The sequence below is a fragment of the Mchenga conophoros genome, linkage group LG7, assembly GCF_057382185.1.
Source record: "Mchenga conophoros isolate Kocher_MC1m ecotype Shallow Benthic linkage group LG7, M_conophoros_male_GT1.1, whole genome shotgun sequence".
In the NCBI taxonomy this organism is placed as follows: domain Eukaryota; kingdom Metazoa; phylum Chordata; class Actinopteri; order Cichliformes; family Cichlidae; genus Mchenga; species Mchenga conophoros.
The window spans coordinates 27,198,360-27,325,436 of NC_140532.1; the positions used below are offsets into that span (position 1 = coordinate 27,198,360).

The following is a 127,077-nucleotide window of genomic DNA, read 5'->3' on the forward strand; positions in this document are numbered from 1 at the left end:
GACTTGGTCCCCACTGAACAGTTCCATTGCTTAATGGGGGTGGTCAGCTGTAGTCTTGTCTCTCCACATACTTAGCAGGGGTATAGTGGATATATTGGACAAAGGAGGCTGTATACAGAAATGTAAGACCGGAGGAAAGGAGGAAGACCACTGAGAAGATTTATAGATTTATTGAAGAAGGGCTAGGATAACAGAGGAGGATATTGGGGATAGGGAACAGCTACTTCTTTTGGTCACTGTCTGTAGGGGACACCACAGCAGACCAACTGCCTCCATATCATCGTAAGTGCCAAGTTTTGGTAAAATAATTTAGTAAAGACAAAATTATATTGCATAGACTATGTTAGTGTAGTCATCAAGTCATTACTGAGGCTGACTTTGACCTTAGAGGTTTAAAGTATTCAAGCAAGCTAAGATTAGCCATTTATTTGTAACTTAGCTAAACTGCATCAGCTATCTCTTTTTATAGGATATCCAGGCCTCTTATATCTTTAGCATATGCCTGTTGGAGTACATCTAAGATATATTTTATTTGGGTTGAAACTAATTGATTTCTGTCATCTACGGTAGTTTCATAGAGAAACATCCCGTGCCCTTTCCATAACAATGGAAATGCCTAAGTGAGGCGTGTAAAATGTAGAAATAACTAAACTGTATCTAATTTTTTACTGTACAGCAGGTAGTGTCATGTTTGCTGTGTGGCAGGATGCAGGACCCTAATGCAGGACTCACAGAAAATGAAAGAGTGAACTAAAGGAGGCAGCTTTATTTAGGCTGTAAAAAACTCTTCAAACATACAGAAAACCAAACCAAAAGTGAGGAACTAGAAATACGGACAAAAATCAATACACTATGACACTGGGAAGCTAAGGAACTAAACTGGGAAACACCTAGGAAACTATGAGGAGCACTGAGGGAAAAAAACATAGAGGGTGGTGCAATGTGACAACAAGCAGGGGAACACCGAGAACTAAAATACACAGGTAGGATCACGAGAGGTTGTAAATTATTAAATTATTCAAACTAAGAAGAAGAACAGAAGGTTGATTTAGAGATAGTGCTTGGAAAACTGGAAAGTACAAAGGTTACAAATGGATGTCATGGATGTGATAAGTGTTTAACTCTCCTGTTCATAATCACTGTGCTTTATAGCTGTGTGACAATAAAATGACACTCATAAAGTAAAAGTGTTATGAAAAATTGTTTCTGTTAAACTATAACTAAAGGTTCAAATATAAGACAAATCACTTGGAGACCACACATGATGAAATAAAAATTTTATAATTTACTTATTAAGAAATGTATTGAAACAAAACTTGCATAGATTTCTTCTGAATAGTTTTTCTTCCATAAGACTGTAGTGAAAAGAAAATTTGGTTTGCTACCAAATACAAATTACATAGCATTTTGTTTTATCTTATTCTCAGTAAAACTTAATTTCCTATAGGAACCTATTCAAGGGATTAATAAAGTTCTATCTATCTATCTGTCTGTCTGACTGTCTGTCTGTGCAGGCCCAGACCAATCTTGAACCAATTTAAACACTTAAAAAACATCTGGTGAAGAGCTGAAGCCAGACGTTCAGAGGAACGGACGTCAGTGTAAACAATCAGTTTCCCAAGGAGATCCTGGAGAGACACAAGGTCCTTCCCAATCTGAAAAAAACTTTATCCAAGAAGGGTCTTGAGCTTTTGTCACAGTCAATAATCTGTATGTCAACAGGCAGCTTTATCAGGACCAAAACAACACCCTATGGCTATGACTCAGGTGACGTGTATTTACACGATTGTCTTTTGCTTTTCTCTTTTCACTTTTTGTTTTCACTCTCCTTTTCCACTAATCTAATGGAATTGACTACATAAAACAATTAGCAATAGCCAGCAAAGCCTGTGTACCTGTTTTTGTTTTTGTAACAGAGGTGCGGTCTGCTGCTCCACTGCAGAGGCGGGATGGTGCAGTGGGCTCATGGATCAATGCCAGGGTGGCTGGCAGGGCAGCTGCCCCCATTTGGCTAAGTGGGCTGACAGGAAAGCTGCTGGGAAAATCAACAATAACACTTGTCAAAGACACATTCCTTCAACTGTCAGCGATCATGCACTGCTATCTTTCCACTGACATAGCAAAGAGTCACATCACCAATTAGGAGCTAGAGATTTAATACATCATTGCTAAAAGAACAAGATTTCATTAATTATTTCAAAAAGAAGCAGATAATGTAGTTAGATAATAATGAACTCAGTGAATATCCCCATGTATTCTATGGGAAATGGGAAAGGTAGGAATGTAGAGCAAAATTTAATGTTCATATAAGAAAAAGAAGGAAAAAATGCTTGTGTCAGAACTAGGACAAAAAATAAATAATTGGAATCAGCCTATGTTGCCTCACCACAAGAACATATAATTAACAACCTGAGAAAACTAAAACTAGAATAAAATGACATCATTAATGAGAGAACAAAATGTCTGATGCAAAGGCTGCATTTGGAGAACGTTGAACATGGTAATAAATCTGGAAATTCTTTGCTAACAGGTTAAAGTTAAAGTTAGTAAAGAAATGGAGGAACGCACGGATGTTGCTGAGACATGTGCCCCCAGGTCTTCGGTACTCTTGGGAGCTGCGGATGGTTGTCCTGGTTCCATCTACGTCTGCCTCATTATCAAGTACATTTGTGTCAAAGACACTCTCTCTATCTCTTTCTTTGTCACTGATTCACACTACGACAAAAGTTTGGATTTATGTATCTGTGTATTGTGTATTTTCTATTTTTTGTATTCCGGATGCTGTATGTTTGTTTTTTCTTACAGGTGTAGCAGATTTCTCTATAATTGTGGGGACTTTATCTTACAATATAAAGCACCTTGAGGACGCTATGAATAAAAACTGAACTGAATTGAATTAAAAAATAATTTGAATCAAGAAGAAAGAGAGTTATGGATGTGTTGAAGAATAACAAATTGTGACTTTAAAGGTTGTTAGAATACAGACACTGTCCATTTATGTTTAGAGACACCAAAACATGGTAGTGAAGTGCCCAGGGCCACCCAAAATATAGCCACTTGTCAATGACAAGGCACCCAGGCCCTAAATTATATTTTGTTTTGTTTTCTGTTTTCTCTAAATGGGACCATAAATAACAAAAATCATGCTGCACTTTAGGTATGAAACTATAAATGCAGTAGTTTATGAGATTCTTAGTCAAGTGAGAAGTTAGCAAACTTTCTTGTAGTATGTAGTATGGCTTAGTGTACTATGTCTGTCTTTTATTTGTAAGTAATGCAAATGTAGTTCCAAAACTTTTTTCACTGTGACTGGATGGCAGCTTTAAACATCTAACCTTATTTTGCATGCCTCAGTAATATGTTCTGGGCTTTAAGTTAGAAGTGCGGTAAAGTTATGTTGAAACATGGTAAAATATCAATACCAACAAATAGTGCGTTTCAGTGATCTTTATGAACTTTATGTTCTAACATGGATTTGACATACTCAGAATAAAAACTTAAAAATTTCAATATGTTCTTTCTTTTCATTAAATGCAAGAGCAAATATCAAAATCAATTCTCATCAGAAAACATCAGAAACAGTAATATTTTAAATATGACTGAGTGAGCAACAATCAAATGTAATCATCCTGAGGTAACTGAGAGGCTTTTTTGAGTTTTGTTTCTTCCAAGAAAAGTCTGCTCTATCCTCAGCAGATGACATTCACAGCAAAATCTCCAGTGTTAAATTAACACTAGAGAGTGTCTATATGGGTGCACACCTCTGAGTGTTAAATACAACACTGTTGAGTGTTAAATTAACACTTTTGACAGTGTTATATGTTTAAAAGTAACCTAGTCAGTTTTGAAGATTAACAATGGCTAACACTGAGCAGTGCTGATTTTCTAACACTGGAATATTTCTAACATTTTGAGTTATTTTCCAGTGTTAGAAAATCAGCACTGCTCAGTGTTAGCCATTGTTAATCTTCAAAACTGACTAGGTTACTTTTAAACATATAACACTGTCAAAAGTGTTAATTTAACACTCAACAGTGTTGTATTTAACACTCAGAGGTGTGCACCCATATAGACACTCTCTAGTGTTAATTTAACACTGGAGATTTTGCTGTGTTGGTATTTACAATGCTATTGTTAATGTATCACCTGTTATTGCAAATGGGAGGAGAAATGCTACCCACAGCTACATATCCAAGTTCACCTTCCACCTCTGAATTCAGTGTCTGAGTGTGGGGCTCCTGGGTAGGCAGGCAACATGGGGAAAGGTTTCTTTATTAGTAAAACTGTTGGGATTTTGGGGATCATCGCAGGTGTGGGAGCCTTAGCCACTATCATAGCTTTGTCAGTTGTTTACTCACAGGAAAAGGGGAAAAACAATAATCAAAATGAAGAACAAACAACCTCCAAACCCCCTACCACAACACCCATTCCATCCAATAAACCTTGGGACAAGTATCGGCTGCCCAAGAACCTGGTGCCAGAGACATATAATGTCACCTTATGGCCAAGACTGACTCCAGACCCAACAACTGGTCTTTACACCTTCTTAGGTAAGGCTTTATGAGTACTTTTCTCTCTTTCTCTGTAATGTTCATATAATAGACCCTCCCGGTATCAGCAAGAACTAAAGCCAGAGGGTGTTTACCAGCATTGTTCTCAGAGGTAGAAGTATGATTGTAATGCTTTTTATTAGTTTTCCAAGGTATGACTGAAAATGTATAATGTAGAACAGACAATAGAATGAATAACACTGATCACACTTGAAATGTCTTTGAAGAGTTGATGAGAGTTGTTGAATCCATTCTAAGCCCAACTAGCACTCTTTCTACGTAGCACTCATAATTCTTATTCTCATGTATATATCTCATGTATATCTCATGCACATATCATTCTTTCTTTCTACATAGCACTTTAATTCTTATTGTCTGCACTGAAGCACCGCAGCAATTTCCTAATGTTGTAAACCTCAACATCTGGCAATAAACCCATTCTGATTCTGATTCTGATTCTGAACTAACAGTTGCGCACTGTATGGAACAGAAATTAAGCAAAATATTGTTAAGCACAAATGAAGCACATTTTAATGGTAAACTGTGTTGGAAAAACAGGTTGCAGTTAAACAACAGAGACAGCAATACTTACAGTAACAGGAACATTTGAGGTGGAAAGGCTTAGAATGCTATAGTGAAATATGCATGCAGTTTTGATATAGTTAAAGCAATGGTAAGTCCAGGTGGCTTTTAATTTAAAACTTCAAAACCAAGTCAATGGAGGGGAAATTTGGCTTCTTTTAACATCAGATTTCAACTTAAGCTCAACACTTTCAGCCTGTGGTGCTCCAACAATGAATTGTCAGAAATTGTCAAAAAGAAATGTGCTGAACGTGTAACGGAGCGAAGGTGATTTTATTTCCACAGTGTCATTTTTTTAAAGGAAGGAAACCTTCCTCCAAACGGACAGAGCAGTGGAGCCGCCAAGGGAAAGCACACGATTAAAAAAACTGTATAATTAAAATATAATTTATTATATTTAAATAGTTAAAAATGCAAAATGAATTAAAACAACCTTGGCCAAGGGGTAACACAATAAAAAGCAATAAAACACAACATTAAAAGTCCAGTGGCATCCGCCACGATATAAAAGTCACAAAGAACTAAAAAAGTCCAGCGAAGTGATGTAAAAGGGAAACCCAGCGGAGTCCTCGCCTTCCTCCCCGCATTCCGCGTCCTGGTACGCTGAAGAAAGGGAGGGAGCGGCAGTCACTATTCTTTTCGGCAATTTTCATTCAATAAAAGGGGCTAAGTCGAAGACTTACCCCGGGTGGGCAGAGCTCTCAACTCCGCCCGCCGCTTCTTTAAAACTGCAAATCGGCACCAGCTGTCTCGCCGCCTCTGCTCTCCCGCAGTGCACAAGCTAGGCTCTCGTTACTACTGCCGTCCGCCTGTTCGCTCCGCGTCCCTAGTCGCTGGTGCTGTCCGTCCTCCTAATGCCCAGCTCCACCAGCCCCTTCGGCTTGCAGGCGCCGCCGCCGCCTGGCACCACTTACTCCTGGCCGTCATTCTAGCCTCTCGGTCGAACTCCTTCCTTTGGTCTGCCAGGCCCTCTTATTGGCCTCTCTGGGATCTCTCGCAGGTGTGATCAGTTTATTATCAGGTAGGGGCGGAGTCTTTCCAGGACAAGTCACCAAATAAATACCATTAAAACATGCAGTAAAACTCATAAAAATAAACCAGTGTACAATATTAAAATATTAAAAAAGGTAAAACGCAGCAAAACATGCATAGTAGACAAACTTAGGTGACTTGTCCCTTTCCACCCCGTGACATCCCCCCACACTGAAAGATTAGCAGTCCCTGCTAAAAACCCAGCTTCCAGTCATGAAGCTTTCTTGAGTCCGGTTCTGTCTTCTACCCCCAAGCAAAAATATAACAAAGTGCACCATTCAGTCCAAGGCCACAACGAGCAATCACTCTCACGTCCTCGTAGCATAGCTACCTGGAAGCCATAAGGTCCTACACTGCACCCGGCTGCTACCGTGGGGATACTTCCAGGCCTAACCTGGATCTCGTGCTTAATCCCAAGCACTGCTGCCTAGCAGCAAATCATTACCCCACCTCCCGCAAGCCTGCAGCTGACCTCCCATGACAACCTCGGTTGGACGTTCTTCATTCATTCTTGGTGTGGCCAACACTTATACTTGTGCACACTGTCCATACTCATTTGCTCAGGGGACATACGACCTAAAACACACATTATTGGGGCACTAATATACACATACATCATATATTTGCATTTCCCCTGACTAACCCAACTGCTCTGGCTCCGTATTCTGTCGACAACGCCAATTATGTAACGGAGCGAAGGTGATTTTATTTCCACAGTGTCGTTTTTTTAAAGGAAGGAAACCTTCCTCCAAACGGACAGAGCAGTGGAGCCGCCAAGGGAAAGCACACGATTAAAAAAACTGTATAATTAAAATATAATTTATTATATTTAAATAGTTAAAAATGCAAAATGAATTAAAACAACCTTGGCCAAGGGGTAACACAATAAAAAGCAATAAAACACAACATTAAAAGTCCAGTGGCATCCGCCACGATATAAAAGTCACAAAGAACTAAAAAAGTCCAGTGAAGTGATGTAAAAGGGAAACCCAGCGGAGTCCTCGCCTTCCTCCCCGCATTCCGCGTCCTGGTACGCTGAAGAAAGGGAGGGAGCGGCAGTCACTATTCTTTTCGGCAATTTTCATTCAATAAAAGGGGCTAAGTCGAAGACTTACCCCGGGTGGGCAGAGCTCTCAACTCCGCCCGCCGCTTCTTTAAAACTGCAAATCGGCACCAGCTGTCTCGCCGCCTCTGCTCTCCCGCAGTGCACAAGCTGGGCTCTCGTTACTACTGCCGTCCGCCTGTTCGCTCCGCGTCCCTAGTCGCTGGTGCTGTCCGTCCTCCTAACGCCCAGCTCCACCAGCCCCTTCGGCTTGCAGGCGCCGCCGCCGCCTGGCACCACTTACTCCTGGCCGTCATTCTAGCCTCTCGGTCGAACTCCTTCCTTTGGTCTGCCAGGCCCTCTTATTGGCCTCTCTGGGATCTCTCGCAGGTGTGATCAGTTTATTATCAGGTAGGGGCGGAGTCTTTCCAGGACAAGTCACCAAATAAATACCATTAAAACATGCAGTAAAACTCATAAAAATAAACCAGTGTACAATATTAAAATATTAAAAAAGGTAAAACGCAGCAAAACATGCATAGTAGACAAACTTAGGTGACTTGTCCCTTTCCACCCCGTGACAAACGTGAATCTAAATGTGGACTTGAATTAATCAGAAATAGTTTTTAAGCACGGTGGCATGGTCATGAGCACTGTTGCCTCACAGTAAGATGGTCCTGAGTTAAATTCCACCATCAGGCCGGGGTCTTTCTGTGTGGTGTTTGCATGTTCTCCCCGTGTTTGCGTACCCTGGCTTCCTCCCACAGACCAAAGACATGCAGGTAGTAGAGACAGGTTAACTGGAATCTTTAAATTGCCCGTAGGCAGTGTTGGGGAGTAACGGAATACATGTACCGCCGTTATGTATTTTAAATACGTAACGGCGGTACAGTTACCGTTAGAGTTACCGTTTAAAAGGGTGGTATTTAGAATACAGTTACTTTGTTGAAATGAATGGATTACATTTTTCATAAGGCTATGCCCTCTTTATTTTTGCTTTCCACGCTGGTGGAAACCCAAACAAAACGTGCATTAAGAGGCTCTAATGCCTGTGGCCCATGTCACCTCTACTTCACGTCATTACATAATGACGTGAAGAAATATTTTTTAAAATTATTCACAAAAATGATTTAATATGAAGGCAATATGCAGTGTGTTACAGGCATAGCCCTAAAGAATGTAGCATCATGGGCAGTGTAGTCCGTGCTGCAGGGAGAATGGACTGCCAAACCCGTTATGTGTCTGTGAGCGAGGGAGAGAGAAAAAGTCGGAAAGTACGTGCTGTCACTGAGCAAAAACGGGAGCTGGAAGCATGGAAATATAATAATAACCACTGCAGCCAAGAAGAGTGCCTGACGAGCCCAGTTGTAAGTAAGCTATTAAGACTCGACTGTACACCGTGTTCGTGTTTTCCTCCGAAACAATGAGTTTCGTTGGAGCAGCCTTTCAACGCCTCTCTCTGTCTCTCACTAGCAAAGTTGACACAGAAAACAAAGTAAAGCTAGTTTTCAGCTACACGGAACCCGACGTATTAGCCAGAGGTCCCTTTACTACGGTTCGGAGCCGCGGACCTGTTTTATATATGCGCGGAATAGTTTTCTACGAGATCGCTGCAAAAAGTGCAGCCTTACTTAATGTCCACCTACTGTTACTCATTCTACGCTAAGATTTAAAAATCTAGTTGGTATTGGTATGGCGAGTAACCTTTAGTAACAGTAATAAATCACACAGCAATAGTACATTCACGTTGTTGTAAAAAGCATGATAATATATTAAGTAATCCAAAGTATTCAGAATACGTTACTGTCATTGAGTAACGTAACGGAATACGTTACAAAATACATTTTGGGGCATGTAATCTGTAATATGTAGTGGAATACATTGTAAAAGTAACCTTCCCAACACTGCCTGTAGGTATGAATGCGGGAGTGAATATGAGTGCGAATGGTTGTTTGTATCCTGCGACAGACTGGTGACCTGTCCAGGGCGTACCCTGCTTCTTTTCCTAAGACAGCCCCCCAACTCTGAATAGGATAAGCAGAAGCGAATGGATAGTTTTTAAGCCACAAAACGATTTGTCTTACATTATGCTGTCCTTTAGAAACACAAAAGACAAATACAGTTTGAAGTAAAAAAAAAAACTTTTAAAAAGTATTAAAAACTAAATTAGTTTGAATTTATATGACACCAACTCAGTGCTGCTATTTTTAAATTACTCTTACATGTGTATTTGCAAAAATTAAAAACACATTAAAAGCTTGAGTTTGACCTTATAACTATCACACCTATGATATTAAAAACTGTTACTGAAAAACAGTTCTCATCTCTTATAAAAGTTTAGATCTGATCACACAAGTGAGAAAATTAAATGTAACAATAGTAAACAACAGAGAATGAAGAAAAATAAATAAAGCATCTGAAACTTAAAGTCCTTTTTAGGTGTGCAGCCAATTGTTTTTTTTCAGTGTGCTGTTTAAATATTCTATAGTGGCACGAGAGTTATGGTGTTTTTAAAGTTGGACTAAAGTGTATTAGCTAGGGGATTGCTAATAGCATTACCTGATGCAACTGAGTTTATATTTTTTGGCAACAAAATCATGGATTGGATAAACCGGTCACATATCCTAATGTGACTCCAAATAATGTGAAGGTTTCTACGTTTAAACAACTGATTAAACTGCACATTATTTCTTGGTGTTTCAGGCAGTTCCGTTGTGGACTTTGAATGTGTGGAGGACACTGACCTGATTCTTATCCATTCTAATAAATTGAATTACACCAAGTTTGAGAACCAGTTGGCAAGACTCATGTCAGTGAGTAGTGTTGAAGCCCCCGCAATCAAGTCCTCCTGGCTCCAAGGTGTCACACAGTACCTGGTCCTGGAGCTGGATGGTACACTGAAAAAGGGACACAAGTATCGCCTCTACACTGAATTCATTGGAGAACTAGCTGATGACCTTGGAGGCTTCTACAGGAGCGAATACATGGAGGATGGAGAGAAAAGGTAAGTGTATATAGTGTCAACAAACCTGGAACATATCAACATAGGTAACAATGAAAATAGCAAAAAAGAGTATGTCTTTAATAATTACATTTTTGTTTGAATCATTTAGTTAATCTCTGTCCAAACTTCAACCACATCTAGAACAACTACAAAATAGTTGTTAAAATCAACGGTTACAGTTTGACAATTATTTCAATAATGAATTGATGAATACTATCATAAATTAGCGGAAAATTCCCACAGTACATACTTTTATATCTTTTGTTTGACAAAGTGTCGGAAAATAAGAATTTTACTGTCTTACAAGCAGAGATGGGCAGTTACTGTAATCCAATTACTTTTTTCAAATAACGAGTAAAGTAAGGGATTACTATTGCAAAAATTAGATTACCGTTACTTTCCCGTAGGAACGCTGCGTTACTGCGTTACTAAAACCATGATTTTTTTTGCGAGAATGTCTCATGACAGTGACGTAAGTGCGACGTTCATGACAACAGCTGTGTGCAGATCAACAATGGATCATATATCGAGTGCGGGAGAGAGTATGAGCGTGCAGCGTTTAAAGCGTGGAAGCACTGACCTTACTTTGAGTTTAATTCCATAAAAAGTGACAAAAACATCAGCGTCCATCGTGCGTGGGAAGAAAACTTCTTTTTACAGCGAAAAAAACTCCTAAACTTCCAAGCAAGCACCGAGTGCGCTACGAGGTAATGGGAAACTCACAGAGAAACTCGCGGATTCTTCAACTGACCGCGGCACACCTGCACCAGGGTAAACCTCCGCCTACCCCACTCCTGCTTTACAGGTGAAAATAGAGCAATAGGACCGCTAGTCTTTGATTTTATTTATTTTCTGCTGTGTTTCACTTGCATCTATTTGAAAGAGTGAGTGTAAACACAAAAAATATTTTATTTTATGCGCTGGAATGTGCAGAAAATAGGTTTAAATGTTAAACTAATTTCTTCCAGTCAGTGAATGTTGCATATAATTAAACTTTTGCTTGATGCATAAAGTTAAAAGATTAAAACTAATAAAACAAGTTTTAAAAAGATACTTTTCCATTTGATTACATTTTGTATGATGGATTATGCAGAAAAAGTAGAATTGGGCTGAAGATCTATCGCTTTATTACCTATTCAGGGGTTGTAAATCGTGTTTTAAAAAGTAACTAAGTAACTAAGCAATTAATTACTTTTGAAAATAAGTAATTAGTAAAGTAATGGGATTACTTTGGGGGAGTAATCAGTAATTAGTTACTGATTACTTTTTTCAAGTAACTTGACGTGAACTTGACCAATGTCAAGTACTGCTTACAAGATAAGAAAAGTTGAGGACTTTGGTTGAAATTACTAGTTTTTATGTTGTTGTTGTTATTTTGCTTATATAGGCCAACTAGGTTTTGGGCATATAGCTATTACATCTTCTGGATTTTGGAGAACCTTCATCCAACCATTTTGTTTAAATTGTGTAGCACCTTCTTTACACACAAGGCTAATTTATCTTCTTCTTGTCAGGGTCATGGCTACCACCCAGATGCAGCCTACAGATGCTAGGAAATCTTTCCCTTGCTTTGATGAGCCAGCTATGAAAGCTTACTTCTTCATTACGCTGATCCACGACCGTGGAACTACAGCCCTGTCCAATGGCAAGGACATAGGTTAGTTTGAGAACAGAGCAGATATTTTTGTTTTAAAAATTGATGTCACTACATAGTTAAATATTGAGGATGTAACACATAGTTAAACAATAAAATATGACAACAACAATATAAAAACACTTTGTGTCTAGTCAGTAAAATGGTAAGAAGTGGAAAGCAATCAAATAAAAATGTTACCTCTTTATTTTATTTTATTTTAATTATTTTCAGAAACAACTGAAATCAACCATGATGGCCAGGATCTGCTTAAGACAGTTTTTGAGCGAACGGAGAAAATGTCGACTTACTTGCTGGCATTCATTGTCAGTGACTACGACAGTATTGGTAACAGCATTGATGGCGTTGAGGTAATTGTTGTCCCATAGTAATTTTGACATTCTTTAATCAAAGTGGTTTGATTTCCAAGAAACTTTCACACGTGGATTTCAGTAATTTTCACAGTTGCCTTTTCTTCCGATCAAGTAGAGCAAATATGTTATTAGTAAAACAGAAAACTAATTAGTAAAAGTTTCTTGTGCTCATCCAACTGAAGATACAGAAAATTTAAAGGAACAATTTAATCAAGTAAATAGCATCAAGTCAATTTAACATCTGGCCCCCAGGAGGCCCCAGAGGCTGGGCAGGCTCGGCTGAGCCCGGAGCAAGGCAGGAATGAGAACCTCTGGGGGTCAACTAAGACCTTAAACTTGGTCTCTGGCCATGATCCGGGCAGAGTTTCTGTCTCAAGGGAGCCCTGTTCAGCCAAACAACAAACAGTCCCAGAATAAACAGTCTTGAAACACACAGTCTTAGGAGTCTTGGGAGTCAGCTCACTAAAATCAGACTTTTTCCTGGCAGTATTAGCTGGCTGGGACACAAAACAATCAGGACCTGATACAGAATCCCAACAAACAAAGACATGCTCAGAAATAAAAGACTGAGATGGAAATCATCAACTAATAAATGGTAAAATGGTAAATGGCCTGTTTTTGTATAGCGCTTTACTAGTCCCTAAGGACCCCAAAGCGCTTTACACATTCAGTTATTCACACATTCACACACTGGTGATGGCAAGCTACATTGTAGCCACAGCCACCCTGGGGCGCACTGACAGAGGCGAGGCTGCCTGACATTGGCGCCACCGGGCCAGTGTCAGGTTGGTCTCTACCCGCATACATAAAATACAATTAGACAGAACAGCGATGTCCATCTTGAGGGCTGTATTCCTGAGTGGCGGGGCAACCTGGTGGCTTCCACAAACCAGTGCCCACACCTGTATATTTTTAATGGACTCATTCTAAGTTCACATAAGTGAACACATAAGACATAAGTCAGACTAATAATGCATATTTTTCAGTTCAACATTATTATTTTTTTCTTATAACTGCAAAAAAAAAATATTGACGGTACGTCTTGATGCATGCTCATGATGATGAAGGAACTGACCTCCCAGCCCTTTGTTCCTTCAGTGGGCTGGTTTCAGTCATGATGCAGATGTACTGTTTATAAGATGAAACCTGCAGTCAGCAAGTGAAGAAGTCACTTGGATGAGTCACGAAACATTTCTCCCACTGAAAACATTACGTCCAGATGAACAGAATCAACTTTTGGAGATGATTGACTGTACTTTTAAGATCATGGTGCCTAGACTGTACCCTGTACTCTTTCTATAGATTTAAACTATTTGAAATACAAGTGTATAGAATAATGTTATTTTGCAAAGTGGTGTAAAGTGTTTTTCAATTTTATTTTATTTTGTGTAATCTGGGTTTAGATCCGCATTTTCGCCCGGAGGTCCGCCATTGCAGCTGGTCAAGGACAGTATGCCCTTAACAAAACTGGACCAATCCTTAAATTCTTTGAGCAGTATTACAATGCCACGTACCCTCTACCCAAGTCTGGTAAGACCACCACACAATTAGCTAGACATCTACATGCCTGCACGTTTACTACTGCACACTTTTTAGCTTCACTGTATCATGAGTCAGCACAGCTGTCCTGATGCACCAGCATGGATTTCTCAAGTCTATGAAATCTTAATCTCATATCTATTATGTACATTTAATTTGATAAAAGTCTATATTTAATAAGTAACAATACTAACATATCAAGTACTAAGTGAATACCTGATCTGAGGCCTTGTCATGAAGTGACTTTATATTTCTTGCTTGTCATAAGTGACTAAACTCAAATCAAAGACTGTGAGGGCAAGAAAACCTATCCTATAGTGACATTAAATGACCATAAGCAAAATGCAAAATTTCATTAAAAAGATGCAAAATAACATCAAGATTTTATTTTTTGTTTGCTGTTTTTATGCAAATGGGACAACATTTGGAAGAGATTATATTTCTTCAAAAAACTACCACAAAATGACAAAGCAATTAAAAAACAGTGTACAAAAAATGCTATACTTTTTCCTTTACCAGTTGATATGATAGACTTCAGCAGCATCACAGTTTCTGTTAGTGTACAAAAAAACACACCATAAAAATGCCTTATCTTTATGGTGTCCTGATTGAAGTTCATTTTGTTCATTAATAAATGCACCTAAGTCTCTGCTCACATGTAAAGTGGGGACATGTGTCTACTCAGTGTACTGATCTAATCTTAGATCTCAGATCAGTTTTTGGTCTCATGTTTATTGGCATCATGTGTATGTTTATGGCAAAACTGTAAAATATATAGTTTTATTGCCCAAGACCTTGGCTGCAGCATCCAGTCAGCTCCATTATGTTCTTATCATACGCACATCTTTCAGTTGTGACTTTTTATGACCTGTTATGAGAAGGTCATCTTCATTATCAATTATTAACAGGTAAAATGTGATTCTTCATTGTTATATAATCTTAGCCTGTCCTATGTTGCAGGCCAAGATTTGATGTACTCGCACTTATTTTATTTGACATTTTATTATGCATATATAAACTGATATTTATGACACCTTTGAAACTTTTATTTACGTGATTATAGGTACTTTTAACTAAGTAGGATGTTAATCAATTATTTTTTTTTACCCATAGTGGATTAAATTGACACTGTTGCACTGTGACTGGGTAAAGGTTTTAAGCACTTCTGCTGTTTTAAACTGGTAACCTCTTTCACTTCAAGCAGCTAATCAGCCACATTAACATAATCTCTGTCCTAACACAGATCAGATAGCAATCCCAGACTTTAATGCAGGGGCCATGGAAAACTGGGGTCTGATCACATACCGGGAGACAGCTCTACTGTACGATGAAGCATTCTCCTCCAACTCCAACAAGGAAAAGATCGCTACGATCATTGCTCATGAACTGGCTCACATGGTGAGTTTCAAGTCCTGGAAATAAAGTTTAAGAGGATTCTTGAGATGCTGAATATAGGCAGTAATTAAGTTTTAAGTGCTTTGGAAAACATTCATGTCAACTCTCAGGGCCCCCGAAAGCAATTTCAGATATAGTTCCAAGTAACTGGTAACTGGATATATATTATATAGTTGATATTCTGGATATATAGTTTTACTTTTTACATACTTTTCTACTCTACCTGAGCACATACAGCTTGGCTGATTCACCCATTCACACCCATTCATATGTCATAGAAAAGGGTTGAAGTCCCAGAAAATAACTTCAAGATGAGACTTAAGTGAATAAAAAACTTCAAAAAACTAATTCTATTCACTTCTTTGTAAACTAGTTCAAATGCATGAGTCAATTCTCACATTTTTTTTCTGAACTGTCCCTCTAGTGGTTTGGTAATCTGGTGACACTCAGATGGTGGAATGACTTGTGGCTGAATGAAGGCTTTGCATCCTATGTTGAGTACTTGGGAGCAAATAATGCTGAACCTGAGTGGAATGTGGTAAGAATTTCATTAACACCAAATTGTTTTGAATGTAAGTATTGGTGCTCGACAAAGTTGTTAAGTATACAGTCTCATTTGTTTTATAATAGACAGACCTCATCGTGCTTGGTGACATTCATAGGGTGTTTGCTATTGATGCTCTGGCTTCTTCTCACCCTCTGTCATCTAAAGAAGAAGATATCCAGACGCCAGCACAGATTAGTGAGCTGTTTGATGCTATTTCATACAGCAAGGTAAAGCATGCATAGACTCTCAAAACCATGAAAACAAAAAGCAAAAAACAAAAAAACCTAACAGTGTGTTTTTTTCCTCATCAGGGAGCATCTGTCCTCAGGATGTTGTCAGATTTCCTCACTGAAGATGTCTTCCAGCTGGGACTGAGGGTAAGGACCACAATATAACAGAACACAGTGTGCTACTATGAAGGTGAGTCCACCAGCCAGTCATCCTTGCAGAGGTTTTTGCTGTAACAACAGGACAATATCTACATTGTTTTAAAAATGTACCAGAAGAAGACTAAAAGAACTGCACTGCCTCAGTTAAGGTCAGTGTTCATAGATCAACAAGAAGGAGTAAATAAACACCATATCAACAGTTAAACATCTTGCAGACGACCGCTGTATGCAGAAGGTGATCACCAGCTCAGTCATGCTGGTTACCACGATTGTTGCAAAAGCACAAAACTTCTCGCTCAAATAATTATTTAAACGTTCACTGCAATAGTGAAAGTCCCTTGTCCAGTTTCTGCACATAACAAGCAAGATACTAGTGATGAAAGCTTTTTACTTCCTCTGAGAGAGTATATACACTTGTTTCTTTAACCATAGTTTCCATAATTTATCTTATCTACATGAGGTTTAGTAGGTTTTTGAGTATGATTTAGGAATACTGTGTGTCCAAAATGGGTAACAACTTAATGGTATGTGGTAAGCGGTCACATGTCTGCCAAACCTCTATAAAGGTTTTGTTTTGTGCAGCCACATGTGGAGTTGTATCTGTTCAGCCCACCTACTCTCCATTTCCACCTCACAGACACTCCAACTTTCCAATCCAACTTTATTTATAGAGCACTTTATAAACAACATGGTTGACCAAAATGCTTTCCAGTAAAAAACAGTGAAAAAAGTTTAAAATCTTACATTAAACACACAAAGAAAATTAAATAACAATAGAATAAATAAACAAATAAATGGAAAAAAAAATGATAGAAATGAATCAGTAAAGTAAAGAAGATTAAAAGCGACCAAAAACGGACTAAAACTGACTACAAGCCGACTCTGGTACTACTCCTAAAATGCCTTGGAAAAAAAGGTGTGTATTTAAAAGTGATTTGAAATTTTCAAGAATTTGGGCCAGTCTAATATGGAGGGGCAACTTATGGACACTTCAGTAATAGTCCAATCCAAGCATCAGTCTTCATCTTCACCACCTCCAGCGTGTCAACTCTAGGGGGCCCTGTCCTAAATCTTATCATCGCTGGGTTTCCATTCTGCCATGATGGGTCTTCAGAGTCTAATCACCAAATACATGAATGTTTATATCTCAGTAAATCATGTTTAATTCTTCCAAGCAATCTCTCCTTATTGAAATGCTTTTATATATTCTTAAACAACCCATTCATACACCAGTTATCTTTCTCAAATTACAAATTACAATTTGTCCAATGATGAGTGAGAAATATAAATAACCTAAGAAATCATATCCTGTCATCTGTGAAAAGGATATCCCTTTCAATGAAAGAACTTGGAGGACATTGTAGCGAAATGTTGAACACTTGTACAATTTTTTGGAAACTTTTGCTAACACAGTAATCCCTCATTTATCCAAAGCAGTGTGTCTGACATATCTCTGTTTACTGTTTTTTTCTGCAGTCCTATCTGAGTGCATTTAGCTTTGGGAATGCAGTCTACACAGACCTTTGGTATCATCTGCAAAAGGCATGTTATCATCTCTCTGCTCTTTTTATTTGAATATTTAGTTTAAGATCTCTTTTTTTTTCTAGTGCTTTCGAAACATCAGAAAGGATCAGCTGTATATATATATTCACACACACACACACACACACACACACACACACACACACACACACACACACACACACACACAAACCATATTTACTTTATCTTTTTGGATTTTTTGGGACCTTCACAGGCTGCTGATTCTAGCAAGTTAGAGCTTCCTGATACTCTCGATAACATAATGAACACCTGGGTGCTGCAGATGGGCTTTCCTGTGGTTACCATTAACACTGGGACTGGAAGTGTTTCCCAGCAGCACTTCCTTCTGGATCCAGAAGCTGTAGTCACAACTCCATCCCCCTTCAAGTATTTGCATTGCCTTTTTTATCTTTTCCTCCTAATATATCAAGTGAATACCATATTCTTTATGCAGTTCTTCAATTTTTATTATTTTTAAATGGCAAAATGGTAACAGGCAGTTTTTAGTTAATGAAAAGCAAAATAAAGAAAAAGAAACTGCAGAAATAATGTTTCAAATGTTCTGCCGTAGTTATCAATGGATCATTCCAATCAAATGGATGATGACTGGAAATATGCAGAATCCACTGTGGCTAACATCCAAATCAGGTAGATAATCCATTCCCAGCTTAAGACTGCACATCATTTTCAAAATGTGGTGGTCCTCTGCAGTCCACCAATCTTTTAATCACAATCTTTCAATTATCACACAAGCATTTTCTAAGTATTTTTTCATCTTTGTGTTTTCACTGATTTATGTTCAACTTCTAACAATTTGCTTGTTGGAGTTGATTCTCCGTTAGCAGAAACCACTGAATAATTGGTTCTGTTTCTTTTTTACATGTAAATATTTACATTGACTCAAAATTTTGTATTTTTAAAACTATATTACCTTTAAATTCTTGTGGTCTCTCTATAGTACCTTAATGTCCCTGAGATAGAGCAAACAACATGATGGTGATTTTGTGTTCATAAATAAAACAGTTGCAGTCTGTTGACAGTTTAGAGAGTTAAAACTTGAACGTCATTTCAAATACACAAAGGTCACAAAAAACACAATTCAAGCTCAAACTGCTGGGTCAAAAGACCCAGCACACTGACAACAGCTGAAACTTGGCCAAAACTGAGCTATATAACTGGACAATTGTCAAAAGCACAGCACCACTCTGTACTTTAATTAAGTAGTTTGTTTTTCTTTTTACTATTACTCCCTTCATTTTAAGGTAGTCACACTCTATAATGTAGGCCTAACAAAATCAAGATTTTTTTTATTTTCCTTCTTTTTGTACTGATTCAACCTGAGGACTATTAGAATTAAAAATTAGACTAAAGTTTGTATTTCCGTTGTCTAATATTATTTGATTATTACATTATTATAGCACAAGACTTAGCTTAGCTATTCACAAAAATAGCGGGTAGAACCATCCTCCAAAAAGCTGATTTTTACTTTCTTATGTTGAGCAAATTTCAAAGCGTGTACTTTTTTTACTTTTACTTGAGTAAAGTAGTTGAATCACTACTTCAACTTTTACTGGAGTATTTTTAACACTGGTATCTGTACTTCTACTTAAGTGCAGAATAGCTGTCCTTTTGCCACCATTAGCTCTTGCAGGATCTTAAGAGAACTGTGGATCATGAATACCTGCAACCCTCAATAAACTAAGGCAACTTTTTAAGAAAAGCTTACATTTATTTTATTCTTGTGCACCAACTTTGAGTTCTATTTCTAGAAACATCTGAAGCTATGAAAGCAACACAAGATCAGTGGGTGCTAGCCAATGTCAACATGGTTGGTTACTACAGGGTCAACTATGATGATGACAACTGGGCCAAACTCTTAGATGTTCTGCAGAGTAATCATCAGGTAAGACAGAGGAGCCCAACACACAGTCATTATCAGTGATTATCAGTGATTGTAAACGTGTTTCTTGATGTTTCCTGATGTTTCTTTAAGCTCATTCCACGGATCAACAGAGCTCAGATATTGGATGATGCCTTCAATCTGGCCAGGTAAGTTTGCAAGTGTTGTCTCACATGTACATGATAACTGTTATAATTCCGAAATGTACACTGATGTGAAAAACTATTTACTTCTGTTCCAGCTTTGTCACTTCATGATCATTAAAACGTGAATCAACTGCGATACTTTGATTAAATACATTATTATTATAAGTTCAATTTTACTAGCCTGATTATTAACAGACATGTTTAAATGATATATCAATTAGACAGGTGTCAGATGTCATTTACTCTAGAAAGAGTTACAAAACCGTTTCTAAGGCTTTGGGACTCCAGTGAATCACTGGGAGAGCCATTACCCGCAAATGGAGAAGACATGAATAATTGTCTTTTCTAAAGGGAATGTTTGATATATGTGAGGGACACTTCCCTCAGTCCATCACCATGGAGACCACTGTTGCTTTTGCCTTCCACATTCTCTCAGCCCTTGCTATTTCTTGAGCTTCTCGTGTTCAGTCTTCCTAATGTTGCTGGAATAGCTACATCTATCACTACAGCCATTTCTGCTTGTCTGACACAACTATTTCTAATCAGTTAGCCATCACCAGGCTATAAATAGAGTATAACAGGTCATCTAGTAATCAAAGGGTTGGTGGTTTGATCCCTTGCCACCCTGCATGCATAATATTCTTGGGCAAGGTACTAACCTCAAGTTGCTCTCCACTGCATTCATTCGAGTATGTGAATATTAGATAGAAAGCACTTACATAGAAAAGGCATAGAAAAAGTGCTTTGTGAATTAGTTAAGTAGCTTAAAGTGCTTTGAGTGCTGATGTAGAGTATGAAACCACTTTATAAGAACCAGTCCATTTACCATTTTATTTATTTCAGCTTTTTTATACCGGGATCAATATGACCTCAGTATGGCTTAATTATTTACAATATTAAAAAATAATATTTTCTTGAAATTACTTAATTGAATACCAGAGTCAGGCTGTTATGTAATTATACTTTGGATGAAATCTGCAAGTTGATTAAACAATAAAACTTGTGCACATTCTATAACTATAATAATAATTGTAATCTATTTTTCATATGGTGACATTAAAGTGGTAACAGCGATACTATGAGAAGAATTAAGCCTTACTATTATTCTTATTCTGATATTACGAATTCTCTTGGGGTCCCCAGGGATCCCAGCCAGTTGTCCATGTATTTTAAATATGTTGGTAGGCTGTGGGCTTAAATACTTACCTATCAGATATTAATTAATAGTACTCGTGGTAATATCTTAAAATTATGACAATGGAAAACATGAACATGAAGTATCTGATAAATTTTTACGATATTCTACCTCTTAGAGCCAAGATCATTTCTACAGTGCAGGCGCTTAATACCACCAAATACCTGAGTAATGAGAGAGATTACATTCCATGGAAGGCAGCCCTTAACAACCTGGACTTTTTCTACCTCATGTTTGACCGCAGCGAAGTCTATGGCCCCATGCAGGTGAACTTCTTCCAACGACATATACATACAAAAGAAACAATACACAAATAAGTTGTCACATTTTCTGAGTTCTGTCTTTGTTGTTTCAGGATTATCTCGTGAAAAAAGTCTCCCCTCTGTTTGAATACTACAAGCAAATGACAGACAACTCGAGCAAAGTTCCTGATGGACACATGGACCAGTGAGTGAAAACACATTTTAAGTTTTCAACATAAAGCTGCCACCAGTCTAAACTGCATTCATAAATCAGATAGATAGGTTAGACTTTTTCAATAAAACATAATTTATGTTGTGATGTAATTGTAGAAGTTGTTCTTTTCTGGACCCAGGATACAGTTTTTAAATGAATTATTTAAAATGTGTAATTCTACAAATTCAGTTCAGCACACGTGATAGCTGGAACTTAGAAACTCTGCTACTCAGCTTATATGATGTTGAACTCCGAAATATCTGTATTCATTATTCTTTGCTCTCCCCAGTTTTTCCCTAAAAGTTCTTGTCAATACTTCTGTTTTCTATTTGTCTATCCTGCAGGTATAATCAGGTGAATGCAATTAGCCTGGCTTGCAGGACAGGGTTGGAGGAATGCCAAAACCTGGTCATGACATGGTTTCAAGAGTGGATGGATACTGACACCAACAGGTGTGTGTCCATGTCAATTTTGGGGCCATATATATATATATATATATATATATATATATATATATGGAGGTGATTCCAGAATACTGGCAGTTCCTCAAGTAGAGCTGCTGTTGCAATGCAAGCAACATCTGCTCTCTAGACCTTTGTGAGATAGTCATCATAATGGAGGAAGGTGGGAATGGTTGAATTTGGCACCTTAACTCATCTCTTTCCCTAACCAGGCTCATCAGAGAAACAGTTCCAGCTTCTCGCCATACTTTTAGGAGATTGAGGTGATATACCAGTGTGGCTCCTCCCTTTTCATAGTCAGTGTCAGCCACCCCATGTTTGACCACAAAGGGTCCTTGGCACTTGGCAAGTAACCTTGAGCTAAAAGAAAGGAGCAATACAAGCACTTTACCTCGAGATGAGTTTTGCCCCTCTGTTGTACAGGGACTAATGATGTTCCTGGGCCTGGAGCTCTTGTGTTACTCCCCAATGTGTATAGCTTTGCTCTCAGGTCTAGAACATAATGAATTTCATTTTTAGCTCGGCTTGGACCTTGCTCACAGTTTTCTTTAATAAGGTCAAACGCACCCACACAAGTTCCTGACAAACAGTTAGTTAAAGGGAGAAAATCTCCCACTACAAACAAAATAGGGTCTAACCAGTGATCTCAACTGGGTTCATCCTCATGAATAGAAGTCTTATTCAGCCACTCTGCCAGCCTTTCAGTCTGACGGTGGTAGAACCTGGTCTGAATAGATGTAATAGCAGTAATTGGTACAGTTCTTTTAGTGTGTGAGACATGAACAAAGTGTCAGTTGGTAAACTGATGAGATCCATCCCAATGCACTCAAATGGCACCTCCTTTAAGGTAGGCACTAGTGGGCACAAGGGCACTTTTGAAATAGCAGCTAACACTCCAGGTAGGATGCACACCATTTGAACACATCCACATCCAGGCCAATAATATCAGGCCATGATTCACTCCAGTTTTATCATATCCCATATGCTCTGCCATGGGGTTATGATGAGCCACCGGGAAAATAATTTCTTGGTGGCTTTTTGGCACCAACAACTGGGTGTGTTCCTCTTTTGTGTGAGCGTCAGCCCATCTTTAATCTTTAATCAATACAAAATGCAGATAGATAAGCGCTGCATTAGGGTGCACCATATGAAGATCACTTTTTATCACTTGGTCAAAGGCTGGGTGTAGAGTTTTTTCACGAGACTGCTCTAGTGGGAAATCTCCTGTGGAGTGAATTACTGGAGCCATTGGTGCACAGTGGCTGCAACCTGGGCCCCTGGAGAGCAGGCACAGTTTGTGGAGCTGGTGGTATAAGAGCTACCACGATCTTTGGAGAGAGAGCAGAGAAAAGCAGAGAAAAGCAGAGAAAAGCATAGACAAGCGAGCCAGCTGGTGCCAGCAGACCCAGTCTGAGGTCTCTGCAGAGATCCCCTCTATGAACATTCACCTTGAGCACATATTAAAAACATAAAGACAGGATTATGAGATGTACACTCGTACAACATAGAGTCATACATGTCATATGAGTATACTGGGATGAAATCCTTGGTCCAGCTGTAAGAGTCTACAGTGGTGCAGTGAGTCCTGGGTTCCTCCTGGTGGACAACAATTCCCGAGTACGTATGCGAGCAGTACCAGGAGGATCAAGGAATCGATACCCATGATTAGGCCTCATGTTTGCCTGACATTAATCCAATAGAGCAAGGGATGAGCTTGTTAATAATCTGAAGGAGCACACGTAGAAGCACATGAATAAGGTCATGTAGTGACTTTGGAAGTGTCCACACTTTAATCCTAAAGAAAATCTTGGGAGGGAGTTGAAGTTTCAAGTTCTGAAGCAGCAGCCAATAACATCACTTAAAATGAAACTATAAAAATTTCAGACAGTTCATTTCCTTTCCTTGTAATTAAGCACCCTTATAAATTTGGCAGGGGGATCAAATAATTATTCCCCTTTAGTTTAAAGTAATACTCTGTATAATCTATGGTGTACTGAAGTCTAACAATATGCTCTTTTTCTAGGATCCACCCTAACCTGCGCTCCACTGTGTACTGCAATGCTATTGCAGCAGGTGGCAAGAAAGAATGGGATTTTGCTTGGTCACAGTTTATTAAGAATGACAGTACTGCTATTGAATCTGATAAACTTCGCTATGCTCTGTCCTGCACCAAACAACCTTGGCTGCTCAACAGGTACATTCATTGCTTTATTAATAAATATGCCACACTATGTAACTTAAAGTTACTATCTAGCACACATATTTACTCTGTGACTGTTCAGGTATCTGGAATACACTCTGGATCCAGACATGATCCGAAAGCAGGATGCCACCGCCACCATTGTCGACATTGCCAGTAATGTGGTTGGTCAGTCTCTGGCATGGGACTTTGTCAGGGCTCGATGGTCATACATCTTCAGTCAGTGAGTACAACATAACTCTAAAAAGGCACCCGAGTTTCATTTTAGGAAGGATAGTTTTTAATATGAAAAAAGAATTACAGTTTATCTTCAAAGTGACAATTTAAAAAAGGTTGCAACACATATATGAAGTGTTGTGTGTCATATCTATATGAACCAAAGAACACTTACAGCATAATCATAACATAATCTTTACATGATTGGACCCATAACTGATGCAACCATCAGTTGTGGATGCACTGTGGTTAGTGCACAGTGTTATGCTGGTGTGGGACTGATGATGGTTTTGTTTTCCATGTGATTCCAAGTTTTGGATTTAAAGCAGAGCCTGAACTGACTAGGAGACATTAGGAGAAACATCACCAGATATTTTATTAAAGTTGCTTAAAATGCCAAAGGGAAAGCAAATAATTTATTTCTCTCATAAGCAAAAAAGGAGTAACATGTCTCATACTTCAGTTTGTAGGGCTTCATAAGAGCCATTACTCTAAGCAAGATTATTATAAATCATTTCAGATAAATAGATTTCATCCCGCAAAATCATTAGTACGGTTTTCTTAAATTTCTTTTCTTTTCTTTCTTCTCTTCTTTTTTTTTCTCATAAATGGCTTGTATATGTTACAGTTTGGATAGAACTGCACTCTTAAATGATCAGAGTATTTAAAAAATATAATCTATTGTATACTCATTAAATATACAGTATATATACATTTGTAATGAATTATATGTAATTTATGAAAGCATGTAGAAATTCAGTAATTTCACAGATGATAATCACGTTCTCAATGAAAGAGAAGACCGTTCTTAAGTGACTTGGACTTTAATTTCTGCTAACTGATGTTTGCCTTCAACTGTGCTTCCCTCTCACAGGTATGGTGGTGGCTCATTCTCATTCTCCAACCTCATAAACGGCGTCACCAAACGTTTCTCCACTGAATTTGAGCTTCAGCAGGTTAGATATTTCTTTGAAATGACTTTACCACAATGTGGTTTCCCTTTTGTTCATTTTGTTATACTACTTTTAAATGTAGATACTTTAAGCGTTATCAAATCTCAAGTCATCCTCTGGTCTCAAAATCTCAAATTTCAAGTATTGATTTCAAGCCTTCCCGACTTTACAAGATGTTAATTTAATCTGAACTGACTTGAACTAATAAGTTTGACAGGACAGGCATTTTACTGCTGTGTGATAGTGTTCTCATTACCAGTATTTGCACACCTCTGTTGCTTGTGAAGCTCGCACACAAGAATTTCATTCACATGTACTGTACCTGCACATGTGATGTGACAATAAAAGTGATTTGATTTGATTTGAAACCTAAAGACAGTGGTTTGGTTCTCATGGCCCTCCATAGCATCAAAGCACAGTGGCCTCCCATTGCTCCAGTATTCATAAGCACAATCACTTTCCCATCTTCTGAAAACACTTTTAACATAAACAGCATTAACATATACCTCTCATCATATCCTATTTGGATTTATTTAAATATTGACTGAAATCAGTTATGTTAAGCCCTAACTATTGGTAATCTTCAATCATAATCATAAACATAATCAAACAAGAAACCAAGAAATATGAATAAAAACAGATAAACAAGTAATAGGAAATCAGTACACAAAACCCTGAATATGATTTATCTCAAATGTCCAAAGAGAGAATCAGAAGTCCAGAACAAAACTCAAAAATACTTGGCCTGAGACTCAGGACTATGACAACTTTAACATCAACATGCAAGCAGTGCAGTCTTGTGCCATAACCAAGCTGCAATATTTGGTCAGTTTATAAAAAGTTGCAGTGACTGTGTGCAAGAAGAACATTCATCCAATAACAATAACAAAAGGTTTGAGTGTTTGTAGCATTTTATGAATGACAAACAACATGTCTCATTATTAAAATGTTGAAAAAAACATAATTGTAATATAACAAAAGAGATGAGTGATATGAACAAAGCCATGTATTTTCAGTATATGTATTTCTTTAAAACTACTCCCCTGATTTACATTGTGTCTGTTGCATCAGCTGAAGCAGTTCAAGGCTGACAATTCCGATGTTGGTTTTGGCTCTGGGACCTTAGCACTGGATCAATCCATTGAGAGAACCATCGCTAACATTAAATGGGTTGAAGAGAACAAGGAGAATGTTCTGGACTGGTTCAAAACTGAAGCTAATGCCCAATGAAGAAGCTGTTTTTACTTTTTCATCACTCATTTAAAAATGAAAACAGAGGTTCGATCGACCTGAAAATGTTTATATTACATAATCACATGTGGAACAAAATCAGTTTACCGAACTTTTGCTAAACCTCGCTTTGATAAAAGTTGAACTAGAAAAAATAGATACTTTAAATATTATGATAAATTAAATTGATACATTAAGTACTTAAAAGGTACTTACATCAGTTATCTTTGAGGTTTTATACTTTCTAGAATCATTATTTTACAGTGTCACAAAAGCCTTAAGTTTGTGTCAGCGTCTACTGTTTCTGTTTTTTATATATTTAATACCAGGATTCTCCAAACCTTTATTCTTTTCTTTTTCTTCTTACTTTGGGATGTAAAACTTTCAAGAATATATGTTTAAAAATGTTTAAATGTTTAAAAATTATAAGCCTATCTGTTTTGTTCTTCATATAAATAATTTCCCCCAGGGATCAATAAAGTATTCTGATTCTGATTCTGATTCTGATATTTATTTGAACAGTCTCAAACACAAATTTGACAAAAGAAAGCTTAAGTTACTTCTAATTTTGCAGATTTTTAAAATAGAAAAATGTATATGAAGTGCATTTAATTGTTAAACCTTTTATGTTACAATTTGGAATGGATTACGACTTTTGAGTCCAGAAATGTTTTCACTGCTTTAAGAAAAAGTTTTAGACTCTTGCGTATGAAAACCAAGTCTGTATCTTCTTAAAAATAATTTTTATACATGAGTAGAGAGGAAAAAACTGTAAAGATGTCAGATTTTCATAGAGTAGACTACTGAAAATGTGATCATTTTTCCTCTTAATGGTGAATATATGTAGTGTAACTTTACTGGACTATATAGCGTGTTCTCAGATTGTATCTTTCTTTCTTTGTCTTTTTTCTGATTCATAAAGTTTCATAAGTGTCATTTTGCATTTCTCCACTTCAGCAATTTTCAAATAAATCTTTCACCTTTGATTTTTCTGTCTGAACACTTTTATTTCTGTTCATTAGGGAAAATCAGTAACGTTTGATTAAAGTTTTTTTTTTTTAAGTCTAAAAACAATAGTGGTTTTATTCACTGGTTACACACACACACACACACACACACACACACACACCTTTTTTTACATTCTGTCAATGCTTCACTGTGTTGTGTTCGTATTGTTCTGTTCTGTCTGGTGTTGCATTGGTTTTTGCAATTTTTTCACAGTTGCACTATGTAATCCTGTGTTGATCTTCTTTTATATGTAGCACCATGGTCTTGGAGGAACGCTGTCTCGTTTCACTGTGTACTGCACATGTGTCAAAGTCAAGGCCACATCCGGCCCGGCGTACATTTATATCCGGCCAGAGAGATCATTTTATGTAGATTTATTATTATTGTTATGCATGGCCCGGCGATATGAGGTGCTAATAACACACAAACTACAGATCCCATAATGCAGCGCTGCAGCCTCCTTGCCGAACGCTCGGCTACCTGGGAACATTCCCCCCTCAATCAAGTCAAACTTCTGTTAGCTAGCTGCTCACAATGGCGAAGAGAAAAGTTGATTCTGAAAACAGAGCCTTTCTGCACCGGCGGCGGGAGACTGAATATATGTTTACAAACATTGCTGGTAAACCCGCATCTTATTTGTGGAGCTAATGTGGCTGTAACTAAGGGATTTAATTTAAGGCGGCACTTCAAGACAAAACGTCAGGATAAGCTGAAAAACCGAAATGCAGAGCAGAAACTACAGAAGGTAGAAGAGCTAAAGAAGAATCTGACATTTCAGCAGATGGTTTTCACCAGAGCAAAATCACAAAGTGAAGCTGTTGTGAACAGTGGCGGTCCTAGCCAGTTTGGCGCCCTGGGCGAACACTCCCTCTGCCCCCCCCCCCCTCCTCCCCACACACGCATACACACAAAACATATTAAGGATTGTACATTAACATAAAATTGTTGTACACACACATATGAAGAGAGAGAGAGTATGCATAGTATGCAAACGGCTACCAAACAGCCATCATAATTCGTCATACAATGAGAACAGTACGAAACAACAACTGACAATGACTAATTATTAATATTAAAATCTGTAACATAATGTACTGTTTGGAGTTTAGTCTGTTACTGTTGCTATTTTTACCATTTCTTCTGTAACTCACATAATTTCCTTAGGGATTAATAAAGTATTCTGATTCTGATTGTTTCAGGATGACCTGCCAGTATCCAATGACACATCTGCTTACCTGCATCTTTTGCTCATTTCTCCTCCTCTTCTTTTCTCTTTTTCTAAACTGAGGCTTTGAACTTTTCTTGTCCGTCTTCCATTGGTTTTAATTTTGCACTCCAGTATGAACACCCATCTCAACCCAAGGATCACCACAACATGATCTAACACACCTACACCTTAGTTCACAGATTCACTTTGTCTAGGGTGCATTTCTGAGATTTCACACAACCCAGGATTCAAATCATGAATACATAATGGATTTGGATTTACAACATTATAAATGAAATGTGCTCTATTTGGAAGCAGCAAGCCCCCCTTCGATGGCTTGTGTGTGAGACTTTAAATCATCAAACTGTAAATTTTAAATTGTTATTGATCCCTTTACCCCTGGTCCTAAAGTGTATATTTATTTTCTTACTCTTCTTACATATATTTTTTGTTTGCTTGCACTGCTGTAACTGGAGCCTTGTCGTCCGTCTCTCTATATCAGGGGTCCCCAATCCCAGTCCACGAGGGCCGGTGTCCCTGCAGGTTTTAGATCTCACCCTGGGTCAACACACCTGAATCACATGATTAGTTCATTACCAGGCCTCTGGAGAACTGAAGACACGTTGAGAAGGTAATTTATCCATTTAAATCAGCTGTGATGGATCAAGGACACATCTAAACCATGCAGGGACACCGGCCCTCGTGGACTGGGATTGGGGACCCCTGCTCTATATACTGGACTGTATGTAGCGGAGATGACAATAAAGTTTACTTTGACTTCAGCAGCAGGCGCACCGAGGGCTCTCGCGCTCACTTTTCGTGTATAGAATTTCGAAAAAACATCGGTGCAAATTATAAGTCTGTCTCATAATGTCTGGTGTTTTCGTGTTTGTTGGTTTCTTTTTATTTTGTGTTACTTTGCGAGTTGGTTATTAGATGCTGCTCCAGCCGGTCAGAGAATCCCCCGCCGCCCCGCCCTCTCCTCTCTGCGCCGCAAGCAGCAGGCGCACCTGGCAAACGAAGGGCGCCCTTACTCCCAGCAAATGGGCGATAGAAAGCCGATCGGTGCCTATGCCATTCCCAATATGCGCTGGCTGACGTCGGGCCAGCATGAGTACAAGCATTTTTTTTTTTTTTTTTTTGCCGATGCCCGTGATGCCGCCCCCCTCCACGATGCCGCCCCGGGCAACCCCCCGTGTCGCCCGTATCTAAAACCGCTACTGGTTGTGAAAGCAAGTTTTATTGTAGCAGAGGAGATAACCAAATCAGCCCGGCTATTTACCGAGGGAGCGTTTCTGAAGAGCTGCACGATGAAGGTGTGCGACGTCTTGTGTCCAGACAAAACGGAGATTTTGGCAAATGTGAGTTTGAGGAGAAATACATTAAATTGTTGCTATGGATGAAAGTACAGACATGATGGACATTGCACAGCTGACCATCTTCATCCGTGGAGAGGAAATATTGGAAATTAAATCGATGCGCAGGACAACGACAGGAAAAGACATTTTTGAAAACGTATTTCAAAGTGTAACCGACATGAAACTGCCCTGGGACAACAGATGGAGCGCTGGTGTTGTGTAGGATGTAGGATCTAGTAAAGATGCAGGTGAATTAACAGCAGATCACTGCATCACACATCAGGAAACGCAGTGTGGTAAAGTCTTAAAAATCGAGCATGTAATGATCACCATAACGCAGACCATACATTTTATCTGAGCTAAAAGTTTTAAATCACCTTCAATTTCAGTCTTTTATGTGGGAAATAGATTCAGAGTTTGCCGACATTCCTTATCATACAGAGGTCTGTTGGCTGAGTTGGGGAAAAGTTCTCAATATAATTTTTGAGCTCAGCAAGGAAACCTGTCAGTTCATGGACATGGCATGTATGATGCGGTGAAGGCATTTCAAGTGAAGCTGTCACAAATGCACCAGCGCAACTTGCCTCACTTTCCCTGTTGCCAACTAATGTTGAACAAAGTTGGGGCACTTGGCTCCATCTACATGCGGCTCGAACCTTGTGTATGCTTTCATTTATTTTTTCTGGGGTTTTTGGCAGCATGTTTATATTTCTAACTTGCATAATTTTGAAAAGATATATTTTTATGGAGAGCAAAATATTTAAAGTTAAAGTTTATTTTTTTAATTGTATTTATTCTGGAATAATATTCCTGTCTGTTTTTATTCATATTTATGTTTAAAAAACCTTGTTTTAGTGTGTTCAAAAATGTTTATCTTGTTTGGCCCGTGACCTAAAGTGTGCCTTGAATTTTGGCCCCCCCTCCAACTGAGTTTGACACCCCTGGTGTACTGTATGGTTGAAGTGACAGTGACAAGCCATTTGATTTGACTGTATTTGATGCTCTGGCTCTCTCTAAAGGTAGGTATTGTAATTTTGGTAGTGCAATCAGTCGCTTTGTGTGAGGAAGAAAAACGGGTCTATGCAAAACTCTTAGGCAATGCTTTAGGACTTGACCACACTTAGCCGCTATCATTTACTGATGTCTCCAAATTAAAAAAACAAAACATTTAACTGTCTATATGGAGTTGGGTAAAGATCTTGTAATAAAAATACTCAGTGCACACACCCTTGCATTGCACGTGAGTGGTTATTTACGAACGCTTTTCACTTTAGCAAAAAGCAACAGGTGATTCTAAAAGACTCAAGAACAAAGTCAGATGTCATTTGCATCCGACTTTGTTACTCTAGAAAGAGTTACAAAACCGTTTCTAAGGCTTTGGGACTCCAGTGAATCACTGGGAGAGCCATTACCCGCAAATGGAGAAGACATGAATAATTGTCTTTTCTAAAGGGAATGTTTGATATATGTGAGGGACACTTCCCTCAGTCCATCACCATGGAGACCACTGTTGCTTTTGCCTTCCACATTCTCTCAGCCCGTGCTATTTCTTGAGCTTCTCGTGTTCTTTTTTCCTGATGTTGCTATCATTTGGAATAGCTACATCTATCACTACAGCCATTTCTGCTTGTCTGACACAACTATGTCTGATTAGTTAGCCATCAACAGGCTCTAAATAAAGTAGAGCAGGTCATCTAGTTGGGTTGGTGGTTTGATCCCTTGCCAGTTTGCATGCCAAATATTCCTGGGCAAGGTACTAACCCCAAGTTGCTCTCCACTGCATTCATTCGAGTATGTGAATATTAGATAGAAAGCACTTACATAGAAAAGGCATAGAAAAAGTGCTTTTATGAATGAGTTAAGTTGTATAAAGTGCTTTGAGTGCTGAGGTAGAGTATGAAACCACTTTATTAGAACCAGTCCATTTACCATTTTGTTTATTTCAGCTTTTTTTTTTTATATGGGATCAATATGACCTCAGTATGGTTTAATCATCTAAAGATCAATACAAACAATATTTTCTTGAAATTATTGAATTGAATACCAGAATCAGATGGTTCAGAATCAGATAACAAGCTGTTATGTAATAGTATACTTTGGATAAAATCTGCAAGTTGCATCAAAGAATGAAACTTGTATTTTATTTTAATGCAGATTTATTATAACTGCAATAATCCTATCAATCTATTTTTCTGGATTATCGGGGTCCCCAGGCATCCTGGTCAGTAGTCCGTGTATTTTGGTGTTGGTAGGCTGTGGGTTTAAATACTTACCTAGCAGATATTAATTAATAGTATCATGAAGTATAAGAAACAAAACACAAATAGGTTGTCACATTTTCTGAGTTGTCTTTGTTGCTTTCAGTAATATCTCAGAAAAAAAGTCTCCCCTCTGTTTGAATACTACAAACAAATTACAAACAACAGGAGCAAAGTTCCTGATGGACACGTGGACCAGTGAGTGAAGACAAATTTCAAAATACAGCAGACACCAGTCTCCACTCATAAATCAGATAGATATGTGATAGTTGGAACTAAGAAACTCTGCTACTTAGCTTATATGATGTTAAACTCTGAAATATCCACATTTATTAACCCATTGATGATAATAATAATAATAATAATAATAATAATAATAATAATAATAATAATTCCAGGATGGAAAGTTTTATGTGGAATAGGTCATTGTGAACAGGCGAGTTTTGAGTCTGGACTTAAAATGAGGGAGGGAAGAGATGTTTCTTATCTCAGGAGGAAGGGAGTTCAAAAGATAGGGGGCAGAGCAACAGAAAGCCCTGTGCCCCATGGTGGCTAGCCGGGGAGAAGGGATGGACAGAGAAAGAGAGGAGGAGGATCTGAGACACAGAGAAGGAATGGTGATCTGAACCAGGTCAGAGAGGTATGAAGGCGAGAGATGATGGATAGCCTTGAATGTGTAAAAAAGTATCTTGAAATTGATGCGGTATTTAACCGGAAGCCAATGAAGCTGCTGCAGAGCAGGGGTGAGGTGGTGCACGGAAGGGGTCCTGATGATAATACGGGCAGCAGAGTCCTGGACACGTTGAAGCTTATGGATCAATTTTTGACCAAAAAGAAGAGAGTTGCAGTAATCGATCCGGGAAGTGACCAGGCTATGAACAAGAAAGGCAGTGGCATGTGGGGAGAGAAAAGGACGGAGACGACTAACTAATACAGTCCTTATAATGCAGTTTTCTTATAGAGACATTCAAGCTGTCGACCTTTTGCTTTCAGACGCCTGAGTTCAGATGCAAACCAGGGTGCTGAGGGGGAAAATGATACAGATCTGGTTTTTAGTGGAGCAACAGAGTTTAAAATATTATTGAGACTGTGGTTATAATAGAAAACCAAATCCTCTAGGCTGAGCAGGTTATTAAAATGCAAACACCCAGAGAAGGCAGTAGAAAGGGTATCAGGGTTAATTTTGCTAATATTCCAGAAAGAGATGGAGCGAGGATTTTCGGTTATAGAAGATGTCATTTGATGACTGAAACTAGCACCACTGAGGAAACAATGGGCCATTGACCAAAGACCAATGATCAATGGACATGAGTACCATTCACAGAGAGTTGGGGATGCCTTCAATCACAGCATTGTAAGATGGTGAAAGATGGACCCTTAGATCCCCTCCGCAATTCAGAGATGGTGTTTCACTTTTCACGTAAATGGCCTCCTTGACTCCGCGCTCAAACCAGCGTTCCTCCCTGTCCAGGATGTGTACATCGTCATCATTGAAAGAGTGTCCACTGGCCTGTAGGTGTGAATAGACTGCAGAGTCCTGGCCTGATGAGGTAGCTCTTCTGTGTTGTGCCATCCGCTTCGCCAGATGTTGTTTGGTTTCCCCGATGTATAGATACTGGCAATCCTCCTGGCCCCTAACAGTGTACAGTACACTACATTACTCTGTTTGTGTTGGGGGACCCGATCCTTGGGATGGACGAATTTTTGGCGCAGCATATTTTGGGGTTTAAAAGCCAACGAGACGCAGTGTTTAAAAAATGCATTTCAACTGTTGCGATACTCCTGAGACATAAGAAATCACTACGGGTTTTCGCTTAGGCAGCGGTTGTCCTTCTCTCCTGGATCAGCTGGAGCTTTCTTTAGGCGCCTTCCCAGCTTTGATAAAAGTCCAGCTGGGATAACCACATTTACTCAGGGCCTTCTTGATGTGATGTTCTTCTGCTTCCCTGGCCACTGTGTCTGCGGGGTTGGTGTTTGCTCTATGTTATAGAGTCCTGATGACACCCAGTTTATGCTCTAGTGCAGTGGTTCCCAAACTTTTTTTGCTAGGCCCCCATTTGTTTTACAAGAAAAATGTTTGCGTCCTCCCTTTAACCACACACACCCATATTTTGCTCCATTGCAATTTATTTCACACCTCAAACATTTAGTAAACAATTAAGTAAATACAAGTAATCTGCAATAAGTTACAGGTAGTAAGAAAATAAACTACTAACTCTTTTATGCTATGTCCACACCTACACAGGTATTTAAAAAAAAAAAAACGCAGCTCTTTCTATGCGTTCTGACCTTTCGTCCACATGTAAACGGCGTTTCGAATCACCGAAAACTGAGACTTTTTTAAAACTCATTTTTTGCGTTTACGTGTGGACAAGGAATACAGAGTTTGTCACGCAACGTCAAAGGTATGTGCCTTTTTTCACGTCACGCTGTGCGCCAAGTTATTGTTTACATGAGATGAACTGCAGAATGGCAGATAGTCAGATTAACAGTGACGGTATTTTGTCTCTATCTTCAGGTTTTACACGCTTACATATAAACACGCAGTTACTGTCCCTCCATTTAGAAAGGCAGAGGCGTCACAGTGTGATTATTTTACATGTAGTTGTGTTTTTTCCTGTGTAATAATATTCAACATTGCTATCAATACATTTTTCAAAAAATGCCTCTCTGTGGAAATTGGTTTAAAAACATAAACAGCTATGGGATACTGTTTGTCCGTGATTTTAAGGGGGAACAAATCGTGGCAGGATCAGCCTGATATTATTTGTATCCAGCTGTAACTTTACTGTATAAAGAGCTAACATCTCCAAAATGTCAGGAGTAGTTAGTCATTACAACAAGTAATGAACTAAAAATCAAGAATGTGGGATACTGTTTGTCCCCCAGCGCTGCTCCCGACGAAGGGAAAACCAATTTTGCAGGGGAGACCTACCTCGGCACTTATCAGGGCAGGGATAGCTCAGTAGGTAGAGTGGTGGCCCCATGATCGGAAGGTCGGGGGTTCGACTCCACTGAACGGCTACCCTGAGGTACCCCTGAGCAAGGTACCGTCCCTACACACTGCTCCCCGGGCGCTGCACTGGCGGCTGCCCACTGGGTGAATGGGTTAAATGCAGAGGAACTATTTCCCTATGGGGACTAACATGCACACTTTACACAGGTGAAGCCAAAGGGAAGATATGCTTCACCATATTTTCTAGTCTTTGGCTCAGAATGAAGTTGGTTTGGAAACATATTCAGCGATGCTTCATCCCCTGCTTTGTGTTTGTGTGGGAGCCCCGCCCTAGGGGGCGGGCCCTACACTTTGGGAAGGTCTGCTCTAGTGGATGATGAGAATCAAACCTCATAAGGGGCTCATAAGTATTTTCATCACTGACCAGTGACAAAATTTTCTCATGCTACTCTTTCTGGTTTTGCACCTACCCTTGTCTGCCGGAAGGATGATAATATTGTTGTCATTACTAAATGATGTGAGTACCTTCCTCTCCTCCATGCTGATGTTGGATGCTGGGGGCTTGTCATTGCTGAGACAGAAGAAGAGCTCATTTGCAGACTTTCAGGAGTAATCCTCTTTTATCAACATCTGAGATTGAATCTCAGGTGGTTCCTGAAATCAGCCATCTTACATGCCATTTGCTCATACTGACGTACAAGCTTTAGGCAGTCCTTGCCAAAGTGGGTTAAAACGTCTTTATGCATGCTCAATAATGCAGGTAAGTAAAATAAGAGTGTATGTCAGTATGAGCATACAGAAAGTAAGATGGCTGATTACAGTCCTGCAGTCAGCTGAGACTGAAGAAGTCACTTGGATGAGTGAGGAAACCTTTCTCCCACTGAACACACTATGTCCAGATGACCAGAATCCACTTTTGGGGGCATTGATAGACTTCTATTATCACACCATAACCAAAAACAGATTAGATGAATAAACGAACAACACACACTCATTCATGTTTTTATTTCTATTCTTGGTAATGATTATTTCCATGCTCAGACTGTTGCAAGGCAGACAACAGCTAAAAAAGTCAAAGTTAAATGTTACACAAAGTTAAAATTGCAATAAAAGATCTGACCAGAGAGAGCCAATGTGAAGCCTTGACTATTGGTAATCTTCAATTCAAGGCTTCATGACGCTTCATCACTAGTCTGGACTGACTCATAGAAACAGACTGACAGAGGTTGACACAACAAAGGACACAGATACAGAGAATATATACACAGAGTGGACACACCAGGAAGCACAGCTGTGAAGAATAGAACTAACAAGACAAGGGATCCAAAACTGAACATGATACACACAAGAGAGAGGTCTAAGAAAATAAAACAGGAAGTAACACACACTGAGACCCAGATTAAGACGCATGAACTTGACAAAGAGACCGGAGCTACACAGAGACATGAGTGACTGGGGAGACACAAAGGGATACAAACATGGAGACAACCACTGTGATTACCACAGGAGACACTGAGTTAGTGGGGACAGGTTAATTGGAAACACTAAATTGCCCATAGGTGTGAATGGGTGAGTGAATGGGACTGCAATTGGTTGTCTCTGTCTGTGTGTTAGCCCTGCGACAGACTGGCAACCTGTTCAGGGTGTACCCTGCCTCTCGCCCTAAGATAACTGGGATAGGCTCCAGCTCCCCCCGCAACCTTGAAAACAAAAATAAATAAATAAAATTTTATTTATATAGCACCTCTTTATACAGAATCACAAAGTACTGCACGTAAGATAACAAGTCATAAAAGATAAAACAAACAATATAAAACGATAAGCGGAAACGAATGATTGGATGGATGGACACTGAGGACAGGACACAGAGGTGACAGACAGGGCACCAAAAGGAACTAACATAATCAAACAAGAAACCAAGAAATATGAATAAAAACAGATAAACAAGTAATAGGAAATCAGTACACAAAACCCTGAATATGATTTATCTCAAATGTCCAAAGAGAGAATCAGAAGTCCAGAACAAAACTCAAAAATACTTGGCCTGAGACTCAGGACTATGACAACTTTAACATCAACATGCAAGCAGTGCAGTCTTGTGCCATAACCAAGCTGCAATATTTGGTCAGTTTATAAAAAGTTGCAGTGACTGTGTGCAAGAGGAACATTCATCCAATAACAATAACAAAAGGTTTGAGTGTTTGTAGCATTTTATGAATGACAAACAACATGTCTCATTATTAAAATGTTGAAAAAAACATAATTGTAATATAACAAAAGAGATGAGTGATATGAACAAAGCCATGTATTTTCAGTATATGTATTTCTTTAAAACTACTCCCCTGATTTACATTGTGTCTGTTGCATCAGCTGAAGCAGTTCAAGGCTGACAATTCCGATGTTGGTTTTGGCTCTGGGACCTTAGCACTGGATCAATCCATTGAGAGAACCATCGCTAACATTAAATGGGTTGAAGAGAACAAGAAGAATGTTCTGGACTGGTTCACAACTGAAGCTAATGCCCAATGAAGAAGCTGTTTTTACTTTTTCATCACTCATTTAAAAATGAAAACAGAGGTTCGATCGACCTGAAATTTTTGTGTGTTGTTGTGTCTGTATCGTTCTCTCTGGTGTTGCATTGATTTTTGCACACTTGCACTTTATGTAGTCCTGTGTGTATTTTCTGTTATATGTTTCTCCATGGTCTTGGAGGAACTCTGTCTCATTTCACTGTGTACTGTATATCGTTAAAATGACATTAAAGCCCCTTGATTTGACTTGATGCTCTGGCTCCCTCTAGTGGTAGGTATAATAATTTCGGTAATGCAGTCAGTCGTCTTGTGTGAGGAAGAAAAACAGATCAGCTGCTGTCATTTATTGATGTCTCCAAATTTTAAAATTTTTTAATGTCTATATGTTGTTAGGTAAAAATATTGTAATCAATGTACCCAATGCACATGAATAGCTATTTACAAATGCTTTTCACTTTTAGTTCACACAGCTTTCCAGCTGCTTCTTCCAGCTCAACACACCACACAGCTCTCTTGTGTGGTCTCTTCATCCTATGATTATACGATGGAGATCAGCCATTTTGGCTGCCTCTCTGACAGCACACCACTAAACCCTCCCTGCAGCTCCCTCTTTGCCTGCTGTACATTTTTACATTTGTGTAAAAATGTAGGTAGTGGAGTAATGTAAAAGTTGTCAGAAAAATAAATAGTAAAACAAAGTACAAATACCTGAAAATTCTACTCAAGTACAGTAGTAAAGTACTTTTTACTTCCCACTACTGACAGGCACCAAGGATGACTACCACTGGAAAAGGTAAATACAGCGCCTCAAACACATGGAGAGAACAAAAGAAACGAAGAATGAAAAGATGAGACAGAAACTGGCAGTGGGCAATAAAAATAAAAAGACTGGGAAGCTGTGATAGTGCACCCCCTAATGGAAGCCTCCGGGGAACACACTGGGTTTGTAAGGAGGACACCTGTGGCTCATTGACCATAGTCCAGAATGGCAGACCATGGCAGAATTGACATCAGACTCATACAAGAAAAACTACTAAAATCCACTCCAGGCATACAGTGTTAAAATGTCTTACACACACACACACGCTAAAATACACAAGCCAAATAGTCATATAATAATAATGGATTGGATTCATATAGCGCTTTTCAAGGCACCCAAAGCGCTTTACAATGCCACTATTCATTCACTCTCACATTCACACACTGGTGGAGGCAGCTACGGTTGTAGCCACAGCTGCCCTGGGGCAGACTGACAGAAGCGAGGCTGCCATATCGCGCCATCGGCCCCTCTGGCCAACACCAGTAGGCAAGTAGGGTAAAGTGTCCTGCCCAGGGACACAACGACCAGGACAGAGAGCCCAGGGATTGAACCGGCGCCCTTCCGGTTACAGATGCGATTCCCAACCCCCTGAGCCACGGTCGCCCACATATACACACTCAACTGGTGAACTGTCGGCTGTGCCAGTGACTGTTGTTATAACAGGTAATCCTAGCTCAAACACAACATAAAGGAATTCCCATTTGGCACCTTCTGTGGCCTTTGGAGCAAATCACTAAACAAGCTAGTAGAAATAAACAAATGATGCAGGTAAAGTAGCAAGACACGCGGGCAAGAAGTAACTGTGGCAAAACAACACAGGCAAAACAGGAGGAGTATAAACAAGAGAGTAGTTCCTCAAGGGATGGACCACAAAATAGTGGCTGCTGCACCTGCTGTGAATGCCTTCACAGCACCGATCATTTCACACACTTTTTTGTGTCTACCTTGCAACTGCTGGTTCAGCTTTTTAATTTCTTGATCCGGATTTTTGGCCAGATCACCCACTCAGCATCTCTTAGTAGTATGTTATCCTCTCCTCTCATTGTCATGAAAGCCTCGATCTCACCCAATAAGAAAAAAAAAAAGCTTATGTCTGCTCAACACCGGACTTCCATGTGACTTTTGCACAAATGGGTCTCACCCTTTTACTCCTTTGATTTTTTTCTTTGTCCTCTTTTTTTGCCTTTTCGTCAAGTCTGTCTTCGTACGGACCTGCCGTGTTCTCCGTCGTTTTGTACATAACTGTTTTGGGGGCAAATAAAATGCAAGTAGGGATTAAAACCGCAGAATTAATGATTACCAAAGCTGGAAATACTAGCGCTTGATGCAGTGCTTTGATTTTGTTGCCTCTAGTACCCACAATGCAACGCGCGAAATTCACGTGGTCTGTCAATCTCTATCAATGACTGTGGAAAACAGTCATTGATCTCTATTCAAGTCAATATAATACTTATTTGTAACCTACATCAACAATTATGTTATGATAAATTACGTAATAACTACAACAGAAGACTTACCTTAGTGGAAATGCTTGGAGCAGACTAACATATGAGCTGGAGTATTTGTTCTGAAACGTTATATCTGGTCTTCGAACGGCTGCAATCCGGGCCATCCGGATGTGACGTCATGCCTGCTGATGAATGATGCAGTGATAGTTCGAACATTTAGCAAAGTTTGGGTGCACTTTGCCATGTGCAATAAATCTGGAGTGAGGTCCTGTCACCTCTGCTACTCCATCAGTTGTTATAGAAACCAGTTTTTCAATGGATTTTTCCCCCCCCAACAAGTACCGCTTCATTGCATTGTAAATGCCAACTTCCTTGGTTTTCAGTGGCAGCAACGTCAAAAATTCCTCCTTTGTAGAAAAGTCATCACCATGTGTGCACAGCTAGCTGTGCCATATTACTGTAGTCCACAGACTCATCAGACTGAAGTAAATACCAGGAGCACCTGTGCAGGTCCAAATCTAGCTTTCTCTCTGCATCTGCTGACTGTGTTCAAGCCAAGCTGAACATTAGCGATAGCAGAAAGAATCTCAGTCTTATTTTCTCAATGATTCTGCCATTGCCTCTTTAATGATCTCGACATTGATGAAGGGTTTTTTGTGCTTGGTGAGGATGTGCACCACTTTAAATGATGCCTCGGTTGATGCGCTAGCGTTCTTTGTCTGTTTAGATGGTTGTTTTTGGAGGATAGTTTTCAATTCTTTTACCTTTTTTTTGCAGAGGTTGCTTCCCACTACAAAGTCCTGGGAAAGGTTGCTGTGAACTTTGGTGAAATGCTGCTCCGTGTTGCATTTTTTAGAGACACCAAGGTTTGTGCCACAGGTCAAACACACATACGCACACATTTGTGGAAAAAAAAACAAGTTGTTTCCCACTCCTCAAGAACATATTTTTTTCCCTCTTACTAGCATAACCAAACTCTGCTGCTATCATTGTTGCTAAAAGCCTGGCACCTCGTCTGCCTGCTACCTCCATACGGCGTCTAACCGCTTCAATTGCTGACGGCACAAACTTTTGATTGACAGCTAGTTGACAAATAATTGTTTTATCTCAAGAGGGGTAGGGGTATATTTAATTTTAATTGGATGGAAAGCTTGGCCAGTTTCACCAATCTACAAATTATATTTGTTATTTTCTTGACCACTTTTGTTATTGATCCCTTTGGCAAGCTACTGAAAAAGGCCCTGTTCGCAAGTGATGTGGTGGAGACTCCTGCTGTACTTGCCTTGTACTCTGAGCCTCTCCCGTAGTAACTCTGGTGCCGCCTAGTTACACCGTATTCATGTTTACACATTACTGTGCTCATTTTCTATATTACTAACAAAATATGAAGAAATAAGGATTGGTTTCATTATGGGCAAGAATTTTTCAAGTTAGACGTTTCTGGAAATAAACAGACATTTTAAGTTTAATCAAACTAAAAGCAAATAATTTTTTTATAATCTACAAACGATTAGTTAGCTCAAACAAAGTGGCCTTTCTTGTTTAGACAGTTTATATTGGTTTGCCTATTGAAAACAGCAACTCATTTAAGACTTATTTAAGATTTTCAAATTTATGCCACAAGTGCATCTACTAGGGGGCTGAGGGATAGCACTGGCTGCCACCAGTATTAAGCATTAAGTTTTTCACTCAGCCACTCAACTTGCTGTGAGCTTAATGTGAGCTACTGTTTTCAAGGCAAAAAAGAAATAAATAAATAAATAACAATGATCAAGAATTATGTTAAAAAGTTTATTAACTGCAACAATCAACATCATTGACGAAAATCTACTTTTATATAGTCACTGGTCATAATACTGATATGACACGTCTGTGGTCATGAAATCCTTCGAACGACTGGTGTTAGCCCATCTGAAAGACATTACAGGCCACCAGCTGGACCCTCTGCAGTTTGCCTACCGGGCAAACAGGTCGGTGGATGATGCAGTGAACATGGGGCTGCATTACATCCTGCAACACCTTGACCGCCCAGGAACTTATGCCAGGGTCCTGTTTGTGGACTTTAGTTCGGCTTTTAACACCATCGTGCCTGAACTTCTTTCCTCCAAACTCTCCCAGCTCAGCGTGTCACCAGCTACCTGTCAGTGGATCACCAGCTTCCTGACAGACAGAAAGCAACAAGTGAGGCTGGGGGAGATCACCTCTGAAACCCGGTCCCTCAGTATTGGTGCCCCTCAAGGATGTGTCCTCTCACCACTACTGTTCTCCCTCTACACTAACGACTGCACCTCCAAGAACTCGGCTGTCAAACTCCTAAAGTTTGCAGATGACACCACTGTCATTGGCCTCATTCAAGATGGTGATGAGTCTGCATACCGGCAGGAAGTTGAGCGGCTGGTACTCTGGTGCAGTCAGCACAATCTGGAGCTGAACACTCTTAAGACTGTAGAGATGACAGTGGACTTCAGGAGACATCCCTCAACTCTGCTCCCCCTCACCATATCAGACAGCCCTGTGTCGACTGTGAAGACCTTCAAGTTCCTGGGTACAACCATCTCCCAGGACCTGAAGTGGGAGACCAACATCAACTCCATCCTCAAAAAGACCCAGCAGAGGATGTACTTCCTGAGACAACTGGGGAAGTACAGTCTTCCACAGGAGCTGCTGATCCAGTTCTACACTGCGGTCATTGAGTCTGTCCTGTGTTCCTCCATCACAGTCTGGTATGGTGCAGCCACTAAACAGGACAGGAGCAGACTGCAGCGGACTGTACGGGCAGCAGAAAGGATCATCGGCACGCCCCTGCCCTCCATCCAGGATCTGTACCTCTCAAGAACCAGGAAACGGGCAGGGAAAATCATCACAGACCCCTCACACCCTGGACACAGACTTTTTGATCTGCTGCCCTCTGGCAGACGGTACAGAAGCCTGCAGACCAGGACCACCCGACACAGGAAGTTTCTTTCCCCTCGCCATCTCCCTTCTTAACAGTTGACCTGTCACACTGCTCCCACTGCCAGACTGCAGCTGCACCTTATGTACATTTTGTAGTATTCATTCCACCTCATTCATTTCTGTATTTTATGTATATAAGGTTAGATTAGTTATTTATAGTTGGTTTACAGAGCTTTGTGTATGTATGTGTAATGTGTATATATAGACACGTGTGTGTGTGTGTGTGTGTGTGTGTGTGTGTGTGTGTGTGTGTGTGTGTGTGTGTGTGTGTGATTTACATTGCTGTGTTTGAGAGCCACCATCTACCGGAACCAAATTCCCTGTATGTGTCTGGACATATACTTGGCCAATAAACACGATTCTGATTCTGATGATTACTTTGTTGTTCTTTAGTGAACTAAACAAAGGTTTAAAAAAGTCTTTGGATATGGAGAACTGAAATAAATGAAATTAGACGAGTTAACTCAAATAGTTAATTCAAAAAGAATTAGTGGTAAAACATTGTATCCATATTACAGTTATTGTCAACAGAGATGAGAGTTCACCAAGTGAATTGAAGAGAAAACATTAATCAAAAATAATACTTACATGGAACGACGTAACTGCTCCCCAAAAATGTCTTCCATTATTTCTAAGTAACTGGTTAAAAATCATGTATGTCTAACAACATTGTTAAAATATTACAGATATTCTCCTGTCAACGTTGGACCATACTGATCTCAGATCTGCCCTGATTAGCTTTCAGCGCGGTTCCAACCACACGGTTGTCGTATTTTGATGACGTTGAGGTAATGGCCGCTCTCGCTGTGCCGTGCAGGGTGTTTTATTTTCATCGCTACAGCGGCTAAAAATAAAACCGTCTAATATTTATTGCAGACTGTAAAAAGTTATATCCGCGAGAGAGTGCAGCTGAAAAGGTAGAGGCGTGGTCTTTATAGAGCTTCGTGTCGGCAAGGTGATTAAAAATGTGTTGTTAGCTCCTAGCACAGTGTACTTGCTCTTTTAGCTTAGCTTCAGGGGAGGCTACATTGTTAACCGTAAGACGGCCAAGTGTACTGGTGCGAACGCTTCGTACTAAACCGGTAGTGTCCACTTATTTGTACGGTTAAGCCAAGCGTTTATAATCGCTGAAGAAAACTATCCATAGGTTGGGGACACTTTACTCGTTATTAGCTTTGTCTTCGCACCGCCAAGTTATGGGCCTTGTTGCGAACTAGCGCGACCCAGCCATTGTAAGTGTTACCAGTGACATTATGCTACAGGGAAACCTGTAGTCTTTATAAACTTGAGCATGTTATCTAATTATGTATACACATGTAGTTGTACCATGGAGCTATATGGAGACTTATATACACCTAAAACTAAATGGTGGTTGTTAGTTAGCTTGTTATAGCTAACGTTTACTTTGCTGGTGAATTAGCAGCGCCGGAAACTAATTTCATATAAAACATATACTGCTGTGATCAACATATAGCTACGTCTTAATCTCAGGAACGGTGTTATCAAAGTTAATAGAAATCGGTTCTTTTCCGTTCTTTGTGTCAGCTATCACCAAATGAACAAAAACAAGTATTTAACGTTATGGTGTATGACAGTTATATGTTACTATAAAAGTTAACTGTGCCATTTTTCTTTCAGTGGGTAGCGGAATTAACATATTTTTGTGGTGCATCATTTTAAATTTAATTTGTGATTATAGACATTTTATTGGTTAATTGTGACTGTTTTTAATTGACTGTTTTTAAATCGATTAACAAAAGGCACGTAGCATTACATTAAACAGTATTTAATTGCTATCAGATTACTGGTGACATACAGTTGTCTTTTCTTTCTTTTTTTGGCAGATTGCTTTTTTTGTTTTTGTTTTGCACCAGAGTGGATTCACATGGATACTCCTGAAAGCCCTACCCAGTCCCCTCAGTCTCCTGAGGAGGAGGAGAAGGGTCTTTCTGACAGTGAGTTGCTGGAGTCTCCTAATGAAGAGGAGGACAGGGTCATTTCAGACAGCGAGATCCTCAATGAAGAAGGGGACATAGAAATGCTGGAAAGCCATGGAAAACATGTGGAATTAGAGGAAGAGGAGGATGAGGTGGTGCCTGACTTTGTGTCGGAGCCAGAGGATGAGGAACCTTTTGGAGAAATGGGAGAGTTGGGACAGGATGATGAGAGCATTGTGCTTATGGAGGGGAATGAAGACAGTCCTCAGGTGGCGGAGGAGAGGGAAAGAAAGGAGGATGAGGAGAGAGTTGTTAGCACTCCATTATCCCCAGACTCTGAGCCAGAACATGTCAAGAGCCTTAGTGCTGGAAAAGATGGAGAAGACTGGAAGGAAGGATATGATGACTACATAAAAGCTGCCTCTGCAGAATGTGAGGTAGCTGAAGTGGATGATCAAGAGGAGGATTACAAAAACAAAGATGAAGAGGATGGAAGAATAAGAGATGAAGAGACAAGGAGAGCTGCTGCGCTAAGGGAAGTGAAGGATGACTCTGTGTCAGTTTCCCGGGAACTGGACGAACATGAGCTTGATTATGATGAGGAGGTCCCAGAGGAGCCTGGCATCCCTACACACGAGGAGGACGATGAGGAAGACACAAAAGTAGAGGGAGATGAAGATGAGGAGGAAAGCGAGGACAAAAGCAGTAAAAAGGAGAAAAAATCAATCCTTCCACCATCTCCTAAACACAGCGAATCCAGGAGGACAGATGGGTCGAAAGGGCCGGAGAGGATACGCCAGGAATCCTTCAGAGACAAGAAGAAGGATGAGGATGATGGAGAAATTGATGAAGGAGAGATTGATGTAAGTTATTGTAGTTCTATTGGTAGTAGTGCTGCCTGATTTGCTGAGTGCAGGTAAATTGTAAAAATCCCTTGTGTTTGAAAATAAGCCTTTAGTCAGGAAGCACTGCTACTGTGTTTTTGTTTTATTGATAAACCTTTAGAACAAATAGCCTTAAACATAAAGAGTGGTGTTAAATCTGAAGAGAAAAAAAAATCCAAGTGGACTGGACCTAATTTGGCTGGATGCTCTTTATGCTACTGCTGAGTGTGTTGAGTGTGTGTTACACTCTCATAATAGGGAAATAAGAATATGAAGCCTTGTAGGCTTAACATTTTCAGAACTCAAAGGTTTCTTCTTTCTTTTTGTGTTTGAAGTCCATATTCTTCTCACGAGTCACGTTTTAGCATGCGAGTAAACGGTCTGTGTGAAGAGCAAAAGAGGGAAAACCAAAAAACGTCCAAATAGAGTTAGTATTTGATTAATAGTTGACTTATACATTCTTGTAAAACCTGAATAGAGCTGTGGATGAGAAAGCACACAATACAAGTCCCTTTGCAATATAATACATATACTGATATTCGGCCCACCACTGATGCGTTAATGCAATTCTGTTTTGTTTTTTATTTATTTTTTTAAATCAAGTAGTTCTGGAAAGTTTTGCCGCTGTACACTATCACATTAGATTTTTAATCAAATCAAAATGTGGTTGAAGTACAGATTTTCAATTTTAATTCAAGGGGTTTTACACAAGTATTTCATTGGGATTGGGTGATATAGCCTCATAATTACATCACAATATTTCAAGAATGTTTGTGATAACAATATTTACGATGCTAAGCAGAAATAATATTGTTATTGATACAATTTTTAAATTTAGTAGTGTTAGTATTTAGTAAGTATAAAATAACAGCTTAACAACTTGAGCTGTACAAAACAAAAGCATCTTGGGCCTTTAAAACCTCTGCACAGATACGGTCAAATAACTAAAACTAGAAATATGTTTTCAGTTTTGAATGTTTTATAGACTAGTGTGAAAAAGTATTTTTCCCCCTTTCTGACTCTCTTCCTGATTTCTATGTTTGTCACACTTAAACGTTTCAGATCATCAAACAAATGTAAATGTTACACACTGATAACACAAGTAAACACAAAATTAAATTTCTAAATGAAGGTGCGTGGGGGGGGTGAATAAGTTTTGCCAGGAAATATCTCTATGATCCCCAAGGCTTTTGGGAAGATACTGCTAATTCTGCTCTTGGAGGACAGTGTTTGGCCATGTGTTTATGACCTCAAGATGAAGCACAATTGTCTTTTGCATCAATACAATGATCTAAAACACACCAGCAAGTTCACCTTTGAATGGCTTAAGAGAAACAAAATGAAGACTATGGAACAGGCAATCAATGTCCTGAATTGAATCTTATTGAAATTCCTGTGGCATGACCTTTAAAAAGGTGGTTCCTGTTAAAAAATCCTCCAATTTGGCTGAATTACAACAATTCTGCAAAGATGAGTGGGTCAAAATTCCTCCACAGCCCTCCAAGATACTTATTCCCAATTATTGCAATGGATTTAGCAGCAATCACTTTTTCACACAGGGCCATGTAGGTTTGGAATTTTTCCCCCTTAATAATAAAAACCTTCATGTAGAAACCGAATTTCATGTTTACTTTTGTTATCTTTAGCTAATGTTTACATTTTTTGATAATCTGAACATTTAAGTGTGACTGACATATACAACAATAGGAAATCAGCAAGTGGGCAAAACACTTTTACACACCACAGTATAGGCAGCCATAACAACTTCTGGACAACCCATTTGCTCCACCATAGTCCTATGTGTATTTGTAGCCTGCTTCTGCCTTAAGTGGTGAAAAAGGGTTTGCTTTCAACTTAAGTGTTTTGGTTTAGTTCTTTTTTTGCGGGGGTTTTGGGTTCTTGTTCTCTGACATGCCTAGGCATGTCTTGTTGTGCGCACTACAGAATGTAAACACAAGGGTTTTAAGGGTGTGAATTCTTAATTCGGTCATTTTAGAATTAGGTCATAGTAACTGGTAGGGCTGCTCAATTAATCGAATTTTAATCACGATTACGATCTGGGCTTTCAACGATCATTAAAAATGACTGAGCCAATTATTAGCCCCTCCCTCGTACTTTACTCTCGCGCTGCTCCGTGTGGCAAATCGAGCGCACCTCTCTGCATTTCGAACACGTGTCACAACAATTAAGAGCAGCGGTCTCCAACCTTTTTTGCGCCACGGACCGGTTTATGCCCGACAATATTTTCATGGACCGGCCTTTAAGGTGTCGTGGATACATACAACAAAATAAAACTAGTACCGGTACCGAAAAAAAAGAAGATTTATTCATAACACACGTGAAAAGACCCAGGAAAACCAAGTAAACGATAAAAACGATAACAAAATAACACTGAAAACCGATAAAAACCCTGAAAACTATACATTTCACACCTGAGCCTCAACTCTCGCGGCCCGGTACCAAACGACTCACGGACCGGTACCGGTCCGAGGCCCGGCTGTTGGGGACCGCTGATTAAGAGGACCCGAGGGAAGCTCGGAAAGCTAAGCAGAAGTTATCTGGAGAGGAGAGTGACTGCCGCTGGTTGAAAAGAGAGGTAAAAAAAAACTTCAGTGGTGTGGAAACATTATGGGTCCGCAGAGTCAGACGTGGATCAAGTAGACATAGTGTGTAAACTTTGCTACGGTGTCGTAGCTGCACCACAGAGCAACACTGCAAAGTTTACTAAACATAGATGTTTACATTTTTCATTTATTTTTTATATTGCAAACATTTGCACTGTTATCAGTATTTGCACACTATTTTATATTATTTTTTGACAATCTTTAAAGTCATTATTCAATACATTGTTATTGTTAAATAAATATTGTCAAATAATCGAGATCTCAATTTCAGTGAAAATAATCGTGATTATCATTTTGCCATAATCGAGCAGCCCTAGTAACTGGTACCAGGTACTACTAGGGCTACCAGTTACCAGTTTTTTGCTATTTACTCAGCTGGGGTTCCAAGCGATCTGAGCAAGTACTAAAATGTGACGTCATTAGATTGCATGCCACCTATTGGTTGGTCAGTAGCATCACTCAATGAGTCATGAGAGCTTCTCATTCACGAAAGTCAAAACCACTATTTTTGAAACCCGGCAACAAGGGAAATGGCTAAACAAAAACAACGTCATGTTCCCCGAGTCTGACAAAAAAACAAAAACAAAACACAGACCAAGCACCAAGTATATTGTTTTCTCAGCGTCCATCTTTGTTGTAGCATTCGTGTCGCATGTTAATTACGTCACAGGATGCTTGGCACTGTTGCTATGATGACGAGCATGCACAAAAGATAGTACTGAAATATAATGGAAAACCAGTTGAGTCGTTATGAGTTGATCTGAGTAGGTACTGATGGAAAATTGGCTTTGATGTTTCAAAAAAACAAGTTCTAACATTGTTTGGAGTGAGCCCTAGTACTGTCTCCAAATTGAAGGCAGCGTTTCATATAATGGGGATTGTCAGACATGTTGCCCAATGAGCATCCGAAGGACACATCATGAAGACATCAGGTGATTGCGCTCCTCGGCCTGTACGCCTGACCTGACAAGAAAAGAAAAAAAAAATCAGTGTGTTGAAATGCAACTTGTCAGTGTACCTGATTCAGAACGTATTCTACAAACCCCAACGTTACAGCTAACAGGTGGATTTTCCTGTTTCATTTTAGCTAGCCAACAACGAGGAGGCACTTACTGCCTAAAAGACAGAGCGTAAAAGTGGACAGAATGTACTTGTGGGGGTTTTTTTAAACATAAAACTGATTGCTGCAGCAAAGAGAAGTGCAAAAGCGGCTACCATTAGATGGCTTTTTAGTCTTGGTGTCCTCTTTTTCCTGTCAACAGACTGGGCTAACAAGTCTGTTAGTACCAACCAGCCAAGTGATGTCATGTTCTGCCTCTAGTGGAGAGGCAGAATGGGCACTAAAAGTCTTTATCTTATAACTGCCTGGATCAGCAGAATGTCACACACTAGTGATTGTTAGGGCTGGGTATTTTCACTGATTTTTTTAACTGATTCAATTCTGATTCACAAGGCCCCGGTTCGATTCAATTCCGTTTTTGACTCAGTCAGAAATATTATAATTAGGATAATTTATCTTGGATATGTACTTTTGAAAGAACCCTCTAAACCTTGTAAATAAAATATATTTATTTCCAAATTAGGAAAACGGATCCTAAAGCAGTTACAGTCTTGGACTTATTATTTAATCCGTAAAGCCTCGGGGGTTTTTCTGAGGTTCCTGCTGGAAAATGACATGCCCAAAGTGAACGGACTATTTCTCTGCAATTACAAACTTGGTGTAAACCATCTAGGTATAAAAACAGTGCTGACACTCGTGAGGCTTCATCAGAGGTGTAAGCATCACAGCAGATGCCTTTGTGTCAAAGTAACTGAGGCTAAAACCCAGAAAAATATAAAGGAGTTTTTACTGGCCTGATCTTTTATAGCACATAACCCTCTTGAAAATATGCTGCAAAATTCAGAGTTCGCAGTGACGAAACCTGCATTTTTGGATTCTGTGATGAGATGTTGGCTTTCAGCACCCGTGCCATCGAGTGAACAAGCCGTGTGTTTACATCTTTGTGTAGAATCTGTCTATCTGCTCTTTAATTTTTTCTATTTTATCTCTTTGGTGGTTGTTGAAATAGTTTTGTGAGCTTTTAGCTGAGATTCTGATATTTCTGGAAAAATACATTAATTTAAAAAAATGATTGCAGGATTTGATCGATATCGGATTATTCAAATTAAAATTGATTTGAATTAGGAAATCTTTTTTTTTTTAACCCATCCCCAATGATTGTTCCTCATTAGACATTTAAAATAATTTCTACTTTGCACTTGAAATACAAATAGCACACACTTCACAACAATAGTCTGGATACAGTGATGTGTTGTGAAGTGTCATGATTTGGCTTGTGTATGTGTATGCAGGATGATGATCTGGAGGAGGGGGAGGTCAAAGATCCTTCAGACAGGAAGATCCGACCACGTCCCATCTGCAGGTTTTTCATTAAAGGTAGGTGGTGAACAGCAGATGAAGTGTCGTAGTAAAGTATTTACCTTCATCCTTTTTACTTTTTCACATGGGGCATATACAGTGTTATACAGTGGTCCCCTGCTATAACGCAGTTCACCTTTTGCTGGTTTGCGGATTTTTTTTGGGTGCAATTTTGCATGCTTTTTAAAAATATTTTTACAGCACATTGTGTTCTGCGTCCTGATTGGCTGTAGACCATTGTCAATCAATCTTGTTTACATAAATCTTCGATCGCTAGCAGTGTGACTCTGAAGTGCTGTACTGTGTATGTTAGTAAGTTTTCTCCCCAACAAACACAACAATGTCGACAAAACATTTTGCATCGTCAAAGGCAACCGCAGGCGTCTTTGGTTTCATTCTATAATACTGGACTTATTTTTCTACGAAGGTTTGAACTTTGAGAGTGTTTAAACAAGAGAGAAAAGCGAGAAAATGTTCATGCCTGTCTGAGAAAACTGTATAAAGGGATATAGGGCAGGGATAGCTCAGTAGGTAAAGTGGTCACCCCATGATCGGAAGGTCGGCGGTTCGAATCCACCTAACGGCTACCCTGAGGTACCCCTGAGCAAGGTACCGTCCCTACACACTGCTCCCCGGGCGCCTGCTTAGTGGGCTGCCCACTGCTTCACTGAGTGAATGGGTCAAATGCAGAGAAAAACAAGTAATTTGCCCATGGGGATCAATAAAGTATCCATTATTATTATTATTATTATTATTATTAAAGTGTGTAGTGAGGGGTTTGATAGCCTTAAAACATCTATAATAATTGTAAAAAATAAAGTTGGCTACTTCACAGATTTCACCTATCGCGGCTTATTTTTAGAATGTAAGTCCCACGATAAACGAGGGACCACTGTATTTGATAGCTTTTTTTCCTCTAATAAATAATGTTTTAATAATTAAATTTTTTCTATTTACTTGGATTGTATTTATTTGGAATAATTTTCTAATATCAAAATTTGTTTGATCGGAAACATTTCTGTGTGAAGAATATGCAAAGAAAAAAAAAATCTAAGAAATTTCAAAAGGGCAAATATTTTTTCAAGGCACTGTATATAGCCACTGTGACTCAAAGCACGTTGAGGCTAACGCTAGGCTAAATTGGCTTCTTTCAAAATGTTAGAGAGCCCACCCACCACTTTAATCAGACTCTATGACTGAGTACTTTAGTAGCAGTGGAAAGGAAAAACTCTGTTTTAACAAGAAGAAACCACTGAAAAACCAGGCTCAGGGAGGTGCAGCCATCTGCCGCGATAGGTTGGGGGTGACGGGAGGAAGATGAGACTAAAGACATGCTGTGGAAAAAAGTGAAAATACAGAGTCTAAACACGTTATGTGAAAAGGGGTGAGAAAAGGAGAAAAGCTCAATGCATCATGGGAAGCCCCCAGCAGCAGCAGCATAACTAAAGGTGGATTCAGGGTCATCTGATCCAGCCCTACCTGTATGATTTGTGCAATACTCAGAGACATGGCCAAGGTAAGAAAGGCTGAAAGACGACCACCACTGAACAAGACACACAAGCTGAAACGTCAAGACTGGGCCAAGAAATATCTCAAGACTGGTTTTTCTAAGGTTTTATGGACTGATGAAATGAGAGTGAGTCTTGATGGGCCAGATGGATGGGCCCGTGGCTGGATTGGTAAAGGGCAGAGAGCTCCAGTCCGACTCAGACGCCAGCAAGGTGGAGGTGGAGTACTGGTTTGGGCTGGTATCATCAAAGATGAGCTTGTGGGGCCTTTTCGGGTTGAGGATGGAGTCAAGCTCAACTCCCAGTCCTACTGCCAGTTTCTGGAAGACACCTTCTTCAAGCAGTGGTACAGGAAGAAGTCTGCATCCTTCAAGAAAAACATGATTTTCATGCAGGACAATGCTCCATCACACGCGTCCAAGTACTCCACAGCGTGGCTGGCAAGAAAGGGTATAAAAGAAGAAAAACTAATGACATGGCCTCCTTGTTCACCTGATCTGAACCCCATTGAGAACCTGTGGTCCATCATCAAATGTGAGATTTACAAGGAGGGAAAACAGTACACCTCTCTGAACAGTGTCTGGGAGGCTGTGGTTGCTGCTGCACGCAATGTTGATGGTGAACAGATCAAAACACTGACAGAATCCATGGATGGCAGGCTTTTGAGTGTCCTTGCAAAGAAAGGTGGCTATATTGGTCGCTGATTTGTTTTTGTTTTGTTTTTGAATGTCAGAAATGTATATTTGTGAATGTGGAGATGTTATATTGGTTTCACTGGTAAAAATAAATAATTGAAATGGGTATATATTTGTTTTTTGTTAAGTTGCCTAATAATTATGCACAGTAATAGTCACCTGCACACACAGATATCCCCCTAAAATAGCTAAAACTAAAAACAAACTAAAAACTACTTCCAAAAACATTCAGCTTTGATATTAATGAGTTTTTTGGGTTCATTGAGAACATGGTTGTTGTTCAATAATAAAATTATTCCTCAAAAATACAACTTGCCTAATAATTCTGCACTCCCTGTAAGTATTTCTTTGTCACTCACCTTTTTCATTTGTGATGTGTTTATACACTGATCATTATCATAATCTCTGACTCTCTTCCATAGTGTTTTTTTTTTTTTTTTTTAAATCTTCCTCCCATCAACCCCAGCCAGTTGCATTGTAGTTCTGTCTGATGTTTCTTCCTATTAAAAGGGAGTTTTTTTCTTTCCCACTGTTGCCAACTGCTCGCTCATAAGGGGCCATTTGTTGCGGTTTTCTCTATATTATTGTAAAGTCCTTTACCTTACGATATAATGAACCTTGAGTCAACTGTTTTTGTGATTTGACACTTTATAAATAGAATTGAACAGTAGCCCATACATACCCGTACCATAAGGCTGCGTCCACCGTGATAAGGTAATGTGGTATGGGCTCTTTCTCTTCTTCCTCATACTTTTCTTTCCCCATTAGAGATGTTCCTGGAGACTAATTTCTTAGTTGACTAAATGAGGAAAAATATTTGGACTAACTAGACTAAATAGTCTCTTGTTGTATACCTTGTTGGCATGTATTTTAAAAAAGTATTTTAATTAGAACCTAGCTTATCAGTGTGCTTTAATTGAACACAACTTACATAATGTCTGAACAGTTTTCTTCATCCATGTAATGATCAGTTATATCAAATGATAAAGCATTTATCATTGGTCCAAATCCAGGCCTCAAAGGCCAGTGTCCTCCAGGTTTTAGACATCACCCTGGATCAACACACCTCACTCAAATGATTATTACCATTACAATGATTCAGTCATTACCAGGCCTATGGAAAACGTCAAGACATGTTGAGGAGGTAATTTAGCCATTTAAATCAGCTTCGTTGGATCAAGGACACATCTAAAACCTGCAGGACACTGGCCCTCGAGGCCTGGAGTTGGACACCCCTGGTATAGATTATTCAACATTTGTCCTGATTTTTGGTGTACCGTATTTTTTGGACCATATGTGCACTGGATTATATATAAGATAAGATAAGACTTTATTGATCCCACAACGGGGAAATTTTTGCGTCACCTCACCTCATATGGTGCACTGTCGATGAACGCGTCTGTTTTCATACATAAGGCGCACAGGATTATAAGGTGCATTAAGCGAAACAAAACAGTCAGATAATTCAAAATTTACTCAACTGATTCTTCTTGCTTCCTCCACTTCCTTACCATTCATTCATTAATGTTGAATTCTCTCGCAGCTGCTCTATTCTCATGTTGTTTCAGTATATTAATTACTAACTTCACATTGTGGATGGATTATCTCAGTTGTTCTCCTGACTGAAGTTTGGTACGTTTACAGCATCCTGCCATGCGATTGAATTTGTCCCTAACAATAAGGAAACCTGATGTTAACTTTTATGGAGTGGAAAAAAGTTAGTCTATGTGTTTATGTTATGCTAACATAGATGTGTGGCTATCCATCACATAGCAAATCATTATGTACTAGCTAGTCCATCTCCAGTAACCCTACAAACATCACTGCTGTTTAGTTTTCTGTCTTCGTTTATGTTGGAAGTGACAGCAGAGCCGTGCGTTTTAATTTTTTCAGAAATCTCTCAGTCAGAACATGCTATATCATGTTTAGGTGGAAACTAGTGCACTGACTTCCTGCTAACTTCTAACTCTGTTAAATTTAATAAATTCTGTTTTCATGGATGCCCGGATGTTAAACTTAATTGTTACACATAGTAAAGCAGCAACCCGATCATTTTATTAAAGATGAAAGAATTTAGACAGTTTTTAAGTCTCAGTGATGCCGCAGTGTTCGTTTGACTTTGGGACAGAGTTTTGGATCCAGATTACTCCGCGAGACTCCTGATCAATCAAGTGGTGCGGCTTCGTAGCTTACCAAAGTCGTAATAAAACATTTTCTTGACAGATTTTTGAGCGCCGTGTACCATATAAAATCTGTTTGAGGTCAGTAAGCACAACCAGAATTCATACATAAGGCGCACTGTCGATTTTTGAGAAAAGGAGAAAGGATTTTAAGTGCGCCTTATAGTGCGGAAAATACGGTACACGGATTCACTCAGTGACTGTTCCTATTTAATGACCTGTGAAAAACCTTCATATGCAGGTATTTGGGGTGCAACGATACACAAAATTCACGGTTCGGTTCGGTTCGATACTTTTTCAATACAAAAAAAAATGTTCATGCCTTTTTAATTTGTCATTTATTAAAATTATAAATATATATTTTAACTCAAAAGTACAGTTTTTAAATTCAATGTTGCTGAAACAACAAAGTAATAAAAATTAAATATCTGATCGAGAAATCACTCATCTTTGGAAAAGAGAGTTTATTACAGAGAAATGTCTCTTTCCAAAATAAAAGCAATACTATACGCTTCGTCTGGGCTATATTCTCAGCAGCATATTAAACATATCAGGTCCCCATAAGGAGAATCATGTGCTAACGACTGTCTAAATGACTCGGGTAAAGTTTGTAGCATGCATGCTTGTTGTTTTTGTCTGCTTCCACTTGTCTTTGCACTAGGGTGATGTCAGAGTAAATGTGCAGCCATATTCGTTGTGTTCCCACTAGTGCTTTCAGGTTAATCTCGTTGAAATTACGTTAACGCCACAACACGGCAAATCTCCGTTAACGAGTTACCGCGGATCGCCCCGTGCGTGGGGCTGGACAGCCAACACGTTAGCGAGCAAACTGCGCTAACGCACTAGTTCCCATCAATGTAATTGAGCATTTTATCCATGACGCGCTTACCATCAGGGTCATACGTCACATGAAAACCAAAATAGTTCCAAACGCCACATCTGAATGAGGGTGGGGGAGGTTCAATTTGCCATGTTGCAACGAGCTTAACTTCTGTCTCGCTAGCTTGCCCTGCGCTCAGTGAATCTGCACTCGACTGCTCCGCCTAGGCTGCACTGTCGAGCGCATATCCACTGAGTGCTCAACACAGACAGCATCGTCAGAAGGAAAGTTGATAAAATAAATAAAAAATTTTGTATTGTTCGATACACATGCGTACCGAACCGAAAGCACTGTATCGAACGGTTCAATATCGATACGACTAACGTTGCACCCCTAGTAGCTATGGTCAAGATGTACATTTTGTAATTCTTTCTCTGAGCAATGCCATATCCTATTTCTAAAAAATAATACTATACTACTACTATACTATACTATACTTTTTTTTTTTTTTTTTTTTTTTTTAACTTAAGTAAAAGTGAAAAAGTTCAGTTAAATCTACTCAAAGTAAGAAAGTAAAATGGTTATTTGGAGGACATTTACACTAACTATTTTTCTGCTAAGCTATCTCTACTTTGTGCTATATTGATGTAACAATGAAATATTATTAGCTTCTCAAAAACTGCTATTTGCTATTGCCGACATTGTAAAGGGTGACTCTGCCGCAACTCATCATAATTTCTTTTGTGAGTTGAAAGAAATTTTCTTAGTGCTTACTGCTGCTCTGATGTTCATTGTTCTTTGTGGATTTATACAACTGAATTCATCATGTGAAAATATTTCATGAGCTTTCTTAAGATCACGTGTTTTTCCAGCACTAAACTAAAAAAAAACCCATCTCTTTACCAGGGTGAGAAGTTATTTCACACACTTTCTCTCCATAAATACAGCAACTGTACCTTTTAGCTAGCAGACTTGCTGAAGCTGCGTGACCACAAACGCCATTGCAACCCACTTTGACCCCTGATTATAGCTCTATAAATTATGTATAAACTATATCTTTTTGAATCTTTCATGTCATCGTGTGTGATATATCCTGGATTTTTTCCCCCAAGCTTTATTTTCATTTTTAAATTGGAAAACAAATAACAACAAACAAACAAATGGCCTGTATTTGTATAGCGCTTTTCTAGTCCCTAAGGACCCCAAAGCACTTTACACAACCTGTCATCCACCCATTCACACACACATTCACACACTGGTGATGGCAAGCTACAATGTAGCCACAGCCACCCTGGGGCGCACTGACAGAGGCGAGGCTGCCGGACACTGGCGCCACCGGGCCCTCTGACCACCACCAGTAGGCAACGGGTGAAGTGTCTTGCCCAAGGACACAACGACCAAGACTGGCCAAGCCGGGGCTCGAACCAGCAACCTTCCGATTACAAGGCGAACTCCCAACTCTTGAGCCACGATCGCCCCCCAAAGCAAAAAAAACAAACTGAAAACTCACAACTTGTATCTATGCCTTTCAAGGATAACCTCAGACATCCGAAAACCAAACACAGAAAATACAAGCAGCATAATAATAATAATAATAATAATAATAACAGCATAACAACATTGATAATTGATAATTACAGAATTTTTTTTAAAAGCAAACAAAAAAAAACAAAAAACAAAGAACTCAAAAAAAAAAGGAAAAAAAAGTGAGCAAGACAGAAAACACATCATGTGAACCCCTCCCACCATCCCCCCACCCCTTTACCCCTGTATGGCTCTCAACCTCATCACATTCGTGTATCCAGACAGCCCATATTTACACCTATCTATAGAAACTCTCATGCACAGGAATCAACATCCCCCACGATAAAACTGCAGCATTCAGGAAATCGAGTCAGGAGGGCCTAACCGGGGATCAACTCAAGGCAGGATATATCCTGGATTTATCAGAATTTTCTTTTAATGTTTTGCTCTTCCCTTCATTCAGACTCAGATTGGTTACTCACATTTTTATTACCGGTAATCATCATAAATCAAACCCATCAAAGTCCTCATCCTCTGTGTCTGAATTGAACAGCTGCGCTAAATCTCCATCAAACATTCCAGGTTCACTTTCTTCACCGTCAGAGTCACTTTCCGTGCCGTGCGGCTCCTCGGAAATGATGCCGGCTTTTGCGAAAGCTCGAACAACAGTGCCAGCAGAGATGTTAGCCCAAGCATCTACAATCCATTCGCAAATTGTGGCGTAACTCGCCCGGCGCTGCCTTCCACTCTTAGTGAACCTGTGGTCTCCATCGGTCATCCATCGCTCCCACGCCATTCGCAGCCTTACTTTGAACGGCCGGTTCACACCGATGTCCAGCGGTTGGAGTTCCTTTGTCAGGCCTCCCGGAATGACAGCAAGCTCACAGTTAATTTGCTTCACTTGTTTTTTCACATCGGCTGTGAGATGGGCACGCATAGAGTCACAGATCAACAGCGATAGTGATGCGTGGAAAAAAACCACTTGGTCTCCTTACATACACCTCCCTCAGCCACTCTTTCATCATTTCCTCATCCATCCAGCCCTTTTCATTTGCCTTAATGATGATTCCTGCTGGAAACTTCTCTTTAGGCAAAGTCTTTCGCTTAAAAATCACCATAGGCGGCAGTTTCTGTCCATTAGCATGGCAGCCAAGCACAACAGTAAAAGAAGACTTTTCATACCCCGTTGTGCATATCGCTACCCTGCTGGTCCCCTTCTTCTCCACAGTGTGACTCACTGGGATGTCGAAAATGAGCGGGACCTCGTCTATGTTAGTGATGTGGCTGGGCTGGATGTGTTTGTCGGCGATGCGTTTGCTGCAGTAGGAGCGGAAGATGGCCAGCTTTTCCTTATAATCCGCTGGAAGTTGCTGCGCTACCGTAGTCCTGGTCCGGATGGAAAAATGGCACCGTTTCATAAAACGAAAGCACCAAGACGGACCTCCTTGGAAATGTTCAATTTTCATTTCTTCTGCTAGCAAAACTGCTTTTAGTCGAATGGTAACCGTTGAAACGCTTCTCCCGCTCGTTCTTTGCTCGATGATCCACTGCTCGAGTCTTTTCTCCAACTCGGGCCACCTTGCCTTATGTCCGCGGAAACTCACCTGCATCTTCTTGACCTGTCGGAGCTTGTTTTCCAGCTTCCTCCACTTGCGAACCATCGATTCATTAATCTTAAATTCTTTCGCGGCTGCTCGATTTCCATGTTCCTCTGCGTAGCTGATGGCCTTCAGTTTAAACTGTGCTTCATAAGCGTGTCTCTTTGCCATTTTCAGGGTTGTTAAAACAACGATGTTCCACATAATGCACATACCTGTCCTTTTATACAGGTATGTGCGATTGTACCGGTATATACAATCAACGCCCACCCTTCAGCGTTCTCATGGTGTTCTCTACTACGTCCTCCTTACAACACACACAGGGCGCACTGCACTATAGAGATTGACAGACCACGTGACTTTCGCGCATTGCATGCCGGGAACTCGTGGCAAAACAATCCAAGTACCTGCATCAAATGCAAGCATTTGCAGCACCGCAAAACGTTCATTCTTCGGTTCCAATAAATTCTTGCTTTTTCTTTGCCCCCCAAAAAGGTATGTACAAAATGAAGGAGAACAATGCCGGTCCGAACAAAGACAGACTTGATGAAAAGTCAAAGAAAAGATACGAGGAAAAAAATCAAACCAGTGAAAGGGTTAGACCCTTACGAGCAAACAGAGTGACAAAATACGTTAGCGTGCTGCCCAACTTTCACCACGCTCATGTTTATAATTATACGGTTCTTGGAGTGAGTGCATACACTCATGAAGTTTAGTAACTTCAGGTCACTGCAACAAGCCCAGGTACAGTTTACCGACGGATGGGTACAGGACCTTGAAATGCACCGTGTAGAAAGTAAAGACCATCGTACGTATCATAAGTTTACCAGTCTGACAAATCGTCGTCATAAATACACATTCGTTAACCGTTTATTAATAGGACCTTTGAGCTCAATGGTAATTAATTAGTAGTGGAAATAATTTCTGGTACGTATCACAGAAATGTAGCAGTGACAATAATACTGTATGCTGTAATCGCACTGGGCAATTAGTGATACAAAACAACTGTTTTATCCTGTGAATAAAAGTATGTTTTTGTCAATGTACCATGGTAATAACAGAAGCGAAACACAATATTGTGTCAGGACAATTCACTATTTATGCACAATAAATAAAGGAGCATAGCGCGACAATTTCTGTTCAGCGCCAGACTTGCTTGTAACCTGTATCACCAATTATGTTAAGAAAAATGACGCATTAACTACAACAGCAGACTGACCTTTGTGGGAATGCTTGGAGCAGACTAACCTGAGCTGGAGTGTTCTGGGACGTTATATTTTGTCTTTGAATGGCTGCAATCCAGTCGCCTCTTTGTTACTTCGGAAACATGGCTCGAACAATTTCTCTTCAACGACGTAATCCGATAACAACCGATCTCTTTACCCGTCGGCTTCCCGTAGCTGTCATGCGACCGGCTATTGCAGTTAATAATACAACAGCTTCTTGGCATTTTTTGTTTCTTTTTATCGCTGTGTGACTGATTTCAATTGAAAGCCTGCGTGCGCTAGTACCTCTTGCCACGAGTTCCCAGAATTCTTTGCGGTTTTACCCCCGAGTGACGTCACATTTTCAATCTCTATAGGGCGCGCCGCACTTTTTGAAGAAAATCCAAGACTTTTATGTGCGCCTTATAGTCGCGAAAATACAGTACTTGAAGTACACATACCAGAAAATTCTAGTTAAGAACCGTAACAAAGTATTCCTACATCTGATCATAGTAAATCATTGTTTTAAACTTCAAGAAAACACCCTAAACTCTGTTTTTCCTCTGGCATAGTCTACACAGATGAGTTTTTAAAGTGACATCTTTAGTGACAGTGACAGTCTCCAAAAGAATGATGGCTGTTGCCATGTGACAGTACCAGCTGTGAGAAATTGTCAACTCCCACAAACTTTTTAAGCCTTTTTAATGTATTAACCCTTTAGAGCCGATTGGAGCGGGAACGCTCTGTTATGCGTAACTATTTTTAAATCCCGGTAGCACTGCAACCACGTAAGCTAGCGCAAAAATTTTTTTTGCATATGAAACCGGAGGAGTTGTACTTACATATTGTGCCATCAGCTTGTCCTAGGTCACGGTTTCCTTCCACATAAAGCTTTGCAAAAACTGCATAAAAAGCGCTTGCAGGAACAAAAACATAATATTCCAGAAACACGCTTTGCCGGTCCGATCAGCTGTTCAAAACACTTCCTACGTTGGAATAGACGTCAGCGCGAACTTTTGCATTTCCGCCATTACCTGGCCGAAACCGGAAGTGACGTCATTTTCGCGGAAATGTAGTCTTTTTTGCGATCAGGGCCTCAGGGCCTATACTGCTCTTTTTAAAAGTTATCTTTGACTTTATGACTTTCTGTGTCGTTTCTGGGATGCTTAGGACTCATATTGCACTGCTGGAAATAGTTTATTTTGATGCATATGCTGCTTTTTTGCAAATTTGCAGTATAATATTTATTTTCGTTTTTCCTGCAGTGTATAAAAATTGGTGTATTTCAAAAATAAAACTATGAAGACACTCAAAATAAATTTCCTGTGGTGGGAAACTATTTTGTGCAACTTTTTTGTATTTACAGTTTTGAGGGATAAACCTCTTAAATTTCTCTAACTACAAATATATGTTAAAAAATCAAAAACGATTTTCAATTTTTTTGTAGTTTATTGCACTTTTTTGCAATTTATGTAATTACTATGCACTTAATGAATACATATTATTAAAATCTGGGCTATAATGGTTGTATTGATGTATAGCAACTTGAAATGCTCCCAAAAATGGCTCCACAGCATGTAAAAATATAATATAAGCTCTGGCGGACTTGGTTCTATGGTAGGTCTTAAAGGGTTAAGAATATCTGTCTGATTATTTCAGTTTATCTACAGTAGAGGGAGCTATTGAACTTTAAACTTTATTCAGCTTTAAGTTTTCCCCTCTGCTTTTAGACACTTAATAAGAAACTTTGAAAACAAGAAACTTTTAAGTGAAACTGTTGATCCATTATATCTTTTACTGCAAATTTTTAAAGTTTCACATAGATTGAGTATCACCTTAATTTGCTGCAAGATGATAATAAAGATTTGTAATTTATCTTTTGAACTGAACAGTAGCCCTTCCCACAACATACTTCCTAACATAAATAACAGAATACTGGTCAGATTAAGAAAATGGAATACTATCGGAAGTACTTCTTCAAGAATCTTTCTCTCATATTGGTGCCTGAATTCAAGAGTATCAATGTTGACATATAATACTTAAAAAAATTTCTGTAAACCCCAAGCAAAGTTACAGTAATAAATAATAAATATTGTTGTGCCTTCTTCAGGAAATTGTACCTGGGGAATGAATTGTCGCTTTATCCACCCTGGAGTCAATGACAAAGGAAACTATTCCCTCATCAGTAAGCCAGATCTCTTCTCACCTAATGGGGCACCTCCTGGAGGACCACACCCACTCATACCCAATAATCCTTGGGTATGTGTGCCTCTGTTACAGTGACTGTACTTAGTACTGCTAAGACCCATCTATCATGCTTTTTTTGTTTTTTTTGTATTGTAGGACGTGAATCAATGTTGTGAATTCTGCGCTAGCTTGAATTCTGCTGAGAATCTCATCAGGCTTCTTCTGTATCTCTCTGCAAGTAAGATAAATGAATTATTCTTCGCTGTTTCAGGCTGCTCCTGCTGTGGAGGAACTGCCTCCACCACCACCTCCAGTGGAACCTCCTGTGGAGAGTGCCTGGGAGAGAGGACTGCGCCATGCTAAAGAGGTAAACAGTTCCACTGCTTGTCACTGAAAACTAAATTGAGCTTCCGCCAAATGGAAAGCCAATCACACTGCGGTGTGTGTGCGTGTGTGTGTGTGTTAACTACCTGCCATTATAGTCTGTTTAACGGCATTCCAAGCAAATGCTTACAAATAGAATTTATTGTATTTTCCTGTAGGCAGCTTGGAAAGCCTTACCCTTTAGCCTGGTAAACATTTATAAAGCCTAATTTGTTAACCAAATGTGTTTTGATGTCTTGCATTTTGCCAACAAGGTGTTTGTTAAAAGTTGAAGCTTAAGCAAAAAAAAATAAAATGATAATCTGCTCAGGTGCCAGTTTTGAGTTACAAGCGTGAAAGTGAAGACACTCACACTGAACTTAAATGTGTGAATAAAATTCTTGCATAGTGAGAGTCTTTACTGCTAATGATTTCACATTTTCATGTAGAGTGAAATTAACAAGATGGGTGCAATTAATAATGAATAATAATCAAGTTTATGACAACATCACTGTAAATGAAATGTAAGGTTTTTTACCACGTATCCTGCTGAGCATGAGAGAGTGAAGTTAAAAGGGAAAATCACTTGCGGGGTCAAGTATTGGAAATTAGTTTGCATAGATGTTAACATCATTTTGGACAAAAATAGGTGCACTATATAAACAGTCCTGTTGAAACAAGCTCTTTTTGTTTCTGGAAGAACATCAACAGATTTTTGACAGTAGTCAAAGGAGCTTGCAAAGAAAAGCGTCTGGACTTCTTTAAGTTGCTTGAAGATGTTTCACCTCTCATCCGAGAAGCTTCTTCAGTTCTAAGGTCAAATGGTGGAGAGTCCCAGATTGAAACCTAGTGGGTTTCTCCCCACAGAGGGACAAAAGGACCCCCTGATGATCCTGTAATCGCCCAGGATGTGAGTGGGCGTTAAGGCGTCTGGGGAGGGAACTCAAAACTGGATTATAGATGGCAGACAGTTGGTGTCGTAAACCACCGCCTCTGTTCAAAGATGGTCGCTCACGCTTCTTTCACTCCTCTTTCAAACCATCTGTCCTCTCTATCCAAAATGTGAACATTGGCAGTCTTGTCCTGTGGAGGTGGCTCTTCTATGTTGTGCCATGCGGTTGTGAAGTGGCTGTTTGGTCTCTCCAATGTAGAGGTCTGGGCAATCCTCCACAGGACAAGACTCAGCTGTCCATCTGCATCTTAAGGATAAAGGACACTCTTTCGAGGATGCCAATGTTCACATTTTGGACAGATGGTTTGAAAGAGGAGTGAAAAAAGCCATCTATGTCCACTGTGAGCGACCATCTTTGAACAGAGGCGGTGGTTTACGACACCAACTGTCTGCCATCTATAATCCAGTTTTGAGTTCCCTCCCCAGACGCCTTAATGCCCACTCACATCCTGGGCCATCTGACCTCAGGAATTCACATGATAAGGTGGGGCCAGGTTTCTCAATGAGCTCACCCGAAACCCTGGCTGATTGTGACCCACACCCAGTTTCACACCTTGGCTCAGGCGATTAGAGGATCATCAGGGGGTCCTTTTGTCCCTCTGTGGGGGGAAACTCCCACTAGGTTTAAATCTGGGACGCTCCACCATTTGACCTTAGAACTGAAGAAGCTTCTCGGATGAGAGGTGAAATGTCTTCAAGCAACTTAAAGAAGTCCAGATACTTTTCTTTGCAAGCTCCTTTGACTACAATGACCTGGATGACTGAGAACCTTCACAGACACTTTTGACAGTAATTATTTTACTTACAAGGGGGTACCTAACTTCTGAACTGACCAGTTTCAGCAAGCCATTCATAGTATTAGACATACTGAACTTGGAACGTAGTCTCACCGATATTCCTGTCATGATAAAACTTTGTGTGTTAATGTGGGCTAATTGATGACATCAGTCACAGATTGTCAGTATTTCAGATTGTTCTGTATGTGTTTGGATCTCACAGGTGCTGAAGAAGGCCACCATTCGTAAGGAGCAGGAGCCTGACTTTGAGGAGAAACGGTTTAATGTGACGATTGGAGAGGATGAGAGAGAGTTTGACAAAGAAAATGATTTCTTCAGAGAACGCAGCTACCGTGTTATCAGAGAGTATGACTTACTTCACTTCATGTAGTTTCTGTCAACACCTAAAAGTAGCCCACATGACAGTAACATTCACACAAAGCATACGTCTCAAATAGAACCCCCCTGAAGTTTAGCTGGAATGTTAGGCTTGTTGATGTCGATAGAAAAACAGGTGATAAACAGAAAGTCAAGTGTTGCTCTGATTACACCTGAGCCCACCTCCATAGGCCACAAGTCCCATCCCAACAGGGATTTTAGATATTGGTGTATTTGATTATACTCATTTTTTTTTTTCAGAAAGTTCCTAAAGTTATCCTGAAACCCTGACTACTGGCTGTTTTTTCTTATCTTGTGCTCATAATATACTCTATATTGCCAAAGGTATTTATTCAACCATCCAAATTGTTGAATTCAGGTGTTCCAATCAATTTCATGGCCAGAGGTGTATAAAAACAAGCACCCAGTCATGCAGGCTGCTTCTACAAACATTTGTGAAACAATGGTTCATCTTAACTCAGTGAATTCACACATGGTACCGTAATAGGATGCTACTTGTGCAACAAGTCCAATTGTGAAATTTCATTGCTACTGAATATTCCACAGTGAACTACAAGTGGTATGATAACAAAGTGGAGGTGATTGGAAAGAAAAGCAAGTCAGCTACGAAGTGGTAGTCAATTTGATAAATTCATGCTCCCAAAGGGAAGGTCCCATCCTATTCCAACATGACTGCACACTAGTGCACAAAGCAAGGTCCATAAAGACCTAGATAGGTGAGTTTGGCATGGAAGAAATTGACTGTCCTGCACAGAGTCCTGACTTGAACCTATCTGCTCTAATTCAACCTTATTGGAATGAATTGGAGCAGATACTGTGAGCCAGACCTTCTCATCCACCATCAGTCTCTGACCTCACAAATTCACTTCTGAAAGAATAAACACATTACTAAACCTTGTGAAAGCCTTCCCAGAAGAGCTAAAGCTGTTGTAGATGCAAAAGGAGGGGCTACATGATATTAAACCCTGTGAATTAGGAATGGGATGCTGCTCAAGTTCATATGTCTGAAGACAGACGAGGGAACGCTTTTGGTAATATAGTGTAGCTGTCAAGACAGCAAAACTCGTACCAGTTTACCGTTAACTATAAACACCATTATTTCCTAGTACACACATCATAATATTTTCTGTTGATGCTGATCTGCTTCTCCTTTTTAGTGAAATGGACTTCAGAGATCCCATATATGGGTAAGTTTAATAAAACTCATAACACAGAGCTTTCAAACCAGTTTCAGTTTGAATATGTTTCAGAATCTATATTATCACTAGTCAACTGAGCAGATTTGTAATGGTTTTAATGAATTTGTCACAGTAGGTCATGCCTTCTTTGAATACTTGGGTAGAAACAGTATTCATGTCAATAGCGTCAAATCACAACAACAGTCACCTTAGTGCGCTTTATTTTGCAATGTCAAGGCCCTGCAATAGTAGAGAAAAGGCAAGCCTTTGGTGACAGTGAGAAGGAAAAACTCACTTTTAGCAGGAAGAAAGTTCCAGGGCTGTTCATTAAATGCAGGGTTGTGTATAAAAAGTCCAGTTTTTATCATGTAAGGCAACTGGCAAGAGTGAAATCTTTTCTTTCTAGGCAGCACATTGAAACAGTGATCCATGCTTTTATTTCTTCCCGTCTGGACTACTGTAACTCACTTTATGTGGGGAGCGATCAGTCGTTGCTCTCACGTCTGCAGCTGGTTCAAAATGCTGCTGCATTACTCCTAACAGGAACTCGTAAAAGAGAGCATATAACCCCTCTCTGCACTGGCTGCCTGTGTCTTTTAGAGTTCATTTTAAAATTCTTATGTTTGTTCACAATCTTGCCCCACCTAACCTGTCTGAGCTTCTTCATCCCCACACACCCTGTCGGTCTCTCAGGTCAGCTGACCAGCTCAAGCTCAAAGGGGACAGAAGCTTTCCTATCGTGGGTCCTAAATGGAATAGTTTGCCCTTGCACGTTAGAGAGGGCCCTTCACTGTCCACTTTTAAATCACGTCTTAAAACCCACTTTTATTCTTTGGCTTTTAACCTCAGTGAGACTGAGTTCCTCTTATAATTAAATAGTTATTTAATTAATTATTTTACTTTTTCCTTTATTTGGCTTTTATTTATATCTTATGTAATTTTATTATATAGTTCCAATGTACAGCGCTTTGTATTAGCTGTGGTTGTTTTAAAGTGCTTTATAAATAAAGGTGATGATGATGATGAAATACAATGTGAGTAAAAGGGTGAATGAAGGAGGAATACTTAGTGTATCATGGGAATCCCCCAGCAGCCTAAGACTATTGCAGCATTACTAAAAGAGGATTCAGGGTCACCTGATTCAGCCCCAACTATAAGCTTTATACATAAGGAAGTTCTTGACAGTAGGGAGGGTGTCTTTAACCCAAATGGGACCTAGTTTCACAGAACAGGGGCCCTGAAAGCTGAAGGCTCTGCCTCCCATTCCAGTTTAAAAAAAAATAGGAACTACAAGTCACCAGTCTGAGAGTGAACTATCGGTCAAAAGTTTTAGGACACCCCAATTTTTTCCAGTGTTTTTTATTGAAAATTATGCAGTTTGATTTCAGTCTGAAATGAAAGCATAGTACAAATAAGCAATTGGAGTTAAAAAAGAAATCATGGAATCAATGTATAGACCAAAATGTATAGCATCCTCTTGGTGCTATGTTATTAAAATTGAATTGAATTAGGATAGGGTGAGCTCAACGTAGCTGATCTGCTACCCCCAAAAGGGACCAGTGGAAAGAAGTAGTAGCAGATGAAATTATTGCTCATGGAAGCAAAATCATTCATAAAAGTTTGGCATATTAAATTCTGTAAAGTTTTTTAACTTTCTTTCTTCCTCCTGCAGAGATCCATATGCTGACCCATACTATGACTATGAAATGGAAGCCCTGTGGCGAGGTGGTCAATATGAAAATTTTAGAGTGCAGTACACTGAAGCTCCTCTTCCTTATCACTACAGTGTGAGTATCCACCCCACGATACAAGCAGAGCCAGACACTTGTAGTTTGGTCTTCTGGAGCACTGTAACATAACAGTTTACCTCAGGTGTGGCTGCTGTGCCATTGGTGGTCCTTCCTAGTTTGTTATGTGGCCTATGAGGCCAGCTAAGAGTGTGTCAAAGTATATCTCTTTCATAGACCGTTTTGTTTTTTGCTGCCTTATTAGACATTTCTTTCCATGGAGGGCTGCGCAAAATGTTACCATTGGCAATGGCCTGAATTTTGTATCGGATCATGCAAACGTCTCTTTGGTCACAGCTTCGCTGCGACTAAAGTAATCTCAAACTTTTTTTGTTTGAAGGGCCACAGTGAGGTCAGTAGCCTCCCTATAGTAAAAAGGAATCATTCATACTGTCAAGTGTGATCTGTTATCATACTGTTACTTTACACTATAATTGGAAATGGTATGCAATTACTGCAAAACATTAATTGTATATTCTTCAGAGACACGATAAGAAAGATGAAGTACAACAAAAATAATGTAGAATAATTATATTTGAATGTGTGTGTGTGTTCTATCAGAACATATGCATTGTTAAGGACCACTTTTTGTTTTTTAAAACTCCCATCTCAGCAGGAGCGTGAACGCGATCGCGACCCTCGGGAGCGGAACCGTGATCGAGAGAGGGAACGAGACCATCGCGAGAGGGAGAGGCGCCAGCGAGAAAGGGAGCGGGAGAGAGAAAGGGAGCGCGAGAAGGAGAGGATGCGGCGGAAAGAAGAATGGGAGCGGGACCGGATGAAGCGAGATGAGAAGGAAAGGCCAAGGATGCGTCCTCCTCGAGACACCAGGGAGAAGAAAGATGAGGACAAACTGAAACCACGCTCTCCAATCAGCCTTCCTCCGAAGTGAGTAACATATTTCAGGCAAACTGGTTGAAATGTATGCATTTTATTGTTTTCCAGCATGGGTGTTGCAAAATGGCTCTATGGCGCCACCTATGAAAGTATTGCCAGCACATAGATTGAGCTACATGATTGAAATTTGGTACACAAATGTAACATCCCACAATGCAGAAAAAAGCCCATGGGACCTGTGACCCAACCCCAACAGGAAGTGGGCCGTTTTAATTTTACTGTGCCATTTTGGCAATTTCGTTACACGTTTGTGAACTTTTCTTAGGGATTTTATTTCATCAACTTTACATTTGGTCAGTCTAAAGTTATGACCTAGGCCATATTAAATTGCAGAACTTTTGAGTGCATGTAACGCCATGGCGAACTTCGATTATTCACCATGAAATTTTATATTGCTCTTATTCACATGTAACTTGTCCAACTTGGACCAAACTTCTCACATGTGACAAGGCTCTGTCCCCCACATTTAAACTGGAGTGTTTGGCCATGGTCACAGCGAAACCTTATATTTGTTCTCTTGTTTAGCAATGTGAAAATGATTGCGGACCAACATAGTTACACAGAGGTGGGAGGAGAGTGAGTGAGTGTGTCAGTGTGTGTGTGCGTCATTTGCAATCTTAATCAAAATACAATAATTTCATTATTACAGCATAACATTACAATGTGCTTGACTATTTTGTTTATTTATATATTTTTAATTTGTTAAATGTTTCAATTAAAAATTACTTTATTTTAGCATTAAAATAAAAATTTTGATTAAAGGGCACATACTGGTGAATTGACTATTAGAGAAACATAAAGAATTATTTGGGGAATTGTTAATACTGTTAATTTAGTGCAGCTGTGCCATAAACCTTGTATTAGATGATAGTTATACTAATATATTTAGTAAGCATTGTGTTAGCGATTACTATGACCATTAAGTTCCCCAGAAAACCATCTGTCAGTCAAACCCTGCGTGGCACATTGAAATTGAAATGTATAATAATACAAAAAATAATGTTCCATAGAAAGTTTATTTTAATAATGAATTCATATATTTCAACTGCAACTTGATCTTTTTTCTACATCTCTTTAATATCCCAATATTATTATTATTAGTAGTAGTAGTTTATGTTGTCTTTTTTTTTCTTTTCTGCTCCTCATTTGGGACACTTTTAATTAATGAGTACATGATTTCGTAGCACTGTTGGTGTTTCCCTGGAAATATTGTCTAAAAGTATACAATGTTGTGCGTTGTTAAAGTAAACATGACACTGTAATAATATCAACAATGTGCACGCAGCACATTAAAACATCCAAAACATTTAGTAAGGGGACTCCTCACAATGATCATCGTAATGACTCATTAAAGAATGATTGGTAAGATTATTTTTATTTGTAAGTCACAGTGGAGAGATGTTACCAATGGAAAATTATTGTACTAGCAACTACCAGTTCATCTTGGGTTTTTTTGTTTTGTTTTTGTTTTATTTGTTTGTTTGTTTTTGTTACATCAGCTAAGGCAGAGGTGACAGAAGGAAGAAAAATTACAAAGACTACTTTGTTATTATGAAATTACTATTTAGTGTGTGTGTGTGTGTGTGTGTGTGTGTGTTGTTTTTCCCCACTCATAGTCTCTAGTTTTGAAATTATGGAAGTCTCCTCATCAGCCTCAAAAGCAATAATGATGACCTTTCTGTGTCCTGGAATCTCAACAACATCAACATGTTCAAAGAGCTGCTTTCACTTTATCATGGTTGAGAAAACGAGTAAATCATGGGACTTTTATTTCCTTCTTTCTTTTCTTGTATCTCCTTCACTAATTCAACTTAGGGTTGCCAGACCATAGATTTAACGCAAAACTATTCCTCGCATATAAAGACAGTTAATAATAAGTTAACAGACAAACCATACCATAAATAAAACCACAGAACTAGCCTTTTAGCTCTTTTGCCAAGCATATTTGTACTATCTATTCTGTAACAGCAACTGTTTTAATAAAAAGGCATGTCTAGTTGCCTTCTCTTTTTGTTAACCATCTTAATTCTTAAGTCTGAGGTTACTCATCTGGATAAACCGGATAAAGGCAAACCATTCTTGTAAAAACAATAGACAAAAACGTGTTCTACAACTCCCATTCTTAATGCCATGACTTTCAGTGAAATTATTGCCTTCTGCCTTTTTAACATGCAAACATGAAAATTACAAAAGAGTAGTACAAATTACAAGTACAAATTTAAAAAGATCACAGATGTACAAGTAATTAGAATAATCCTTTAATTGTCCCACAAAGGGAAATTTGGGAGTAGTAATAAGCAATAAGTAATATGTAAGTAAATAGCTGTAGAATCAAATTAATTAATGAAACTGGAAATCTAATCTGGCTTGTGCTTTCCAGAAGACTTTTTAGATCTGATTAATTACACTTATAAAGTTCTGGAAATATCCCATAACCTTTGGTGTACACCATGGGCTTCCTGGCTTTAATTGCCCAACTTCCTTTTTTTGATCCTTTCTCACGGGAAACATTAAGTCGATAAGAATTTTGAGATAAAAATAACTTGTGTTTTGTTGTAGTTCTATTTTTAGATTTGTGAGTTGTAATCTCGTAACATGACTTCATTGCTCTTGCATCACATCACAGTGGAATTTCTCGTTCCCTAGGCGATGTGTACCTTTTGTTTACTTGCAAGTGCAAAGAACCTGCAGTCATTATTTTTTTATTTTTATCCAATGTAATTTTAGGTAACTGCTTCAAACTGTTTGCAGGGTACACATATAGTATAATAATAAATCACAAAAGGTTTCCTGTGAGCATTTTTAAGGAGTTCTATATGCCAACATACTGTTTACCCTTTAGTGGGAATATCCACTAGTATTCATTTCCTCCAACAAATATTTACACGATACACACTTGAAGAAGATCACTGGAACCTTCGCAGTGTTTAAACAAAACTAAACTAACATAGGGAAAATCCCTTATGTATTTAAATATTGTAGCTGTCTTGTGCTAGTCAAGGGATGTCATCATGGAAGATCTTTTTTATCGACGCATGAAAACTTATATATGTAAATATAAATATATTAGAGGTGTTTAACTCTATTTAAGAGACACATAATATAAAACAAAATTAAATGACATATTTTGACAGTTGATACTTGACTTATTTACTTATGGATTGATATAAATTTTTTAGAGTAAAAATTTTCATTTGATACAAAGTTTGGTTTATTGGCAAATATTTTTCTGATTCTGACATAATAGTAAAATGGGCTACACAAACGATAACAGTTAGTCATTTTACCTTTTTAATACCTTTGTCCAAAACAATGTGGGAAATAGGGATATGTAAGCTAGGGAATAATAAATACTAATATCATACATCAATATTGTTGTGTGAAAACACTGGGTTCCTCTGTTTTGTTTGGTGGAAAAATGATCATCTTTATGTCATAATGGAGAAATTTTTGAGCTCCATCGAGTGATGATTGAAGTGTTGTTTGCATCATACCCGTTTTAATCTAAAGAAGGGAAAAAATTCCCAGGTCTGTTTTGGGAAATGATTTTGAGTTGTGCTCTTTGCTGTTAATAAGCCGATTTTGATTTTTAGTTCTGCTCTTTCAACTTAATCAATCAGCTTTGACAATGTTCTTAGGTAATAAGTACTAGTTCTAAAAATACAAGGACAAAATTGTTATTCTAGGACATTGTTCATCCGTCATTCATCAAGCGTGACCTTTTGTACATTTTTAAAAATACTTTATGATGTACCAGTGACATTTTTCCACTTTCTTTCGGTCATTTATGAGGAGGAAGTTAGCTCATTGCACCTGAATGTCTGAACGCATTTAGCAGCTTTTTATCTCACTCTAGCAGAGCTTGTTTTATGACCTCAGTGACTAATGTAGGAAAGCATGCTCATATCCTAACTGTTGCTTTATCACAGTATTCAAATTACAGTAGTAAAACTGAAGAGAAGAAAAAAAATTAGTTAATAAATTTAAGTTGCAGTAAGTATAAGTGTACCAGTTATCATTCCCAATGCTTAGTCAACAAATCAGTTAATAAATCTGGTAATAATAAATATTTCAGAGTCAGAGTAAAACAATTTAAAATGATAATTAAAAAGTGAACGTGAAACAGATAACTCTCTGCTAAACTAGGGCCGTGAAAAACTAAATTCTCAGACACTAATTAATATTAAAAATTAACTTGACTAGCTACTGATACTGTTGCAAATAAGTATCATCTGCGGTGTCTTTGTGTTTCCACTGAAATAACTTCACATGTCAGTATTGAACAGTTATCGAAATGTTAAACTGCCACGAACATTTTAATGTTAGCTGTATTAACTGCTGTAATGAACATTTTCTTTCTTCAGGGTATCTATTTGAATTTTTCTTTTAGATTTATAACGCTTAATGAGCAGCATGCTCTCTCTGCAGCCATTTAAACTGAATCTGCGGTTTAACCCTTCAGCTTTTCTTCTCTGGATGACATGGAGGTCCAAAGGGCTTTGAAGGTGTTGGATCAAAATGTTTCTTTTTCATCATCATCAGGGAAAACCGAAAAGGGGCTTATGGGAAGCATGTATAATGTAAATAGAATTGTTCCTACCACAGAACCCTGTGGAACTCAATAATTAACCTTAGTTTGTGAAGAGGACTCTCCATTTACATGAACCCATTGGAGTCTATTAGATAGATATGATACAAACCACAGCAGTGCAGTACCTGTAATACCTTCAGCATCCTCGAATTGCTGTAATAAAATGTCATCATCAAGGCATCCGTTTTCGGACCTTGGCTAAGTGGAATTAGGCAGAGGATCAATAGGGGGTCCAGGACACTCTCAATAGGGCTTAAAAATCTGGGACTCTCCACCAGTTGCTCTTAGAACTGAAGAAGCTTCTTGGATGAGAGGTGAGGCATCTTCAAGAAACAGACGTCCAGACGCTTTTTCTTTCCAAGCTCGTTAGACTTTAACTGATATAGTTACTCAGCCATTCAATATCAATTTTGGTGTCCGATTCAAATTACCGGGTGTCATTACTGTCAATGTGAATTATAATTTTACAGATTTTACATTTGCCCCTTAGCCAGCTGTTTTCAATTTCCCTCAGACACATGAAGAGGTTGGTGGTGTACTGTAGGCTTCTGTTTAGGACGGTACTTCATCCCTACCGTCACCCAGCTCTCCAGTTTTTCTGGCTGCTCAGGATATTTGGCACACTGAGCAGGAAAGTGCAGCAAGGACAGGTGAAGAGGCCATGCTGCTTGCGAGTTGGCTACAAGCTAAGCTAGTGAATCTTTAAAAAGACAGTGAAAGAATCCTGTCAATATAATTAGCATGTAAATCCACAGAGTGTGCTTTAGATAAAACACATGAAGGTTACACTATAAAATAAGACGTTATGTATACAATTTTTAACTCAATTGCGTACACAGATAAGCTAAACAAAAACACAAATGTGCGTTTTAACAAGAACATAATGGGAGATGATAAATATTGAAATTATGACATGTTATTCTTTTCACTATTTTTTTTTATAATTATTAGCTTTTTAATTCCTAATATAATTCTCATGTCCATATCAATTTCTTGACTAAATGTTTTCATAAGAGCTGTGACTGAGGAGTTAGAGCATGTTCCCTACTAATTGGAACGTTTAGATTAAACCTCTACATCTCATGCTTTGAATAAATACAGCATACACACAATAATGTGCAGGTCACATTAATGACTTGTCAAAACAGTAACAGGGTATATTTTACGCTTTATTCAGCCATTATTACATGTCTGATGCACAACAGGTTAGCAGATAAGAAGCGAAAAAAGGATTTGTTTAGTCTGGCTTTTATGAATGGTTTCTCTCAAAAAATAAAAATAAAGTAGATAGAAAGAAACAGCAACCAATGTTTATTGTCTTCCAGGAACCAGAGTGGGCAACATTGACAGCTGACTAAGGATAAGAATGGGCTTTAAAAGCCTTCCACATAATACTTGCTTTGTTTTCAGATTCATTTCTTTCATAGTATTTGTCTATGCATCTTTCTACAAATTCACCAAAAATTTGATCCGTTAACAAAATTGTTTGCAGTCTCCATCTCATTGAACTTGCATAGAGATTGCAGCATGATCACTAATCACAATACTACATCTAATATAGAAGCATTTTTTGACTTGGGATTGTAACTCTTTGGATATTTAAAAAAAAAAATAGCGCATGAATGGCACTTTCTTTCTTTCTTTTTGCATGTTTTGTCAGTCCGGGTGGATCTGTCCATTACTGAGTAAAGTTAAAGTCCCTTCCTACAGTGTAGATTCCTTCTAAAGCAGACAGTTAAAAATATTCTCTCAAAAAAACGGGTTGTCATCAATGGGCTACACACAGATAGACATATAATTTATTTTTGTGAGAGGATATTAACTTGAATGACAATGTAACTCCCATGCGGAGTTACATTGACTAGTGTATAGGGATGGCAACCCCTCTTGCCTAACTGTTAAGACAAATGTGAAATAAACATTTAGTCAGCAATTTTATGTCTGATGTGGTCAGATGCATTTATCGCATTTAAGATCATCTTAGATTTAAAGTCTTGTATTCTATTGAATACTTGTTTCATTTAGTTTTCTCTTTGCGCTGACATTCCAGCTCATTATATTAACAATGAAACTTTCCTGTTTGGTCCTCGCTATATGTTGTTATTATATTATCCTGGTGTCTTTTAGATTGTGCACAAAAAACCCCCCAACAAAACAAACAAAAACCACAAATTTACACATACATTATACATTCAAGCACTCGCACACACTGAACACAGAACCTGTTTTGAACACTGGCATTTCCCTTTGTGGGATGCCTAGCTGCTGTAGGTTTTTGACATACTGTGTCCTTATACAGAGAGATTGACAGTTTGTAAGGGTTGTTTTTAAAAATGTAGACCATGGTTCCCAGAGCTTCTCTATTAAGCTGTTGTCTTGGTCACGTGACCCCCTGAATGCCTTCATGCATGTATTACTTCCATGCTCAACTATTGTAATTTATTAATTTTCGGCTCTTTGAAAGCCTTTAGTTGATCCAAAATGCTGCAGGGACTAGAAAGAGAGATCCTATTTCTCGCATACTTGCTTTTATTCGTTGGTTTTCTGTTAATTCCAGAATCTTTTTTAAAATTCTTCTCCTCACATACAAGGTTTTGAATAATCAGGCCGCATCTTATTTTAAATACCTCACCCCAACCAGAGCACTTCACTGTCAGACTGCAGGCTTACTTGTAGTTCCTAAGACAGAGCCCTTAGCTTTCAGGGCAGCTCTTCTGTAGAACGACCTTCATTTTGGATTTGGGAGACAGACACAGTCCCTACTTGCAAGATTTGGCTTAAAACTTTTCTTTTTCATTAAGATTATAGTTATATAAGGTGTATATATATAAAAAATTCAATTGGATTTCAACTTTTCAATTTTGTCAGCAGGCCGATTGAGCCCCCATCAAAGAAGGAGGTTGTTCCAATCATGAGACGACCAGATGAGTGGAAGGACCCATGGCGACGGTCCAAATCCCCCAGGAGACGTCCAGCACCGGGCTCGCCCCCACGGGGCCGCCGGCGTCATCGACCATCAGGCTCTTCAATCTCTGTGTCCAACTCCTCAAGGTAGGGACTTCTCCATATTAGGCTTAACATGGAGCCTAATAATGAAAGGTGTTATCCAGTTTCCAACACCTTAGGGACAAAGGCTGGGTTAGGCCTTAGACACGCTTTAGTGAGTCACGGGGTCAGCTGTAGACAAGAGGGGTGAATAGACAGAGCCTTTAATTCACTAACTCGCTTGGCTGTGGTTACAGCCAACAGCAGAGCGGTTTTAAGAGAGAGAAACTTCAACCCCACTGCCCTGATAGGCTCAAAGCGGTGGTGGAAGAGGGCATCTAAAGAGGGCATCTAAAACGACTGACAGATCCCATAAAGGGACCAGTGGGCTAGTGACTTGGAGAGTTTGACGTGCCTCCCTCATGAAGCAACATATAAGAGGGTGCTGACCAGCAGGTTTATCACCAAACCCCACGTGGCAGGCTGAAATAGCTGCCAAATAGACCTTTATGGTAGAAAAAGCTCTCCTTTTGTCCAGCAAGTCCTGAAGAAAACACAACAGCTCCACCACTGAACGCTGGAAAGGGATTATCTGCTTTTCATGGCACCACTCTTCAAAAACCCGCCATTTACTGTTTTAAATGGAACGAGTGGAGGAGGCTCTGGCATTCGGAATGGTTTCAATAACCTTCGGAGGCATGCCTGCTGCCTTCAAATTCCACCTTTCACAGGCCAGGCCCAGAGAGCCTCCTGGTCTGGATGGGGATCGTATATCTCCCCATGCACCTGTTTGAATGGCCACCGTGGAGCTATTAAAATCAGTGACAGCCCCTGATCACTCACTCTGATCAGTGTTGGGAAGATCAGGCTGAAGGGAGGAGAAGCATACAGCAGTGTGTTTGGCCATGGATGGGCCAGCACATCCATGCCCAGTGACGCATCTACGTCTGACAGCGAGAAAAACAGAGGGCACTGAGTGTTTTCTTGCGAGGCGAAGAGATCTACGGCAGTCCGGCCATATCTCTGCCAAATCTGCTCCACCACCTGTGGGTGAAGCTTCCATTCTCCGAACAGTGGATTCCCTCTGGACAGGAGGTCCGCCCCCCCATTCAGAATTCCTGACACGTGAGTTGCTCGAAGGGAGAGGAGCCGTGTGCTGCTCCACACAATTATTTCCCTGGCTAACCTGTGTAGCTGCCGGGAACAGGTACCGCCCTGGCGGTTGATATAAGCAACTACAGTGGAGTTGTCTGTTTTCACAAAAACATGTCGTCCCCTGAGATATGGCAGAAAATGCCGTAAGGCTAGGAGCACCGCGCGGAGCTCCAGCACATTTATGTGATTCAGAGCCAGTCTCTGTGACCAAATGCCATTCACTGCTCTGCCCATCATAGTTGCACCCCAACCTGACAGGGATGCATCTGTGGTCAGTGTCACCCTGGATGATACTGCCCCGAGAGGTACTCCTGCAGCGAGAGTTGTCGGGCTCCTCCAAGGCCGGAGAGCCCCACGACTGAGATGTCAGGGTTCAAGGTTCAAGGTAGAGCAGGGCGATATGGCCAAAAATATTTATCACGATATATATTTGAAAATTTGCGATAACGATATAACTGACGATATAATTGATGCGAGACAAAATACAACGCCACAACATTACTAGCGCAAAAAGACAACCTTCCATTTATTTTCACTTAAACAAGAAGCTGGTTTTTATGTACATTAAAAATGTACATAAAAAGCTTTATAAAAATGTAACAGTGCAAATGCAAATTCCTTGCTGAAAGTTTAACCAAAAGGCATTTCCAGTAGAAATGGGCTGACATATCCTGAGCATAACCATGTATAATATCCACTGAAGTTAAAAAGAGGTGCTTTGCAACATTAAACTGCAGTGTGCAGTACGCATTTTTCGGACCATAAGGTGCGCGGGATTATAAGGCACATTAATCGAAACAAAGCAGTCAGATAAATCAAACTTTATTAAACTCATTCTTCTTGCTTCCTCCACTTCTGTACCATTGATTCATTAATGTTGAATTCTCTGGCAGCTGCTCTATTCCCATGTTGTTGCAGTATATTAATGACTAACCTCGTATTGTGGATGGATTATCTCAGTTGTTCTCCTGACTGAAGATTGGTCCTTTTACAGCATCCTGCCATGCGATTGCATTTGTCTCTAACCATGAGGAACCTTAGCGTTAACTTTTATAAGTGGAAAAGTGTTAGTGTTTGTCCTCCAGCTTCACTGTTTATGTTATGCTAACATAGCTGTGTCGCTAGCGATCACGTAGCACATAATTATATACCAGCTAGCCCAACTTCAGTAACCCTACAAACGTCACTGCTGTTTAGTTTCCTGTCTTCATTTATGTTGGAAGTGATAGCAGAGCTGTACGTTTGATTTTTTTCAGAAATCTCTCAGTCAGAACATGCAATATCATGCTTAGGTAACTAGCGAAACTAGCGAGCTAACTTCCGCTAGCTTCCTGCTAGCTTCTAACTCCGTTAAATGTAATAACTTTTGTTTTCATGGATGCCTGGAAGTTAAACTTCATAGTTACACCTGGTAAAGCAGCAATGCTGATCGTTTTATTAAAGATGAAAGAATTTAGACAGTTTTTAACTCTTAGTGATGCTGCAGTGTTCGTTTGACCTGAAAGATACGGAGTTTAGGACCCAGATTACTCCCAGATTTAAGGGCATCTTAGTCCGACGGCCGCTTGCATGTTCTGCAAAAAAATGTGCTTTGTCGTGTATCTGACGGACAAACACCAAACCAGTTCCACATCACTGAAGTTGCACCATTTTTACAAACCAATTCTGGTTCATCTGTTTCACTCAACAATCGGCCATGTGCGTATGAAAACAAAGGCACTGCGCATGCGCGTTTTACTCATATTCTATCGCGATATTTCATTTTCCTATCGTTGCCTAACATTATACCGGTATTACCGTGAACGGTATAATATGGCCCAGCCCTAGTTCAAGGTTCTTTATTTGTCACATGCATAGTTATACAAGTATAACACACAGTGAAATGTAGCCTGACACGCTCCTCGACATGTGCAAAAATTGGGGGGGGGGGTGTAGAGGAAGAACATTATATATATATATATATATATATATATATATATATACACATATAGTATATACACTGGGTGAATGTGCAGTAGTAGCAGCAAGCAGGTGAATTCTGTACATTAATATGAATAGACATCTGACTATTTTACAGGATAGACAATATAAACATATTTAAAATTAAAGGAATTGAAATGTACATTGTGCCTTGGTTTAGAGTGTCTGGAAGAGAGTCCTGTCTCAGTCAATTATAGATGATGTGAGAGGGCGGGTTAGTGTGTTTAGGGCACGGATGGCTTGGGGATAGAAGCTCCTCTTGAGTCTCTCTGTCCTTGTCCGGAAGATGCGGAACCTTCTACCAGATTGCAGAAGTTGGAACAGTTTGTTGCCTGGATGGGACGGGTCCTTCAGTATCTGCGCTGCTCTAGTCCGGCATCTCCTGGTGTAGGTGTCCTGAAGCGGGGGGAGAGCAATCCTGCAGCAGCGTTCTGCTGTACGGATCACTCTCTGGAGAGCTTTTTGGTCCTTCACACAGCTGTTCCCGAACCACGATGTGATGTTCTGTGTGAGGATGCTCTCCACAGCGCCTGTATAGAAAATCCTGAGGATCTTTGGAGAGACCCTGAACTTCCTCAGTTGTCGTAGGTGATACAGGCGCTGCCTAGCCTTTTTGGTCTGGACCTGAATGTGGGCAGCCCATGTCAGGTCTGAGGAGATGTGGAGACCGAGATACTTGAAGGACTGCACCCTCTCCACTGGAGCTCCATTGATGATAATGGGCTTGTAGTCTCTGTGCTGACCCCTTCTGAAGTCCACCACCAGCTCCTTGGTCTTGCTGACGTTCAGCTGGAGGTGGTTGTCCTGGCACCACGATGCCAGATTCTTCACTTCATCCATGTAGGCCGCCTCATCGTTGTTGGAGATGGCACCCAACACCACTGTGTCGTCAGCAAACTTCACAATGGTGTTGGAGCCATGGGTGGCCACACAGTCTGAAGTGTAGAGGGAGTAGAGCAGTGGCGAGAGGACACATCCCTGAGGTGCTCCTGTGTTGATGGTGATGCTGTTGGAGAAGCACCTGCCCACCCTCACCACCTGAGTTCTGCCGGTGAGGAAGTCCAACACCCATGCACACAGACGGCTGTTAAGTCCCAGATCCCTCAGCTTTGTGAACAGTCTGCAGGGCACTATTGTGTTAAACGCTGAACTGTAATCAACAAACAGCATTCGCACATAGTTACCCTGTTTTTTGTCCACGTGGCTGAGAGTGGTGTGTAGGACGTGGGCGATGGCATCCTCTGTGGATCTGTTGGATCTGTGGTCGAACTGCAGCGGATCTGTGGTGTCTGGGATGGAGGAGGAGATGATGTTCTTCAGCAGCCTCTCAAACACCTTCATTACTACCGAGGTCAGTGCAGCTGGCCGGTAATCGTTCAGGGATGAGGGTTTGCTGTTCTTGGGCACAGGGATGATGGTGGATCTTTTGAAGCATGTGGGGACCACAGACTTCGCCAGGGACTCGTTGAAGATGTAAGTGAACACACCTGCTAGCTGGTCAGCACAGCAGCGCAGCAGACGGCCGGTGATGCCGTCTGGCCCCGCCGCTTTCCTTGTGTTCACTCTCCTCAGTGAGGTCACAGCTGCAGAGAAGCGACCCATTAACTGCAGGAATGGTCATTTGCGTCTCATACTTTCACCCCTCAGTACCCTCAGGGGGGAAGTTACACAAATGGAGTGCACTGAGAGCCAAAAACAACCTTCGTCCTGTTCTGGTTACTTTTTGTTTTAGTGTAGAAGGTAGAAAGGAATTGCTTGATAATTCTTCAGTAGCCCATTCAGAATTTTAATTGGGTTTATTCCATGTGCGTTTCAGGTCCTCGTCCCGCTCTTCATCCTATACAGGCTCCGGATCGTCCCGTTCCCGCAGCCGTTCCTCCTCATTCAGCTCCTACTCCAGCCACTCGTCCCAACGCAGCTCCTTCAGCGGCAGCCACTCTAGGTACATAAATCTTATAGTGTGTTTGTGTTTTTAATGTGTTTCTGCTCTCAACACCATTTTTTGACACATTCTGCTAAGATATGTCAAGCCACTCGAGAATTTCTAAAATTGAAAACAAGCAACTGACTATGAATCGCATTGTTTTGTGCATTTGAGTGATCTGATCTGATCTAATTTATAGGTCTCAGTCTTTCTCCACATCTCCCTCACCAAGTCCAGCAGCACTGAGGAACGCTAAGAACAAAGCAGACCTTCAGCCTGTTGTAGCCAAAGGGTAAATATTAAAATTTTTAAAAGTTTCAATGTAAATCCTGAGCAGAGAGTGAGCTGCTTTGGCGGAGGTTTGCACTTGAAGGGCTTCTTGTTGATCGGTAGCTGCAAGGTTGCATTCCTATGCTGTGCAATGCAGTGGGCATTAGAGGCACAGCACTGGAGTGGTTCAGGTCCTACTGTTGGAGCAGACTTTTTGTGTCAGTCTCTGTAACCATGTGTCCTCCTCTGCTTCTCTCTTCTGTGGTGACCCACAGGGCTCAGTTCTAGGCCCCCTCCTCTTTTCTTTGTATGTGCTCCGTCTTGGTTTTATACTGAGCAAATACAGCGTTGCTTTTCACTTTTATGCTGATGCCTGTCAGATCTATGTAAAGAAAAAAGGCACACATTCTATACAGCCATGACTTCAGTGTCTTGATGACATTAAAGCTTGGGTGTCTTGTAACTTTAAAATTCAATGACAAAAACACTAAGATTATGCTTTTTGGTAGCCCCACTGAGACCTTCAATGTGTCTTTAGATTCCTTGGCCCAGTATAATGAGCCAACTGTCACAAAGCTCGGGGTCAAAGTGGACTCTGAACTTTAAGCTTAACAGTTAGATTAAGGCAGTCATAAAATCGTGCGTCTTTCAGCTCAGGCAATTGGCTAAAATAAAACCAAATCTTTCACGGCAGCACTTTGAGACAGTTATTCACAACTTTGTTACCACTCAGCTGGATTACTGTAACAGACTTTATATAGGGGTCAGTGCTTCATCCATTACTCATCTACGGAGGGTGCAAAATGCTGCAGCTCGTCTTTTAACTGGCACTTTAAAGTCTGAGCACATTTCCCCTATTTTAGCTTCACTTCACTGGCTGCCCATTCCTTTTAGGATTCATTTTAAAGTTATTTTAAAGCCCTCCATGGCCTAGCCCCATCTTATCTCTCTGAGCTGCTACTGACTTATACACCCACGCGCTCTCTCAGGTTAGCTGATTAACTGTTCCTGAATGTACCCAGGACTGAGCGTAAACTCAGAGACTCTGCTTTTGCTGTAGCAGTTCCCAAACTGCCTCTATACAGGCCTCTTCTCTGCCTGTTTTTAAAATCACTTCTGAAAATCCGTCTCTTCACCCTGGCCTTTGACACCTTGTGAGATGTTGTTTTTCTTAGTTTATTTTTCTTTTAGTTGTTTTATTTAGTTTTGGGGTTTTTTTGTTTCATTTTATCTACTGTTCTCAACTTATTTACTGTACAGAGTTTTGGTCCTGTGCTGGCTGTTTTAAAGTGGATTATACAGAAAGTTGGATTCGATTCGATTGGATGGCCTGGTAAATGGCCTGGTAAATGCATTTGTATAGCGCTTTTCTAGTCCATAGGACCCCAAAGCGCTTTACACTACATTCAGTCATCCACCCATTCACACACTCATTCACACACTGGCGATAGCAAGCTACATTGTAGCCACAGCTGCCCTGGGGCGCGCTGACAGAGGCGAGGCTGCCGGACACAGGCGCCACCGGGCCCTCTGACCACCACCAGTAGGCAAACACGGGGTTAGTATCTTGCCCAAGGATATTTGGCATGCAGCCAGGATGCAGCCTGGGATCGAACCACCGACCTTCTGATTAGTGGCTGACCTGCTCTGCCACCTGAGCTACAGCCACCCATAGTTGGATAGTTGCATGCTAGCTACTAGTGGTGCAACGGATCACGATTGATCCGAATTCCGAACCGATCCCAGTTCGGCACGCACGTGATCCGAAGATTCGAAAAAGAAAAAAAAAAGTATGTGTGTGGTGCGCGTGGTCAGTCTGTCGAGCGGTAGTTATGGTCAGCGGTCCAAGTAGCGGAGTACAGGAGTTTGCGGCATTTAAGCAGCTCTTTGCTGCCCAATCCGACTGGGCTATTGGGGTGTTTAGCTGCAGACGGGAGGCCGTATTCCGTTGTACAAAACAAGGGGTTTAAACTGTGATGAACGTGCTTGAGCCACGCTATGATATCTCGTTGCGCGTCCACTTCAGCGACAAGATCGTTCCAAGCAGGTATGAGCAGGAGAAGTTTAAAGTTATGGCTGAACTGTCCCAGGCATCTTCTGTTGCTCTAACTACAAATGGGTGGACCTCCAGGGCAACGGAAAGCCACGTGACCGTGACCGCTCGTTATATCACAGCGGAGTGGTAGGTACAAGCCCTGTACTGCCCTATAGATTACATTAAATTAAATGAAACTTTATTTATCCCTCGGGTGGTTTCCTCTGGGAAATTCAGTTTCCAGTAGCACAGCACCGACAGAAGTTGCAGAATGTGAGCAGAAATATACCATATATACACATATATAAATACAGAGAACACAAAAGGCATAAATACAATAAATAGGAATAAGAATACAAGGGAACGGCACATTTCAAGTATTGTGAGTCTATTACACCGTTGGATATTAACAAAAACTATTGCACAGTGAAAAGGCACTACAGCTACTTTTTCCCCCCTCCTTTGTCCCCGTTTCCCCTCCCTCTCCCCTCCAGCGAGGAGTTAGACAGTTTGATGGCCTGTGGGACAAAGGACTTTTTAAGTCTGCTGGTTCTTGACTTTGGGAGAAGCAACCTTTCCCTAAACAGACTTTATGGCTGTGTGCAGAGGATGCAGAGGCTGCCCAGCATGGTCCATAATGTCCATATTGCACCTTAATTTGTTTTTATATAAGTGCGTGGAATGAGTCTTCAGTTGAATGTTTTTTAATAAGCAAAAAATACTTAAATAAATAAATGGCAAGTCGAATTTTTGTCTTTTTTTTTCTATTTTTGCTGATCCGAAATTGATCCGATCTGTGACTTAAAACTGTTATCCAATCCGAACCGTGAGATTTTTCATCCGTTGCACCACTACTAGCTACTATCACATGCCTGCCATTACTGTCTGTATACCTATAAGATCCCTTTTCCTTCCCTAGCATACCACTGAAGCAGGATGCCATGCCCCCTCCTCGCAGGGACAGGCCTCCCATGAAAAAAGCTTCCAGCCCTTCTATGCCTTCGGGACTGCAGTCCAGACCATCCAAACCCTTGCCAGATGGAGGAAAGCCTCCTAACAATCCACGAGATGCTGGAGGTGCAGGAGCTGGTGGAGCAGTCAAACCCCTGCCACCCAGGGAACCTGGAAAACCTGTCAACTTGAGGGAAGGCAGGCGGAAGGAGCGACAGCAGCATCCTCCTCGAAGGTAAGCATCTCATCTTAAAGCTTGTTTTGTTTTACAGGACACAGAAATTCACAAAAATGGTTATACACTTATACATTTGACATGATCTATTACAAGATTATTGGCTTTAGGAGAAGTTACTAGTGTTGTTTTGTAGCAAGAGGCTCCTGGATACAAACCCATGGAGGGCCTGTTGTGGATTTTGCTTCTTATTTAGAATGAATGAATAAATAAATAAAAAAGATGACATTGAAAAAGGAATTTAAGCTATTTCAAGAATCAGGAAAAGTTGTCTGCACACCTAATTTGGTTTGACATTTAACTAGATACAAGACATTTATGAGGCAATGCAATGTCAATGAATCAGCATAAAATAAGAGGACTGCATTAATCTGTTGATGTTAAAATTTAAACACAGCTTGGAATCTGTGTTGCTATACTTTTCTTTGGGAATTGGGAAAGGATGGTTCAGTTGTGACACACATAACATGTCCTTCATGAAGCTAACAGAGCAGTCTCAGTTGTGTTAGGTTAAATGATGATTAGATGAAAAGTTGGCTTGAACAGGAAAAAATGTGACAGAGTTCACTATGACAAGGAAGAAAGGCAAAGAAAAAACAAAAACCAAAGAGCTAATACTCTGTTCCAGGTATTTCAATTTTTTTTTTCTGAAGTCTGTTGTTTTACTCTCTTTTTTCTTTTTTGGGGATGCAAAAGGAAATGACCAGCAAAAGCACAAACATAAACAAGAGTAGCCCATATTATTCTTTATTTCACACAGAACAAAGAGAGAGACAGAAGCAGATGATGTACTGTGACAGCCCCTAAAGATGTCAGTCAAAAGAAGAAGAAATTGTATGTTAAGTGAAGTCTGACTGCAACAGTTCAACAAAAAAGAACTCTTAGTTCTTAGTCTTAGTTATTAATCCTCAGGCCCTTCCAGAACTCTTATGGTACTTAGATTTGTCATTCTGTTACTTACTTAAATGTGTGGCTCCTGCCAAATTCTCAAGTGAGCATAAAACATTTTGGATGTTCTCCATGTGTGTGTAGGTGGATGGCAGCATGTTGGCCCACCATGTCTATTTTGCTCACGTTTTCAAGGAAGTGCACAAACAGTGAACGGCGTTGTTTAAAAGTTTCATTTGCAGTAAGGAGAACTGTGTTCTTATTTGCATATTTTTGTAATGTAAGTGATAATGCAGATGTATTCCACTTTGGGGGAAGACCATAGAGCTCACACGTGGGCGAGTGAGTGGGTACATAGTTTGAGGAAAAACCTCTCTTTTGTACGCTTCTGTTTGTGTTTGTTTATGAGAGTGTGTGAGAGAGCAACATCAGCCAAAGCGGAAGAAGAGTAAAAGGGCAGGGAAGAACAGTCTGTGTGTGCAAGGCTGTTTTCGTGTGTGTGTGTGTGTGTGTGTGTGTGTGTGTGTGTGTGGGGGTGGGTGCAAGTTTGTGGGCTGATTGAGTTACATGTGGAAATAATCCAGGAAAACCAGTTCAGGCGCTTGTTATTATGTTTACTTCCCTTCCTTTAACTTCACTCTGATGAACCGATATATATATGATGTAACTAGGGGTGTAATTTTTTGTCTGCCTCTTCAACACGATGGTTTAAACTTAAACTTGCAGTATTAAAAAGAGTATAGATGGGCGTGACTGGTCACCTAGATGTTTAAATTTAGATTAAACTGTATATAAAAGATTAGTTTCAGGGGTTCTGAATTATCTTATCTTTTATTTTTATTATTTACCTTTTTCGTTTTATATTTAGTGTCGTTCTACAGTATTGGCTAAGGCTAGCAAGCTTGACTATCAAGTTGGCTGAGTAAAATACAGAATAAGGCTAGTCACCGGTACAGACACATGGATGACACCTGGGTCATATTCAAAACCCAAGAAGCAGAAACCCTCGCTGCTCACATCAACTCATTGGATAGAAATATAAAGTTCACCAGGGAAGATACAAAGGATAATAGTTTGACATTTCTGGACTGTGCTGTGCACATTGAGGAGATTGGAAGCCTCAACATTGAAGTTTACACAAAGCGCCCCCCCCCCCCCCCCCCCACACACACACACACACACACACACACACACAATAGTGCCCACTCTTTGACTCCCACCACCTGCTGGAACACAAACTTGGAGTAATCAGGTCCCTACAACACCGGGCAGAAAACATTTGCTCTAATGCAGAAGGGGAAAAAAAGGAACACAGAGATGTGAAGAAAGGTCTTTAAAAATTGTGGTTATCCCACTTGTGCTTTCATCAAATTGGCAAATGGGAGAAAAAGAATGACAAACAGAATAACATTGTCATCCCTTATATGTAACAGGTTAATCAGTGAAACTCGGGAAAATCCTCTCCAAGCACGACGTCCCAGTGTACTTTAGACCCAGCCACACCTTCAGACAAAAACCACTTCATTCTAAGGACAAAATTCCCAAACATAAAGTAATCAACATGGTGTATGCTGTGGAGTGCAGCAAGGGGTGCTCTACATTGGAGGACGACGTCACGTTTTACTTTCTTGGATCGCTTTGAAACCCTGCCAAGCACGCACCATTTTAGAACCTGGTACTATAACCTAATGGAAACCCCCGAAAACTGTGGCGAGTCAATCCGTACTAATGGAAAAGGGGCTATACTCACAGATATTCACTAACTGGTTCTCAGTACAGGACTAAAAAGGCATTACTAGAATCTAATTACCAAAATTGTCACAAAGACGTCTTGTACAGACTGTACCATACAGCATTTGCTATGACTCCACCACTTCATTTTTGCTTGTATCACTTGTAAGTGACTACGCTTTAAGTAGTGTATTTATGGAACAGAAAAGCTAAAGGTGGTCTCATATTGTATCCTACTGTATGGGAAGGACTCGGCTGCTGCTCTCCGGTCATGTGGCGTGTGGTCGCCTCCTTACCCACACAAGTAAAGTGGTGCCAAGCATACACCAAATCCACCTCATCCAGGAGATGTGATACTGTCAAAACTCTTTTTACCTCCAATTAAAGACAGAGCATAGGCAATTTTTTTAATGCGTTAGTTTAAATTGCATGTGCGCTTTTCTTTTTCTTTTTTTTTGCCTTTGTCTTTAAAATCTTTTAATTTCTAAAATGCTCACTCAATTTCTAAAATACAAAGCAATGACCAGTTCATTTTGAAAGACCTATGACTTTTCTCTGGTGAATATCTATTATTGCTCATTATCGAATATTAAATAATATTGAATATATTATTTATATGAATACTATTTATTGTTATTACTATTATTTAGGAAGTATTTCTTATCCAATTAATCAATGGAATAATCAGTAGAATACGCTCACAAAACGTAATCAGTAACTGCAGCCGTACTTGCACTGCATTTTACAGCATTTTGGTTTTATTTGACGAGGGAAAAAGTGATGCAGAGGAATAAGATTTGCTGTTTAAGAGCCAAACATTGTCCAGTGTTGACTTTTAGTAGGGAGATAGTAGCAAGATAATTGTGTCCACCTATTTAGCTCAGAAAGAACTCATGTTCCAACTGATACATTTTTGTTGATGTTATGTCCATTGTGCTAAAACAGTATGTCAAAATGAAAGAAGAAGAAAAAAACCCCTAAAAAGTCAGCTATGAGGTTGTGCTGAAAAGAGTGACAGCAAACAAGGCGAGGCAACAGTTTTTAAAGGTGAAATATAAATGTCAAAAATGGCCAATTATAACCTTGACTCCATTTTCACAGGTTTTACAGCTTTTCCTACTGATAAAGACCTTGTTAATGGTCATTCATACATTTTTGTTTGTTGTAAAGTAATAATAATATTAACACAAGGAAATTCTATGTGAATTAACAGAACCTTTGTTTTATCATTACAAGAATAAACTACCAGAACCTTCACTGGAATTTTACACATTTATTTATTACAATCTAAGTCCAAAGAGTCACTGACAGGTTTCTTTCATTTATCTTAAAAAACAGCATTTCTTTATCATGTTGAAAAACTGAGATGTACTGTTGAAATTGCACTTTTTCGTATATTAGATATCTCAGGGATTATATGTGTAGTTCAACTTCTTCATAAAAGTTTTCACTGGTCCAGCCCAGTTGAGATCAAACTGAGTTGTAAGTGGCCCATGGTGTAAAATGAGTTTGACATCCCTGTTCTAGAGGATTAGTCTGCTTTCTATAACCCTTATTAGCAACATTAAAAACAGTCACACTAAAAGCTATTTTCCTTTAAAATGGGCTTAGACTTCTGCATTATAATCAGTTCTGATCATTTCAGCTCGCACTGTACATTGTGCCATTCCATCCTAACTCTGCGCACAAAAATGTTAAAACTTGCTCACAGAAATCCTTAAAATCTCATTGAAAAATTACTTTTGGTCTTCATTTTGGGAGCTTCGATTGACAGCAGCTACACTGACATCATTTGCAAATATGATTATCCAGCATGTTAGTTAGAAAAATACATCAATGAGCAATGATTTATTTGATGATAATGAGGGTGGTGACTTGATAAGTCTCCCAGAATGAACATTAACAAGAGAATATTTGTCAATAATAAATTAGATGTACTAGCATGTACTCTCCTTCAGGTTTCTTTTTTTGGTGATGATCTGCTTGTGTGAAAGCTACTGAATAAATTCCTGTCTTACTCTGGTTTTCGTTTATTTAGAAAAAAACAAAACCTTTTTGCATTCTTAGCTCTGTCTCTGTATGTGCTGCAGGAGAACTATGAGTGGGAGTATTAGTGAAAGTGGTAGCAGTTATACTGGTTCCAGCTCCAGATCTAGATCCTCATCCAACACCCTCTCAAGATCACACTCTGGATCCAGGAAATCCAGGTACTTATTCACAGTCATTGTCCTGAGTACTGCATTTTGCCAGTTAAGAGTTGAGTACTATTATTACTATCATATCTTATTTATCTGTTGCCTTGGCCCTTATTGATCTGTATTTACTCGCAATGCAACCTAATATCAGTAATTTATATTTCAGTAATTTATATTTTCTCTTCTCTTGCTTTCATGCTCTGCCTCTCTTGGAAAATCCTACAGAAAATCCAGGTATGACAGTTGTTGTTCAAGCTTTGTATTTTGTGTTTGGGTATGGTGTTTTGTGTATTCACGGGGCAACCTGTCAATTCTTGTTGCAGATCACTTAGTGTGAGCAGCGTGTCGTCTGTGTCATCAGCGTCATCCAGCAGCAGCTCTGTACGCAGTGCAGACTCAGATGACATGTATGCCGACCTGGCCAGCCCAGTATCCTCTGCCAGCTCACGCTCACCCACACCAAATCACCCTCGCAAGGAGCGAGGGCCTCCACGCGATCGGTCCCCACATGGAAGAGACAAGAATAGGGGTTAGTACAAGCCACCTAACACCCATTCAACTGGAACACAGGACCCAACAGCCTATCATGCAAACATAAATGTAGTGTTGCTGGACATAACAGATTGATTCTTTTCAAACCCAATTTCTTCCCAAAGTTTGACCTTTCTCCGTTTTACGTAGCCCATATTCATACGTCTAATTTTAAGCAAGGTTTGTTAAGTATAATTTTATTTAATCTAACAGCTCGAAATTAAATCTGAAACGGTTGGTCTTAACGTTAAAAAATGGTTTACTACTAAATACAACTGGAATTAATGAATTCAGTTCACTTTTATGTAGCTGACAGTTCCTCACAACAGTCTGATGCAAAGACCTGTAATGGCAGAAAAACCCCAGTGACACAATCCCCAAGCAGAACACAAGCTCGGGGAGGGGCAGCCATTTGCTGAAACCAGTTGGGGGGTGAGGGAAAGAAGGAGAGCACAGAGAGATGAGGCCAGAACAAACACTATGGTTGAAAGGAGACAAAAGATTTAGTTGAACACAGTCAAGGTAAAAAGGAAGTACACTCACCTATTATGGGCGTGTATTTCTACAGGCAGAAATTATTTCCTATGACGCTGTGATGCACATTTAGGTCATCTTAGTCTCTTTGTCTAGCATTGTCCTTATCTTGTACAACATCCACCTCTATGACATCATCTTGTGAAACCCTAGCTCCATCCGCACAATGCTAGTGGCCTTGTGGATCAGTTTAATGAGTCTGTTGGCATCTGTGACCCCTCAACCTGCTTCCCCAGCATTGCAACAGCATAGAGCAGGGGTCGGCAACCTTTCTGATGATGAGTGCCATCTACAAGTCAATATGATTGCATTAGTAATAAATTTAATAATGCTCTATATTAACAGTTACACACTATATAGAACAACTTTATACAAATGTATTTGTTTGCAGATGTTGGCAGCTATCATCGAATAGTTATCAGCTATTTTGAAACACAAAAAGACAATTTTTATCCATAACAAGAACTCCATAACAGCAAATACAACAGAAAGTGCAAATGCTATTTATGGTCTCCTCACAATAATGATAAGAAAAATAAACTGGGCCAATATGGCATGTTTGTTAATACAGGGATACACATGTTAATGTGATCTCTGGTCTCCCACTCAGAGAAATAGGTCACTGAGTGTCCACCATTCAGACGGCTACCTGAGGACAGTCATGTGAGAGAAAATCTGCTCACACAGACATGTAGAGCCAAATACTGTCAATAGGGCCTCTGCAATGTTCTGAAGACAGTTAAACTTGTTAGGTAGTGATGCACAGCAGGTGAAAATGCAGCTCCATGAACATGCACAGCTGTAGATTCCAGCTGTGTTCGTAGTTCTGCAAATCTTGACCCACAGAGTCGAGCTTTTCAGTTCAATCAGCTGCATTTCGATGTCCTCTGTGTCCAGCCAGTTAATGCGAGTCAAATCCAGCTGCTCATTAAAGCTTTCTGGTTTGATCAGAAAAGAAAACATTGGTCCATACACCTGAAAGTCCTGAAAACGCATTGTGAATTCTGTCTCAAGTCTTTGGCTGTATCCGTGTATTTCCGTGGTGCTGATGCTGCGCTGAGCAAACAGCTCCTGAAGCATTTGAAGTGTCGGAATGTGGAAATTTCAACATCGCTTGAAAAAACTGCCAGCTAGCAACGTCCCTCTCACCGGTAGGCTAAGTTATTTTTAGCCAATTACAAGTTGAATCTGGTAGTTGGGGTTGTTAGCTAAGATACCATCATTAAGAAGTAGCACAACTAATGTGTCTATGCGAGCTAATTTGCGATGTGCACCGCCATTTATTTTTTTTAATGCACCCTCTCAGATTAATTCACTGCGTGTCGTGCCCAGGACTGGGACAAAAAATCGGCCCGGGCATTTTGACTAGAGACCGGCCCACCAGGTATTATAGGAAAAGCCATAAAGCCTTTGAATGAAAACAAACACTGTTGTGACAGTGATGTAGTCTTGTTGGTATATGTGTGATTTCTATACATTTTACATCATCATCACGAAAACTTTGGTTGTAAGATTCTGATCATCATTTATTAAAAGCTAGACATTTTAAATGAGAATAAGAAAGAAACGTATTTCTTTGTGCCCCCCTTTCCCTGTTAATGCCCTACCTGGCAAAACTTTGCTAGACCCGCCCCTGCACAGTTACCAGCTGTCAGCTACTTAGAAACAGATCCTGGTGTTATTTGTCTCTCAGAAAGAGTTCATAACTTCCCTTCAACTCATTCATGTCACCTAAAAGGTAAACCTGTTTCTCCATCACAGCTCTGATGATTCAGTAAGGACATCTCCTGGTTTCATCTTCATGTTTCCCTCTCACCAGATAACCAAACCGGTATCATGACCAACAGGTTTACAGCTGTGGCTCCAGCAAACATCAGCTGATACTAGAAATTAATATTAAATAAATTCTAACAACAACTGATCAAGCTTAAACGTGCTGCTGTTGTTTAGCGCGACATCCGGCAGTTTCCTCTTTCTAGCGCAAAGTGGGTGATTAAAAAAAACAAGACAGAAAAGCCGATCAGCTGATCACTGATCAGTGTCATGATTGAAGTAGCAACAGGAGAGAGAGGGGGAGAGGATGAGAGAAGACGAGGCAGCTGTGCAGCAAAGACACAGAATAACTCCAGCTTTGTGTCTTGAAGTCCGGGACAAACTGTGTTCCTTCTCACCTCAATACGAAACGCGTAATATTTTCTCTGAATACGGGACGATTCCGTTTTTTACAGAAAGGTTGGCAACTCTAATAACTAACCTTGTGACTAAAATAAAGTTCAACATCAGTAACATCATAGCACCCACCCAGCTGTATAGAAACTCTGTCATGCTAGTGTTACGTTCTGGTCCCGGCAAGTAATTAACGTAACAAATAGTTTGCCCCACTCACTTCCCACCCACGCACAAACCCCAACAACGACACCTTTTTTAAGTATTTAAGCAGCCATTTATTTTCACCAGCAGTGAGCAATGCCAAAACAATAAACAAAACTCCCTATAAAACAATCCCTAGTCTTCCCTACACCAAAATAAAAAGAAACCAAAACAAAAGACAAGTCACTTACCTAACTATCTAACGAAAAACAGGAGAAAACTTGTTCAACAAAAGAAAACGGCTTCTCACGCCTACTAGGCTGCGACAGTGAAAGTTATACAGCAAAGGAACAAAAAAGTGACCGCCACTGGTTAACTTATTTACAATTATTTACATGGCAAGGCTAGAGGTACACGTGAATACTCCAGCCTGCACTACAATGACACAGCACACAACTCTGTGACCGAGTCAACGGGGTTCCAAACAGCACTCCCAGGTGACTGTCATCCGGACGTTAAGTACTGGAGGTGGTCCATCAATTATCCAGTCGGAAGGTGTGTAGAGACTCCACCCAGATACCTAGCAGCCACGCCCAGGTGTCCACCTCCTAGGAGAAAAAAAAGGGAAAATACCGCCACCATCCTCCGGTGGGAGGCACAACACCAACAAACACATCACTGGGTCATAACACTAGCTAGTACGCGATATGAGTTATTGTAACTGACTGTAAAAAGTCAGCACAACAAAAATAAACTCCAGCTAAACTTGGTTTATATCTGACACAGATAGACTGCAGGTCATACAGTGGGGCAAAAAAGTATTTAGTCAGCCACCGATTGTGCAAGTTCCCCCACTTAAAATGATGACAGAGGTCAGTAATTTGCACCAGAGGTACACTTCAACTGTGAGAGACAGAATGTGAAAAAAAAATCCATGAATCCACATGGTAGGATTTGTAAAGAATTTATTCCTAAATCAGGGTGGAAAATAAGTATTTGGTCACCTCAAACAAGGAAAATCTCTGGCTCTCACAGACCTGTAACGTCTTCTGTAAGAAGCTTTTCTGTCCCCCACTCGTTACCTGTATGAATGGCACCTGTTTGAACTCATCATCTGTATAAAAGACACCTGTCCACAGCCTCAAACAGTCAGACTCCAAACTCCGCCATGGCCAAGACCAAAGAGCTTTCGAATGACACCAGGAAAAGTATTGTAGACCTGCACCAGACTGGGAAGAGTGAATCTACAATAGGCAAGCAGCTTGGTGTGAAAAAATCAACTGTGGGAGCAATCATCAGAAAATGGAAGACATACAAGACCACTGATAATCTCCCTCGATCTGGGGCTCCACGCAAGATCTCATCCCGTGGGGTCAAAATGATCATGAGAACGGTGAGCAAAGATCCCAGAACCACACGGGGGGACCTGGTGAATGACCTGCAGAGAGCTGGGACCAAAGTAACAAAGGTCACCATCAGTAACACACTACAACGGCAGGGAATCAAATCCCGCAGTGCCAGACGTGTTCCGCTGCTGAAGCCAGTGCATGTCCAGGCCCGTCTGAAGTTTGCCAGAGAGCACATGGATGATACAGCAGAGGATTGGGAGAATGTCATGTGGTCAGATGAAACCAAAGTAGAACTTTTTGGTATAAACTCAACTCGTCGTGTTTGGAGGAAGAAGAATACTGAGTTGCATCCCAAGAACACCATACCTACTGTGAAGCATGGGGGTGGAAACATCATGCTATGGGGCTGTTTTTCTGCCAAGGGGACAGGACGACTGATCCGTGTTAAGGACAGAATGAATGGGGCCATGTATCGTGAGATTTTGAGCCAAAACCTCCTTCCATCAGTGAGAACTTTGAAGATGAAACGAGGCTGGGTCTTCCAACATGACCATGATCCGAAACACACCGCCCGGGCAACAAAGGAGTGGCTCCGTAAGAAGCATTTGAAAGTCCTGGAGTGGCCTAGCCAGTCTCCAGACCTCAACCCCATAGAAAATCTGTGGCGGGAGTTGAAAGTCCGTGTTGCTCGGCGACAGCCCCAAAACATCACTGCTCTCGAGAAGATCTGCATGGAGGAATGGGCCAAAATACCAGCTACTGTGTGTGCAAACCTGGTAAAGACCTATAGTAAACGTTTGACCTCTGTTATTGCCAACAAAGGTTATGTTACAAAGTATTGAGTTGTATTTTTGTTATTGACCAAATACTTATTTTCCACCCTGATTTACAAATAAATTCTTTACAAATCCTACCATGTGAATTCATGGATTTTTTTTTTCACATTCTGTCTCTCACAGTTGAAGTGTACCTCTGGTGCAAATTACTGACCTCTGTCATCATTTTAAGTGGGGGAACTTGCACAATCGGTGGCTGACTAAATACTTTTTTGCCCCACTGTAACTTCTTACCTGAAGTTTAGTTCACCTGATACTCGGACCGGCGGCTGCCTCAGGGCTCTCCTCCTGCCTCCCCTTTCCCTCATCCACCTGCTGGCCTCTGTGAAAGCTCCACCATAGCCACCACCAAACAACTGAGTTATCTTTCATTGTTTGTACGTTACAAAAAAAGCAAAAAACATCGGCCCGTAAAAACAAAAAATCACGATGGGCCCCCCGGGTAAATGCCCGGTATGCCTGATGGCCAGTCCAGCTATGGTCGTGCCATCAGTTAACCCTTTGCATGCCAGCTGTGGCACACATGCCCAGGGTTGCCAACCCCTGGCATAGAGGATATAGCACTAGCCACAACAGGTTGTAGGAAAATCCTGAGCATTGTCTGACAGATATTAACTCATTCACTGCCAGCCATTGGCAGTGAATGAGTTAAACCCATTGACTCATTCACTGCAATTGACGGCTATAGACGTCAGTGGCAGTGAATGAGTTAAAAGACGTCTGCCACCTCAGATAATAGAGACAGCTCTTTCCGTAAATTGCGGTTGTGGTACTTCAGCATCTAGCTAGTGCTACTGAAGAGCAGCAATTAGCTCAACAAACATCAGCAAACACACAAACTGTTTGTGTGCAGTTTGTCGCACAGTGTACTGCTAGCTAAAGGTCTAGCTGCTATATTTCACAGAGAGAGAAAAGAAAGCTAGCTAGCTTCCACTAATCACTCAGAGATGGAGAAAGATAAGAAAGACATTGCAGGAGAGGCAGAAGAGAGGTTAGATTTAATGGGAAGGACTGCTCAGTGGGGTTTGATAAACTGGGAGCTTACGTGTAAGTCCTCATGTGTTTCAATCAGACATTGGGTCTGCACACATGACATTCTCATATTTCTTTTTTCATCATTAAAGAAAGACCATCGAAAAAGGATGAACCCTTCAGAGAAGATCGAAGAAAGATTGACCAGTCTGGTCCCCCACCCAGAGAAGGAAATCCCTTGCCCAGAGCAGGGCCTGGTAACAGGGGGGGGCACCCAGTACATCCTCCACCTGGCACCATGGGCCCCCCTGGAAACTATGGCAGTTCAAGTTCCCACAGAGACATCAAGCTCACCCTGCTTAACAAGGTTAATATTCTGCTTTCTTACATTTAAAGGAGTCTGGTTATCTCAATCAGAAAACCTCACCTTTTTTGTTTCTAATGGCTTTTTGTGAACCTTTAATGTTCAAAATAATAAGTCCTTAAAGAAAATGTACTTTCTGACATCTATACAAGTGAAAATTAGCCTCTATTGACGCACTCTGACAATCCATACTAGCATCAACACAATAGACATCATGACTCTGTGAATCATGGAGATTCACCAACAACACAAACCTTTTGCAGCATAACTAATAGATGGTTTAGGGTCGCCTGATCCAGGCCCAACTATAACCTTTATCAGTGTGGCATCTGGCTTGATAAACATAACTGGGTGTCATCTCCATCATAAATGGAATGTATACAATATTTTTAATTAAAAATGTATAAGGAAAGTATGTACAGCGTGAAAAGAATCTTGACCAACTTGTCACTTAGCTTTTGAGTTTAAGAAAAAGCAGTATGCTTACAGACTGGAATCTATCTAAAAAATGATGATTCAAGCTGGTGGAATGCATTACCATTAAACCAAATGGTGTATTATAGTCTCTGTTACTGCCATTAGTTACCACAAGGAGAAGTTCTTTGTCTACAGATCAGTTATTCCAAGCTCACCAACAGGATCACTCAGCATTGTTATTGTGAGGACAAAAAAAATGAAAGCAACTGTATTTAGAAATCTCAAGTTTCCTAAGCATAAAACAATCATGTTCTTTTAGCCTGTCTCACATACTCAGTGAAAATAAAATGATTTACACCATCACGTGAGACATGGTTTAAAAAAAACAAAACATTGTTACCAAGATTAACGCAGCAAATACGAGTGTACATACATAAATTCCTGTTTTATCACGTTTTACATGGAAACTCAAACTAACAGAGACACACTGAATGCACCTCATTGCCAATTGTAACCAAACAGAAGAAAGTACGTTCATCTTCACAGTATGCAGTTCAAGGAAAATAAAATAAAAAATGTTTCTAACAAATACGCAAAAATAAATAAATATTGAATTAATTCACTGTCTGTTACAGTCTCCAAAGTATAATGTTCAGTGGTGTCAGGTGGTACTGTGAAACCAAGCACAGACCGGTCCATTGTCAGAGGCCATAAGATTAGTAACCTTCACTAGTGCTGTTTCTGTGCTATGATGAATTAAATCCTGGCTGAAACTCATCAGAAGAATTGAAACAACTCTTTAAAAGCCAAAGATCTGCAGCCTGCACACTGAAGAGCTCCACATTTACCCTAAAATTTACATTTTGAACACACTGATTTTTCTCCAACCGTAATGTAAGTAGTGGCACTTTTGGGCCTGTGGTTTAAATCCTAAAATTAGAATAAATTAATGAAAATATTTTAAACAAATTTCATTCTTAATAAGGAACTAACCTAAAAATTTGATCAACTTCAATCACTCTTGTATCTGATAGAGAGTATCTATGCTCCCAGCAAGTGTCATCTCAGCAAGTTTATTTGCATTTTTGCATGAAACAATAGACAACTTGACTCTTTACTTGAGCTTGATTTCCATTCCAGTATGGACCCATTTCTTGCGTTTCTGTAATTTTTCCTGAATGTTTGAATTGTTCAATTTCAGCAGCAGGGAGACAAAGGCAACAGGAAGCGGTACCTGCCTGGAGACAAAGACAGGCCAGGTTCCCCCCTCAACAAAAGAATGGCTATGTCTCCAGACAAAGGTGAGAAACATGACTGACTAAATAGAAGCACTTTGTCTCCCAGGGAAATTTGCCTGAGCCTAGCCCCTCTGTTGTACAGGAGCTGCCAACATTCCTGCGCCTGGAGCAAATTCTCCCAGGAAAACCTACTCAGTGTGTCTAGCTTTGCTCTCAGGTCCAGAACATACTGAATTTCATTCCTTCCTTCCAGTTTTCTTCAATTTGGTATAAAACTCCAAACATTAACTGGGGAACCTGTAAACAACAGAGGGTCTAACCAGCGATTCCAATTGCGTTCATCCTTCATGAATGAAATTACGAATCATGGACTTTAAAATCTTTGTATTAGCGTTGTATTAGTTTTGGTGCAATGTGATATCCCGAAGCAGTGCCGCTGCGCACCATTTCTTTAAAGAGTGTAGTGCAAGCTCAGTTTTCAGGTCATCTCCCCGAGATACTGACTGACCAGGGCACACTGTTCATGTCTCTCACACTAAAAGAACAATACGAATTATTGGGCATTAAATCTCTTTGGACCAGCGTCTATCACCCTCAGACTGACGGGTTGGTGGAGCAACCGAATAAGATTTTAAAGTCCATGATTTGTGCGCTCTGGTGAAATGGCCCAATGAGGTCCATACACTCAAAAGGGACCTCCATTAGAAGTAATGGGCATGAAGGTGCTTTTGGAACGCCGGGCTGGTTCACCATCTAACAGTCAGGACAAGACACATCGTTGCACATCCCCCCGAATGCCCAGTCATTATTAGCTCCAGAAAATTGCACCTGTTTTCTAGGGGTGCAACGATACTCATATCGATATTGAACCGTTCGATACAGTGCTTTCGGTTCGGTACGCATATGTATGAACAATACAACATTTTTTATTTATTTTAGCAACTTTTCTTCTGACGATGCTGTCTGTGTTGAGCGCTCAGTGGATCTGCGTTCGACTACTCCGCCTAGGCTGCATTGTCGAGCGCAGATCCACTGAGCGCAGCACAAGCTAGCAAGACAGTAGCTAAGCTCGTTGCAACATGGCAAATTGAACCTCCCCCACCCTCATTCAGATCTGGCCTTTGGAACTGTTTTGGTCTTCATGTGACGTATGACCCTGAAGGTAAGCTCATGGACTAAAGTAAAACAGTATGTTGGATGTGCCACGCAATGCTCAATTACATGGGTGGGAACTAGTGTGTTAGCGCAGTTAGCTCGTTAACGTGTTGACGCCGTCCAGCCCCACGCACGGGGTGATTCGCGGTAACACGTTAACGGAGATTTGCCGTGTTGTGGCGTTAACGTCATTTCAGATTAACGCTGACAGCACTAGTGAGAACACAACGAATATGACTGCACATTTACTCTGACATCACCCTAGTGCAAAGACAAGTGGAAGCAGACAAAAACAACAAGCATGCTACAAACTTTACCCGAGTCATTTAGACAGCCGTTAGCACATGATTCTCCTTATGGGGACCTGATATGTTTAATATGCTGCTGAGAATATAGCCCAGAAGAAGCGGATAGTATAGCTTTTATTTTGGAAAGGGACATTTCTCTGTAATAAACTCTTTTCCAAAGATGAGTGATTTCTCCATCAGACAGATTTATTTTTTTTATTACTTTGTTGTTTCAGCAACATTAAATTTAAAAACTGTACTTTTGAGTTAAAATATATATTTATAATTTTAATAAATGACAAATTAAAAAGGCGTGAACATTTTTTTTTGTATTGAAAAAATATCGAACCGTGACACCAAAGTATCGAACCGAACCATCAATTTTGTGTATCGTTGCACCCCTACTGTTTTCATATGAAAAGCTTAAATGTAGTTTAGTCCGTCTGCCTCATTATCTCTTAATCTGGTGTTTTTTAGGCCGCGATAAGAGGATACCTGGCCGACTCCCACTTTCTCCTCGAATAGATCGACCCAGAGGGCGACCCATGCCCCCACAGGGAGACAGGTTGGTGGCTTATTGTTGCTGAAGGCCTGTGGTTTTTAAACCTTCACTGAAGACAAAGACATTCAGCTAGAACTGTGGAATTTCTTAAATCACCTTTCTCTATGTTGTACAGCCTCTGTATAGGCAGCAGTGATCATGGTGACTCAGGCCAAACACATGTCTGTCATGTCATGTGGTCTGGCAAACTTCATAAGCCAAAATGAGGAACAGGCCACAGATAGTTAACCTTCCCTGCACGTGTTGTAGAATGCATTGTCTCTTGTGCAAAATCCCCTCTATGAAATAATTCCGTTGTGTTATCAAGCATCCTGTTTTGTACTGAACTGTACTGAACACAGAGGCAGAACCAATGAGAGAATTGAAATAACAATTTGTTTTGTCCACCATGAAACTCTCATTGTGACTTCCATTATGAATAATGTATGGATTCATGTCATACCACTTTGGACATCCAGTATAAATGTTCCCGTTAAGTTGTTTCCTGGTTTTGGAAATAGGAAAGTTCAAAAAGAAGAGACAGTGGCAAGTTTGTTTGTTTTTTTCCAACATGAAGAGATAGTAATGTTTACTTTACCAGCTACACAGCAAGGTTAACCTGGGTCATATACACTAGTTAACTATTTTAGCCTGCAGTAGCTGATGAGCAAAATTGAGGCATGTCAGCAGACACACATGAGTTAGAAATAACAGAGAGGGTTATGTTGGGGCCAGGGAATTGCCTTAGTGAAACTCTGAACAGACTTGTGAAAATCGAGAGATCAAAGGGACAATTTCCATTTCCTTGTTTTGTCTGACCAACAGTCCCAAATGCAAAAGGTAATCATTTTTACTATGTGGTGAATAAGCATCAAATACTGTACTATGCTATAGGCATTGTTAAACTTTTGTATACCTGAATAGTAGTAATTGTTTAATTAACTGAAAGGCCAGTATCATAAACAATATCAACATTGTTCAGTAGTCTAATTTACCAAAAGGCTTTTGATCAAAAGATTTTTAAAATGGTTCAGGGACAGTGTCAACAGTTCATTAGATGCTCAGCAGGTGCTGTTTTCAATCTGCACAGTTAACCAGAAATGGAAAAAAAGCTTCCACAAAACTGCTTCTAGTTTCTGAAAACTGAGAATTGTTTCTGCTTGTCATTGACTGATATGCAAATAGAGGTTTTTTTTTTGTTTGCGTTTTCCTTTTTTTAGCTCACAATTACTGCTTAAACTGCTTTACTTTGGTTAGCAGTCTAAAGACTAAAAAGTATTTGAATCATTGTAATGTTAAAAGATTAATTCATAGATGGCTGATTTTGGTTGGTTGATTCTATATTTAACCTATTAAATATGTGATATTAAGAATTGTATGTAATTACTTTAAAGCTGACAAAGTTTTATATTGAACTTATTGAAACTCGCAGGGATCTAGTTATAACTAAAGTTAGTGGATAACTAGCTTTAACAACTAGGATTAAAGAGTTTAACAGTTAAAACAGACCCAGATGTAGATAAACACTGAATGGGTTTATAATAGTTGATGAATCAACATAACATCCCGTTTAAAACAGAAGATATGATGTGTGCTGTCATCTAACTTAAGTGTTGTTAAACAAAGGCTGATTCAGCAGTGGAAGTAGTGAATGCAGGGAATGGCTCTCAGACATTCTTTTCCTGTTTTTAGTCATGTATTCTCATTTGCACTTGGCTGGTAATTATAACGCTTAACTCTGTCTGTCTTCTTAGAAAACGTCCTCTGTCTCCACCTCCCAAATCATCTGGGAAAAGCCCAGCAGCTCCATCGGCCAAGCTGGTCACACCGAGTCCAGCATCGGGTGCCGGATCGGGTTCTAGCAAACCCAGCAATACGCTGTCCCGGCGTGAGGAGCTTCTGAAACAGCTGAAGGCTGTGGAAGATGCCATCGCCCGTAAACGAGCAAAGATTCCTGCCAAATAAATGGCAGCACAGCCCTAACCTGTTCATCCACATGCAAAGTCTGCCTGGGCAACCATGAGGGTCACAGGGTGGACTGTTTTTTGTTTTGTTTTTTCTCAAATCTCCAATGGACATGTAAAAATGTTGTATGGTTTGGTTATAAAGGCTGTTGTGTGAGTGAACAGGAAGTAATTGCCACAAAAACCACCTTGGGCTTGATGGGCTCTGCTTCATTTTTCGAACATTGATCACTTCCATGTTCCCGAGTTTGCTCCCGTTAAAATCCTTTTAATGTCTCAGCCACATATTACCTCACAAATAGAAGAGGTCATCTGGGCATTTGGCAAGGAAAGGGACGTCTCAGGAATGGAGTGCAATATGTTTAGACTTCATAATGCAGAGACAGGATAGTAAAGGGGTACTGTGTTTACCTGCTGCTCACTTTGTTCCCTCACTAGAATGGAAGCATTTTCCTCATGGTGTGGTGAATAATAGATCTATGAACACTGAGCCGTTTCTATCTCTTTTACTGTCTTGTTCTTGCATTTTTTTCTCCTTTTTCCTGTATGTGCAGTGGTGTGACTGTTGGCTCAGCTCTACAGGGTACCAACAGCCCACAGGACCTCAGAGCGTTTCTTTGTACAAATCTCCAAGTTCACAAGCATCCATACTCTGCCCAGCTCCCTCTTTAACCAATGCCTCGCCTCCTTGCTGTGTTTTAGGATAGTGGTCATTTTCACAGCTCAGAACCTTTCAAGCATATCATTATAAACCACATTGATGTGAAGTACTGCTTTTTAAAAAATTCCAACGTTTTGTTTTCTTAGCTCTTAAGTGATAAAACAATGTTTTCTGTCACATTTTTTGTTGGAGGAGTCTGAGGTGGAATGGGAACATTTAGAGACAACGTATGTCTTGCTTTTGTGAGAAAAGCCTCTAAATAAACTATTTTGATAAGACAAGTTCCTTTGTGTGCTGTCGACTGTTGAAAAAAGAAAATGTGTTACAGTACAGATCCACAGTAATGTATAATAATTTCAAAGGGGCATTGTTCAATTTAAACAGCATACAGATGTTTGTTAAGAACGTCCATGTTTTTTTAAGCTAGCGCATTATCATGAATCTATTCACAGCATTGAACCATCACAATTGAGTGTTGAGAAATTCCCATCTGCCATCTCTAATAAAGTCACTATCGATTTCTTTGTTAAGCCGTTGCATTGCTCCTAAGGTCACAGTGAGGTCATACCTGATCTTATCATAGTTTTGCTTTTGACAGGGCAGTGTCAGTCACCACTGCGGTCCTGACTGCAATTTCTCAGCAACTACCAGTTCTACAAAGAGAAAAACCTGGTGCTGGAGGAAAAGTGAGCCTAGTGATCGAAGTCTAAACTTCGCCAGTGGCCAGTCGTGCAACAACCAGTGACTGATGTCACATTGGCTATGTCGATCTTTTGGATAGATGCAAACACTATGGTGTACTGCATTAACTGGTAGTACACCATATGTCTGTGAAGGTTCTCAGTCATCCAGGTCATCATAGTCTAAGGAGCTTGGAGAGAAAAGCATCTGGACTTCTTTAAGTTGCTTGAAGACGTTTCACCTCTCATCCGAGAAGCTTCTTCAGTTCTAAGAGTCAAATGGTGGAGAGTCCCAGATTTAAGCCCAGTGGGAGTATCCCCCCAAAGAGGGACAAAGAACCCCCTGATGATCCTCTACCTAATTACATGAGCCGAGGTGTGAAAATGGGTGTGGGTCACAGTCAGCCAGGGTTTCGGGTGAGCTCATTGTGAAACCTGGCCCCACCCTATCATGTGATTTCCTGAGGTCAGATGGCCCAGGATGTGAGTGGGCGTAAAGGCGTCTGGGAAGGGATCTCAAAACTGGATTATAGATGGCAGAGAGTTGGTGTCGTAAACCACCGCCTCTGTTCAAAGATGGTCGCTCACAGTGGACATAGATGGCTTCTTTCACTCCTCTTTCAAAACATCTGTCCTCTCTGTCCAAAATGTGAACATTGGCATCCTCGAAAGAGTGTCCTTTATCCTTAAGATGCAGATGGACTGCTGAGTCTTGTCCTGTGGAGGTGGCTCTTCTGTGTTGTGCCATGCGCTTGTGAAGTGGCTGTTTGGTCTCTCCAATGTAGAGGTCTGGGCAATCCTCACTACACTGTACAGCATACACCACATTGTTAAGTTTGTGTTTTGGAGTTTTGTCTTTCGGGTGAACCAGTTTTTGTCTGAGTGTGTTGCTGGGTCTGAAATACACTGGGATGTCATGCTTGGAGAAAACTCTCATGAGTTTCTCTGATACACTGGCTACATAGGGGATGACAATCAGAGAAACTCAGGAGTTTTCTCCAAGCACGACATCCCAGTGTAGTGATAGATGTTGCGATACCGAATAACAGCAACATCAGGAAGAAGGAACACGAGAAGCTAGAGAAGTATCAATAGCTCGAGATGATGTGAGGGGCGAAGGTAACTGGTCCCAGTGGGAATCGAAGCACTTGGTGCGGTTACTCCCAAGCTAGGCGAGTGGCTCCAGCAGATCCCAGGAACAACATCGGAGATCTCTGTCCAGAAGAGCGCAGTCCTGGGAACAGCAAAGATACTGCACCGGATTGCGCAGGACCCTTAAGTCCCAGGCCTCTGGTAGAGGACTCGAGCTTGAAGGATAGACCGCCCACAGGGGAGAGAGGGGAATTTTATTTATTCATACATATAGATAGATAGGTGTGTGTGTGTGGATAGATAGATATATTCAAAGCTATGTGATCTATGTGGGGTATTTTCTGGATGCATGAAGTGTTTTGCATTTAGGAATTCCTCTTCCAAACATGTGACCTGTATCTGAACCAAAAAATTTGTTTAGTTTTCCATAACGTCGACATAACTGAATAAACAACTCTCTAACATTGAACACCCCATTTGGCATGTAGTGGAAACACTTTTATTGCAATTTTGGAGAAATTTTAGAAAAATGAACCACATCAACTTTGCAGTCGTGGGAAAAAGTTGCCTACAGACTCAAGAAATAATCCTGGAGGAAGTCATAAATAGGAACTACTTTGAGCACCCAGAGCACATAGTTTAGGGGAAATACCAGACCACAATAAACAAACAAATCTGCCAACAGGTAAGTGACGCTTCCAACATGGTTATGACTTGTCATTGAATTTAAGGATTTAGGCTGATGGATGTCCATATTAACCTGTGAGTCTCCTTGGCTGCATCTCTGTTATGCAAATATTATATTGTTTTTGGACATGGACTGCTGCCAACACCACAGAAGAGTCGCTATTCCTGTTATACTTCTTTGAAGTTTGTCTGAAGGGTGATGTCATGCATTGTTGTTTAGAGGACACAAGTTAAGGTGATCAAGTCCCAAATCAAAATATTAACTCTCAAATCATGACTTATGAGTCCAAAGTTAAGACCCCAAAGTCTTTTGTCAAGTTTTAAGTCATTACTAAAGTCTACAATTAATTCTTCATTGTTTTACATACTAACCATCGTCAATTAAAAATTCACAATAGCAATAATATGTTTAGAACTGGTAGCAAATTATATATAATGAATGGTTGTAAAACTGAAAACATAATGAACTTCAAACATTTACATTAAGATCTGAGTGCCTGCCAGCTGAGATGTTTTAATGTTTGCAGTAATAATAATGTGCATGGCCAAACTATGCAGCAAGGTTGGCTATATAGGCCTGCATTTATAACATTAACTTAAATGAGTGCAGACAGGATTATTAAGTCAGTGAAACAGCCAACTCTAGTGAAGTCACTAGGCACTAGTAGTGAAGTCTCTTTGGCTCTTTGTAATTTGCAGATGTCTAGAGACATTCACGTTTGCATCTGCAAAAGCTTTTCAATCCCACATAGCAAAATTGGTATGGCCCAGATCTGTCCCACACACCGCAAAGAATGACGGCCCTTTGGGGGCCCAGCACAAGGCCAGTTGCATAGACACTGGAGATCCTGTGCTGGCCCATGTGTGGATTACCTCTGGCAAACCTGATCTGGGCCACCAAAGGGCCGTCATTCTTTGCAGTATGTGGGCAGCCACGGGCCAGTTGTAGACAAACTGGTGGTCCTGTGCTGGTCCAAGATGTCATCCTAATGTGTACCTTAATCAAGCCATGTAATAACAACATGTGTTGGAACATGACGAAACTGTTCAGACAGTGAATGGACTTAATCTCATATAGCGCTTTTCTAGTCTCCCACTTAAAGTACTCTATACAATATGCCACAGTCACAAATCACACACTTTCTCTTAACTGGGTGCTTCCTAACTACATTCATACACATTCACACTCTTGACATGCAGACTGGAGGAGCCAGGGATCGAACCACTAACCTTCAGATCAGTAGGTGACCTGCTCTACCTCCTGAGCTACAGCCACACAGTGGAAAACACGAGTAAACCCTAACTAGGTTTTGGATAAAGTGTACACTCACAAACCTGCATTTGAAACGTTGGCTACTATAGCAGTATAGTATTGCAAAATGACATTTGGGTCTTCTAACTAAAATAGGAAGATAAATAGTGCCATCATTGCCAGACCTAGCCCACATCTGGTTGACATACACTCTGCCATGACACCAGTCAGTCAGAAGTGCCAGCTTGATGCCAGATCCGGGCCAGACCTGTTTTCTATGAGACTGGGCCACATAAACCGAATCACAATCGAGCCAGATGTGGCATGCCATCACATAGACAGTGCCATCTATGCCAGGCCTGGCCCATATCTGGATGACATACGCCTTATCATGCCAGAAGTCAGCCAGCAGTGCCGGCTTGATACCAGATCCGGGCCAGACCTGCTTGCTATGTGGGATGTTGAATGGCCTCTAAGTAGAATGACCATTGGAAAGTTACCTGCAAATGCCCCTGAAACACTTGTGCAGATAAGAGGACATTCCCCTCTGTTGATAAATTAACCAGCATATCGACAAAATGCCCCAATGCGGTCAGACACTGTGACAGTAAGATTCCCAGGCAAAATACAACAAATTTTGAGTACTCTTGTAGAGTAGATATAGTTAATTTAAAAAAACAAAACGAAACCACACATCTTTTTTTAAGCCATTTGGAGTCTTTGTTAAGTCTCTTTAAACTGGACATGAAACTACACTTTTTTATTTTCATGCTGTACTCAATATTACTGCTAATATACAGCATCCATGTCTTCATACCTTTCATCTACGGGAGAAACTGAACAGGACAGAAACAACATCAAAAGACAAAATAACTCGTGAAAAAGTGACTCGTGCCAAATCTGACAACACGAGCAACAAGGTCAGCTGGAGAAGGTGACGGTGAATACTTTTTTTTCTTGTTCTACTGTCTTTACTATTTGGGTAATAATAACAATTATTACAGTAGCATTCATGACATGTCATAAGAGTATATGAGGAAATATGAGAAGGAGATGATGCTAAGATGCGAACAAAAATATTCACTGAAGATACTTCACACTTACTTTTATGGGGCAGGGCAGTGATAGTTTCCCATTTTCTTGTTGACACTCATTCATGCCAAGATATAATGACTTGTTATATTTACATATTTTAATGGGAAGTTTAAATGGAGGGTTTTTTTTGTTTGTTTGTTTTTTGTTTTGTTTTGTTTTATAATTCATGTGTTGGAAAGGGGTTTGTTTGAAAACACTGAATGTCCTTGAGGGAAGAAAGGGGAACAGTGGAATCTACATGGACATAACGGCATGGTACCATGTGCTCTCTGGACACTGTGGTTAGGCTGGCAGGTGCTTTCTTACATTTATTGCACGTTTCCTGAAAAACAAGAAGACATCATTGGTAGTGTTTGTGCCGAGGCAAATAGGAACTGTGGAAATCGAAATAACATCAGCATAATACACAGGAGAATGTAGGAGCTTTCATTGTTGGTTGTGATTGGATAGAACCTTATTTATTAGAGGTCCAAACAGTGACAGCTCCAGGGAGCCTTCTTTTTTATGTTACTAAGAATAATTAGACAGAGTTTAGTACTGAAGCTTAAAGGGTAGGTGCATGTGTCAACCTCTGGGACTAGTAATTGAACTCAGTTTGGAGGTGGCATAAACTTAAATTACTCTCAAAAAGTAAGTTGATTTCCATAGACTCCTGTGTTAAATACCCAATTTTATAGCATGGGCATGACCAGTTCTACTTGTCAATGGAATTATCTGACAAATAATATGTCTTGCTGTGCAGTACAGACACTACAAGAAGATTGCTCAGAACTTAGTATGTCTGTCTAGGTGTTGTACCGGCATATTTTATGAATGCCGCTTGCTAACCAAGGTTGCTACCACTCCTGGTTACCCAACACGGCGACAGACAAAATACCAATCTTTAAGGAGCATTTACAAAGGAAAAAGCAACATGGTGATCAGAGACTTCAAATTAGCAAAAAACAATTTAAGCATAAAAACTCACATAGACAGAACAATATAAAATCCCCAGATGCAAAGAGTAGTAAACAGTGAAATGTGGATCATTAAACATTATGTTGTTCACTTCTAAGTTCTTGTTAAATAAATTATTTAATAACTGATCAAAGTGTTTTAATTATTGTGCCTTACAAAGTCCTGATTGCAACATTGTAATATGCTAATGTGAATGAATCATCATAAATCATACTGTCAGAATCCCTGAGACACAGGACAAGGGAGGGAAATTAGGGACGGTGAATCTGAATGGACCATGTTCTGCATCTCCATTGCTTTTGGGTCTGTGCTGAGTCGTGTCTCCAAAGCAGCTAGTGCTTGTCATGACAGTAATCCTCAAACCAAATGGAGGTGAAAGGAGCTGCTAAGCTTCAGGAGGAGTTCCATCAAGCATGGCTAGTTTGTGGGACTCTAGAGGCAGCTGGAAGCTATTGGCAGGCCAAGCAGAATGCGACAAATATGGTGAAGCAATTGAGCAGGGCTCGAAGTGGTTCTGGTAAGCCTTTAGACAATTCAGGAGAAAAAGCAGCTTCCTCTCTACACTGTGTATATTGGGGGTGGGACTATTCTGTCATTCCAGATATTATTCCTTCAACCACTCCCCCAACTATATCAGGCAGTGAAAGGAATGATTTGTCCATCAATGGAGGTGAGGTCACAGAGACAGTTAACAACTCCATGGTGGCAGGGCTTCTGGAATGGATGAGATTCACCCGGCTCTAGATGCTGTGGGGCTGTCATGGCTGACGCACCTCTGCAACACTGACTGCAACAGTCAGGGACAGGGCCTCTGGATTGGTAGACTGGGGTGGTTCCCCTTGTCAAGAAGGGTGTCAGCAAAGCGTGTTCACTTGATTTTAGAAGCTTTGGACGTTACAAAGTTAAAGAACTTCACTGCACAGCAGTGGTTTGTGCTTTGTCTTAATAAAAGTATGAAACTGAGGAATTTATGCTTTCTAAATAAAACTGCTATGTTTAGAAATTCTGTGTTGAAAATCCCTTGCTCTGTTAAAAAACAAAAAAAATTAATTAAATAAAATTAAAAGACTTTTTGACAAAAACTTTGAATTTCAGATGTGGGCTAACAGGGTTTTCCTCATCTGTATGTCCTGATGCGAGTGTTCTCTTCCAGGATGACACTGCACACATCCATAGCATACAAAAGGTGATGACAACAACCAGATCTCAGCTCAGCTATGACAAATTAGAAAGTCCTCTCCAGCAGCATCATCAAAAACCCACATGAGGAAATGTCTTTTGAAACAATAGTGTTCATCCCTTCAGTAGAGTCAGACTTGGAATCAGTACTAGAAGCTACTCTGGCAGAGCATGGTAGCCTGACACTTCACAGGAACTGGGATCAGCAGTGTGTGTTTAGGGTTTTTAATCTTAAAAGCTATAGCAAGAGTCAACTTTCTTCATTTATTTCTTTTCTATTATTTTTGCTAATAATTGGAGAAAAATAAAGATTCTTCATTACGGTAGGGGATTTTTAATTTATCATTGTAAAGCTTTAGGAAGAATTTAGTTGTAAATTATCATTTAGACTTTGTTAGAGTAAAAACACGTTTCAGTCCCATGTAAAAAATTAAGCTACTGGTTAAGCTTCAGGGGAATCACACAAATGTCCACTGTGTCTACTGTAGCTCTGAGATTTTATAAAGTCGCATTAACTTCAAAAGAAAAAGTTACAACTTATCGCCAGGTGAGTTGGTGTGGATAGCCCCACGGGAATGTCGGATTGACCCACTTGTTTAATCCCTGTAGTGCCCCCTAGTGTGTGGACGTGAATTTCTGAAATTAAAAATGTATAAGTGAATAACTCTATTGAGTAATTTACAATGTCTTTAAAACCTAACTACACCCAACCATCACAGGAACTGGGATGATTTTTCTTTGTACAGTTTCGGTCAGAGGCTCTCTCCCTGCGCAGGTATAAACATTTATAGATGCATTTGAGTGACAACATGTTTGCTGATATTCTTCACCAAGATCTTCTATAAATATTTATAACATTTATTTGTTTCGACAGTAATCTGATAGTAGGATACCCCTGCTCGAAAGATTAGTTTGTGTTTCTCTAATGTTTACTGTTATAACATTAAATAGAAGGTGTGAAAGGCACCACACAGGTGATTCAGTGTGTGTGTGTGTGTGTGTGTGTGTGTGTGTGTGTGTGTGTGTGTGTGTGTGTGTGTGTGTGTGTGTGTGTGTGTGTGTGTGTGTGTGTGTGTGTGTGTGTGTGAGAGAGAGAGAGAGAGAGAGAGAGAGAGAGAGAGAGAAGAAATTCCAGGTCTGTGTTCTCTATGACAGTATCCTCACCTACTGCCGGTGCTACAGCTGCTTCACTGCCGGAAACAAGGAAGTTAAAGCACCCCCCCCCCCCCCCCTCCCCTCCCACGCCCCCATCTTTTGTATACATAAATAAGAGATGAATGACTGGATGTCATGAACCGACCGGTTAATCTTGGAAAGAATCAGACAGAGCTCAGAGTCGGAGGATGGACTATAAACCGGTGAGTCGAATGCGGGACATCTGCCTCTGCTACCTCCATCACTGTTTTCCCTTTGCTTCTGCTTTCACCTCCAGACTGCTGCTTTTTTTCACATCTGTATGAATGAAATGACATGGTTTGCCTGCGTCTCCCCAGGTTCTCATCTTCGTACTGTTCATCGTGCCCATGTGGTCGTCCAAGATGTTCCGGTGCTATAACGACCAGGAGCTACAGGCAGCGGCGGACAGGAAGCTGAGGACGCACTACCTGCGGCCCACAGAGGCTCCGCGGACAACGGCTCGCAGCTCATCTTACTCTTGTCCCCTGGAACTTTACAAGACGCCGCTGTCAGATGAGCAGCGAGACAGGTCTCTGTCCCCCTGGAGATTCGTGTAAGCAGCAGCCTGAGCACATTTTAAATCCCGATGTTATTCAGTATTTAACACGCAGCATATGAAGCAAATGATGTTTTAAAATATATAAAAGTCCTTTCTAACCTCGCACAAACAGCGGGTGAGAGAAGTTCCCGAAAGATAAAAAAGTGTCAAGAGATTTTACAAAAATTCCATCTTTACATTTTGTTTGGGGTCTTTGTCACATCAGACTTGAGTCAAACCTTTACACAGAGTGAGGCGCAAACTAGAAGCTCGATTTTCATTTTTATGACGTAGTAAAATCCTTAACAACAGCTAATTACAAACCGGTCTACTGCGAGCAAATATAAATGAACAGCAGTTAGAAACTAGAACTTCTTGTTTTGAATTTTGAAAGACACATAACAGCTAAACAGATAAGAGAATAAATAACTCGGGGATCACACGGCTACACGGTAAAATAAAGCCATAATCAGCGCACAGTCGAGCTTATTTGCGTGCCTTGAGCAGTGTTGCCAACTCCTCAGTAAGGAAAATCGCTATTGGTTGTCCTAAAAGTCGCTAGAAGTCGCTAAATGACGTCATCGCCTAATTTGCATAATTGGTCATGCTAATCCTATGTTGTTGGAGAGAGAAATAACATCGTGGAAGAGATATAAAGTGAGTAAAAAAACGTCCTAAATGCATTTAGAGTTTATTTAGAACTACAAATTAAATTTCTTTTAGCAATTATTGTTTTTTTTAATGTCACAATTCCAACCCTGCTCCTTTACCCGGGCTTGGACCGGCAAAAGTGACCCGAAATAGGCGCTCTGGTGGAGTTACTTTGTGTGTGTTTATAAGTAGTTTTAAACCTTGTGATCCACAAAACAGCATACGAGTAAAAGACTAAAAGAACTGACTGCGTTACAGCACCCGCTGCTTGTTGAGAGTAAAAGCGATACGCGCTTTCATGTCTTTGAAAGACTCAAAGACTCTTTTTTTTTTAGAAAAAAAAGTCGCTAAGGGGTCTGAAAACTCGCTAAATATAGCGACAAAGTCGCTAAGTTGGCCTTGAGTGATAATTGGCGCTGGTCCTTCCAGCGCAAGTGACGCAAGCATTGGATGAATCGGGGGATTCCCCGATTCATCCAATGCTTGCGTCACCTACTGCGAATGAAGCTCTCTTGGTACATAGCTGCCGGGAATGACTGCATCCTGTGTCTTCATTAACCATAACTGGAGAGAACAGAAAACAGATAAATAAATGAGATTTACGAGTCGTCTCTTCAGGTAACGATAAAAAAGTCATTTCAAAAGAACAAAATAGTATAATTCTGTATCAAATGACGCTAAAACCTTCAAGCCAAACGCTGCCATCTTGTGGTGAATGGTTTGATTAAATTTTGTTGACAGCTTGATGTTTGTTTGTTTGTTTGTTTGTTTGTTTGTTTGTTTGTTTGTTTGTTTGTTTGTTTTAAGAAAAGAAAAGAAAAGAAAAGAAAAGAAAAGAAAGAAAATAGCACAGGATGAATGTGCCCTGTTCTTAGGATTGCTTTCCTAACATTTTGGACGGGGCTTCTGTATTTACTAAGACCATCTGCTGTTACTGACATATAGAACCACACGCTCCACATGTCTGAATAACCTGTAGCTCACCGAGTCCTCTTTTGTTTTTAACAGAACTCACATCAAGGAAGATCACTTTCCTTCGACATATGTTGGTGCTCAGTGCCTGTGTTCAGGATGCATCCAGCTCAAAGACAATAAAATGATTGAGGACTATGACTACAACTCAGTTCCCATCATTCAGAACAGAGTGTTTCTCAAAAAGGAGCTTTGTGACGATAAGAAGACTTACCGTCTGAGGCCAGTGAATGTGGAAGTAGCTGTGGGGTGTACCTGTGTCAGACCCCAGAGCTCCTAGGGGAGAACCATCCAGACCTGCTATCACATGACACGCATAAAATGCATGAAGTTCATGAAATGCACCAAGTCTAATCAGCGGTGTGAAGTCCTGCAGCATGCTCATAGTGAGCAGGCTGTGACTTAGAAGGAACATCGCTGGGAATATTTAATGCGGCTTCAAAAGTCACACAAGCCTATTTATACACTTAGCTATTTACTGTTTATTTATCAATAATATGTTTTGTAGATGTTTGCTCTCTTAGTTCTGTTTACAGACTCCTCCTGCATAGTGCAGTAAATGTAATCTGGGTATTTTATTACTTGATTTAATTCATATTGATGACCTTCTCATTGAAAAAAGCTATTATATAGTTTTGTTACATAACAATAACTTCAAATGGTATTTGAAGAATGATCTATTTATTTGGTCTGCTACTCTACTTTGTATTTATTTATGCTCAAGGTTTTGTCCTAGTGGGACTATATAAGTCTAGTGAAGACTTCAAGTTTAGCTTCTTTGAAGCAAAATAAAGAAAATGTCTGCATTTCAAAAAAAAAAAAAAGAGTATGTGTTTCTGTTACTGGATCGTGTAAAACAACCACACAATCTTCCAAAATACCCAGTGTCAGTAGGTTTCAGTGATTTGAATATGTAAAACATGTTTACTATTGTTAACACATCTCTAGTATTTATTCTAATGTTGGAATTTCCACTTATAGTCTTATAGCCACCACGTGCTTCACAATAAAAAAAACAGAAAAAAAAACTACAGAACTTAATTTTAATATTGTTAAAAAATTTCCAAATGTAAGTCTAAAAAGATGCATTTTTACCTGCCTCTTGAAAGAGACCACTGAGTCCACAGATCTCAAGATCTCAGAGTCTGGGGGACACTGTGGCAAAGCTCCAGTTTTCAGTCTCGTATTATTCAAAACAAGTAGTCCCTGATCACATGACTTCAAGGAGCTGCTGGGAATGTATGGAGGAGCTCCGGAAGTCAAAAACAGAATCTTAAAATGGACCCAGAATTCAGTGTGGAGCTGGGTCAGCAATGGTGAGGTATGAAAGTACTTAGAACAATAAGCCTCACAGTAGTGTTCTGAATGTGATGGCATCAGCCACACATGGGTAAATCAGTCCATTTGTTCACTTTATTAGTTTGGTTTGCAGTTTTCTTCATTACTATAATTCATTAATCATTTTTAAATGGTTTGGCCAAACCACCATAAAAGCTACCCTCTTGTGTCTTTGTAATTAGGTCAGTTTGTGAGTTAAGTTGTGTCCGATTTGTTTAAGTTTCTGGAAAATACTTTTTGTAGAGTTATATTTAGTTGACCTCTTTTATGGGCCTGCTAGTTGTGTTTTTAAATTTTGTCTTTTGAACTTTTTTGAGGGTTAAAAGAAAGAAAACCATTTTTTCCTGTGTCCTCTGTGCCTGGGCTGCTTGGTCCCTCACACTGAACAACCTGCAGGTGTTCCAAGGAGTTTCTGCTTAGACAAGTGAACAATGAATTTCAATAATCTACACAAGATGAAAAAATGCATCAATAATAATCTCAGGTTCAGAGCGTGACACAATGGGACTTAACTTGGCAAGTGAAAACAAAAAGAGCAAACTAGAGATTACACATGAACATCAAGAATGAACAAAGAGTCAAAATTCTAAGGTTCCTGATAGATGATTTACCAAATGTTGTAAGGGGACAAAGGAGCTACCTTTGGCAGAAATCTGTCAGGGCACACACAGGAACTTCTGTTTTTTCTTCATTAAGTTGCAGGAAGTTGTCAGCCATCCAACTTTGAAGAGAGTCTAAGAAATTATTTTGGATCAGCAGCTTAGAAACATCTTGGGGTTAAAAAGAGATGTATATTTGAATTTCATCTGCATAGCAGTGATATTAAATGTCCTTGAAGGTGCTCAGAATATGCAGAAGAGGGAGCAGACATAATAGAAACAAGAAGAGCCAAATGTGGCACACCATAGGTAAGAGAAATAGATGAGGAACTCTTACTCTCCTACTTAGAAAAGCATTTTATGATCTGAACCAATGCAGAAGGTAAGGTACAACACCAGTAAAACAGAACATTCTCCTGCATCACTTTGAATCTAAATATTAAAATATCAGTATAGACCACTCTATCAGGAGCTGTTGCACAAGACTGTGACCTTTCAGCTTTTGGTACTGACAACACTACTTGCCCTGCAGAGAGGTGGTCAGTCTTTTTAATGTTAAGACAAACACTGCAGTCGGAAATGCCCATTTCAACTGCTGCTACAAGCAACTCTATTGAGTATTTAAAAAATGTAAATCAATTAACAAAGAAACGTGTCCACTGGTTCTACTATGAATTCAGTTGGGAATCAACCAGACAGACTACACACAATTCCACTACCACACCAGTTTCCACCACAAAACTTCATAAACCTGCCGGCTGTTACCAGAAAACCCCAATGATAACAACAGGACCAGGGTTAAATCACTAACACAATATCTGAAGTGGACAATATGGGGGGAAAAAGAAGTTAAAAGTAGGGATGGGAAGCTCGAAACTAATGTTTCGAGACTGCATCAAGCTTCCGAAGCACAGATGTTTCAGTTCAATTTTATTTATACAGTGCCAAATCAGAACAGCAGTCGCATCAAGACGCTATATATTGAAAGGTAGACTCAGTAATAATACATACAACTAACTACCCAATATGACCCCCTATGAGCAAGCACAATGGCAACAGTAGGAAGGAATAACTCCGATTTGACAGGAAGTAACCGCCAGCAGAAGGGCCTGAAAACTGAAGACTCTCCCTCCCATTCTACTTCTAAGCTCCCAGCAGCCTAAATCTATAGCAGCTTAAATAAGGGAAGATTTGTGCTTACCTGATCCAGCCCTAACTATAAACTTAACCAAAAAGGAAAATTTTAAGGCTCTTAAAGCTTAAAAGTAGAGACGGTGTCTGCATCCTGAATCTAAACAGGGGACTGTTTTCATAGAAGAGGGGCCTGAAAGCTTCGCCTCCCATTGCACTTTTAAATAATCTAGGAACAACAATAACCCCACAATCTGAGAGCAAAGTGCTCTAATTGGGGTGATACGGTCCAATAAGTTCATTAAGATAACCTTGGGGCCTGATTGTTCCAGTTCTGGATTTAACAGGGAGCCAATGAAGGGAAGCCAGTACAGGAGAAGTCTGCTCTCTCTTTCCTGTCAGGACTCTTGCTGCAGTATTTTGGATCAACTGAAGGCTTTTCAGGGAGTTTTTAGGACATCCTGATAATAATGAATTTTCAGGAGTCCAGCCAAGAAGGAATAAATGCATGAACTAGTTTTTCAGCATCACTCTGAGACAGGATGTTTCTAATTTTAGAGATGTTGCGTAAATGGAAGAAAGCAGTCCTACATTGCCAAGGTAATGCCATCCAGAGTACGAATCTGGTTATATACCATATTTCATTGAGTTTTAGGGTCGGGTAATAACCGTAGTTTTAGAATTTAGAATTTACAAGATTTCGAAACACTGCTCCAAAGCGTGGCTCAAAACGCGTCAGCCCACTTCTGACAGATGGCGTACCCGCTGCTTCTGGCCATTGCGAGGCGCCAGCATGATTTTTTAATGAACCACAGTCATTGTAATTACTGAATTAATGTTTGTGATACTACCGCTTACACGTGCATGTTTAAAAAGAAGCAATACCCTCTTTTTTGTTGTGGATTGTGAAGACCAATATCTGATCTGATCTGAATATCTGATGCTTAAAGACTGGAATTCAAAGTGTAATCAAAGAAATATTTAGAGACAATGTATAAGTATCTCATTCAGTGATTGCTGTCATATAGATGAGAGAAAGCGAGAAAAACAGAGATTCGTTAAAATATCTGAATTTAAAAAAAACGCCTCTGCTTTCAGTGAGGACATAAAACGGGAGGACTCTTCAGCTCTGACTCCGTCTGTTCTCTAGTTGTTTTCTACTTTCAACAGAAAATGTTATTTGCTGACGTATCAAGTGACTCACTCTAACCCTTTACTCACAAACTGTGCTGCCATAAGGAATATATTTATACTGCAGTATGTATACTGAAAATGTAGAAAAACACGTCCATTAATTACAGGCGAACTATTTCTTATTTCTTTTTTCCTTTTCCCACTTTTTTTAATTCCCACTGGTGCGAACATCTCATAAACAACAGGAAGCTGCAGGGTCACTATGACCAAAACTGTAGGTTCAAGCATCATGCCAGTGTCACAGATACAGCATCCACAGCAGTGTGGACTTACGGAAAGTTTCTTCATGGTTCAGAGGCTGCTCAGCAGAAGATGATCACACGAACTAGAAAACTTAAAAATCAACCAAACACATCCAGAGTTTGAGTCCAAAAGAAGCTGTAAACCAGTGTCCTTATTACGGTAAACACAGCAGTCTTTTCTCTGTATGTTTGACTTTGTAAAACGAGTTACTGTGGGGGGAAAAGGAGTTTTAACAGGTGGAGATATTTGGGCTTGCTGTCTTTAACAGTCACAATATTTTTCTAGCCTTGTTTCTGTGGCAATTTCTCTAAAACATAAAATGTAAATCAATATTACCAGAATTATTGAAATTCTGGTATCATACCAGTAAATTATATATATATTCATTTGTTTGGAATTGTGCTGTGCTTGTCTATTCTATTCAGTTTTATTTATACAGCGCCAAATCACAGCAACAGTCTCAAGGCGCTTTATACTGATATAGAACCTAGTGCAGGGGTCAGCAACCTTTAGCACCCAAAGAGCCATTTGGACGCGATTTCCACGCAAAAGAAAACACTGGGAGCCGCAAATACTTTTTGACATCTAAAATGAAGATAACACTGTATATATTGTTTTTTTTTTTGGGTTTGTTTGTTTTTTTTACCTTTATGCTTTGTGTGAACAACTAAGGTGCGTTGCTTAAAACCATGAAGTGCTACAGAGAAAATTACATTTTATTTATGTAATTAATACATTTTGAACTCTTAAAGAAATATAACAAAAGCAAAGACACCCAGCGGAACTAAAATGACCCAGCAAACAAAAACTTTTGGAGCCTTGATCTGACTTTTAAAAAAATAATTGGAAAAAAAGCACTGTGCTGCTGAAAAATGAAAAATAGATATTTGCAAAATTCTGCCTAAATATGTATTTTACCTGGTTAATGTGTGTGGCGGGGCCTGGTCTGCAGCGCCGCTGCAGGGAAGGAGGACGCCGCCTTAACGTCTGTGCTATCTATGCTGTTGTGTTGGCGTGTGTCGGGCTGTGAGCTGAAAAGCTACAACAGGTGTTGTGCCAAAAAGTGATTGTCTGCCAGAAAGTGATTGCCGTCCGCGGGAGCGGTTAAAGGTGCAGCGCCCGGATTACTTGCGTTGACAGCTACTTCCGTGCAACTGATATAACGTGGGAAAAACCCAAACACATTTATGCCTTTGTTATGTCATCTATAGAACTTTAACGTGTCTTGTAACCGAACTATGACGCTTATCAGAAGGTTGCTTTCAGTGTGTAGCGCAGTCACGAATGACTACACGCATCACGATGGAATAATTAATGCCTACAGGCTTAGTATGTCTACTCTCGTTGTTCATATTTGTTATAAGACTGTCGAATAGTAGTTAAAACAATAAAGACCTATTGTGCCAGTATCACCATGACTCTTTCTTGTTTGTTCAGAATAACGGCTGAGAACATGGCATTTTAGCGCTACCAAAAAATGATTGTGACCTAACTCGTGACAGAAACAATATTTCGGCTTCAAACTTGTTGGGTATCATACAGAAGGGCTATATGTGACATATTATATCCCAAACAGTCCATTAGAACTGCTGAATAACTTTTAAAATAACATTAATACCGATAATATGCCGTTTTCAAGCTGCCAAAAAGTGATTGTGGCCTATAACTTGTCACTGAAACAGTATTTCTGCTTCAAACTTGTTGGGTATCATCAAAAAGGGTTAAACGTGACACACAGGAGCCCAAACATTCCCTCAGAACTGCTGAATAACTTTTAAAAGAACATTATTACCGATAACATGTCATTTTCAACCTGCCAGAAAGTGAATGCCGCCTATATCTTATCACTGAAACAATGTTTCTGCTTCAAAATTGTTGGATATCATCCAGGAGGGTTACATGTGACATATTATATCCCAAACACTCTTCAAGAACTGCTGAATATCAGAATCAGAATCAGAATACTTTATTAATCCCGAAGGAAATTGGGGTTACAGCAGGCAGCACGCTAATGGCGCATGCGCACTTACAAAGGAACCTTCTGACCAACTTTACACAAACATCACATTTGGGAGACATGTCAGAAAGGTAGGCTGATAGGAAAAAAACAACGAAAATACATAACATGAGATAAGAGGAGGAGAAAAAAAACTCCACTCAGACTGAGCTCCTAGTGGGAGAACAGTTTGATAACAGAAAAAACACCTCAGCACAAAAAGCACATGACTATCAATACACCATAGAAACACAAGACAAGCAACAGGGGCGGGTAAAGGGTAAGAGAGAGCCGGTGTAGACAGTGCATCCGGTCCTGCAGCATGTCTGCGCTGGTCCAGTCGACTGCCATCTTCCCCGGTAGGGCACAAGTATCGAAGGCGTTTGGAAAGGGAGGGGGGATGAGTGTGTGCATATCAGTGCATGTGTGTGTGTGTGTGTGTCCAGAGTTCAGCTGAGACAGTGTCGCCCCGCCAGGCTAAGTAAACAGTCTTCCAGCCAACCCAGGTGGCCTTGCATGGAATGGGGGGAACAGTCTAAACACAGTCGTCATCAGGGTGTTTTGTTCAGCTCCAGCCTTGAGGCGGCAGCTGGCGTGTGGGTGTCAGCAGTGGCGGTCCTAGCCAGTTTGGCGCCCTGGGCGAACACCCCCTCTGGCGCCCCCCCCCCCCCCCCCCTCCACACACACACACACACACACACACACACAAACACACACACACACACACACACACACAAAACATATTAAGGATTGTACATTAACATAAAATTGTTGTACACACACACATATGAAGAGAGAGAGAGTATGCATAGTATGCAAACGGCTACCAAACAGCTATCATAATTCGTCATACAATGAGAACAGTACGAATCAACAACTGACAATGACTAATTATTAATATTAAAATCTGTAACATAATGTACTGTTTGGAGTTTAGTCTGTTACTGTTGCTATTTTTACCATTTCTTCTGTAACTCACATAATTTCCTTAGGGATTAATAAAGTATTCTGATTCTGATTGTTTCAGGATGACCTGCCAGTATCCAATGACACATCTGCTTACCTGCATCTTTTGCTCGTTTCTCCTCCTTTTCTCTTTTTCTAAACTGAGGACCTGATGGCTTTGAACTTTTCTTGTCCGTCTTCCATTGGTTTTAATTTTGCACTCCAGTATGAACACCCATCTCAACCCAAGGATCACCACAACATGATCTAACACACCTAAACCTTAGTTCACAGATTCACTTTGTCTAGGGTGCATTTCTGAGATTTCACACAACCCAGGATTCAAATCATGAATACATAATGAGCTTGGATTTACAACATTATAAATGAAATGTGCTCTATTTGGAAGCAGCAAGCCCCCCTTCGATGGCTTGTGTGTGAGACTTTAAATCATCAAACTGTAAATTTTAAATTGTTATTGATCCCTTTACCCCTGGTCCTAAAGTGTATATTTATTTTCTTACTCTTCTTACATATATTTTTTGTTTGCTTGCACTGCTGTAACTGGAGCCTTGTCGTCCGTCTCTCTATATCAGGGTCCCCAATCCCAGTCCACGAGGGCCGGTGTCCCTGCAGGTTTTAGATCTCACCCTGGGTCAACACACCTGAATCACATGATTAGTTCATTACCAGGCCTCTGGAGAACTGAAGACACGTTGAGAAGGTAATTTATCCATTTAAATCAGCTGTGATGGATCAAGGACACATCTAAACCATGCAGGGACACCGGCCCTCGTGGACTGGGATTGGGGACCCCTGCTCTATATACTGGACTGTATGTAGCGGAGATGACAATAAAGTTTACTTTGACTTCAGCAGCAGGCGCACCGAGGGCTCTCGCGCTCACTTTTCGTGTATAGAATTTTGAAAAAACATCGGTGCAAATTATAAGTCTGTATCATGATGTCTGGTGTTTTCGTGTTTGTTGGTTTCTTTTTATTTTGTGTTACTTTGCGAGTTGGTTATTAGATGCTGCTCCAGCCGGTCAGAGAATCCCCCGCCGCCCCGCCCTCTCCTCTCTGCGCCGCAAGCAGCAGGCGCACCTGGCAAACGAAGGGCGCCCTTACTCCCAGCAAATGGGCGATAGAAAACCGATCGGTGCCTATGCCATTCCCAATACGCGCTGGCTGACGTCGGGGCAGCATGAGTACAAGCATTTTTAAATTTTTTTTTTTTTTTTTTGCCGATGTCCGTGATGCCGCCCCCCACCACGATGCCGCCCCGGGCAACCGCCCGTGTCGCCTGTATCTAAAACCGCTACTGGGTCTCCGCATGAAGTGATGATGGTTTTTACTTTAGTGCGAACAACTCATATGAATTTCAAAGCTGTTCTAACAGTCCAACACTGGTCTCTCAATCTCCCGTTGGAGAGCCGCGAGCTTTCTATGATGTTATCCAAACTTACGTTCCGTGATGTTGTCATTCTTTTTGCTCAAAGAGCAGGTTCTGAGAACTCACGACCGCAGTGCACTTCCCCAAGATGTGATCGAATTTGCGCTCAAAGGTGTTATTCGAGCTAGCCCCTCCAGATGTAATCCGGTTTTTCACTCAGAGGTCTTGTTCTGAATAACTTTTAAAAGAACATTAATACCGATAATATGTCATTTTCAAGCTGCCAAAAAGTGATTGCCGCCTATAACTTATCACTGAAACAATATTTCTGCTTCAAACTTATTGGGTGTAATGAACCGCTGATCTGTACCATAAGTCATCCTTGCGGGGGTTGTCGGAACTGTATGCGCAGTCGCACTAAGGACAGATGTGCTCAGAGGCATGCCCCGTAACGCGTATAGAGCAGTCTGTCGCGGCAGGAATAAGCAGTGTTGGGGAGTAACGGAATACATGTACCGCCGTTACGTATTTAAAATACAAAATATGAGTAACTGTATTCCGTTACAGTTACCGTTTAAAAAGGTGGTATTCAGAATACAGTTACTTTGTTGAAATAAATGGATTACACTGCGGTACTTTCCTGTTTCATTTTGTCGGGTCAGGACTGTTTGGGTTTGTTTGACAGCTACGTTCTGTTGTTCCAGGCGGCAGCGTTATGGTTGCCATGGTTACAGGGCGACGCTCTCTCTCTCTCTGCGACTGTGTGCTTCCTGGGTGAGAGAGCGCCTTTTCGTTGTTGTTGTGCTAAGCTAACAGGCAGAATGCTACAAGCATAGCTCTAAAGAATGTAGCATCATGGGCAGTGTAGTCCGTGTTGGAGGGAGAATGGACTGCCATACACGTTATGGGTCTGTGAGCGCGAGGAGGGAGAAAAAGGGGAGTGGAAAGGTACGAGTTGTCATCGAGGAAAAACGGGAGCTGGAAGCATGTAAATATAATAATAACCACTTCAGCCAAGAGTGCCTGACGAGCCCAGTTGTAAGTAAGCTATTAAGACTCGACTGTACACCGTGTTCGTGTTTTCCTCCGAAAACAATAAGTTCCGTTGGAGCAGTCTTTCAACGCCTCTCTCTGTCTCTCGCAAGAAAAGTTGACCCACACAACAAAGTAAAGCTATTTTTCGGCTATGAGCCGACAGGAACCCCGCCGTATTAGTCAGAGGTCCCTTTACTACAGTTCGGAGTCGCGGACCTTCAGTAACAGTAATAAATCACACAGCAATAGTACATTCACGTTGTTGTAAAAAGCACGATAATATATTAAGTAATCCAAAGTATTCAGAATACGTTACTGTCATTGAGTAACGTAACGGAATACGTTACAGAATACATTCTGGGGCATGTATTCTGTATTCTGTAATAGAATACATTTTAAAAGTAACCTTCCCAACACTGGGAATAAGTTGTACAAAGTCCATGTAAGTTACGATAATACTTTGATAAGTATGATAAGTGTGTTTCTAATGTAAGGTATGTTGCTGCGTTTGTATTGTGAGCTATCTGAAAACCTTTTTATTCTGTATTTACGTTACTTACATCCATGTGCTATTTTTTAGCTAGACATGTGTGTCATGCAAGCTAGCAGCACCCCATGAGAAACGGGCCAAAGTGTTTAAGTGTTTATCGGAGTTTTGCACCCTTGGCAAGCGGACTGAGGTATGTGATGAGAGATGATCTGTTGTTATATTTTATTTAACTGAACTGTGTAATCCCTTGATGCTGTTTGAAGTAACCCCTTTTGTTTTATTTAATCTGTGACTGTATATCTCAGAATTACTTGTTTGAACTTGCCTGAATTAACTTAAGCTCATTGTTGTTATTGCTCATTGTTATAGTTCAAAAAGTACTGTACGGGTATCAATTTTTTCTTATTTTATAGTTTTCACGGTGCTCAACGTCCAGAGAATGAGCCGTGTGTGGTGAGGAAATAAATGGCTGCACCCGTTAGAGACTCTTCTGTCGTTCTTGATGCCAAGGGCTGCTACAGTGAAAACTCATCGCTGCCTTGCAGCCATCTACACTCATCTTATTCTTTCGTCGAACTGTGAGTAAAGGAGTGTATCGCATCATCCAGAGACTGCTGGATCAGTAAAGGACTCAAAATAAGGACATTATAAATACAATGTCATGCACACCTTCATCTTGTAAGCTGTGTGAGCAAATGATCTTCAACATGGCAGTCTAAAGTAATGCAAGAAAGAAAGACCTCTTCTGTATTTAACACAGTAGCATGTAAAGTTGTGATGCTGAATATCCCACATTTCTTACATCAGAATGTCTAAGACTGAATCTGGGCTTTATGCTATCAGTTGTACTTCTGTAAAAACTTAAGTGGCAAATTGTCTGATTTGAGGGCATCATCAGTATTATTTGGGTTTTGTTGCCAGTCTGTGAGGTTAAAGGTGTAAATATCTAAGTTGAGTGTTAATAAGTTTGAAACCACCACTCAACCCATTTGAGTTCAGATATATACACTTAAAAGGGCAGGTGCAACAAGCCAAAAATAAAATTAATAATAATGTTGTCCCCTGTTGAAGAAATAGACAAATCTACAGAGGCACAAGAGGCCAGGTCCAGCTCCAGAGAGCGAAGACTAACAGAAAAGGGGCAGGAGATGCATGAACAGGAAGCCAAGAAAAATGAAAGGTCATTTAGCAAGGCATATGAGTCCTGGAAGGAGTTAGCAAGAGGAGTTAGAACAAAGCTGAAAGGTTTCTGCTCAAACGAAGACCTTGTTAGAACACAAACGGACATTAAGGCTAAAGAAGCATTAATGCATGAACTGTATGAGCCTATCCGACGTAATCATACTTCTACTCCAGATGTTGTCAAGAAAATGGATGCGTGTGTTGCCCTAACAACAGAAATTTGTGATCTCATTAGTAAATGACTAGAAGATATAGATAAGACTTTTAATGACAGGCTCGAGAAGGAGCGTGTAAGGATGATATTAAGTAAGGAGGAGTATGGATCTGTTTTTGGGAAAACTGAAACAGAAACAGTTATTTCAGAGCATTCAAAGGGCTCAGATTCATACTCTGGAGCCACCTCTACGACTTCTAGCAAACGTGTGGATGCCGAAGCTGACCTTGCAGCTAAACTAGAACAGGCGAAGGCAATGCAACGAATACATGAACAGCAAGCCAAGTTGAGTAGCTTAGAACATGAGTGGAAAATCAAGGAAGCACAAATGATTGCAGAAATGACAGCAAAGCTAGAGGAAGAGAGAACTAAACTGCAACAGCTACAGGCAGAAAATGAGGTAAAAGTAGCAGCAGCCAGAGTGAGAGCTTACAACAACTACGATGGATTGGAAAGCCTTAAGTATGAAGCAGATGACAAATCACAACTTGATAGCCAAATCATTGAATCTCAGAATCCATTGAATCCACAGGCTGAATCATTTCGACCTCAGTGTGCACCACCTGAGATTTTGCAAAAGCAACAGGAGGTCAGCTTAACACAGGAGCTTGTAAGCTTGTTCGTCTCCAACCGTCTGCCTGCACCTGAACCCACAGTGTTCACTGGTAACCCTTTAAAGTTTATACACTGGAAGATATCCTTTATGGCATTGATTGGCCACAAACCCCTCCCCGCAGGCGAAAAAATGTTGTACTTGAAAAGTTATCTTGCAGGTGAGGCACGGAAGGCGGTCGAAGGATTCTTCTATCGAAACTCAGAAGATGCATATCAGGGTGCCTGGGAGATTCTTCAGGAGAGGTATGGAAGTTCATTTGTCGTCCAAAAGGCTTTCAGGGATAAACTGATGAAATGGCCAAAAATAGCTCCCAATGACCCAGTAGCCCTCAGAGAGTTTTCAGATTTCCTTCAAAGTTGTGCCGAGGCCATCCCTCATGTTAAAGGGCTGGCAATTCTAAATGATTGTGAAGAAAATCATAAACTTCTCAAAAAACTACCCGAATGGCTGGTACGCAGATGGGGTTGCGTTGTTGTGGATGAACTAGACAGATGTCAAGAGTATCCACCATTTGCTCATTTCACCAAATTTCTACAAAGGGAAGCTAGAATAGCCTGCAACCCCATTGCTTCTCCCTTCTTATTAACCACTAAAGTAACAGATGAAAGGCTTCCTAAGAGAACCAAGGCACTCAGCACCAATGCTCAAGCTAAGCACTCTGCAGGTAAACCAGGGACCTTAATTTCAAAGCCAAGACCACCATGCTTCGTCTGCAACGATGAAACACACGGTGTCGCCAAGTGCCCAACCTTTGCCACAAGGCTTCCTGATGAAAAGAGAGCTTTCATTCGTGAAAACCATCTTTGCTTCGGCTGTTTAAGAAAGGGTCACACTAGTAAAGAATGCAAAAGAAGGCACACATGCACTATATGTGGTTGAAATCATCCAACTTGCTTGCACATAGAGAGAATTGAGGGAGCCAGTGAAATGTTAAACAGTGATTCACCATCTGCAGGAAATGAGACAAAGGAAGTCCGCAATGTCATGTCACACACATTGACAAGATACTCCTCAGCTACGTCTAGCATTGTTCCAGTTTTTGTGTCATTGGCAGAAGACCCCCACAGTGAGATTCTCACATATGCTCTGCTCGACACACAGAGCGATTCAACTTTCATCTTGGGAGATCTGGTCTCTGCACTAAATGTGAAGACTCAGCCAGTGCAATTAAGGCTCAGTACAATGACAGCAGTAGACACAGTCATAGCTAGCAAAGTGGCTTGTGGATTGCAAGTTCGTGGGCTCCATAGTGAGTCGCATGTTCAGCTACGCCAGGCATACACAAGGGATTTCATCCCAGTCGATAAGTCTCACATTCCTACAAAGGACACCGCACTTCAGTGGCCACATCTGAGGCAACTGGCAAACAAGCTGCAGCCACTTCAAGACTGTGAAGTGGGATTGCTGATTGGCTATGATTGCCCATCAGCACTGGCCCCATTGGGTATCATACAGAAGGGCTAC

The 127,077-nt window shown here is 40.2% G+C and overlaps 3 protein-coding genes and 1 long non-coding RNA gene across 6 annotated transcripts; all 4 read left to right on the forward strand.

Moving 5' to 3' along the window:
- Positions 1–4,212: 4,212 nt before the first annotated feature.
- LOC146570268 (aminopeptidase Ey-like) lies at positions 4,213–27,372 on the forward strand. Of its 2 annotated transcripts, none has more exons than XM_085283194.1 (21): positions 4,213–4,550; positions 9,910–10,210; positions 11,725–11,867; positions 12,078–12,214; positions 13,621–13,747; positions 15,000–15,154; positions 15,576–15,689; positions 15,782–15,925; positions 16,010–16,075; positions 17,564–17,629; positions 17,844–18,016; positions 18,201–18,277; positions 19,387–19,532; positions 19,623–19,678; positions 20,989–21,136; positions 21,226–21,317; positions 21,671–21,778; positions 23,811–23,981; positions 24,070–24,210; positions 25,078–25,159; positions 26,228–27,372. In XM_085283194.1, the coding sequence occupies exons 1-21, from the start codon at positions 4,256–4,258 to the stop codon at positions 26,384–26,386; spliced, it is 2,901 nt and encodes a 966-aa protein (XP_085139320.1). In that variant the 5' UTR covers positions 4,213–4,255; the 3' UTR covers positions 26,387–27,372. The 2 variants fall into 2 exon arrangements, with proteins under 2 accessions (XP_085139320.1, XP_085139321.1); XM_085283195.1 differs by having other exon boundaries at positions 19,399–19,532.
- A 16,349-nt stretch (positions 27,373–43,721) lies between these two features.
- Positions 43,722–103,240, forward strand: zc3h18 (zinc finger CCCH-type containing 18). Its single transcript, XM_085283196.1, has 20 exons — positions 43,722–44,159; positions 44,772–45,727; positions 50,725–50,809; positions 62,432–62,580; positions 62,780–62,875; positions 64,823–64,965; positions 66,156–66,185; positions 67,849–67,963; positions 68,580–68,851; positions 76,320–76,502; positions 81,388–81,513; positions 81,695–81,787; positions 84,720–84,986; positions 89,696–89,812; positions 90,026–90,034; positions 90,124–90,329; positions 96,485–96,699; positions 98,315–98,414; positions 100,271–100,358; positions 102,089–103,240. The coding sequence occupies exons 2-20, from the start codon at positions 44,813–44,815 to the stop codon at positions 102,297–102,299; spliced, it is 3,420 nt and encodes a 1,139-aa protein (XP_085139322.1). The 5' UTR covers positions 43,722–44,159; positions 44,772–44,812; the 3' UTR covers positions 102,300–103,240.
- A 4,031-nt stretch (positions 103,241–107,271) lies between these two features.
- Positions 107,272–114,133, forward strand: il17c (interleukin 17c). Of its 2 annotated transcripts, XM_085283199.1 has the most exons (4): positions 107,272–107,604; positions 109,818–111,259; positions 111,395–111,630; positions 113,275–114,133. In XM_085283199.1, exons 2-4 carry the CDS (start codon positions 111,245–111,247, stop codon positions 113,516–113,518), a joined length of 495 nt encoding a protein of 164 aa, XP_085139325.1. In that variant the 5' UTR covers positions 107,272–107,604; positions 109,818–111,244; the 3' UTR covers positions 113,519–114,133. The 2 variants fall into 2 exon arrangements, with proteins under 2 accessions (XP_085139325.1, XP_085139324.1); XM_085283198.1 differs by having other exon boundaries at positions 107,272–111,259.
- Positions 114,134–123,009: 8,876 nt separating this feature from the next.
- LOC146570271 (uncharacterized) lies at positions 123,010–124,082 on the forward strand. The gene is made up of 3 exons (XR_014893198.1): positions 123,010–123,114; positions 123,692–123,791; positions 124,015–124,082. It is a non-coding gene; the product is annotated as an uncharacterized LOC146570271 (long non-coding RNA).
- Positions 124,083–127,077: the final 2,995 nt, after the last annotated feature.

Excerpts from the sequence above, each read along its gene's own strand:
- il17c (XM_085283198.1), top strand. Across the intron at positions 111,631-113,274 it reads CTGTCCCCCTGGAGATTCGT|AACTCACATCAAGGAAGATC; the intron begins GTAAGCAGCAGC and ends TGTTTTTAACAG.
- zc3h18 (XM_085283196.1), top strand. The coding sequence starts at position 44,813 with ATGGATACTCCTGAAAGCCCTACCCAGTCCCCTCAGTCTCCTGAGGAG. Across the intron at positions 68,852-76,319 it reads CCAATCAGCCTTCCTCCGAA|CAGGCCGATTGAGCCCCCAT; the intron begins GTGAGTAACATA and ends CAATTTTGTCAG. Across the intron at positions 98,415-100,270 it reads GGCTATGTCTCCAGACAAAG|GCCGCGATAAGAGGATACCT; the intron begins GTGAGAAACATG and ends GGTGTTTTTTAG.
- LOC146570268 (XM_085283194.1), top strand. The coding sequence starts at position 4,256 with ATGGGGAAAGGTTTCTTTATTAGTAAAACTGTTGGGATTTTGGGGATC. Across the intron at positions 13,748-14,999 it reads GTACCCTCTACCCAAGTCTG|ATCAGATAGCAATCCCAGAC; the intron begins GTAAGACCACCA and ends GTCCTAACACAG. Across the intron at positions 25,160-26,227 it reads CTGAATTTGAGCTTCAGCAG|CTGAAGCAGTTCAAGGCTGA; the intron begins GTTAGATATTTC and ends CTGTTGCATCAG.